We start from the raw sequence: 121,896 nt of genomic DNA on the forward strand, positions 1-121,896 counted from the left end.
AAGCGGTAATCAGTGGGAGAGAGTGAGCGAGAGGACAGAAGGAAACGGCAGGGTAGAAACTCTGTTTGAAGAACAGAAATGCATAATGACGATTGGAGGGAAGCGTAGAAGAAGAGGGGGTTATCTGCAGCGAGAGAGAAATGAACAGTGAGATGGGAGCAGGAAGAGGCAGGTCCACAGTTCATCATATGATAATGAGCATTTTAACAAGAGGAAAAAAGCAATATGATTCCAAAAATCTGGAACAAGGTTCGTCATTGTGCTAAAGTGCACCAGCTTGTACTGCTGCTAATTATAAGCATCGCTGTGCGATAATTACATTCACGCCAGCCTCTTTTGAAGAGGAGCGTCTCTCCCTATGGATTTCTTGCATCGCATTGCTCAAAACTCCAGTATCAACATGACCACAAACATGCATGTCTTTCATTTATGGGTTTGAGGAGGAAGCAAATATTTGAAGAAAGTTTCATGAAACAGGAATTAAAAGACAGAAAAGGCGGTAATTGCTCAGGCATGTGAGACCTTCCAACCTTGTATCTTTGCATGTTTGTGTGAATATTCATAGGTGACACTGTAAACACCATATCTGATACACAACTCATGAAACACATGAACTGAATTCAGAATAATACTGCACAGAGTGTGTTGTGCAACTGTTCTGCCATAAAGTCGACTTTTATGATGCCTGTAATGTTCAGTTTATTGACACTGTCGTAGACGTGTTTATGAAATATGTTTTAGGGCTGACGTTGTAGTTTGTGGTGATGTTGCACTGGACTGTGTTGTATGGAGATGTGTTTCTAATATTTTGCCTTCTTCACAGTCCATTACAACACCTCATTTAACAATAACCTCAATGATAAACATGATTTAATTTACATTCCGACAATGTCAGCAAATACTACAATGATTACTTTTGTAAAAGTAAAATTTATGGCTGAGCTGTTGCATTGAATTGCAATAAATTGTACAGGTGGACCTACAAAAGTTGCATAAGCGACACATATTTGACTCACAAAATATTGCAGCTTGCAGCACAGTCCCATCTGACAAAATGTTGCGTAGAATGATAAACAGATGACATTAGCTTAAGTTTGGCAAGGAGTGTAGCTTAGTATAAAACAGAAGCTCAGCAATTTCAATTCTCAGCCAACAGAAGTCAATGCATCTCCCAGAAGACCTGAGAAAGTACGAAAAAGCAGTTTTGTCGGCCACAAAGGCAGACTGCAAGGTTTCAAGACATCGCTTACAAAATGCATGATCCCAAGGTGAAGACAGGTCACTCCTTTCAAAAAGAAACGTTAGTGGATGTGAGAAGGACCAGCCAAGACTTGCGACAGCAGCTACGCAAACCTCCAAAAAGCCGAACTCATGTGCCACCCTTTGGACTATTAGCGGGCAAGCTTGTTTGTCAAATACTACATGAACAGAGGCACCAGTGAGGTGAGCGGCAAGGGCACAGAGATTTGCTTCTTCGCAGAGTTAGATGAGAAGATCCATGTCTGTTTCTGCTGTATGACGAAGGCAATTAGCCTAGCTTAGCATAAAGACTACAGGCAGGGGGACACGGGAGATGGATCATCTAACTGCCTGCAAGGTTAAACCTATTTAACAAAACATGAAACTATTCATTTAAGTTGGGTTTATTCTGTAGGAAGCAGGGTTTGACGTGAGTGTACCAAAGCGGCTCGAGGTGTCGGTGGAAGCTAACTTTTGAGCTCTGCGCCATTTGTGCACATGTGCCCAAACACCTTTAAATACTGCCTGGAAGAGTCTGGAGTTCACTCTGTCAACACCTCAGGAATGTGTTTGCTGATGAGGAAGCTCCTGCCCTCAGCTCCCTCTCCATATCAATGAGCTTGCACTGGGTTGTGCGTCATCAAAACAGATCACAGTGTTTACAGTCAACTTCTCTGTCTGCCGGTGAACACTCACCGCAGAGGAAGAACTGCAGTCACACAGTCTGAAGGAGCCGTCAGTCACAGATGTCCCTCATATCAAACTACTGTTACAGCAACCTGTACCTGATTTTCACAACAGCTGTTGTGGAAATCGAGTCAACAGTAGAGACTAGGGGCGTGTTGAGGATGCAGAGTTGAAGTGCAACAATGAGTAAAATATATGTATTACCTTACTGTATGTATTTAATTCTATGTGGCATCAAAGATCTTGCCAAATCTAATAAGCAGCATCTGACATGCTGTGTTTGATCAACGATCGACGATTAAAAAGACATTGCTATTCCCCTTGGAGCTGCTAGTAATTCCAAAGTGTAGGATGCATTATTAACTTTATGGCTCATATGTTGGAGCAATGCCACGGTGCAGCTTTTAAGACTTACTTACTGTGATTACAGCGGCCCTCGTGGGCAATCGTGCTTTTAGAGCATAAGCATAAACATTTACGGAAATATGCTCTCAGTAATGGAGAACATAAAATATGTAAATACAGCACATACAAAAGCACAAATATTAAACAAAAAGGAGTTTTTCACATCAAGAAATGGCCCAAATATCAAAACACATCCAGAAAATAAAAGCTGATGCAAGACAAGCAACAACAACATTGGAAAAACAGACTGCTGCAAAACAAATGGATGTGCCAAGAGGAGTAATAATATGCAAAAGCATGACTTGTTTTGAGCATTTAAAGTAAATACAGTGCAAAAACACGTCAAAATAGGCCAAAATAAGGTCAAATACACAGGCTGAAGTCTTGTTTTCTGTTTTCCTCACTCCTGCCAGTTGAACATGTTGAACCAGTCGAACTCCCAAGTCTTGCGGAAATAAGTGGCTTCCAACAGGGAAAGTCAGGTTTCAAGACTTCAGAAAAAAAGGATCACAAGCTGACTTGGAGTTTTTGGATTTCTAATTCACTTCATTTGCTTGTTTTTTTTTTCCCCACATATCCCCATTTAAACTGTTATTTAAAATGATTTACCAGTGACGTGATTTAAAATTACACTCTTTAAACATTCTGTGTAAAATATTTGAAATGACGTGTCGGCCTAATTTTGAGATAAGCCCAGTTGCATTCAATCGTTTTTTTCTTTCTGAATGGTTAGCATCATGTGCCACAGCCACGCAGGTGTTTTGGATGTTGATGTTCTCATCATTTTGCAGGTAAATCAATCAAAGAGAAGTCTGGTGTTTTCCTTTAAGGCTGCGTGAACATGCTCACGGTGAACGCAGCCCGACTGTCTCCATTGAGACTGTTGTTTTCATTCAGATGAGAAAAGTTCCTCTGTGCTCAGGAGAGCTAAGGAGGGCTGTGAGGGGGCTCGTAGTGACTTATGACTTCCTCACTCACTCTCTTTCTTCCCACACTCTATCTCTGTCTTTACATTTTCACACGGACACCAATCCCTGCATTTGGAAACAGGCTTTTACAAAGCACTCACAGGCCAGGGGCAGCTGCTATTTCTGCACTTGAACCAAAGCATTTCAGTAGTGAAACAGTGGCTGAAGTCATTGACTGTCATGTTTTGGACTCCTGGCGAATGAGCAGATGAATGAATCCGACTAGTGCTCGAGTGCATTAGAATCCCATGAATTTAACATGGGCAATGCATTCGAAGGTGAAGCCAGTTGGGTCTGCGGTTAAACACTGCAAAAACATAACATGGTCCGGTGTATTATAGGAGAAACTGAACGCCATTTCTCTACATCAGAGCAGATGAATGATGAGTGATGAAGGATGAGGGAGAGAAGCAAAGAGAGCAAAGGCAGAGGAGGGAGAAGCAAAAGAGAAATAAAGAGAACAAGTGTGGAGAACGACTGTTTATTTGACGAGGGGTGATTACGATCAGACAAGGTGAAGCGAGCGGTTTTGTGAAGGGTGTGATCCCCAAAGAGAGGGAAAATTGGAAGGACGGGCAGAAGGAGGGGGCAGAATATGTGAAAGGAGAGAGAGACACAAACGGGGGAAAAGATAGAAAGAGAGCAAACGCAGAGAGAGCGGCTGCTTTAAAAAACATCTGGGAGCCATCAGGGAGCGGAGAGAAAAACGCTGGACTCAGCTGAAACTCCCGGCTCCCCTCGCTACACTGCTTGCGCACTCGCCTGCTTCATATCCAACTAACACCTTCCCCCAAAAGACACAAAGTAGAGGAGGGTGAATACATTCTATCTATCAAAGAGCAGAGAGAGTCCTTGAGCTCTGCGAGCTGCTACTCCCCTCAGACGGCGAGCAGTTCTGTAAAAGCGGACCATGTATTGTTAACGAATTCATCTGAGGTCAAAACATTGCAAAATGTTGGCTGTAAATGACGTTCAGACACGCAACGTGCCGTGTCTGAGATTCATTTGAAGCCGTAAAATCTGACATATAAAAGTTTCGCCATGTGGTATTGGGTGCAGCCACGCAATGTCCAAGCGTGTACTGTACTTGCCTGCGTTTCCTCCCTGTTGTCACCTGCATTCATTGATTGCTTGATGAATTCGACATATGACGTTCATGGAGGCAGCGTACTTCCATAGATGGCTGTGAGACTTTACCTCTGCAGGCCTTCACTTGAAAACACAGTGAGACATGGAGTTTCCTGTGTGGTCACAGTGGTGTGAGCGCAGGGTGGCATCTGTCCATGTCTTCATTCAAATGGCACGGCTCATGTGATGGCATTAGCAGAAATGTCAGTCACCCCGTCCCAGCGGTTGTGTAAAGGGCAGACTTTCTTTCTCCATGGCACGGCCGCAGCCATCCACTAAACCAGCAGATTCCCATCGCATGTCTCCATTTCATTTTCAGAGGATGGACGAGACAGACAGCTATAGACGATACATGCAAGTATACTGCAGCCTTTGAACAAGTCTTTTGAGGAGTTTCCGCTAAGGTCAGATATCCTTGGAACCATTCAAAAAGTATCTATTTGAAACAGAAGTATAAAGAAAAATCAGCTAAAATTCTAAAGTTTGTAAGAGGATAGGTCACTCCTCAAAGCCTTAAAACAGGGTTCATCATGGGAGAATAAATGTGCAACGATGACAGTGTCCTTCTTAGGTTACAAGGCTTCACATTTTCACCATCTGATTCTTACTACAACACAATGTTTTGTCCAGAAGCCACCAGGTTCAGGAAACATGTACAGGATTCATCCATAGGGGACCATAACTATCCTCAGCAAATTTCATGGAAATTTGACAATTAGCTAGCCCTAGACGAAGGGTGATTCTGACCTGATGGAAATTCAGCCAACTTCAGTCACATTATAGAATTCATAAAGGATAGAACTAATGAAACCAGAGGATACTTCATCACTCCTCACTTGGTCAGAGGTCAGCGTCCCATAGAGGGCAGCATCCCTGGACCTTAAACAGACTGAATGTTTCCAGGCCTGAACTCCATCTGAAGGACATGCCAACCCATAACCTGTGGTTAATAATAACAACAACACTGACTGCTTTCATAATCCTCTACATTTTACAGCATTGAATGGCTGTTGGTACATGCAAGGATGATACATTTTTACCACCTGACATGATATCTTGTGATGGCCCATCTGGCGCCAAACGAATCATGACCTTGAAATTGGAATTCTACGTGTCCAAAAAGCTCACGTTCAAAGATGTACATATATATATATATATGTGCAATCATACATAGGCCAGAATTCAATTCCAATTCAACTCCAATGTTGCCCTCATTACCTACAGCAGGGAATTATCATTCACGTCACAAAGCCAGATCAATCCTTTACAGTTTTTGTCCTGACACTACCTTGTAGCAACTTCGTACATAGCCCAGTTATCTCTGGACACCACAATGACGACTGAGCATCAGCATTCATGTCAAGGAGGGAGAAAATGCATTCCTTTATGAGTCATTTGTAGAACGCTTCTTTCCATCAAATCCGTAACAAGTCCAATTTCTGGTGGTAATCCCTCTCTGAAGGAACACATTGATATGTAAATTGTTGTCTCAGAGTGGCAGAATGGTTATTAAAAAGGGGACACAGATTGAAAATGATTCAGGGACGACCCCGCTAATGTATTCGTACCACAGCAGCACACAGCTGTCCGGACATCTCCTGCCCACAGTGCTTCTGGTTAGGAATGAAGAAATAATAACTAATTTTGCGTGGTCAGTTTAGAGGCTGCTCCTGCTTTTACCAAAGCTACAGCACTAATTTCCAGCTGCCCAAACACATCATTGCAGACTTTCTCACTCTAACGACTTATTTATCCTCCAGCCGAATCCCCTCGAAGTCTGATCTGCATGTCATCATTTCTTTTAAGTGATTTTCTCCACTCTCTCGCCGCTTCGCTCTTCCCCTCCCCCACTCCTATCCTCTGCCCTCCTTTTATCTAACTTCCATTCTTACGCTCTTCGTCTCCCCCACACACCGACCCCTCCTCTCGCCTCTTTCTCCTCTCCTTGCCTCTCCTTTCCTGGCACGTCCCTCTGTCTTTGTGTTGCCATCCAGAAGAGGTAGCAGTGACGATAGTGGTGATGCACGGCCCGGGCAGAGCGCAGGACAGTGTCGCGGAAGAAACACGGGCATCATCGTCACCATCATTGTCATCATCAGCCAGATGAGGAGAGCCAAACTTGAGCTCTGTCCATCCCCATCAGGCTGGCTGACAGTCACAAACTCATCTCTTATTCACTCCACTCATCAATTATACACAGGCCAAAGGAGCCCTGAGAGGCAGGAGGCTGCAAAGGCCTCTCTCCACGTGTCATCCCCAACTGCAGCACAAATACACATCGCAGCGCTCCGTGTTCAGCCCTTATCATCAATGTCCTCCTTCAGTCTCTCTGAGAGCAGGAGGCAGCTTGTCATCATGCCTTTAGCCGCTGCTGCTATGTGCGGATGTCATGTATTTCATCGAGAGGTTAAGGTTGGATCGCCTGGCCGACAATGACGTGACGATGGGAGGGTACAGACGTGAGAACAAATAAAGTTTTCCATTAAACATCCGCCGGGTCCTACAGGGGAATCCGTTAAAAGAGTAAACATGATGTCAATATCTATATTTTAAACTGGAGTCGTCTGATTAGTTGCTCCCTTCGGATGAAAACGCACTGACCAAAACAAAACTGACAGATAGCCAACATTAATCCTGCTCAGGTATTTATACAAGCCTCCATTTTCCTGTCCGCATGCTCGACCATTGTTTCGCTAACTGTGATTTACCACACAAGTGGGACCAATAACAACTAACAAACATGACATATAGTCCTGGAAAACAGATTTAGAAAGGAAAAGCAACATTTAACAGTCGAGACGGTCCAGTGAAAGCTCCATGTTGGGCTCGGATCAGCAATGTGTCAGGTGCAAAACAGTGCTCAGAATTTACGGCTTTGTCATCAGAGATTAGACATCTTCTGATGTTGCGTTCAAGTATATGCGTTCAATACAAGAAGAGGTGAGCCTTGTGATGTTATCTGGAGGATACAGCTGTCAAGTGTTCGTTTCTGGCAAGACAGATCAGAGGCCAATGGTTGCGTTCGCTATTACCTGTGTGCAAACACTGCTAACTCTGACAAATACAGAGCCCTCCCAGCCGTTCTTTGAAAGACAGACTCCTTGGCGCCAGAGCAACTTCTAAGTTGTTTAGGGCTTCAGGATCCTACCTCTGAAAGCGCTGCACAGACAAGACTTTATTTTTTGTGCATGAGGCTAGTTTGATGGTTTAAAAAGACACAAGCGTCCTCTCACACACACCAACAGTTTTACAGTCACTTGTTATTTCCATATCAGGCAATGCAGCTGGCGTTGGGGAGCCCATTCAGCGAGGTGGGCTGGCCCTTAGATGAAAGAGGTAGCATCCATGCCAGAGTTAGCGTGACATGCCCATTACTTCTGTGTGTGTGTGTGTGTGTGTGTGTGTGTGTGTGTGAGTGAGGGGGAGAGACTGGTCACTACTGCAGTAAGTAATCTGACCTGAGCAGGCAGCTAAACACTAGTCCAGCAAGTCAGCCGGATCTAACAAGCTCAGGTCAACAGTTTCACTGCACGAGATGCGACTGTGACAAGCAGAGTGCGATTAACAGAGCTCGTATTTCTTTTAGTGATTTTAACATGGTTACACCTCCCAATACACAACATGTCTGTGTGTGTTATCTATTATAATCTATGATAACTGCTGTCTTTTTTGATAATTTATGCATTTTATATTGAATCTGATGTAGTAGATTAAATGTTTTTCATACAATATTTCTTTCATCTTTTTGCTTTTATAGAGGCACATTTTTCATCCTCACGGTGAATCAGACTGTCTTGTCTAGTGCTGCTCTGATTGGTCTCGTCTGGGAGAAGACTGATTATTAATTATGCATTTTGTAACCACCTGACTAATCAGTGTGTTTGTGTATATGTAGCCTGAGCTGCTCGGCAATGTTTACTTGACAAGAGGAAGACCTCGCTGAGATTGCTGCTGCGGAACAGTACCTTCTGCAAATCTTTTAATTTTTGCCAGGAAATAAGACTTGTGATGTCTTGTGCACTAATCAATGTAGACAAAAGCTGCACCGGTTGTCTCTAGGACTGCACTGCCACCATAAATGTACAATTATATGCCTTTAAGTGTTCACAGTAGATATTTAGCTTGAAATTAACTGTTCTCATTAGAGCTGGATAATTTATGCAAAATCTAAGATCCATAACATTACAAAACATAAAAGATCTCCTCTTTCACATTATTTTGTTGCAAAGTTTCAACATTCACTGCGTTGCATACATGGCATGCTGCTGTGTAACCAAAGAAACATGCTGGCGCACAATGAGGGAGGAATTCACACACTCAGCAAGTCTCAAACGTCATATCCTATTTCCTGTTTGCAGGCCTGCCAAGTCCATATGGGATTGATGGGCTTTAATCTAACTTTAAGATATTTTATAATGTGAGGAGGAACTAGAGAATAAGAGTTGTAGCTGTCAAAGCACAATGCTCGATATCGTAAGAAGATAAGGAAGGGAGGAGGCGATGGAAAGAGGGCAAGAGATAAAGATAGACAGAAGGACCACACAGACAGCTGGGCAGCAAATCTGAGAAATCACTGAAGCCTGGAAAATGGGAGGCTACAAGAGGAGAAGCAGGAGGCCAATCACATTTTAAGAACAAATGGATTTAAGCGTCGGAGGAAAAAAGGGGGTCCAGCTCGGATAGAGGAGGAAACTCAACACAAGCAGCAAGTGCTTGTTACCACGATACCTACCGAACTGCATCGTGACGATGGGGGGCGACGCCAAAGATGTGGAGATAATGCTGATGAGTGTAAGCCATACTGCACTGGCAGTCATTAATGTATAACCTGAAGTCCTGTGGGTAATTTCTTCTTACATCATCTTGCACAATAGCCCAGTGTTGCTCCATCTCGCTCACGTGTCGCCTTCGTCGCAGAGAAAGTGGTTTTCACTCTGAGGATGATCTCAAGCGATCTGACATGATGGAATTGGTTAAAAGGCAGATGAGAAACGTGACATTATTCCCATATGGCGACCTCAGTCACACACAACCTCCAACCTCCAGAGACATATGGGGAAATATGTTATGGCACGATACATAAAAAGACTGAGCTAGACCTATTCTATTACACATGAGGTAGAAGGGAGCTGATGCTTGGCATGGCTAATGTGCATTCAATAATTGGTTCTCCCCAGGGCCTGAGTTCAGAACACAGAAAACAACCCTAACCATTTATTTCTGCATCTGTCATCAGTGCACAGCATGCTGCAATCACCATCATCCCATCCGCCTCCCTTGACCCTCATGAATCAGCACGTTGACCCGCCACGATTAAGATTTGGTGTCAAAACTGAGACAAGTGCTGTCTGGAGCCAAACGTGCTGATGCTGGCCAGGAATGAGGAATGTAGCCACAGAGACTCCTAAAATCAGTTCACACACACACAATCTCGCATCCTCTTCTCCAAATTGAAATATATCTTGATTAAATTAATTCTCGTGTTGAGTGTAGCACAAAGCTGTAAAAGCCTAAATAAACATGAATAAATAGATATCAGAAACATAAATCCTGAGCAGAGGTCAGAAACATTAATTAACACTAGTCTAGAAGCGGCGTGTAATCGGTGGTTTATGTTGGTGATTGTTTGTCGTACGATGAGCACCAGCTGGAGGTCATACGGTTTTATCTCTCTGCAGAATCAGATCCCACCAGAGCAAGAAAAAAAAAGACACTGGATGATGCATGAACACATTTTTATAACAACTCTAAACACAGGACATTACTCCGAGCTGAAACCGGACACATAATGTCCCAATCACACAGTATACATTTTGTTTCTTCAACTCCCCATTGTTGCTTTTTTTTCCTCCAGAGCTGATGACACACTGTGGATCTAATGAAATACTATCATCTATAAATAAAAGCCGGTACCATCGTTCAGCGGCACAGCCTGATGGGAGAGTGGGGAGGGAGCGTGATGCTGGGTAAATGGCCAAAGGGCCATTCGACACTGTGGCAGAGCTCGAATGTTGAAACAGCAGTGAATGAGTCTTGTGCAAGCACAAAGACGGAGCTGGACATTAACTCATTAATGCAGGCCTTTTCATTGCGTTGTAGGTCAGCTGTAATGACAACTTACATAACATCCACACAATGACTTTCCCCCTTCAAAGAGTCGTGCTGTGATATTTGCATGAAGTCAACTGAGTCAATTGGACTCCACTGAGGGAGCAACCATGTGCTTTGAGACTGGTCTGTGTAAGGATACTGACAGGCATGAAACACTGAAGGAAGAGTTGGATAAAAAGTTCAACATCATTCCAATGTCAGTGTATTAAGTATGAAACTTGAGCCGGGAGGCGATTAGCCTAGCTTAGCATAAAGACTGGAACCAGAAGGAAACAGGTAGCCTGCCCCTTTACAAACCTCAAAAATGGCTACCAAGACCTCTAAAGCTCACTAAGGTCTGGTTCAGACTACATGATTTCTTGTCTTAAACTGTGTCAGAGTTAATGATCACAATGCCAGAAACCTGTGCCGTGTCTTGGTCGGGTGAGAAAATCGTCTCTAAATCAGGCGAGAATCGTGCAGTCTGAACCAGGCCCAAGTCACACAGTGCATCTTGTTTGTTTCATCTATGTATTAACAGTAATGTAAAAATGAAACAAGTGACTGCATCCAGCTGTCGTATGCCAAGAAATACTTACAACATGCAACTTCTCTGTTTGTGTACAGAGACACATTGTTCTTTAGAGGTGCTGGAGGGGATTTTCAACCAGAGCCAGGCTCGCTGTTCCCCCCCGCGAAGATAACTGCCTCCTGACTCCAGCTCCATACTTAATGCACAGACATGAGAGAGGTATCAGTGCTGCAAGAACGCATATAATCAGCACTGTGTAAAACTTGATTTGAATATTCTGACTACCAGGTACTAATAAATAATAGTATATTTGTTAATCCTGTATTTTTAGTTTTTTTTTCTTCTGTTTTTTTGTACTTTTGACTGAGTCAGCAGAAGCAGAGCTTGCAGCAGGTTTAAATATACTCGATCATATGGATCATATTGTTTGTCCTGCTCTAATTTACACACATGAATTCAACTACAGAAAATTAAATACTAGATCTGTTGGTTGTTTATCCCAAATGTGTTGCACACATGCACGAAACCTGGATGATGATGCATGACCCCTTACCAATAAGCAATGGAACGTGACTGTCGTCTGAAAATACAGTATGTTGAGATTTGGCATCAGACTGTTCAAATAACTTGTGAGCAAGCACTGCAGCAACAGTCCCTCCCACCTTTTTCTGGTCAAACTGCTCCACGCTGAGGACACAAACATTCCTGAGCACCACAAAATGTGAGATAAACAGAAGGAAGGGATACCGCGCACGGTAACCTGGTGGAGAGCACGCTACAGACCACCACTGAGAGCCCGACTTCCCCAGCTGGAAGATGTTTAGACGGGATCAGGTCCTTGTGTTGACAGGAGGGGTCAACAGTCAGGGCCACTTAAGGATAGATTATTGACCGGTTCTCCGTGCAGTCTGCACTAATGGATGGGTCCAAAGCTGTCAAAATATATTTGTGCACAATGCTTAAACAAATGAATAACCCATCAGAATGAATAATACGACGAGAGGAAGCTATGGATGGACAGTTATGTCACAATAAAGACTTGGAACATCTCAACTCGACTTAAAAGAAAAACACTGAGATGGATAGGCCACTCAATAAAAAGACCATTAGGGCTTCTTGCTGTAGCAAATGAATGGGAAACATGATGGAAACCCAATTAAAATGACATCTATAAAAGAAGACTTAGGCAGATACAAATTCTCCTGCAGCTCCTCTTTCTTCACGCACACGCACACACCTGTGTATACCTGCTCCAGCTGCCTGCATGAATCCCTTATATGGGCTCTGGTCACATTTACGCGTGTGAAACTGTCATGTTTGTGCAATATGATTTCCCTGATTCTGTCATTTTTACAATCAAGAACGTTGTTTATGAAAAGGAACACGTTTGGCCAGAGGCTTGTATGACAAGACATGATCTGACATAAATAAAACTTTTTTTTTTTTATCCCAAATCATATATGTATGAAGTGAAATTTGACAGTATAACTGACAAACAAAAGCTTTTGGTCGGATACTAAAGACTACAGACACAATAACTAACCAGCCTCTAAAATAATACTCCTAACTGAACTCTTCAGGTTTACCAGTGAACAAGTCCTTCTCCTTCCCTCACATTTCTACCTCTGAAATATGTGAAACAGTGAGGAAAAACCATTCCAGTCCAGAATTTAGAGCAGCAGCTCATCGCTTTTGTTCTTGATGTAATGCCTTCATTCTTTACTGAGACAGCAGTACGTGTAGCCAAAGCAAAGGGAAGATTTTGTGCACAATGAGAAAATCAGATGCATGATTCAGGACAAAGTGTAAGCAGAGCTGCAGACAAAGGAAGAGGTCCAGCTTTGAGCAGTTGGGACTGCAGAGCCAAATGACGACAGAAAGGTATACTGTGCAGGAGTTTTCTTAAAAACAAAGCCTCATACCAAAGCATTCACTCTCAATAATCACTAATGACCCACTGTAAGCGTGTGGTGGTATATCTGTCTGCTGGGCTGCAACCGCTGGGCAGTGGGTGTGTACCCCCCAGCCGATAACAGAGTGCAGGTGAGGCTGGGACATTATAAAAGGTGGCGACTGGGTGCCAGACCATAAGCAGCACACATGCAAGAGGAAGCTAGGAAAATGGCGGAGACGGAGGCAAAGAAATGTAAATATAGCGAGGCAAAAAGCAAAGCAGACAAAGCTCATTCCAAAAGGAGAGGAAAGGGATGAAGAGCGACGCAGAGTTGACCTGTTTTCTGTTGGACAGGCAGGTGTCTACAGTTAGCTTAGCTACTGTGCCTTGATAAAGGTATTGGCTTTTCCATTACAACAAGTGTAACATTCCCACAATAGTTGCTCACAGTGAACCTACTAAAAGCCGCATTGAGGTGGGAGGAGAAGCCATGTTTGAATGCTGTGTTCTGCACATTACACCTTTAAAGATACAGTCACACATGACTAATTAATCAGCTTAATGAGGTTTACATGTCAGAGTACAGAAAGCATCATCAATAAATTCACATCTGCAAACATGCTGCAATCAATCCAAACCAAAAGCTGTTAATGTCAAACCTTTCCAGCAGAGATGGAGGAAAAGGGATTGGCATCATACTGGGTGTTTGGAGGAAGAGGAGATGAAGGAGGAAAACTCATCTCATGGGTTGAGTGAACAGACATCACTTCAGGGTAGCATCGCAGCGTTTCCTTCACAGACAGGCTGAGGCAGGATTAGGTTCTGCAGGCAGAACTGCTGTCCGCTCTCTAAATCTGCCTGCCAGTCGTTCTGTCTGTCATTCTGTTCGCTCCAAATGATGTCACTCACTTCTGAAGTCATGGTCCGGGCAAACCTCGGTAACGATGCGGTATCGTTTTATCCAAAGCATCCTGCAAAGAACCACTTAAGGGAAATGCTGGAAATGTGCGGCAAAGAAACAGGGATACTCAATCCAAAGGCAGGGATTATAAGACCTTGAAATGATTGTAAAAGTGGATATTATATAAGAATGTGAACGTTAGAAAGTGATTTATAATAATATTTCTCAAAGTCAAGGTTTCCAGGCCATGGTTATGGTATAAAAAATAATAAAACCATGAAGTAATTAAATCAACACATGCAGACTGGATAAAATGACACGGTCAAAAACACTCATGCTGTTCATGCAGTTCACTAAGGTAAAGGTAAAATATAATGAGAGATCTCGAGGAGAGAGCACATCAGGCAGGCGACACTGCTAACATGTACAAAAAGGACCATCTTCCTCCTGAGCAATATTGATCTTAATTGGAGAAAGCAGTGCAGATATGGCCCACTTCCTGTTTGTAAGCATCGTCTCCAACTTTGTCACAGCCAAATAGTCTGCGATTCATTAGCGGAGTGTTGTCCACAGAACTGTGGGAATGTTACTTACTCACTGCTACAAGCAACTGATAGGTCTATTCAGCTGTCTTGCACTATGACTCATGAGCAACTGAACAGCTTTAAATAATGTGTGCGCTCCAACCTCACGGTACACGCTTATCGGGGAGAACTTCCTGCTCAGCCATGGCTTTAAATCTGCGATCCTGTGATAAGTCCTACACCCTACTTATCAAACCAGAAGCCAAAGTAAGCAGGAGTTCAATGGAACTTTGTGCTGGTAAAAATGGGATAAACAGGACTTAGTATAACCTTTAACTTTCAATATTTTATGAACAATTATTGATTGAATTTGCAGTCTGTTTTAATGTGTTTGCATCTTCAAACCAATGCAGTGAAGTATAAAAATCCTCTGCAGAAATCCTCTACAGAGGATGGAAATATGCTTTTGACTATAGGCTGAATGATTTTTATGGACGTGCAATGACCCAAGCAACTTGGAATAATGAGGTGAAAAATTTTATACGTACTAAGGGTTTAATTTAAGTTACACTGGCCTAACGCTTCTGCTGCACAGCCTGTTGGACTTGCACAGACACTGGACAACATCTTTTTTTAATCATTATTATTATGGCTCAAGTATTGGTTAAGCAATTTCACTGACGCATCATTTCTCATACAGTCTGGAGTATTAAAGTTCTGACAATAAGTGATGACAGCATCTAAAAGACACGTACAAAATATGAAGCCTGGCTCAACTTTGTCAAACCAGAAGTTTAAAAAACAGGAAAATGAAAATAGCTGAAATTGACGAGAACATTTTTTAGAGCTTCTCTTGATCCCAGAGCTCATGAAATAGGCCATTTGTTGACATGAAAAGGTTCACATTTTACTGTCATGTAAATGGGACTGATTGTTGGGTTATTGTAATGACCCCAAACTGTGTTGCATGCAGATCTTGGACTCATCTCTTATCACTTTACCACGAAACAGTTCTATGAGCTGCCACAGATACGAGAAACACATAAAACAAAGCATAAAAAACTACAGGCTGCCAAAAAAAAAAAAAACTCTGAGGCTTTCCCCCGCAACAGAACGAAGCAGCACCTGAGGGCCTCATTATATCACATGCCGGAGTCCTAAATCCCCATGAATTTCGTATGTGTGAGCGTGGATTGAAGAGCAGGACAGCCATATTGTAGAGGACCTCTCCCTGAACTCAGTTTTCTCTGCAGGCATGTTCACTAACAGCTGAGGCCGGCGGGGGTTCTGCCCTGCTGGCCCAGTCATTAGCTCCTCCACAGCATGCTCCCAAAGCTGTTCCGCTAATGGACGCCAGAGAACTCAGCCAATCCCTCCAACGCACACATAAGGAACTCATATTCATACCACAATGGATGCATTGCTGCTTTCTGCCGTTCCAACACCTCGCATCCTCATCTGTACAAACAGCTAGTGTTTGTCAACATCTGTCGTTTCCTCCATTTTATTATAAACACAGTATTCCACTTCCCACAGCGACAACATACAGTAGAAAACACACCTTTTTTTAAAACAATAAAAAAAGTAATAATGTAAATTTATCATACCAACTATGATAAACACAGTTCATATTACTTCCCGGAGGGGGTTAAGTTGGTGTGATTTACAGTTTTGAAGTGTGTGCTGATATGTCAGTCATTTCGGTGTTGTTCTGTCTGCAGACTGGTTGAGATTAAGAGCTACACGGTCGTGTCCTTAACTATCAAGTTATTGCTCCTGTGACAGTTTGCATTACATTGAATACAGGTTTGACATGACAGGTACAACCTCACACTTCATTGTCATACACACGGGTACGTAAGTACTGCATTCAGTGAGTATAAATAGGAGAATCTGTTAAGACTTCTTTCATGTACAACGTAATTACAACTCAATTTTCCCAATATTCCTACAAGTGACAGTTAACATTATCACAGTAAATACGGTTCTATTCAAAACCTTCACAAAAATCCACATTACACCAGCATTTCATGGTAGAAAAATAAGTTAAAAATCTGCATAAATATTTTACACAAAAACAGTTATAAAATATGCTGTTTTTCTGACAAAGTTACACAAGAGAGGTTTTTTTTTGTTTTTGTTTCGTTTTGTTCTTTTACACCGTTGGGTATTAAGCATGTTTTCAGTTTGGTGCTTGTTAAAAAAAAAAAAAAAAAACAACAAAAAACATTCATTTAAGTTTTTGATGAACACAAACTTTCCATAAATTGTTAGTCCCGTTTTACACCACACTTGGCTACAACAGTCATTTCAGATATACAAAATTGAAGAGAGAAAACAGGAGACCTGCAGCATAGCCAAGTTTCACTTCCTTTTATCGCCACTTCACTCCCCCCGTTCAGCAGAGACAGATGAAGAGCGTCCCATCCCATAAAGATAAACCTCCTATGAACAAGTATTTCCCCTTAAGTATCGAGTCCACAGATGACTCCTTACAGGCTGAGCACAAAGACAAGAGAGAAAGACAGAGAGACGGAGAGAATGAGTTGTTCTCAGTGTGTCAGAGGAGAGATTAGAGCATGAGAAACGGGCTTCATCCTGGATGTTCAGACTTCCTTTGCAGACATATTACACTTTGTATTTTAGAGCTTTTCCTACTCTGAACTACTGAGGTCAATTAATGGAATAATGAGCAGCGTCCAAATATGACCTCATGTTCGAATGGGACTCGGGAATGCCAAGGGTCGTGGCTCCAAAATGGCTCGTTTACCAATTACTTGACGGTACACGGGAACTGTGAAACTGTGGGCAATAAGTAATCATGTATGATGATGCTTCACCACAGGAGAGTCAGAGCCACAGGTAATACTGCAGATGCACGAAACATTACCATACCATCGAGGCATCGGCATCGTTTGATCTCCATTACAGCAAAAAGAATATGGAAATTTTAAAAGTGTGTGAACATATGCGGCAGCAGCTCTGTGTTGTCTGCAGATGCAGACCAACTTCACTGTGAACTTCAAAAGCTGTGCACGGATGCTGATAACACGTACTTTCATGCGTCAGCCGACCCTTTCTGTACATCTGTGACTACACAGTTGTGCGACAAACTATGGCTACGCTTATTAGAAATACATCTAACAATGTGATTCAAGGCTGAGAAACAATTCAAAAGAAAAATAAGCAAAAGGCAAAATTCAGTCATTTGTGTGCATAGAAAAATGCACAAGTTGCTGGTATTAGACTTACATACTTGTATCATGTATATGTGGTTGCAATACAGTAGAGTATGATTTGTCTACACAATAAGTATGTGAGCTTCTATTCATTCATTGGCAAATGTCAAATAACTTGGGCTCTTTTTGTAATTGATTACCATTTTTCTAATTGTTGGCTGTGAGCTACTACAGCACTGTGTTTTAGCCAAAAACACACCATGGTACTGTGTGTAGAATCGATGCCTAAATATATCTGAGTGTATATCAATATGTTTGATCTGTATCTAGTACATACACACGTTTTGAACAGTTTCAGCTTACCTGCATTTCAGCCTCTTCTGAGGAAGTGCTCTGAAAAGACAGAGAAGGTTTGTGAAGCCACTGTGCAAGCACAAAACGCAAGAGCCTCAACATGGAAACATTGCTGAAGTAATATAATCCCACACTGCCACTAGTCTCTTTCTGTCCATCCCATTCACATGCACAGGGGTTCAGACACCCTGCTATATTTACTGCCACAGGCACCAACCACCTCATTTGTTTGGGGATTTCATGCACTAGGACAACCTTGACATAAACTGGCTGAGTGCTGACGGTTATATTCAACTATGAAACCAGAGTCCAGCAGCAGCCCCTGCAGTTACGGAGCCTTCAGGTCTAATTAAAATCAGCCAGCCAGTGCGCTGATCAGCACACTTGCGAGCCATATATCTCCGGTAAGATGACCACTGTTGTTTTAGGTGTATTGTTCCTCTTTCAGGATGCATTTTCAGTCTTTTATGGTATACCATAAAGCTAACCTTGTTTTTTCATGTCAGTGACGAGCGTGTTAAATCTGGCAAAGCTGCACGGGATTCAAATGATATCACGGCTAATGTTTAGAGGAATGTGGTGCACTTGAAGCCAGGTGTGGAGTTACTTTTGCGCAGCAGCCAGATATTTTTCCTGGTTTAAAACGTCGATTCGAATGTCTATTTTCAAATGAGCAAAGTGATTTTGACGGCATCACTTCCTCAGATAAATCCTTTCTTTCCATATCAATCAGCTGAGAAGCTTATACACATGAAATGCAGCCTGAATGTATCTCCAGAGAAGGAAACTTCTCTAAGACATAAAATAACAGACCTCTTCATTATCATTGTGTTTTCTGACAAATTAAATCATATCTCACTACTGGGGGTCAAGGACATCCTTGATAAGGTTGTACAGTGTTCAGTGTTGGCCTCATTGTGCACACACACACACACACACACACACACACACACACACACACACACACACACACACACACATTTTGTCTATGTGTGTTTTCTCTGCACTTTTTTGAACCTATTTGTTGAAGTCAGGAGTTGGTGCCACCTGGTGGAGCAAAGTGTTAAGCATGTGTGCCACACACACACACACACACACACACACACACACACACACACACACACACACACACACACACACACAAACACTTTCTTGTGGCATTTAAATGCTTCACACAATGAATCCTACAGAGGATTAGATAATCTTTACACATGGGCAACATGTGTTTGGCTGAGGCAAAATGGATCTGCAGCAGTGGGTGCTTGTGCCATACCACACTCACCTATAGATGTTTGGGTCTAGTAGCATGGCGGTGTCCTGTGGTAACTGGGACAAGTGCACCACTTTAGTCTTCAGCTGAGACCTCTCAGTTTCATTCACCCATACATCAGGCAGTCTGCAAGACAGCACACACATGTAGAGAGAGGACATGTGGTCAGGGTTTCAACTCCAACAAGAAGAGGGAGAGAAAACGGGGGATGGAGTGGGAGTAAGGTTGAATGAAGCGGGGTGAGAGATATGGACAAAGAGCTTCATTGAGTACAGCGCACATGTTAACACCTTCCTCTGAACACTGAGTACATTTCCATAAGTAACATGGCCTTGACCAAAGCAGTGGGACTGTAACACACACACACACACACACAGAGGACAAAGCATACGTCCTCCTGTTATTAATTATCAAGCAATTTCTACACTATACCTTCATGATTAGCCTGATTTTTCCACCTCTTTAAGCTCAAGGGTAGTGAGGAGATGTCTTATGAGTGACAGGTGTGCACACACATGTGCACATGATATACTGTAGTACTCAGCTGCACCTTACTGTATCCACACCAGTCTAATCCCCCTGTGAAAGAAGGGTTAGCAAGCCCTGGCGTGGCAAGTCGAGGTGCAGAGGAAACAAAGAGCTTAGCTAGTCGACTGCGCCTCCCCTCCCTCCTCCACCCACCCCCGTCTCCACCCCCAGCATTCCCCCGTCACTATGTGCGTCATCACAGGAGCCCCCAGAGATGCAGACATACATGCACGCACATACACACACACACACACACACTCACTGCAGGCAGCAGTTAGGCAAGCAGGCAGCCACCCTGCCAAATCACTCATTCACATGCCTCGTCAGCCCATTCAGAGGGATGGTGTGCAGGTAGCGGTTCACATGCAGCACATTCAGCGCAACTGGGTGCAGGTAAAGATGGAACAAAAGAACAAAAATGTGATAGAAAACTAACGAATGAAGAGCAGGAAAAGACAGAGGGGAAAGGGAAAGTGGAGAAGGAGGAAAAAAAAGTTAAATGGCTCATATTAATGTACAACAACTAGCTTAAACAGTGGTTGCAAATCCTTTTATGGCATGTTTAAGTGCCTGGAGGGCGGGGCTAGACACATATGATTTAGTACATACTAAAAAGTTAAGAAAGCCACAGCAGTGAATTTATAATCTACCAATATCCCACCTGTGATGCTGCATTAAACAAAGTCCTTAAATTGTTCCACAATTTGCAACCACTATTCATTCTAAGCTTGAATAGATGCTCATCAGCATCACAGACGGGCATTTCTGACTGTCTGTGCCCTTTGAATGAACACATGCACACACTGACACAGACCAGATGTAATGGTGGGGTTAGCATGTGCACACTTACAAGCATGTGTTACAGAAGAACAAAAGAAAAGTGGCCAGAGGTAATTACAACTCTCCATTCATGACAAGTCAAAAGCCCAACTCACCCTTTAGCTCAAGAAACTGGGGGAGGAACACGACAAATAGAAAGTCATACAAATAAAAACTAAAATTAAGAAAGTTGCCCATGCCCATGGGGAAATCATCATGCATATGTGTCAGGAATACGATGATAATGACATGTGATTATTGTACAGCTGATGGCCTATAAGCAGGGATTTTTAGTATTGATTTATGACACATGGATGAGCACTAATGGGATAGAGGAATAGTATTTTGAAAGTATTTCTAATATGTAATCCTGATACTAAGCAGGGCCCTATGAGTTCCACAATGCAGAAAACAAGGAAGAACTTGCAGGATCTAATAAAAATGGAATCAACTGTAAAATGTGGAAGCAATTTACAAAACACAGGATCACTAAACGTAAATTGTAAAACACAGAATCCATTATGGATTTCATAGGGCTCTTTCTGATTCTGTACTGCATGGCAAACCTGTGTCTATCCCCTTTAATGGTGGGGAGAGAAGAAAGAGGAAGTTGAGAACAGGCAGGGACAAGACAAGAAACAGTCCCCTTCAAAGCTGCTTTAAAGTTTGGGTTAGTCTTGAGTTAGTGTCCTTGCGCAAAGCAAACCTCAAATGACAGAGGAGGACCTGCAGAGTGTTAAATATGTGGTAAACATCCATGCGTGTTTGCGTGTGTGCACGTGTTCCACTCCAGAGTCACCGTAAACATGTCAGAGCGAGCGTGCTGTGGTACTGATGAGTAATTATATTCTGATGGATGTCAGGCACACGGGAGGGCTTGCACTGGGGGGTCAGCATGTCACACACATCACACGTACAAGTGCTCATATCACTCACCCACACATACGTACGAAGAGACTTTCAAAGACACCTCCACCCAACGACTCCGTTCAGTCACACCAAGCCAAACAAAGACAAATGGATTTATTTGATTTTCCAGAGGAGACTGTTACTTGGCCCGCTTCTTTACGAGCCAGAAATGTATATTATGAGTGAGGCCTCTGTAGGGAGAACTACTGGGGGTGCCTGCCAGAGAGAAGCCCAGTCTTCCAAACTAGATTGATGGCTGGTTCCAGGCCTTGAAGCTTCCAGTGGTGACAGGAGCAATAAGTTCATCACAAAGCAGCAAAGTGTATATTAAATCACCAACACATTAAATGGCTTTATATGGAACTCAGCGCAAATGACTGCAGGATTCAACGTCCTTATAAACTGCATCATTCTGCAAAGCAGAGGAGAGCAGGCTGAGAGCTGGTTCAGGGACTGCAAAGGACACCGTAGCCTAAAGACAAACTGGCAGAAAGAGTGGGATGCACAACTTCAGCACAATCACAGCGCAGGCAATTGCTCACTGTTGTGACTACACTTCGAAGCGTGTTGCCGATGGATTCAAAATATTTTTTTAGCACTTAGAAGGATTTATAAAGTGGATTTCCATTCTAATTAATTCATGGAGCCATATTCATAGTTGAGCAAAATGGGCCTTACATCAAAATTTCCTTATTCACAGATAATTGTGCAGTACATCAGACTTATCAATGGATTTAGAATTATCATTGGATTTTCTTGCATATATAATTACTCAGGCAGTTATGTGCATGCATTCACATTTCAAAAAAGAAAAACTGCTATTAGACACGGTGCTTTTTCCCGGCCTGACATCTACTCCTGCCTGCAGCTGTTTTGAGTTCTTTCAACCACAGTTTCACCTCACAGAATTTCATGTCTGCAGGCAAGAAAACGGCAAAAACACTACAAAAGGTGAACAGCCTCCATAAAATAAAAATTAAAGAAGAATAAAAAAGACTTTGGGACATGAATAAAGGACAAGTCCGACATACATCAGCCTCACACTGGTGGTCAAGCCCTGGGTTGTATCAGGTGAATCAATCAATGCTTAATTGCCTGTTTGTGAGTGTTTAACGTAGAGATTTAAGGTCGAAGATTGTTTTATTACAGTTAGATCGAAGCAGCAGTTTCTCTTTTGTTTAGTAACATATATAAACTGTAGTGAAGCGTTTGCTTGCAGCCGTTTCTTCTATTCTCTACCTTATAGATTAGATATATAACCGTTTTTATTGCAGAACAAAATGACAGACGACTGAAACATATTCACTGGTTGCTCATAGAAAATGCCATTCATGCACTGCTGTTCCTCCATGATGAAAGACGGGCACAAAGAAGGGAAAGTATGCTCACAATTCAAATGGATGTCACTTACGGATCGTAAGAGATCCTTGATCTCTGCCCTAATTCTGCACACTGAATTATTTTTACCAATTTGATGTGACGAAGTTCCCAGGATTTTCTTTCTTTCTTTCTGGAAATGTGTGAAAAAACTTCTATTCATGAGAGCCCTACTAGCTCGAGACATTGCTTACGCAACCTGGGGACGACCTAAATACAAACAAAAGACACAAGAACTAGCCTAACAAATATTTAACAGACACTGTAAACACATGTTGTGCATGATAAGCAACATGCTGTTTGTCCAAAACGATGTGCCAGGATGCATCCGGTGTCTCAAGGCGTTCACTGTAACTGACTGTATTGTACGGTTTGTGATTCTAAAGCATTCGACAGCATGCAGGGGAATCCATTCACCCATCCATCAGAGATTAGACAGCAATTATGGTTCTCTCTGTCTCTCTCAGCCCACCCACCCCCCTCGTCCTCCTTAGTGAGCCGCTGGTGGTTCATGCTCAGAATGGTTCATGTTAATCAGTTACTCATTAATCCAAATGGAGTTAATGAGTGTCAGTCAGGACGTGAATGGTTTGCTCCTGCATTAATAAACATGACTTCCCACATTCACACGGCTAATCATTGACTCACCGACTGAGAAACACACACATTCACACACACACACACACACAATACAGCACTTGATGTTGACCTCGGTGTTGAGGGTCACGACACTTAATGGTGGTCTAAATGAACAACCGATTGCTTGTCAGACACAAGGATATTACACTGAGCCAAAGACCAAATATTAACTTGGCTGAATTGACACTAATTACCAAACAGCCCAGTCTTAAAACAATTTACCGTTCACCACATCCCAGATGCTGCACTAAGACCGATACCTAGCATTTTACAAGCTTGTGTGGTGGTTTGGTTTTCTGACCTTTCCAAAATACAAAATACAAAAGTACAATTGTAATCATTGCTGGGCTAACTAGCTAGGGTCCCTGGGATTTTATGCTAATATTAGCAGCTTTTAATCAGCTCTTAAGTGAATTTGAGGAAACCTACAGTCCAGCAAGCCCATCAAAGTTACCTGAGAACATTGTAAAAGCCTTTTCTCTTATAATAATACAAGTTTGAAAAGACGTTAAGCAGCCAAACTGGGTTATGTTTGAACAAATCTTAACATTTCTCCCTTATCATGCTTATAATACTAGGACTAACTGAGTCTTCACAGCAATACAAGAACACTGCTGTCGCTTTATTTCCATGACTTACACATCTTGACTGGGACATGTAGCTTTAGACCCATGTCTTTTAGCGTGATATCAGGTTTTAGCTGTGAAGTGCTTATAGGGCAAGTTCCCTTTTTTCTTGGAAATGTTAAGATGAGGCAAAGTTTCCAACAAACTCATGGAGTTTATGTTAGCTTAATTAGCTAGCTACAGCCGATAAATTCTGCCAGTGACAACTCCTTTCAGCCAACAAAATCCCTGGTTGTTGGCTAGACATGAGGTGTTTCTTTTCTCTGCCTGTGCCTGAAATTAAGGATCCATTGCTTCAAAAATCATTACACTTGACACGCGTAGCAACAGAAAATGCAGGGGCGGGGCTTACCAAACAGTCAACTGTACGCATTACAGAAAAGAATACATTCATACATGCTGTACATACTTAAATCTCACCTTTAATCTGTTGGGCGATAACACAGCTACCCTCACAGTTTAAGACATCATTGTGCATGTCCTGAACCTCCCTGCTGTGCATCGGTTATGCGCATTAATGACCAGAGCACTTGGCTGCTGCAGGGCAAATATATGAGTCAGTAGCATCACTGATTACTCCTGCATCTCACTCTTGTTGTCTGTCTTTCGGTTTAATTCTCTCCCGATCATTCACCCTCTCCGGTTTCATTCTGCCTCCCTACATTTTTCTCTCCCACAACCATTTTGTTCCCACTCTCATTTCTCACCTTCCTCCATTCTGTCTGCCCCATCCGTTGCCTCATCCATTCTGCCTCTATCTGTCTTTGAGTCTCAGTATCAATCTCCATCTGTGTCTCTCTGTTTGGAATTAATCTGAGGAGAGTTTCCTGATCACCAAACTTCATCTTTCTCTCCCTCCCCCTCTACCTCGTTATTTCTCTATGCACAAGATTAAACTCCCACACGCTGGGCGAGGAGGAGATAGCAGAGGTGGATCAGAGAGGGGAAAAGGAAAGAAGAAGAGGAAGGGTGGGAAAATGAAGCAGCAGAGGGCTGAGAGAACAAGGATTTAGCTACAGTATGTTCATCGGAAGCTGTCAGCAGCAATCTACTTCATGATGCATCACGCAGGTTTCTTTGCCCAGTGTCATCTTTGCTCTTCTTTCTGCCAAACCCTTTTTATGTTTTTCAACCTCGTCTTTGTCTCTCTTGACCTTGTTCTTGTTTCCTGTTTACCCCGTCATCTTCCTCCTCTCCCTTTATTCGCCTTTCTCCCCTTTCTGCCTACTTCTTCTCATCTCCCTCCTCCTTCACCCTCCTTCCTCCTCCTCTCTTTCATTCTTCCTCTCTCTGATCATCCTCAGAAGCTGCGCAGTCAAACCCTTTAATGGGAGTGTGGGAGTGTTGGAAGTGTGGTGGGAGCTTCCCCTAAGCAAGTGTCTTGCTGAATATCACAGCGTTCTGTGAAGCTCTTTCTCTCTACGAGACAGACCCGGTTCATAAGCACAGTGCCGGACATGCGTGCCCTTCTGCCCAATTGCTTAAATGAGCTGAGGCTTAAGTGGTGCCAAGGTTCACCTCAAGTGGGCTGAGCCTGGTGAGGCTAAGCTAGGAATAAGTATGCAGCTAGTGAGGACTGGGCAGAGTGGCTCTTGCCCCAGTGGGCTGAGCATGATTTTTTAGTGCAAGTTCATGTAGGGGTAACACCAAAATACTGAGATGGAATTAAACTGGGAATTGATGAAAATTTTATTGGAGAGCCACAACAAAGAAGAAAAATCAGCCTCCGAGTAATTTTGGATGTCAGTCGACTGTTTAAAAGACACTTCAGAGGACCATTTCAACAATTTTCTGATTAAGATCAAGCCAAGCAGATGGTATAGAACCAGGGTCAGACCCAGAGAGGAACAGAGAGAGACTTTCTAATGGCCAAGTCCAGTCTGCTGCAGGCATGGACACGGGTATCATAACACTGGGTGAGGAGCCTGGTTGATAATCATGGCTGATGCCCGCAGCTCCCTTTGAGGAGAGCCCGTGGGCTACGAGCAGAGGTGCTGGAGTGATACAGACTATGAGGGGACCTGAACTCCTCACACTGAGAGCTCTCCACAACAAATACTGGATCAGCCAAGAGGAGAAGGTTGGGAGGATTTATAGCAGGCCATAACGCGTAGGAAGGCCACCATGTTCAGTACACAACTGGATGGAAAGGAGAATCATAAACCTATCAGAGAGAGAAACATATACAGTACGTTGTTGATGTTCACGTGTACATGCATGAAACCCTGCTGCTCAAAAAAGGAAATGTTTGTGTGACAGGCTCATGCTTTACATGGTAAGCATGTGCAGCTGATTTGTTAACGTGATGTCGAGTTGCCTGTTTGTAGATCAGACACATTTTAAAAGGTTATCTACAAATCTTAAAGTGTTTACGGACATATATCTGTCATGCATACAACCCTTTACTTAAAAATACTGCATATAACGAACAGTATTTCAAATGTACCTTAACCAGTTCCCTAACAGGAATAAAGCGACAGTGAATAACTTAGGCAGAAGGTTCACTGACAGTAATTTTTAATCCACACTCTGCATGGGTTTCTATTATTTTGGTCACTAAAATAAATTACACTCTAAGATAGACTAATTAAAACAGTTAGAATTTGATCTTGAAAACTGACTTAATTAAATAAAAAATCTAGTTTGAATCCTATAACTAGTACATAAATTTTGAAAATGTGTACAATACATCACTATTACAGCTTGTCATTTGTCATTTTGATTAGCCAGGCTTCAAGAAGGTGGGTCTTATCGAATGCAAGCCTGTCGGCGGGGAAATACCAGGAGGAGAGCAGAGGATAAGATGGACTGATGTGAGAGTGGCGTGCTGTGGTTGGCACAAACTTTTTGAGACCATGATGGACAATAAATGATAACTATCATCCCATTTATTTATCAATTTATTAACCTAAACGAACTGAAAACGACACCAAGTTCAGTGTATGACAGGTTGGGGGCACGAGCAGAAGAAGGCGGGCTCAACTCCAATTGGCCTGCAGAGTTAGTGAAACGTAAGGGGGGATGAGTGGAGCTGCAGCAGAGAGTTAACGCAAGTCAAGCTTGCCTGTAGTAGCAGCTTATACCAGCCAAGGTTAAGGTTTACGCAGATGTACAGAATAGTGATGGGGAAGTTTTACTCACATGTCCTCAGGTGTCCAGTGTAGGAGGACCTTCACCTTGCCAGACCCCTCTTTCCTTCTAGCTAGCACCTGCATAGACACAGTCAGGGAAAAACAAAAAGTGAGCCATAAAAGTGTGAAGCGTCTGAGAAAAGTGTTCTTCGCGTTCACTCAGTCAGTTTCTCTCTGCTGTACTCTTAGCATTTGGCACATGCATAGCTAAGCAACCTCTGACCATCTTAAGCGATGAGAAGCAACCACCAAAAACTGACATGGGCATATAATTTAACCTACATATTACAGTTAATTTAAAATATCAAGAGGGTTTGTGATTTGACAAGCATCAGATTAGCATAAACGCATTGGGCTTGGCTCCTATTGCAGCAATCTCTCCCGTCTGCTGAGAACAGGCTTCAAAGACAAGCCCCCATCCTGGCCTCATCTCTCTAATGAATAACGAGGCTACATGCTTCAAACATCTCACCAAGTGATACAGCGGCTGATCATTACACTAATAAGCAATGTGAGCACTCTTAATAATGTATGCAAGAGCTCAGTGAGATTTCTAGTTTCAATGGGATCTATCCCACTTTCCCCTGCAACACACTGTAACCAAGGGATTCAAATCCAGACAAAAGTTAGATATCTCCTCCTATCTGTGGACTTAGCGGAGAACTGCTTATCGCAGCTGACAGTCTTGAGAGCCAAGAAGATAGACGTGGGGTACACACTGAGCAGTTATCACCATAAACAAGTCGCTGCTCTTGCTGTGGATTATGTCAGCACCAGACGCTTCACGGCTTTAGACGGGATCTGTCTGATGGAGACTTGCTGCAGTGATATTGCAAGTTGTGTTCATTTTGGCTTTTATTGTTTCATTACCTGGTTTAACAACTCAAGGCTTTACATGCCAACGCAGCCTCAAACTTGAAGGCCTTTCTCCCTGTGAAAATACAGTTGAGACAATACCAGATTTCCTGCATAGTTCGCCCTTTTTATGTGTAACATTTCATCTCTCATGCTGTGTTGGTGTATAGTAAAACTGGTCTGGAATTCACACAAATATTGTCAGTAGGGAAAAGAAAAGCTAGAAAAATAACCAGGAGTGTCAAAAATAGCCACAGATATAACCTCTTGCGTCAATTGGCTCTTTTTTGTCGGGAATGTCTATTTTTAGGACAGGGAATGAGCTCACATGAGAAGAACTTCTTACGCACATGAATATCTGAAATTATTTTTGTCACTCCAGAGACAGGCTGCGGCATTGATGGAAACTGGTTTGAGGACAGGAGGGAGGAGGCTCCACTGAGAGAAGACACACAGACAGAGACCTAGAATTACTCTCCTCCTCGTCTTACTGCTTTTCTTGACCTCCCACTTTTGAGCCAAAACATGTTTTAATTGGTTGTTTTTAGGAACCTTGGACTGTTTCATTCATTTCACTGGTCTGATTTTGCATATTATTTGGCTCAGATCCTTGTTTTTGTCTTCAGTCTAGCACAAACTTGCATGAATTCAGGAAGGGTAAATCTGTATTTCTGTTTTGATAAGCTTCCAGGTATAGAGCTGTGTGGCAGAAGTTTTGAGAGCAAACTCACGCACATTCAGTTTCAGTTTGATTAAGTTTTTGGAAGAAATATTTGTGCTCGGTTAGCAGATATTAGTTTTGTTGTTGCTGGCTGTGTGCCTTAATAATTGTCTGGGAGAAGCTTTACAAATAGCTGCCCAGTTTGGCAAATCAACCATGTTGTTGCCTCTCGCCTGTAATACAGTGTTCATAAACCTCCTTGGAGTGGAAAAGAGAACAAGTGGGCTGAGCAAAGCAGCAGGAGCGGCATGAGTGATGAAACTGAGAGAAATGATTCGAGCATCTTGCACTTCAACAGAAATACTGTTGGTGTGATGTCTAAACTCTTCTTATGACCAATAAAAATCAAACATGTGTACTACAGTGTGACTTTGTAAGGAAAGTGGAGATTTCTGTGTTCATTTCCCTGTCGGTGAATCGCAGAAATGTCAGAATAGAGTAAAACAAGGAGTACACGCTGTACACGCAGAGGCGTCCTGCAGCTCTCTGGCACAGGTATGAGGTTGACTGTGAAGATACTAACCAGATATTTTACTTCAGTCAAACTAGCAATACCACAGTGTAGAAATACTTTGTCACAAGCATTCAAACTAAAATAGTGTGTGTTATAATATTGGATAATCATTATTGATGCATTAGTGTGCGTCACTTCAATGCAGCTGGTGAAGGTGCAGCTAATTTTAACTATACAGTGCTTATGTTAACCTGCGATAATGCATTTACATGCAATAAAGTAATCCTTTCACTAGTCATCCAATCTCTTAAACGTCATGTAGATGAGAAACCTGGAATCATCGATAGATAGATTATTAAACATCCATCACCAAACGCAAAACATTTTCTTGTCTTTGTTTATCGAGAACAACTTAAGTTGCAATTAGAGAGCCCTCTTTGATGTTTCCAGCTCAATGTTTGGAAGATGTAAAAACTCCTTCCCAGCTTTTCAGAGCACCTCATAAACTGGCACTGCTATTGAATCTCGCTCTTGTTTATCTGCCTCTGCCTTTATCTGCCAGCTTTCCAGGGCTTGGCTGGATACTGCTGCACCACGGTAAACCCACACGAGGGAGAAGAGACAACTTCTCAGAGACAACAAGGGGGTCTGGCTGCAGCGTTAGCCTGAATCCTATGCTGGCTGCATAGGGCCCTACAATAAGTGTCCTAAGCCTTGCGGCTAAGACTCGGTACACCAGCAGCTGCTTTACTGCCCTTTTAATCAAAAAGGCACAGCTGTTAACCTGTACCCTCTGGCTCCTCACAGCACCAGGTTAATAATCACAAGCCCAGGCTACACTTGAAGGGGCCATGACCATGTATGTAAAGGCTGAAGATGAAGAAGTGGGCTTGTGTTTAAGCAGCATGAAGTGATTTGTGAGCTGAGTGGTTTGATGATGGAAATTGGTGCTTTAAGGGACAGATCTTAATCCTCTATAGACCCAAGAGAGGGAGGGAGGGAAGGAGGGAGGAAAAAGGGAGTGAACAGTGGATATTAGTGTGGCTCCAAAACAAGGCAGTGAAAAGTGCAGGACCAAAGCCGGGGGAGGGCAGTCCTGCTAAAACTGGGTGCCTGTCTAGTGTCAGGGGGTCAAGCTGTGGATGACGCAGATTGCCGAAATAACAAAAATATCCCATCATAAACATGACTGAGTTGCTCTGGCGTGTCAGCAGGCCCACTGGCCAAACTCCACCGAACCCCTACAGTTCTGTTCCACCTCCCCAGGCCTGGGAGGTTCCGCTGGGGCCTGGGGTCTGACGCAGCGCCGCAGTCCCTCTCCACCACAATCCTCCAGGGGCTGCAGAGAGGGAGAATGTATGCCCAACTGGCCAGATCTCCTTCCAACTCCATGACCCTGACCTTCACTTAACCCCTTTTCCTTGTCCTTTCGCTCCACGGCTCCGTTTCTCTCCATTTGTTACTCTCCCTCCCCTGGCTGGCTCTTCCTCCTTCTCAGTCTATGTCCAAATATGTGGTTACCTCTCTTAACCTCTTCCCAAGCTTTATCTTCACTATTTTTTCCTGAGCTTTTCTTTTAAAATTCTTGGCTGCTGGTGAGCACTTGAGGTTTGTAGGAGCAGAGCAGAGCAGGAAAGGAACAATACTGTAGTGAGGATAGCACTGATGTCAAAACTACAGTTACACATTAACACGAACAGAAGCATGAATGGCCAGTTTGTCTAAAACTGCACTTAACACTGCATTTTCAGACATGTTGAAATAACTGCCAGTGGAAATTGATTTAATGGGAAAGAGATGCATGACAAGACTTAAAGGCTATCTGTTTGCACAATAAAAACGCCCATGCATGCTTTAGAGAAACCTGGATAACCTGCAGGTGTATCACACACTTACATCAGCGGTGCCCCACCGTGGGACTCACTGATTGGATTCTCTGATCTCTATTCTCTGTCTGTGTGTAAAGCTGAAACTACCCAGGCTTCAATATTACTATAGTTTACTGACTTTGAGTTGTATCAATATAATCGTCAAATTAATGGTTCTGCAAGCAAGCTGTAATTAAAATATGACAAAGTAAGTTCTGATTTTTCTTTCACACAGATGAGGACTTTGATGTCATGTAATGCAGAGCGGTGGAACCTCATTCTTTGCAGTATTTTTATGTTTTGCACACATCTGCCATATAGAGAGAAATCATAAATTATCTTTATTAATAGCAGAATTTCAACGATAATGCCAATGCCTTTAAATTAGGGCTGCAGCCATTAGCTCATTAAACAACAGAAAGAAAATTAATTGCCAACTATTTTGCAAACTGATCGATTGTTTCAGTCGTTCTTCAAGCAGAAATGTCAACCATTTGCTGGTTCCAGCTTCTGAAATGTCAGGATTTGAAGCTTTTCTTTGTCATTTATGGTTGCTGCCCTACTTACAACTATCCTCCTACCTGTGTGTGTGTGTCTGACTATTTATCCAAGTGGTTTGAATGACGTGAGGATTCCCCAGGAGATGTTTCATTTTCTTCCTCTTAGGGGAGAAACTGTAGTTTCTTCTCCTGAGTGCACTGATTGTTTCTGCTAGGTTAGCCAGTGGTGGCATGCTACAGTAGCACAGCACATTAAATGTATAATTTATACATGAGCTAACTCACTGGGGGGAAAAAATACCGAATGACAAATTCTCTCCTGGAGTCGAGCCGAACTTCTGCAGTAAGGTATCCCACTGTAAACAGAATGACTGACATGAGAGTAAGTTTCTCTGTGATTATAAGGAAAAGGCTGTGGTGAAACAAGAGAGGCGGGTTGTGTGTGTTTTTAGATGTACAGTATGTGAAAAGAAGGAGTATTCAAGCAGCAGATGACGACCCTTTCTTTGATCCAGCGGCATGCACAGGAGACAGAGTGCTCCCTAGTGGAACTGCACAAGAAAAGCAGTCATTCAAAAAAAAATCTGCCATTCAAACCCCTTCACATTCAAAACACCATTTCACTGAACCTCCCCTAATGTTCAATTCCTCCACTCTGAAACTGCTGTCAACGAGACCCAGACAGTCTTTTTTCTTTTTTTTCCTTCCCTGTGATCGCTCACATGTGCCCTCAACAGTGAGGTGCGAAGGCATTTTAGAGCTCATTAATAACGTATCACACACACTGGGTTCCAGAGTGGACCGAGCACTATATACAAAAACAATCCAATTGTCTTGCCTGTGAAGCCCGATTCAGGGAAAAACAACTCAAAGCCTTGAGGCGATTCACAAGGTTCACTTGAAGTGCACCAAGAAAAAATCTGCAGTAAACTGAGGCTGATTGTCAAGCGACTCTTTAATGCCCCCTGCTGTCTAAACAGAAAATAACACAAAAATAAAGGCACTTAAAATACCAGATGGTGAATGTTAAGATACGAGGCAGGCTGTCTTGTCTGCACGTTAGACAGATTATGATTGAAACATATTGTAAGGCAGAATATGTACAAACAACTACCTTTATACATGTTATGTCAGCGTTTATGGAACACAGCAATACTGCCACTGTTAATACATTATTCCTATAATCAATACACCTTTCAAAATATAGATGCAGAGATCATAATTAGTTTATGAGGTAAGTAATTTCGATGGAGAGGATTCATCCATCGACCCTTCTCTCTGAATCCCCTCAGTTCAGTGAAATGGAAACAGGTAGCCAGACGCAAACATTACAAGACATGCAAAAAGTAGTGAAGTAGTGAAGCTGCACACAGACTCACCGAGCTGTGGAAGACCACACTGTGGCCATTGCCCACACTTTCGATGTGGGTGGCGAGGTTGAGACAGATGGCCCTGTGGCGAATAGCATCCATGGTTTGGGCATCGAAGAAGTCGTGGGGCCTCGCTGGAGGGGGGCAAGGACAGGCTCAGATGAGAGCAGAGTCAAACAAACATAACACCAGGGTTCCCACTGTGGCCCCTATATAAAAAAATCCACGGCTCTCCTAGTCTTTCTGTAAGTAACCATAACTATGTTAGAAGTATCTCATGACTGAAAAATGATTTTCTTTTGTGGTTTTCAGATGTTGCTTTGCAGCAACAAAAAAATCCAAATGTGTAGCAAAGAGGTACAACTCTCCATTGAAATCTGTGGTAATGAGATTCTTCTGGTGTAGCTGCTCTGAATAAGTGCCTCACTGCACATATTCAGTGGTGAGGATACTGAGACCTTGTGACATTTAAAGCCTTTAGAAAATACATTTACTCAGGATTTTGGGCTGAAGTCTTTGCAAAGCACTTTGTGGAAAAGTACCCATAAAATAAACAAAGAAAACGTGCAAGTTACAAAACTGACCCAGGTCTCTGTGCTGGATCTCACTGTCTCTTGATCAGAATATGTAATTACATCAAAAACATGCAAACTTGTCATTCATTCCATAATCTATATCTATTCATTTCTATTTTCTCTTTAAGATACAAGAAGAGCATTTGCATAGAACTTCCTGTGTCATTTTAAACAACTGGCTCCATAAAAAAAAGTGCTTGCAACTGTTGCAACTTGCAGAAAAGACAAATCAACAGAACAAGGTTAATGGAAAATACTAAACTCAAGACAGCTTCTGGTTCACAGTCAGTTTGGGAGAGTGCAATTCCCTCATACATTTCTATGGGGTTTTTGTTAAATTTTTGTTGAACTTATATTATCCTCTTATTGTAATGAAGTGGGAAACTGATACCATCATGAGGTTTACAGTAACGGGAGATGGGTGTTTAACAGCAGCAAACTGCTGCTTGTTAAAACAACAAAAAATTATGATTTTACTTCTGCACTTCACACATATTCATTCATCAGTAAACACCATTTATCTGAATCTAAGACAAGAGGAGGTATACAAATAGAAAAAAAGCAGTTTGCATGATGCAGGCACAAGACATCTGAGGTAAAACCTGCCATCAGGAAGCAAACAAGCATCAAGCTATGCATTAGATGCATCAGCTGAGAGACCCTATGTGAGAAAGATCGAGTTGCTTTTTGACATGCAGAATATTACCATGAGTAGGATCTGTCTAACTGGTACAAGCTCGTGTGTGTGTGCCTGTTTGTGTGTGTGTGTGGTCCAGCTTTAGCCTCTCCAACAAAGACATATTGGAGGTTAGGTGCTGAAAAAGTCTGTTTCAGCACAACAAACATGGCAGTATCTCAAAAATGTGTCCAGCTTGTAATCCTTGCCAAGAGAGAAAAAGGGACATCACAATGAGAAACATTTTGAAAAGGGGTTAGTTTGTGTGCCTGTTAGGTACGTACGTAGGGAGCACCTGCGTTTGTTCTTGAGTTTCTTCCTCTTGTTGAGTCCAGCCTTGGAGGGGGATTCCTCCTTGAGTTTGGCCTGGCTGGACATTTTGGAGGAGCTTTGCTGGCTGAAGTGGCTGGGGACATGACGAGCTAACCCTCCTTGGGAAGCAAAGCTGGCATTGCAGCCACCAACAACACACTGCAGCAGAGCACAAAAAAAGAAGAAAAATTGGAATATTTTCCACTTAACAGGACAAGATGACAACTTTTTTTAATAAGCTACTCATACATTTACATTGCTTAATTCCGGGGCAGCATGTATTCACTGAAACATGCAAAAACACTGAAACATACACAGAGAAATGGAACTTTCCAGTACAGCCAGACTTCTGTATGAGTGAAATAACAATGATGATGGCTCAGTCTAGACTAGAAATATTACTCAGAAACAGAATATTATCACGTAGCAAAGTTCACTGGTCAACATACTTTGGAAAAACAGCTGCAGGCGCACTTTGTATCAAAGTTATTGTTTTTACCTTGAAGGGCTTATCTCCACTGTGGGTCAACATGTGTCTCTGGAGCCAACTTTGACTGGTGGATGGTGTGTTATACACCTTACAGCCCTTCCACAGACACACAAACACCTGAGGGACAGAGACAGACAGAGGAAGAGGAGTTAACTGTAAGATATAAGACATCTGTAAAAATACTGTTCCATTGCACCTCTGGTTAGATGCTAACTGCATTTCATTGGTTTTGTACCTGTACTCTGCACAATGACAGTACAGTTGAATCTAATCTAAGGACACACACAGACAATACAAAGAGAGAAAAGAATAAAAGTGGGACATTGCAAAACAATAGTGATAAAGAGAAGTTTGTTGCAAAGACAGCTTGGAGAGGGATTTTCAGACAGACAGACAGAGAGAGATCTCTCAAATTATATATGTGAAGTTGTCTAAACCTAAACTCCATTCTGTGGAGTCTGGAGACATTCTTGACTGCAGCCTAGAGGTGGAAGAGTGTGTGTTTTCTGGTATCCTCTTTGTCTCAACACAGAGAAAATGTTAACACATGACCAGCACAGCAGAATCACTTTGTCAAACCTTTTCTTGACCATGCAGGCAGAACATAAAAATACTGTAACTGGCACATTCCAACTTTTTTACTATAAAAGTGACATAGATACTGAGCCAAAGTTGTTCTCTGCTGCATTCAAAGGTTGGTTCAAAAGCAGGTTAATATTCATGTTTATCATAATTTGTACATAAGGTATATTCCGAGGACACAGTAATTTAATGATGCAGTCAAACGGGTGGGATAGTGTTAGACTTGGTTGATATGACGGTATATATTGTGCAAAAGTAGAAACATATCCACTGGTAGAGATTTTGCAATACCATTTTCACCACAGGAGCTATCCCTCACTGTCTCTGTATATTTGGGGCAGCCAATTAGGGCTGGATTCTCATGTGACCTCCTGAATCCAGCTGCCTCGCAAGGTAATGAGGTTTAGGCAGTGGGACTGATTACCACATTCTCAAGAGACTTCAGAGCAACGGTTGGTGGCAGTAATGCACCTCTGAGCTGGCTTTCCAACCGCCACAGAAGAAGAGCGTGACAAGAACACATGGAGGAGAGTGAAACCGTAAATACAGAGCAGGGGGCATCCCAACCAACCCAAGATGAGGGGGAAGGACTTGTTACTAAAAGGGGTGTGACTTCTGTCATGTGGACATGGTTTGGATTTCGAAAATACAACATGGTATGGTTATTTTAAACCATTTCTTCATTGAATTTACAGAACAATTACTACATCATGATTAATACTGTCATATACCATGTGTAAAGATTTTGGTCATATTACCCAGACCTTTACAGAATCACTGTAGCTCTAGTGCTACCAAGCTATTCAGAAATGTTTAGCTTTATGATTTATAGGTTTCCAGATTTCTACCTCACTCCTATAAAATGAAGGTAAGTACAATTTCATTTGTAGTGCTCCCAATGTTGCTAAATTATAGTTGAAAAAAGGAAAATCTCTTTCCAAAAAGTGCCCGCTACTTCAGATAATCCACAGAATGCACTGTGAACAGTTTTTAAAGGGACTATTTCTTCAGCAGAGTGCACTTCCAATGAAACCTGCCTACAGCTTTTGAACCAAAACTTTATACTCAGATCATGATTGCATGCAGTCCAGCGGCAGCAAACCATTCAACTCTGTCTTTGGCATGTGGACTTTCAATGCTAAGCTACAGCAAAAAAGGACATCTTGCCTGGCTGCCTGTCAGGCAGAATAAAGGAGACCAACATGAGGCTTGTCCAAAAGTTAACAGTCTACTGACCCCTCCTCTCTGTCCATCCACATGAATGCCCCTGATATGCTCTGCCAGATCAGGACTGGAGTTGAAGCACTGTGGACAGAGGTCCCAGCAGCAGGGATAAGCTACTGTCTTAGCAGTGGAGGAGCTGGCACTGCTCTGTCCGTTCATCATAATCGGGGTGGAGCGCCCACTGGACACCGTGCTCTCCATCTCCATCAGGGTACTGCTGATACTGAGAGAGGAAGGGGGTGGGTGGGTAGAGAGAGGGGAAAGATTAAGTTCCAGTGTTATAAAACAAGGGTGCTAAGGCCATCAAGTATCTTCATAGCTGAGATCAGGCTTAGCACAGCCGTGAAGAACAGGTGCAGACACTAGCAGCCATATTAAATAGTCACTATGCGTGAAAGCCTTCAGTCTGGAACTGATTTTCCATGCATACCACTTCCATCACTCACACCGAATCAATTGTATTGTTGTATTCAATGCTCCCAGCACTATATTACCAATTTGCTGTGCTGTCAACATCACCAAAGGGCTCATAGGCAATAGTTTACTCATCACTCATTCAACAAGCAACACTTACTTCTTACCATTTCTAGTTCAATGCCTTAGCCCCAGTTTTATTAATGAGAGTAGATAGAGTAAATGTAATTTTCCCACCATGTTTAAAGTCCCTGTTTGGCCTTTACTGTGCAGAATGATGTCTGTGCAGAGGCTGACACCTGAAAGCATTTTTCCCTTTCATCTGTCGAAGGCGGAACATGTGCTTTGCTACATATCTGAGTTGAAGGCCTAGTTTGATGAGAGATCTAAACCTCCACAGTACAAATTTCTGAAAGTTGACCTTTGAGGGAAGTAGAGACATCTTACATCCAGCAGTGAAACTTTTAAAACAACGAAAGTATTAACAAATGCACAAAAATTCAGGAGTTTTCAATCAGGGAGAATGAGCAGATGTAGATGCATTTAAACAGGCAGTGTTAGGTAATTATATTTATCCAGCCGCACGATTTTTAGATGTCTTAGTACCTGCCTGATCTTAAATATAATTAGCTAGCTAATGTGAAAGTAAGCCAGATTCGGCAGGTTAACTTGTAGATAGCTTGACTTGCTAACTACTCAAACTCTAATTAATTGTTATCCTCTACTGCGACGGATGTACTACTACTGTGACCCGTCCACAAGCAAACGCCGGTCCAGAACAATCATTTCCCCCACCAACCTGTCCTCCGAGTCCACACGGCTCAACGGTTCACCATCCGAGGATGATATCTCCACACTCGGCCGCCTCTTGTCGCCCAGCTCCCCGCCCCCTCCGCTGGGTTTCTCACCATCTTCACAAACTGTTTTGCTCTTTTCGCAGTCCATCCCCGAACACCGGCTGTCCTCCCCCGGTTCTTCCTTCGCTTCTTTTAACGCGTTATCGCCCGCAGAGTCGTTGATACCATCTCCCGGGCTCGGCTGTGACTCTGGCTTTTGCTCCGGTTCTTCAGGAGCGGCTGTCGCCTCCTGGTTAGCCGTTACAGCGCTGTCGTCTGTCACCGCCACGCTCGCGGCCTTGTCTGCCGCCGCGGCGGGCTTCTCTTCGCCGGCCTCCGCGTCCACCTCTTCCATTTTCGGTTCTACACTACTGCCTGGTTCCTCCGTTTCCGGTTCGTTGAGACCCTTTTCTTTCTCCTCACCGTCGCCCTCGTTTGTCTCCACGGGCTGTACATCGCTCTCAGCACTCAGTGCGGTCGTTTCTTCTGTAGCCGCAGCGGCCATTTCAGCGGCTCACGTACCGTGGTACACGTTCGGTATTAAAATTTCACCGTGGCACAGTCAAACGCTTCACTGCAGAAGAAGGGCTGGGCTAAATCACGCGGTCTGCTCTCTGATTGGTCGGAGGCGGCACGAGGAGGAGAAACTCTGACGTTGGTCTTTAAACTTTACATGTGTTTCAGAATTACACAGCGTCGTTTAAATGGGGGAGACTGTGTTTACTAAAGCATCGATTCCCTAATTAAAGCAGGGGACCTTCATTCAGGAGGACCTTCATTTAATAAGTAGTTAATCGGGACTTTTGGGTTGCCAGGTTGTGAGAAATCAATTTAGATGGTGGTCTTCCTCCTCGATTAATATTGATAGGCCTGTTGTTCATCAGGTAAACACTGTAATGGACCACTTAACATATCGAAAAGCCTGTCAAGTATCTGTACCTAAATGAGGTTATTAATATTAATGACTCTAGACGTGATGGCTTTTGAGAAAGTGTTAAATCGATGCACATTAAATCGATTGTAAATTTGTATAACAGCATTATGCCGAACAGGAATCAGCCACGAGCATTTTCACAAGTTGTTCATTTAGATGGCTTGTAAGTGATTTATAAAACATTAGCAAATAGTTTATTAACCATTAATAAAATCATCTGTTACAACTTATATATCATTTATGAAGGGTCTGACCCACTGTTAGGAAATATAGGTTTACCTATGTGACTAACTCAACTAGTGCTGGATTAGCAATTAGGCACAGTAGGACGCTGATCTGGTCCAACAGCAAATGTTTACCCAGGCTAACTGCCATTTAGAAGACTGGCATGAGGTTGGACATGACTATTTTTAAATTTGGGTAATTTACCCCTCTGCTTTTCTTATTTAGCATATTAAAACATTTCAGGAAGTTGACAAAGGATATAGCTTCAGTTTTTAATGAAAAATATAGACTGGAGTTATGTAACTTGGGCTCTGTGCAGTTGATGTCTCTGCTATCATAACTTGTGTACGATTTTATTTCAAGCTGTCACCAGTGTTACAGCAGCAAATGACCACAAGAGGGAGCCAGAGCTCTACATTTAAACTTCCTGTCGCTCAAACGGTGGACTTCAAGCCAGACTGACTAAATCCTCCGTCATTCACCTCTGTCTGCACTCTACAAATGACCCATTTAAACATTTGTGTATTTCTGATGGCTGTAATTAAAATGATTAGTCCAGTAAGTGGGTTTACATGGCTGTGCTCTCAGCTTGTCCTCTAGTAAAAGGGTGGTAAAGAACACAATGCAACCATTTGTTAAGAACGGCAACATTTATTTAACATGATATAAAACAGATGGAATATGAACATTTGCAAATCAAATCTAGTATGTAACCATATGTTGGATACATGCTCCCATCCTGCTGTACCATGTACATTATATACACAGTAAACCTCTGATAATTACACTTTGTACACAGAAAATAATCCTAGATCCACAAATGTTTCATTTTTATTGCTTTTTACATGTGCTAACTTTTTTTGTTTTACTTTCAAGACTTCAAACCAACATGTCATAAAATAGAACCAAACTCTGATTTTCGTCCTTCCCTCAGTTTAAATATATCTCTCTGCATTAAAAAAAAGACAGTATAGAGTGACTAAAGCCTGAACATTCACATATGTGTCGGCAACAATGCGACGGGGACTGCAGAAGATCCCATTTTTAAATAATTACAACCCAGAAACAGGAGAAATTAGAAATAACCCTAGTCTGCAGCAATAAAGTATCCCCTCCTTTCACTATAATGGAGGGATCTACATCTCTTATATACCCATGTTTCGCATCAACAAATGTTCTTTACAATAAATTGATAAATATGAATGGTTAGCTAATGACCAATGTGTGAAAAACAGATCAAGTGACTTATAAAACACTGAACTAAAATCATGTGAAAACATGTTCTTGAAACTGTTCTGGAAAGGTGGTGAAACATGAATGGAAAATGTGGCACGGCCCACGTTGGCCCGTAATCAAACAAGAACCTAATAAAACCATATAAATAATAAAAAATAATCTTACAAGCCTTGCAACAACTGAAAATGGAAGTGAAATGATGACAGTATCAAAGCTGTATTGTCTCACCAGTTTGAAGAGAGTGTGGTGCCCCGAACAGGGGCAGTAACAGAGAAATGTCAGACAGAAAAAATGTTGTTGGTGGCATAGGATCTTAAGACGTCACAGTGAGATTACAGAAGTCAAAGTTTCAGACCCCAGAGTGCGGAGTGGGCAGTTTGTCTCTCTGTAAGCTGTGCCCTTGTGCTGATGTCCTTGGGGAAGTCTTCTGAGGCATCTTTATACCTCCACTGCTGATTCCTTCAGGTGTAGGTTTTCACTGAGGCCAGAGCCTGTGCTGCAGAAAGAGAAGGCGAGGTTTAATAATAAATGGGGGCAAAGGTCAAATTATGCTTTATATTAAATTGCATTTAACTGTACTGGTGTACCTAATAAAGTGGCCACCGAGTGCATATTCCAGTTATTTGAGTTGCATCATTTCGCAACAATGAATATTGTAAAATGTTAAAAAAATATATAATGGCACTACAGGAACAATGAGAAGCTGAGTCATGTAGCTACAGAGACTAAGAAATACCACAAGATGAGGAAAAAATGGCGTCTACACCAACACAGAATGCATGAAGACACACAACTGTTCATCAATTGCTTCATTGTGACATACTTTTCTTCCCAGAGACAACAATTACAACACTGAGAACACTTTAGCATTGTGAGTATGGACAAAACGGGTTGATGAAGGCCCTTACTGGTGCTACTACACACACATGAAGTGAGACCCATCAGTGAGTTGAGGGGGCGTGTTAGGAGACTGTGGAAGGGGCGGGGAAGAGGGCGACAGGCTTTTCACTGCAATGAAACAGAGCAACATGTTGAACACACACCAGGCACGCACAAAATAACAAAAACGCACGGCATCAGCAGCTAATGACTAAACAACGGAAACAACAGAGAAAATAATGAGTGCAGTCGATGAAATTAATGAGAAAAGTACTGAAACTACAATGACAAATGACTGAACACATACACAATGGAAGCAGCCGCAGGTCGATAAACAACAATAAAAAGTAACCGTGTTCAAGAACAGGCTCACGCCGGCTTTTGTTTTATAACATACATTCTTTTGATCAACCCCGCCTCCTCCCTCTGCTCTCTAGAGATGTACCTGCTACCAGCTTGCTGCGTTTGGAGGCCTCTGCTGCCAGCTCGTAGGAGATATTAATCATCTTCTCCTTCTCCTGCACGGTAACCTCCTCTTCAGTCTCCTCCTCTGGGCTTAGAGCCATACTAGGCAGCACATTCTGCATGCTGGGAGCACACACACGCACATACAAAATGCAATATACAGTATGCAGCTTTAATTGTAAACGCAGTTTCAGAGTAAACACAATTACCCCGGGAAAGACAAGCCATCTCTTTTAAAATCAATTCAAGAGAGCTGACATTTAGAATAAAATGCCACAGTGGCTACAAGATAAGAGCAGGGATGTTTCTGCAGATCTGAGGCACTGATCTGCATGGGAAGAGCAGACAGGCAGCGTGGGCCCCTCTGAGGCAAATAAGGTGATGTCCTGCTATGAGCCCAGACTTGCCCCTTGCTTCTACAAAGAATTTCATGCATGACATCTGCAGGGAAATATCAGCGCTCACCTGCACAGATCGCCCTTTCACCAAAGGATCCTTACCTAACACCAAGGGTCTGAGCAGCCCTGTCCTCGCTAATAAAACGTACAGACAGATCGTGATGTGTGTTTACCTGTTTTTGGCTATGAGGGCTTTGATGCGATCAACTTTCCTTTGTTTATCAGCCTCCTGCTCAGGGCTTAGAGCCTCCTCAGGGTCTGACTCCACATAACGCTCAGGTATCAGCACTTTGTCAGGCACAGACAGCTGAGGAAACACAGCACAAAGAAACACTTAACACAGCACACTTCACAAGAATGAGCGGAATACTATCTGCTTAACAAATAAAAGAAAAATAGACATGAAATAAAGGTGCAGGCAAAAAGAATATGCAAATACAAATCAGAAAATGGCATTTCTAAATAAATAACAAATGCTCGTTGTCATCATCTACAGTACAGGCAGGCTGTTCCACATTTTGGGTGTGTTAGAACTAAATGGAGCATCACCGGAGGCTTTGTCCTAGAGCGACAAACGCTTAATGTGAGACACTCTGCGGCATGCAGAGATCAGCTGGGAACATAAAACTGGAAGGAGTTCATTGATGTAATCCAGAGAAAGGCTGTGAACTCTTCCAAAGACAATGAGAAGAGCCTTTAAAGTGCCAGCTTTACAGGCAACCTATGAAAAGATTTTACTGTGAGGGGTCACAGTGTCACGCTCAGTTTGGAGTTGGAAAAAACAATTCTGGGTGCAGGTTTTGCAACTTTTAGTACATTTATTAAAAATCTGAGTGAACAAATCATTTTTAGAATTGTGTTGTAGGTGAAATATGGTGTCAAACGCGCTTTGGTCCACGGTCATGGTTCATCACCTAGCTATAAGGATAATTTCCTTTTTGAAATTTACCCGTCAAATAAGACTCATATTGCCATTATCTCCCTGATAATTTTGCTTGAGGTAACAAAGGGTGTTATACCAAGTGATCAAGATTACACAACATTTAGTTACAGGACGAGCTCAACATCAAGTTTCATATTTATTTCATAATATTTCTTGGCTTTTAATTGCAGTTTGTTTAATTATTCCACTTTATTTAAAAAAAAAAAAGATTTTCTGCTGTGGGATTAAGAATTAAATGGACAATACTTGATGTGCTGTTAGTGAACACTTGCAAAATAATTTGGCCGTGATTAACATCAGCCCCCTCAGCCTGACGACTGCGACAGCCAGCTGATGAGACTTACCTCTCGGTCCACATTTAAGTGGTCAGCCTGCGAGGCTTCTTTGAGACGGGCAATCTCCTCAGCGGGCGTCTCCTGCTCCCTCACCACCTCCTGCTGCCTGAGTGAGGCCTCCAGCTCCTGAATGTCGCTGCTGATCACCTCATCTCTGCGCCTCATTTGGGACTAGAAAAGGCACAGAAAAAACAAGCTTAAAAATGCTTCCAGCATTTGATTTCAGCCTAAGTGCTGCCTTAGTGTCTGCAGCAGTCACAATACCTGCACGCTGCGAAAATGGTTTTCTTTAGTAAATGAGTGACTGCGAGAGGGCGTGTTCTCTTGGCTGCCTCCCCGGATGCTGAGGCCTTTCTTTTTCTCCCTGAGGGCACCCTGCTGGTGGCGGCGGATCCTCTCCAGCTGCTCCTCCACGCTCATCCTGGGCCGGCTGCTCTCCACAGCACACAGCTGCTGCTCCACCGCGCTGCGTGGACGGTCCTGTTAGGCAGACACGACAACCACAGACGTGCATGAACACCACAGAGGGACACAGAAGCACAGACAATAAATAGAATTTAATAATAATGTAAAAGCACGCTCAGATTTTCTATGCTAGAAAACAAATGTCAACACACCAACAACGTCACCAGATGACATGATGCAGTGTTTGCAGCCAATACTGGGTATTGTTGAAAACAGTCTAAACATGACCAAGTGGAACAATCACATCTTCTCTGGAAATACTACATGCACTGGAGAAACCTCTTTAAACCATGAAGTCACAATAACCACAACAATGACAGTGAAATGGCTCCTTAATGCACAAGTCCAAACACAGGAGGAAACAACCTGACGGGCTGCTGTGCACACGCACGCTCCTGCTGGCACACATGGGTGCACTCAGAGAGGCTGAGGGCCTGTTAATGCTTGAGCAGGAGAGGCTGATGATGTGAAGTGAACTGAGAAGAAGCTTTTCACTTTCAGGTTCAGGCCATGCTGGAGGGGCTGGCTGATCTGGATTCAGTCCAGAGCCCGAGGACGCAGCCTCCACTGTCCAGATTGTTCAAGAGGCTGGTATCCAACGGTCTAAGCTGAACTCTACAGGCCTGCGACACACTCTTTTACAACCACGGGCTATAGAGCCAACAGGGAACTCTACAGTATGTGTGTACGTACAGCTGACATTTCAAGTTCAAATAGGTTCATTTATACTACATGTCCATCTTTTTTTCAGGCCCATACAGACACACTAAAAGCAGGACACACCCTTCAGTGTGGTGCACTAATGACATGGTTAGTATATTTAAGTTGATACTGTTTGAGGCTGGAAACTGTATAAACCAAGCTTGGCATCTATTTTATGACCGCCTGGTTTTAACAGTGTGAGTCACACCCTGGCCTCTTGTGCCACATGTTAGCTTTCACACAACAGCTTAATAACCAAAACAACCAATTAAGACGGGAGTAAAAGCAATTCGAGAGAATTAAGTGGTGACCAGTTTGCTGCTGCCCACAGGAGGCTTGCAATGACGAGATAACAAGAGAAGAACACAAGAGCAAAAAGCTTTTGTTAATCATTATTATTATCATTGTTTCTCTATTGCTTAGAGACAATGGTGTCTGGTTTGCAACAAAGAAAAATAAGTGCTAGACAGTTTAGCCGTTACATTTTAAAGTAAGTTTCCAACAACTGACGGTGATATGTGGCAGCAGCTGACGGTCCGAAAGGTTAAAACATGCTTATACTTAGGTGTCACATCATCCTCAGTGCAGTAAGGAGTAAAGTCCAGGGACTCACCGTCCTGGGGTCAGGCTTCTTGCTCTTCCTTAAGGTGACGTATGAAGCTATGGAGGAAGACTCAGGCACTGGAGATTTGGTCCTGGGTGGGACAATGCCAACTGGGTAGGACGTCCCTGACAGGTAAAGAAGACAAAAAGCTCAGTAAGCCACCTGCTTCAACAACAGAGCACTTAGTTTTATGCAATACATTAACAGCTATTCACTGAGGAGCGTGCTATGTTTTAGGAGATGAATCCTATATGAACTGAAAACAGGTGAGTAGCAGGTTGCTACTGTTGATTGTGTGGCAGTGTGGAACAAGAACAAGTGTAGAGCTACAGTCAAACACCTGGGCTATGCTGCGCAAGCTGTTTCACCAAATGTAGGCCAATGCACTCTTTAAGAGGTTCTAAACCACCTTTTCACAGAGAATGTACAGTGGCATGAGATCTAAATATAGCTGAGTGAATAGGAATAACAAGGTTATTTCAGCACTGGTACACAAGTCAACCTAGTATGAAAACCTGAGCAGTGTTATTTTACTTTATGATGCTGGGCTAACGTTTGGAGAAAGGCCTGACCTTGTATTTATTCTCTGTGTCAGAGTATAACTTCTTCAGGTGACTGGATTTTTAGCATTGTCAAGAAGTTACCAGGATGTGGCATCATATTACTTTGTGTGACTACCTTTGTTTCCAGAATGTTCAGATGGGTGTTCAGATCTGTCCTCTCCATTGCTCTCATCCACTTCGGTCACTGTGGTGAGCTCTGGTTCACTCTTATACAGCCTGTAGTCTGGACCCTGTCAACGAGAACAACAAGTTCAACACACTGACAGAACAGCGGCGATTTACGGTTACGGAGAGTTTGGTTCCAAACTGAGACATAAACCATATGAAAAAGGAGACATTTTCTCCTACATGATGACTTCAGAGACCATGACAAACAAAGAATCCTTTTCCACCAAATGATGCCTTTACAGACAGGCCAATCTAAATGTATACAGCTTGAAGAAAAACTCTCCGTGTTGTTTGAGTTCAACACAGTTTTCCAGTCAAATGAAAAAGTAGGCAGCAGGCAGAAACTCAGACACAGTTTAGTTTATAACCAAGGACAGAACACAACAAAACTGAACAATAGAACACTTTTCAGCACGCAGAGAGAGACAGAAAAGGAAGACGTGGCAATTCAATTGAAAAGAGGACACAAAAAAAATATGCGAATGAGGCCTCATCCAACTAACTGAAAAATAACGATGACGGAAGAATGACATCAAGTAAATAAAAGGACATGATCCAACCAAAAACAATCCAAAAGACGGGGGATGTCTGTCAAAATGAAAGTGAAAACCATCACAGCAAGCAATGACGTGTGACGACACAGCTGAGGGCGGGGTCAACCACGAGGTCAACGGTTTAACAAGCTTACGCTGTGCGTGCCATTCCTGTGATGGGCCTTCCTGTCCTCCGGCCTGTGGAGGGATGAAGGGCGCGCACCGGCATTAGAGGGCAGAGGGGGCACGGTGGGGGGGTTGGGCACGTAGGACTGGGGTAGGGGTGGCCGCGGGGGTACCGAGTCCTCCTCCTGGGGATTATACAGGGCATGACAGGACAGGAAGCAAGGTGACACATGGCGCCACCACGCACGCTCAGGGCAACCACCATCTGGTGCGGAGTAGCACTGGCCCACAGGACGACCAAACCAGCTGATAGCCAGAGAGAAGGCTCCGCATGCTGTTACAGGGTGACTGACACATCCAGTCAGATACCACCACTCATACTGTCCATGAGCAGGGCTGGCAGTTTGAGCCCACAGCTTAAGCTCGTCATCATCTACACAACTACAGGAGATGTGAAGGGCTGCAACCGCAGATCATTTTCATGGCTGATTATTTCTTCCAGTTAATGGGTTAATTCTTTAGTCTATGTAATGTCAGAAAATAGTGAAAAATCCCCTTGAAGGTATCCAACAAAAAGTCCAAAACCCAAAGATTCAAACTGCAATTACATAAAAAAAAAAGAGAAAAGGAACAAATACTCACATTTGAGAAGCTGGAGTGAGCAAATTTTGGCATTTTCGCACAGTTAAATGATTACCAAAATTATTGTTTCATTTTCTAATTAATTGATAAGTTCAATTAATTGCTTCAGCGCTGCAGAACAGAATGACCATGTGTACTGTTCAGTGGGTGCCTCACCTCATTTCTGTGCTTGTTGAAGCCCATGGGCCCAAAGGAGTTGACGCCATCAGCAGCGTTTCTCTGCGCTTTATGTTTAGCGAGGGCCTCCATCACATCCTGAATCCTCCAAAGTTCTTTCTGGATGCGGACGTGCTGCTGGCTGGGAGGCTCCGTCTGGATGTGCAGCACAGAGAGCGCACACGTGTTCACAAATCACATAACATTATCTGCAAATTAACACTTAACTTGGCTCTTTGGACAGAGGGAAGAGCAGGAGAGCAAGAGAAACAGAGGTGTAATTATCTCCTCCGCACTTAAGAAGAGGATGTCCAGGCTCCCTGTGGGCCCTCTGACTCCTCTACTCTGAATTAGCTTTGCCTCTGACTCAGGCTCAAGCAGGAATGACTGTTCTCACCGTCTCTACACCTCTCCCGCGATGAAGGACAAGATAAAAGGCAGACTTAATTAAGACTTGCTCTATCATCGCCACAGTCATCAATCACTCACTATGTTGCTTTGATCTCTCAGTTACTTCGCTCCACGCTGCAGCTAAGGGCACTGGAGCAAAGAAATCTTCTTTACTTTTTCCCCCAAAGTCAAAAAAAAAAAGAAAAATAAAAAGTGTCTACAAAAAGGATGAGTAGATGTTGAAGGTAATCTGTCACATTTTCAGCATTCTTTGAAGCTCTGCAGCACAGATACTCCAACCAAAGTTTGACTATTATACCATGGCAGTGTTAGACAGCAGAAGCGGTGAAAGAGTAAAGCAGTGCAGCTTGATTCTCAAGAACTATCCCACCTGAGGGCTTCCCAGCGCTTCGAGCTGCTCCAGCAGGTTGTTCTTAGCCAGAGTCACATCCCCTTCCATCTTGTCGTACTCCCTCCACGAGCGCTCCAGCTCCTGGTTTGAGAGAGGTGCACTTTGTCAATGACAATGTTAAAAAAAAAAGAAAGCAGGCAAACACTCTCATATTAATCTTGAGGAAAGAGAGCATCAGTGTCCACAGCATGAGTGTGTGTGTGAATGTGCTGCATGACTCACAGTGGTGACTCTGGAAAGCTCTCTGCAGGTGCTGAGCAGGCCGCTCTGCAGTAAGTCTCTCTGCTGCATGACACTCTGCATGGCAGCAGGGTTATCAGAGCCCATCTCTATCTCCTGGCTGGCTGACAGCAGTGCTGTCTCCAGGGTGTGCTGAAGGAACACACGACAAATCCAATACACATAAAGCACGGGTATGTAATTTGTCACCGTAACCTTTCAGATCAGTTCACTGGAGCAAAGTCGTGATGGATTACTCAAGCCTCTCCAACTCTTCTGGCACATGACCCTGTTTTAAGCTGCCACACTTCTTGCAAAGGTATTAAATAATAAAATCTGGCTGCATGTAACTTTCGTTCTTTACTGGTAAAACTGCTTAAAATAATGGCACATGGCCATGAGCCCTTCTTGGAGCTCAAAGTATAAATTTTAAATTGCTTATTTTGTCTTATCAGTGCAAAGACATGCATTAATCAATAATCAAAATGTTGAGTGATAAATCAACTAATCAGCCAATCATCTTAGAACTTAATTTGAATTTTATATTTATTTTGTTTGTTTGTTTGTTTGTTTGTTTGTTACGGGCATGGAGGGAACTCCAAATTATGCTACATTTCACAATTCACTTACTCATTTTATCAAACAAATAAAAACAAATTTAAGAAATGTTTCCATGACTTTGTTTGCATAAGTGAGTATAATCATAGCAATAATAATAACTGAGTTTGATCTGCTGGTCAAACACAGCATATTACTGTTCTCGCAGTGTACTTTTACCTTGAACACTGACTCTGCATGCCTTGTCTACACTGCACAGCAACAAATACAACGTTCCAGTCTGCTGACAGTTGACAAGTCACATCTGTTAAATATGACATGCACGCTTTTCAAGCCTCATGACTAAGTTGATGACAGTTGCTGGACTGTAGTTAAGCACTAGAAGAGACATACACGACTTTTCAGTTTATGCTTTCTCTCTCTCTCAGTTTTGTGCACATATGCTTAACTGAAGCTACTCCAGAAATTAAACATACAATATAAACTGTGTACTCTTTTTAGTTTATTTATTCCACCCCTTTGGTTGTAAACACTTTAAACTTTGTTTTGTGTAAGAAAGTAATGATGACAGATGTGCACTGTTCAGTCACCTTCTCTCTGTACAGCTGCTGAAGTTTGTCCTCCTGTGTCCCCACCACTTTATCCTGCTCACACAACCTGCTAAGTTTGGTCTGAAGAGAAAACAATAAAGAGTTGAGACCCATCATGTTGAGTTGAATGGAGCTTCATGTCATGCGGGACAGCAGCAGTGAGCTTACATCAATGTCCACCTCTTCTGGCATACATGAATAGGCGCGTTCCCTGTAGTCTTCTGGACTCAGCTGTGAAGAAAGACAGAGCATTAGACGGAGACACCGAATATGCACATACACATTAGAATCTGGAGATCTAATGCAGTGTCATGTCAAGGCTCTCTCACTGAGCCAGGATTTGTCCTTGCGTGGAAACTCATATTTCACTGAATCAGTCAACCTACTGTAAGTTAGCAAACCAACAGTGGGAGAGCAGCCAGTCTAAACACAGATTCTGGTGCCTCGCGTTTCATCACCCACCGTCGTTTGTCTCCATCAGCACAGCGCAGTGGTTTTATTGGAAATGCAAGGGGAAGGCATGTAAAACAATCTTGCTTACTAAACTCTAGAGTCAGCGCATAAGCTGTGTCCCACCAACTGTGTTTTCTGCAGCACAAGCTCAGCAGCTAATCGGTCCGAGGACTCTGCCTGTCTGGTGACTGTGGTCAACTGAGTGTGTGTTAAGTCTAAGTGCAATATTACTTACAGATATTCCCAGAATAACAGCATAACCACAGATCTTTTTAGGACTTAATGTACAATACTCCGAACAATTATAAACAGATGTGTAGTTACTTCAATACACAAGAGCAGTTCAACAACAGACTGTACTGCAGTTACTTCTACACTAGTTTATACTATTACAACATCTGTGTTTATCATCAGAACACCTGCATTTATGTACTACAAAACCAAGAAAAGAAAATCCTTCTTCATCCTTCTTTCCATTTGTATTACTACCGCTCATCTACTTATCTTAAAGAGAAAAAACACAGTGCTCAAACTGGGGAAATTATTTCAACTGCATTGGATCCCATGTTCCCAGAAAATCCATTCATCAGATATATGCTTCATCATTCACCCACACCTCTCACTCTAATAAATAAATAAATAAAATACATGCAGTCCATAAATACTAGGACAGTGACATAATTCTGTGTTGTTTTGTGTTTATACTCACATTGGATTTAAAATGACACGATGGCAATAAGGTCAAAGTGGCAACTTTCAGCTTTAATTTACATCCTTAACCCTGGTTAACTGAAAAATTAGCATATACCTGAATTCAGTACTCACGCTTAACATATTGTTTCAAGTCCTCTGCAGTCACTGACTGGCTGGTCAACCTACAGACATCAGCAGACACTTGGTACCTTCCCTTATGACGCCCTGCCAGGCCTGACCTGCATCCATCTTTCCTTCTTGTTCGTTATGAGTCTTTTTGCTTTAAGTTTGGTCTTCAGCAGGTGAAACACACGATCATATCACATATCTGTTTGGCCCTAAAAACCACTGGTCGCTTGGCCGTACAATTCAGGTTCATGACCCTGTACCCTGCAAGTCTTAAAGCTAAGAGTCGATACTTTAACTTTATGGACATAATTTAATTTCGAGTCCAGTGTGCTGGCCCAGAGCCAAAACAACAAAAAACGACTCACTGTCCAAATACTTTTAGACTCCACTGTACACCTTCCACACTCACACCTGCACTCTTTCACACACACTTTTCTTCACACCTTTTTCCTCAGTGGAACCACACAGTACAGTTAAAGCAGGTGGGACCTGAGAACCACATGGCATTCCACACAGAACATGCAGACTCCCCCACAGCTCAGGGAGCTTCACTGTGGTGTCGTGTAGTGTGGATTACGAGTGACATGGGAAGGAGGAGGGAGACAGACTTCTGGCAGCTGAACAGGTGGGAATGCAGCTGTTGCCGGGCTGGTACGCCAATGAGAGGGCAGAGGGGGTGAGGGTGGGTGGGGGCAGTCTGTGGCGGCACTTTTACACCTCAAGAGGAAGTCACAAAAGTGGCAAAGTAATGTCATAGCCATCGTCACACACAAGGCGGCCCTCTTTATCCTTTCCACCAGCAGAATGACAAGAAGGGGTGAAGGAGAAGCTATGCAGACAGGTAAAAAAAAAAAAAAAAAAAGAGAGAGAGAGAGAGAGACTTTACCTTGAAGACCTCAGTCTTCATCTTCATCATCAAAGTGACTCCCTGGCCATATTAGGTATAGGGTCTACTGCATAGCTGATGCTCAAGAGTACACAGACTTAAACCACTAAATCCTAACATCACCTAACAATTAATAAAGTAGCACTGGGTGAATTAACTGTGAACAGTTAGAGTTAATTTGCCAAGCTGTTACTTTGGCGTTATATTTTATGGCAGTGGAATATTCATGTATCCTGCTAGAAGTGAAAATATATACACATTTGCTTTAAAACAATGCACTACAACTCCTCTTTTCACAGAAAAATGCAGTACTTGGTAAAACACCGCAGTGAGAAGTGACATGTCTGGCAACACAGAACTAAGTCACACTAATTAGCGTTCCCCTGCCAGGTCCAGGTGGCTTGGCTAACGAGAGGGAACACATTCCGCCAAGGGTGATGAAAATCACACCCTAACATTCACTGTTTAGGGTGCTAGAAGACAAAACAAGATGAGTAAAGACTAGAGGCTGTGCTACCTGAATGATCTGGGTGCAACCACTGCTTTAGCTTTTGATTTAGGACAGTCCCACAGCTAGAGTGTTGTCTAAACACCTGGCCACACAAACCTGAGGACGAGGAAGGGGTTTAACTGAACAGTGAAGCAAACACATCAAACTACTCTTTCACAAGTCATGACCGTATTGGCATGACTTCTCATAATAAGAGGAGAACAGTCAAAAGCAATGGATGAGGAGGTGCTGGCGATACAAACGATACAGGGAGACCAGTCTCAAGATGCCATGAGGACTTGGACACCGGAGGAGGAGCATTGCACAACAGACCAAAATAACAACAGCGACTGGTGAGGATGAGGCGGAGCAAAGCCTTTGGCTGGCCTTACTTGCTGGTAAAGTTGAGGCCTTGGGGCAGAGTTCTCAATCAAAGTGTGAGTCATGACGATTAAAGGGTCATTTTCCTTCATCTAGTCCAGTGTGGAGAGGAGCGATATAGCAAGTGTCAGTTTACAGCAATGCTTCACTTCAGAGACAACACCGACAATATTGTTAACACCTCGCTTGCTCTTTCTCATAAAGCAGACTCAAACACAAACATCCAGAGTAGACGGGGATGGATACAGCAACGGGAGGCAATAAGAGACACTCAAAAGCAGGATCAGGACGACTTGTAGTGCAAAGCTCTAAGATGCTTACTTATTAGCGGTGGAAAGCTTCCGTTAAACTTTTGATGTATTATGATTATGCAAATATAGAAAGCAGTATTGTTACTCTGTATGTAGTGTAAGTGCAGAGGATGGTGAGTGTTAAGCCTCATCACCTTAGATTCAGTGTGAAGAGCAAAATTACACATTTGTCAGCGGTTACACAAATCTCGAGGCTCATTTCAGTATGAAAGTATCTTCCCTGCATTATTAGTAGAAATGTGTTATTTATCTCTGCGTGTGCTGTATGTTGTACTTTTGTAATTACTCAAAGTCTAAAGGCACAGCAATAATACACAAGATGAAAGTCATGATACACGCCTCTCTATATGCACTGCGTATATAAGACATAAAGTTTTCCTGCATCTCCCAACTATACAGAATAGAGTGATATCCAGATATTCAGTTAGCATAGCTGACAGTGAGTTTTGAGTACATATTCAGACTAATGAACGAATGAATAGGCCCATCTAGAGATGAGTGTTGAACTAAACTAGCTCAGGCTATAAATGCTATGGTATGTTGCACTGGTCCATGCTATGCAGTTGTGCCAATAAAAATCAACATTAAATGAATTAATGATGAGTTAGCTCGGCATCAAAGAGGAAATCAAATGATTTTTCAGCGAACAGTACTGGTTAAGCATTAAATAAGTTCAGGTCATGACAGGAGGAGACAGGGCCATGCATTCATGCATTACCCCACCTGATTGTCCAAATACATGAGGTTCCTTTGGAGGTGATGGGAGAGAATGTCGTTCTAACATCAGCAGCAAAAAGGAGAGGACAGAAAAGGCAACAGGAGAGTGAGACAAAAGAAAAGGAGGGCACATTCTTTCTCTGAAGCCCTCTCTCTCTCTCACAAACAAGCATATGAAATATACCTAAAGATAACCCACAACACAGCGTGCTTTTTGGAATTGGGGTCATAGGACCAGTCAACATGAAGAGAAAAGATCAGGTAGCAGAAGTCCTACTGTACATAAGGTAACAGAATGAGTGTACTATGGGACATGAAGGAGCTCCATAATGACCAGAGATCATGCAGGCAAAACACAAAGAAAGCAGTGAGCTGAGATTTGAAAAAAATACTTCAAGTGCATCATTTAAACTGGGTGTGAGTATCTTGATATTAAGTCATTAATCTACATAAGGTAAAGCAACAATCTTTGGTTATACTGATGTGGGGATACTTAAATAAATTGTAGAGTAGTGGCTAAAAAAACAGGGCAAGTGTGATTATAAGCTTCAATCCCTCATACCCAACCATTCACCACCTCAGGCCTGGTTGGCCTACATCAGCAACAGTCAAATCTGTAGCCTGACGTCTTAGAGGAGACTTAAATTGCAAAAATCCTGAATTAACGTTTACGTATGCCAGTGGCCTTAACCTCCTTAACTGGTCACTCATTAAGCTCACCAATGGCTTAAAGTTTCATTTCTGACCAACATCTGTCTGGACTCTTAAGTGAAGTAAAATGACTCAAACAACTGCTTGCCCGACTGAAATGGATCACATGCAATGATCTGATGAACGACATTAAGTCAGATGCTGGTTGTAAAATAAGATTATTGTTGTTTCCACACATTTTGGGAATAGCTGAAAGCAAGTTAGCTGATCTCTGAACATGATGAACTTCAGACCAAAGCATAGTCCTCTATGGAGAAAATGCCTACTGTTGCGCCTTTTCTCTTTAAAACAGCCGGGTGTGAGGACCCCCCCCCCCCAAAAAAAAGAAAATTCCTCTGGATCCAGATGGATAATGGAAGTTGGTAAAGATGGCATACACAGCAAATGCTAACACACACGCCTGCAGGGGCATCTCTGGGGGCCTGACCTTTGGGTTGTCGCCATCCATGTTTAGTTGCATAAGCTGTGCTACAGTGTGCTCCCGGATACTGTTTAGCTCTGCCTGCTGCCGCCGCAGCTTTATCAGCAGCAGAGTCAGTTCCTCAGGCTGCAAGGGAGGGAGGAAGGGAGGGAAATACAGCCACAATGAAACAGGGACACACCGTAGGGGGAGTGGGAGAGGAAGGAGAGAACACACCAGGACAGGAGATTTAGAGGTATCAGGCTCCAATAGGTGAACAGTTGATTTATCTAGGTATTGAGTTTTCATGCAGCTCAGGACCATGAGATTATCCAAAGTGCTATCGCTGTCAGCAGCATGCAAAGTTCACACGTCCACTCAAGACAGAAGAACAGTTTAGCATTCATTACAGAATCCAGTTCACACTTTACCAGCTCCATGAGGACATAGCACTGTGTGCGGCTTTGACATAAATTCCTGATCTGGCTTAGAGAGTTGTGAGTGACAGGGTTTTTAAGTCTCCACTGATGTGAAGCGAGTCAAAGGAGCTCCTGAAGTGAACATACCCTAAATCCTACCACTTGGAACATACATCTGAGTTCTGCCTAAATCTGTCTCTAAAAATTCTGTCACAATGTCTTCCTGGAAGGGAATGAAGGACAGAAAGAGGGAGAGGGAGAAAAGGAGGGTAGGTGGTGTTGTGAAAATAGCCTTGTCGCTCAAAGAATTCCAATTAAACCCAAATGAGTAAGTGTGCGGAGCCCAAGCTTGAAATTACTGGGTGGTGTATTACAGAAATTCAGTTAGGAGATAGTGATGGACCCAAAGGGGATGGATGAGGACTTACTGTTTTGCCTTGCAGAGACTGGGCAGTGATAGTCTGGACCGGGATTCCTGCAGGCATGGACCTCCTGTCAGGTGGGTAGGCGTACTGCAGGACACAGTGAATAAAAAATAAAAACACTTCACACAATGCAGTAAGCAATCATTCACAGCTGAAAGCTTCACTCAAATAAAGAAACATTTTAGCCTAAGTGGTATTTAGCCATTCAGATATCTTTTGTTTTTCTCTGTCAAGGTTTTGAAATGTCCGTCTCAGATTTCTGTCTCCACAAACACAATAAAAATGAACAGAATTTTGTTGGTGCTGCTCAAAACATTGAAAGCTCTAATAACTTTCTAGTGTTCTCTGTTATTCCAGACAATCCAGAGCACGAGCTGTCAACAGACCTTTTCTTAAGTAAAAAGTGGCCCAGCGGGAAACTGTGGACAGACAGTCCTGACACTGATTGTGGAAAGAGATGTTGATGTTTCTTTTAAATAGCTGGGTTTCCATCCAAATTCATTGGAAATTTTTAACTGATTTTGGCAAAAGAAAATGAGAATGAATGCCTATTTCCATCCACTACTGGTATGCGATTATTAGCAATCGGTTCATTGAAATAAGCAGCAGGTGGCACCAACTCTCCAACAGGAAACCATTACACCTTTGCAGAAGAAGAGGCAGCAACAAGACAACGTAATTAAAAGAGGGTAACTGACCTTGTTGAGTTGTGGCCTGTGCCGTCTGTCGAGGCTCAGATCTCTTCTGTAGATGGGAGAGGACGTCTCTGGACGAGCACTGTTCATGTTGTAGGATCTCATCGGGGAGTAGCCACCATACATGGACAGGGAGCCGTGGGAAGGCGAGGGGGGGATGGAGTGGCTTGGTGCAGCATGCTCCGACAGGTTGATCATGGTTTTGGGACTGGCCATGTTGCTGTAGAGCCCCGGCTGCCGGGTGTAGGCCTGCCTTTGCTGCCACTCAAATAACTGCCACATGGTGTCATCGCGCATAGAGCGGCGCTTGTCTGCTGCTGAGGGACCCAGGGCCTGGTCGTACAAGGATGGCGACATGCTGCAGATGCTGTCTCGCTGCGCCATGCTATTCCTGGGCATGCTGCAGTAGCCATCGCCATAATGAGGCATGTACGGTACCCGATGGCTTGGCATGTTTCTGGGCAGCGTCTGGTATGACGTGATGCTGGGGCCAAAGAAAAACCAAAGCTGATATGAATTTCTTGGAATTTGTTTGAGCAAAGCTTTAATATCTGTATGTTTTCATTAGGATTTCACCATCGGCCCTCAAAACTATTTTATTATCTAGTTTAATTATTTATTTTCTTCCCAAAAACATGCTTTTGTTTCATGAATGACTGGCTCTACCAGGCAGATTCAGAGTAGAGATAAAGGGGTTATTGTCAATTAGACTTTCAATTTCTCTGCCTTTTATACTTTGAACAAAACCGAACAAAACACCCATTTACAACTCGCTAGCTAACTCACTCATCAAAGCAACATCATGCTCTGAAATAGAAAATCAGAGAAAATTTTCGATTTGCCTTTTTAAAACTTTATAGCTGCTAAACATCTCTAACCTAGTCTATATCGGTTCAATCCGGACCCATCACTCTGAACACCCTTCCCAAGACGAATTAGATCTTTCTTTGCTTTGAGCTTTGAAAAGCTCCCACTGTGGGCTGAAAGTCAGAGCAGCTCGCATTGAGGGAGCTTCCTATTGAGAATCCCTGACAGATCGTGGCTAGAACCCTCACTGGTCTGTAAAAAAGCCAGTGGCATAAAAAAAAAAAAGACTTGTGACTACATGGAAACTAAACATCATTCTGGAGGAGATGCACGTAATGACAAACAGAGACTGTTGACAGAGATGAATGCAGAGAGAACAGAGAGGGCGTACACGTTTATCACAGCAGACCACTACAGAAATAAGAACCAAGGCCTTGCTGTGGTTCAACACTGATCATCTTTTCCATGCACTGCTCAAAACAGATGTTTACGTCCACTTTTAAAATAAACCTATTCAAGGAGTGAGTGGAGGCAATGAGGCAAGGCTGTGTCAAACATGAGCACAAGCCAGGTGACGAGAAAATGACAGACAGATAAACATATGGAGAGACAGACGGACGGGCAGGCAGACAGACCGACCGACCGACCGACACAGTGAGGGAGCAAGTTTAATCCCAACCAATTAAAAATGAGACTCTCACAGCAGGGTCAGTGGCAGGCAGTAACTTGGGCTAAAAGCTCTGCTCAGCTATTGTTTATCCCCAGCTCTACTGACTGGTTCACTCCACAGTGTAATATCACAGTGTTTAAATCATGGTGAGGAGCGTGCAAGTTTTCTGGCTTTAAACAGCACAGCTTTAGAGAGAAACGTGAAGAAAAAGCTTTGGAAAAGTCTGCATATGTACTTTGTGTGGGTACTGAGATGCTCCAAGAGAATTCCTCCTGTCTCGAGATGCAGGTGAGTCAGCATTTCTAGATTATACTAAGTTTAGCCAAGTTCTTCTTCTTGCTGAAGCAGAAGATTGGAGTCTTGTGCATCGTACAACAACGTGTCCTGACATATTTTCTCCTCTTGCAGCACATATTTTGAAATCACACAATGAAATCATTGCAACATTCAGGTCATTTCAAGCCTGCAATAGGTCATATAAACAAACCAACCTCCTGGTGTCATCGTCCTGGTTGCGTCCTCTTTGAGTGCGAACCCACTGCTCCAGTTGCTGCATAGAGCTGGTCCTGCTCAAGGTGCGGTCTGGCTCATGGGTGGGACTTCGCTGAGGAGGGGCTCCAGTGCCTTCAGCTGGACCCTGCTGACCAGATCCATTGACCTGGGGACTGCGGTGTGAGCCGTCCATTTCTGTTGGAGTCTGCGGCGAGGTGATGTTAGCCTTGACAGCCGCTGCCTGGGCTGGCTGCAGTTTAATACTGTTGATCTTGGTGAGTGGACGCTCACGCTCCGCCCCATCCTTCTGGAAGCCGTAGCGCTCAGCATCTCGCTGCTTTCTCTCTTCTTCTGTTGTGGTGGACGGGGCTGGTGCAGTGCGCTCACGGTCCACCTCACGGTTGCGTTCATTGTTCTGAATTTCGGGCTGTGTGAGTGGCGGCTTGTGGTTGGCCACATGATTGATCTCTTGTGGTCCACACTGCTCCACTTTTAGCTTGTCCAACCTGCTAAAGACAAAGAAGAGGCCTTAGAATAATAACAGAAAGACGATCACTACATTAGATTAAATTGGCAGCTGGGACACTCATCTGCGCCATAGCTCACCGCTAAAATGTGTTTCAGACATTGTAGTCAGAACGTATGGAGAAAATATACCGTAGACCTAATGCACTACCTTTATGAACTCTGCTAATGGGGGCAGCTCTGAAACAAAAAGAAAGTGCAAAGAAAATGTGTGGAGGTGCACAATGTTTATTCCAGCTGCCAGAGGAGGCAAGGCGTGTGAAAGGAAATCAGATATCTCCAATAAAACGCTGCCTCTGCTGGGGCATATCACAAAGGTGCTGCTCAGACTCTACTAATCCATTTGCGCTTCCCTTTTGCCCCCCTCTCTTCAGGACGTATCTACAACTCTCTGGTCCTCAGGGAGGTCTCCTGAGGTAATAGACACCACTACTCCTTGGCCTTAGACAGAGTCAAGGTCACAGCTTCAAAGTTTGGCAAATTCCCCTTAGCAGCATGGTTCACTGGTTTAGCAGTAAGAGGGCAGTAGGAGAGGCATTCCTTCAGAGTTTCCACTTGTATCCTTTTAAATAGCAGCACTAGTCACGTAATGTCTTCTCCAGCCTTCTGTGGCTCCACCAGCCCAGCAGAGCACACATTCAGCCTTATGAGAAGTCTGTGAGCATTTACTCAGACTGCTTTGAAGAGGAGACTACTGAATCTTGCTCTTTTTTTAATAACCACTGGTTTAAAATATGAAAAGATGTTATAAAATGTAATACTGTCCACAGACACTAGATACTCTGAAAGTCGGATTGTGTTTCTTTAAGATAGATATTACAACGCCATTAGCGTATATAGCCTTTTCACAGCATCACACTGTCCGATTTAACAGTGCTATCCAGTTGATTTCAGGCACTACTGCTCTGTGTAATTACAAAGCACTTTACCATTACGCCTCTGCTCGCCCATGTAAAAGGAGGGCATTAGGCAGGCAGGCTGCCAAATGACAGACATTTAACACAGTTTTTAAAAAAAAGGAAAAAAAACCCTATCCTGATGAGTCAGTGATCCTGATCAGCCAGCACAGCTGTGCACAACATCCCCTGAACAACCTGCACTATGCACTCAAAGTGTGTACATACCCACATGCACATGGCATTCTAGTGTATGTTACTCTGTAATAAACTTTGACAGTAAAAATAGTTACATAACCTTAAAAGACAGTCGCAGCTTCTTCAAGAAACCCACAGACCATAAATGTCAAAAGCGGGTGTTGAACTGTTGCTTAAGAACTTAACAGGCTTAACAGAGGGATTTCAGAGCACTTGCTTATAGTACATGTTAAAAAGGAAAAATCAGGATGGAGAAATTAACCAAGGGATGCAAGGTCAATCGTACTTGTTTAGAGAAGTGTCCTCAAATGCCTTTTTTAAATGTCTTTTTCTCCACTGCAATCTCCCAACTTCAAATAAAATACAGGCTCTCTCCAAAAATGACTACTTCAGTGATGCTCTTACAAACCTTTTGACTGGCTCTGCATGCACAAGTGCAGCGTCTGTCATTACTTTCATCCATGACTCCATCTCTTTGGCTGTGTCAGTGCAAAAATAGTATGTCCTCATGTTGGGATGTGTGGCCTGTTTTGACAATGGACAGGATCAGGGGCAGGAACAGTGACACACAGAGAAAGTTACCTGAAAGAGAGAAGAGAAAGGCATCAAGTCAGCTGGGATCTTCAACACTTTAACTCTGATGACCAGTGAATAGAAGTTGGTTGCTTTTATGTCGGTTCATCACTGAATTAGAAGAATGTAGAGTTGTTGAGATTCATGTCATATTTCTTAGCAACTAATGGTGCAAAATGCTATGTGATGACCTGTGAAATGCCACAATATTGTTGGACTCACCAAGCAACGCATTGTATGGCAGACACATTGTTCTGTAGTTGCACAGTTTGCTTGCAGCGAACAAACCAATTTATTGTAACAGCCAGACATAGAAGGAGAAAAACAGAATGTTTAGTGAACAACCTCAGTATCCTGTTTACCAATGTCTGAAAACAGAAAAAGCCCTGTCATTACTCCACTTGCTTCAGAATAATCTTAGGAAATAAGGACCTTTTAATGGCATGGTCATTTTGGCCAAAACATCAAGGGACAGGAAAGGTTGAAAGTGAAAATATGCAGTGAAAAAAGTTATCCCATTCCTGAGTGAATCACTGTAAACTGAAGAGGTCGGCCCCGCTCTCGTGTTTCTTTCTTTACTTCCACTCTGTCTCTTACAGCCTGAGTCTTAAGTTGGAAAAGGAGTGGGCCGTGTGGTTGGAGAGACCTTGAGCAGACTCCCGGGCGTCTGTGTTTGGCTGTACTTGGCAGGTCAACTTTGTTGTCTCTTTGGGTTTATGAAGGACCCACAGTCAAATACTGTACACACCACTGAGGTCCCATAAAATATGCCTTTTGCCATGATACTTGGGGTTTCCAAGACAAGTAAGAGTACTGCAATGCTGCAGTACTCCAGCACAGACTGTTGGCAAGAGCTTTCTTTGCTTTCTTAGCATTAGCAGTGTGTAGTTCAAGTTAAAAAAAATGACTTGCATTACTTCACTGTCAAACAACTGAAAATTATTCCTACAGTAAAGACAAAACATGTTCAAAGTAAAGTAAATCTAGAAGTTGATTTATATGCTAAAGAAAACACTTGGAATATAAAACCACCACGGCAAAAAACAATTTTCTAACTTTCAATTATACCAGTGATCATGGCTCTGGACATTCAGCTCCGATAATTTCATTAGAGCTTCAAATAATACTGGTGATTTACTTTGCTATGCTCCAAATGTACTCAACCATAGAATGTGCAATCTAACAAAGTTTGACAGGAATGAAAACATGCACTGACCTTGAAGGCATATTTTCTGTTAATGTGATCATCCACAGACAGCATGGATATATGAAAGCTTGGTAGGAGGATGCTGCCAAGTATCCCCTCCTCTTTTTCATCTGCGGGGAAAAACCAAGTCAACTCAATGCACTACGAGGTATTTTTGTCAGTCAACTTGTTGTCCAGGATACTACACAAAACTCTTATGCAGAACACTAATTTGTAAACATAAAAAAGGCTCGGGACAAACAAAGTGGCTTGCGAGATAAAAACTAAAGGAGGAGTGTGTTGGCCAGATGAGCAGAGTCCAATCAGCGGAATAGATAAGCATTGATTCAGTGTCCTATGCAGCTAGGCTGCTCTAATCCTCATTAAGTTTGCAGACAGGGCTCCACATTGACAACGGAGCACTCTCCACAGGGGGGATTAGATTGAGTCTTGAGTTTTGAGCAGAGAATTGCTTAACCTACTAATTTGATATAAGCAATCTGCACTGTTTACCCAAAACAGCGCACAGTCATTTTCAGATCATCCAGAGGTTCAGGTTCGGACCCTGGCTGGGCCACTCTTGGTGGTATGTTTTTATTTTTGCACAGTGTCCCAATTCTTTTTATCTTTTTATTTTTTTTGAGCCAGTGTTGCAAGATAAGATAGTATTTCTTCCCAAATGCAGTTAGGAAAGATGTTTTTGTAATACCAAAAATCCTAAATGTCACCCTAAACTGAGATAAGATAGGATTTCAGACCTAAGAAGTTTCTATAATGAGGCCCCTGGCTGCAATATTGAAGTCTGAAGGATTGATCTATTCACCAGCAAGTCTCCGTGTCTCTGCCAAGCACAGAAGATTCAGCAGAACAATCTCCAAACATAAGCTAACACTGTGGGAGACCCTGAGCGCACAATAATAGTCTGATAACTACAGCAGATAGCAGTTGTGTGTAGTTGAGGGGCAGCAAAGTTCATGACCTCTCTTCCCACTCTCTGCTGATGGATGGATTCTCAACATGTCCGTCTGGATAAAGCCTTTGGGTCTGCTGCTGTCTATAGCTTTTGTCAGTCAGTGGGCGGAAAGCAGGCGACAGGACTGGCAGACACCAGAAATAACACAGACTAGATGTCACCCTGATCAGCAGAAATGATGACTGCATCCGCATCGAGTGATCAGCGGGCATTGGGCTGTATGGACTCGTGCCAGGAAAGACTTCCCATTTTCTCTGTTGCTGCCGCCTGACAGTAGACATTTACCTCACGGCCTCATTGATTCACAGTATTCATTTCATTTTTGTTAAATGGGAAACCTCTCGAACGCTCTCCGGACACAGCTGTGTCAATATTTGATATGAACATTAGTGCCGTGTGAGAGAGGCTGAAATGCCCAGTCAATAGCATCTTATTAAAAAGATCACATCAAACACTCGCAAATATTTTCCTGCTGTGCAATAGTAGCAACGAGAAAGGTTTATAGAGAAACGGATTTTAATGAATGGAAAACACGGGTAAGATTGGTTGAGGTGCTACGGTCCATTTAAATAAAACATAGACTGAAAATTCAGTCAAAACAGACATAAGCATGATCAAAGTGACCCCTCCGACGTGGACGAGGATCTTTTACTATCAGCGAGATAAATTTGTTTACTGAATCCAAGATTAGCACTAGTCTGAGGCCACCGTACATAAACGGCATCATCTCTGGAAACTTGTTTATAACTTAACATTAGTGTGAAATCCAATTTGCTGCCATGCTTTCTCTTCCAGCATTATGGCTGCGTGCAAGCCTTGGTTAAAGCCCTGGCTTTGCTTGGGGAAAAAATGATGTCTCAAACAGCAAAATCAGACGACAGGAGAGCCATTTCAATTAATATGTCTGCTCAGTTGGTCCTGACAGGCTGCTTACCACAAGGACTTGGATCCAGATATAGTGACAATTGCCAAGAGCACAGCTTGTGGCTCTGAAGGTCACATCAGCATTTTTGAACTACTAATCGAAAACATTAATGAAAGATGTTGGTAGCAGAGAGGACTCACCTCTGTAGTAGAAGAGACACAGGTCAGATAGAACGAACCACCTCTTTTTCCACAGCTTCATCCCCGTACTGTCCTGAAAAGACACCAGAGGAAGACGACACAGTCACCACACAAACTAGTGTGAACGGTTTGAAATAAAAGGGAAAGCACTTGCTGCTGTCCAATCACTTTCGATGTGATTAAATGTTTGCTATATGTAGCTTAATAGACTGGGTTAGCACCATTGATTGTATATGAAGATGGACAACATGACAACTCCCCAAAAAAGCCAAAACATCTCAATTGCCCCCTGGTGGCTGATTGTTGTACAACTCATAAACCCCACCCGCTCAATGTCAGCAGATGGGCATGCAAATGTTCAAATGCTCATTTTTCTGATATTAATTAGCTATTTGATGCTGTAAATGAGAATTGACAGCTCGTGTACGCTCACGATTGGGTCGGGCGGGTGTGGGGGCGGGACCTAGGGGAGACAGTCTGTCTTTGTATACGTTCCATGGTGAGTTCCTTCAAAGAACAGCATCATATCTATTCCCATTTATTTCCTTGTCTGTCTCTTTTTGTGTTCGTAAATCTGTAAAATGTGGTCAAAATTCCTCCTTGGATTCATTTAAAATTTTCAAGTAAACATATGCTTTAATGGAGACAGTGTGGAACTCATCCACTTCGTACTAAATCATTTCTAACACTCAAATTGTACATGGCCTGAGAGTGTAAGGCTAAATTATTTGGTTGTAGGGAAACACTTGATTTCTGGAATGGGATAAACATAATAACAAAGAGAGTGCTCCACTGTGTTTATAATTTCAACCAAATAAACAGCTTTGGCTTTTAAGAGGAAGTATGTTGTTCAGCGGGCAAAAAAATAAACCTGCTTTGCTTAAGTTTTTCTTTGGTATTGAAATGCTGTGATCAAAGGGGGCTTCAGGCTGCTGCTTGAAAAGGATGAAGGGTGAGGAAAAGGGTATTAACTCCTCTGTTCGCATTATTGGAAAACTTGAGCAGAGTTCTTAATCGTGGATTCAACCCGGAGACAAAAGTAGGGGGAGGGACTTCAACAACTCTGTCATTATGGTCAAACAGCATGTGGGCAGCAGTTTACTTTAAATGGAAATTCACTTCCATGAACCAGCATGTTTAACACATTAGTATCAAAAAGTCACAATACCAGATGCTGCTCAGTACGCTCATAATGGAGGCACATCAAGAATGTAACAGAAAGATTCAAACTCCTTCTGTCCATTAATCCATCACCTTCCCTCCATTCAGTGAGGGTCTTAACCACTCATTTTACAATGTGTTCATGAATAAACTTTACCAAAAGTTCTGTCAGATCTCACTCTGCTCAGGCGGGAGGAGAAAAACGAGGCTTTCACCATCACATCAATCACTGTGGCATTTTACTCTCCCAATGGATCAAGCGAGGGGCTGCAGCTTTTCCTCGGCCAAGGACCTCAATAGCTTCCAGGTTTCAATGAGGCAGGAAAATAAAAGTGCAAATCCAGCTTTTATTCCGTGTAGCAGATTTGTGAGTCTTTTGCTTGATCTACGTCACCCTGATTGAGGTCCCCAAAGAAATAGCAGCTGGCAGCTGTACTAAAGGAAGCCATCATGTGTTCACAAAGCTGCGCCGGGCTGTAATCAAAACTAAATGAGTCTCCCACTTAAGAAGCATGAGAGAGTCCTGTCTGGCCAAGAGCTGCCTCAAGCACCCCCTTTTCACCCTCCTGTAAGTAACCGGGGAGCTGTGATGAGGGATTGGTATTTAAACACCGGCCACAGTGGATGACTGGCTGAGCAGAAACACTGGACAAAGATGTGCTCAAAGGCATCCAAAAGCATCCTTTGAGCTTTCTTAAGACTGTTCCTGCAAATCTTACAGTTCTCTGCATAAAAAGGAGGAAATTCAGCTCAGCTTAGAACAGGTCATCTAAATTCATACAGCAAATATCCTTGTTTCTATCGATATCAATTACATTATGAATACACTCATAAACAACTGACCAAACAAATACACCCAAACATGCAATAAACTAATATGAATACGTGTATAACACATATCAACTTGCAGATAATAAACAGAAGAACAGACACAGCCCTGAGCCCGGCTGCATAAACTAAGTCTGACACTTAAGTTCGTCCCTTATGCAAAATATTTGTCTAGGCTAAGCAGTTCATTTAGGAGCAGTGCATAAAGCCTCTTAAGTTGTCTACTAGCCTAACTGTTTAGACTACAGCTTTCACGGTAGTTACTGTCATAATACAGCACATGTGCACTACTATGGCTACGCTTCACTCACATCATCATCGTTTAGCGTTACTTGACAGCAACAATATTGTTACTACTATTGTCAGTGTTAGCGAGCTCCTCCAAAATGGACCATAAAGAGAATACAAGAAGAAAACAAAAGCCAAACCAGACAGAAGTGGAAAATGTTGCTCTCCTTGAAGGACATGGAAGGTGTAAGCTCATAATCCAAAGCAAATTTAACGCTGCCATAACAAATACACACAAGCCAAAGGCAAGAAAGAAGATAAAACAGACAAAAGCCGGTGAGTTTCAATAAAAAGATATACTTAATGTTAATATATCAGAGTTATGTTTACGTTTGGCTTGCTAACATTAGCTACATCAAATCTAAGCTTCTCTCTTGACAAGTTAGACATCGCTCCTAATGTTCAGAGGGTTTTCCCTGTCCTGGAAATATGCATCTTGGTTTCTTCTCCTCCTCCTCCTCTTCCTCTTCCTCTTCCATAACCATAAATTCAGCCATTATCTTTTGTTCCACAAACTATCACTTCTAAGAAGCCGGTATAGGTCCATTAAATGTTCCTGAGGAAAATGGTTATTAAGGACCATGTAGCAACGCATGAGGGAAAAGAGATCAAAGGATTCTCTCTGACAGCATCCTGAAGAAATCCTTATGGTGATTTTATGCCACTCACTTTTTCCCAAGGCATCCTAAGATGAAAATTTAAGGGCAAATTTAGCTTAAGCGGTTTTGCGCAATTGGGCGCAGTCTTTTATTTTGGGTCATAATTATTGATATCTTCTTGCTGTGCTATGAATAGGTTGCTGTGTTATTGTTAGTGCACTATGTATGAACTAACTTTATTAACAATTTAAGCCTACAGGAATGCTCACAGCAAATGCATGCAGCTTTATGAGACTGTACTTAGGCACAGCAGCCGTTACAGCTAAATGCAAATATCGGCATACTTGCTAGTTCACAATGACAATGCTGACATTAATTAGCATTGAACAGAAACTACAGCTGATGTGAATTTCTTTGGTTGTGCAGATATTTGGTGATAAACGACCAAAGTAAATGTGACCTGATGGCGGCACTAGATGAAAAACTGAGTAAGATTCATCTTTATGTTCATGAATGTCTTCACCAGATTTCAAGACAATCCATTCAATAGCTGATGAGACATTTCAGTCCCTAGCATGGCTAAAAAATTATGTTAAGTTGCCTATTCTGCACAATGTGTCATGATTTATTGGATTTACTGAAGCCATACATGTTGCTCACCTGTTTATACAGCCAGTTTCTCTTGATTACTGGGGCAGCAGGATTCCTCCTGATGGAGTTTGACCTCTTCCCAAAGTTATGAATTTTTTTGGAGGGCCTTGAGGGCTAGAAAGACAGCATAAATGAGTAAACAGCAAAAGGAACTCAGTGTTAGCTAACTAGATGAACTCAATACGCACTCACACAGAAAAAAAAAAAAAAAACTTTCTCAAGGCATTAAAATAGGACATGCTGATAACCCAGACTTCATGTGTGTCACTCACTCTTCCTGCTGGGCTACTGGGGTTTGCGGCGTAGTCCGAGCCGCCTGTGTAGTTGGAGGCCTCACTCATGGTGCTTAACGGCCGTTCCTTCTTCTCATTCGCCGGCACTTTGGAGGCAGATCTAAAGAAAAGACACAAAGCATGCCAAGGGCATACCGGCAAATCCTCAGTCAGAAGTATAGACAGCTGATTTACTGTATGTCTAATGACCTTGATGAAAGACGGAGAATAGGAGGAAGCAGACTTTATTGTCTGTCCCCGATCATTCCTCTGAAGTTCAAACTCTATATAATGAGATGTCAACATAGGCCTATGAATCAAGACGATTACTCCCACCATGTCACTGCAGATACATCCCCAGTCCTCTAACAGCTTTAAATGGTCTGCAAAGTCTGCCTGATGTACTAAAATGCACAAGTGAATCAGGTCAGAATGCCTCGAGAAGACATTCTTTAACGCACGAGTTGCGAACATTGTAAGTTCAATACATTTGCCACAGGATAGAACACCCTGTGAAGAGAAGTTGTCTCTGGCCCGTGGAGATGTCCCACATTCTTTAGGAAGGGAGCAACGTTGTGGTCTAGAGGGAAAAAGACAGGAAAACCGGAGTAGAGCAGAAATACTGCAGCAGTGAAACAAGTGTAATCTCTCTGATGTCCTGGTTTCAGGTCACTGAATAAAGACAGAAACTGCCAACGCTGCACTGCAACGCCCTGATCTAACTGCTCATTTGATCAATGATCAAACATTCACAGATTCACTTCAGATTATATGGTACCATTCAGCATAAAAGAGGCCCTATTGATCCTCAATGATCAAATCTTTCATTTTATATCCTTTCTATGTATACCGCCTAGATCAGTCTTTTCCTCTACCCATCTGTGAGACAGCAAGACAGGACTATCAACACTCCAAAGAAGGAAAGTCATTTTAAAAACGGTTTAACCATTCAGACTCCATGCTGTTATGCTCAAGGTGCACAAACACGAAAAGGGATCACAAGGGATAACATCAGCTCGGCTCACGACAGCAGGCAACACACACAGGACTTTCATTCCCGTGCAGCATAGCGACAGATCTGATACCACCTGCAGCCCCTTTAAAACAATGAGACAAAACACTCACAATCACACACTGACTTTGTCTTACCTGTGTTTATAAAAAGGTTCAGATTTTATGATTGCTAGTTCAATAAGACATGAAAGAGAGTTTTTCATAGAGTTCACTGGCTGGTTTATGTGACTGTACATATATATAAGGGGCTTCTGTATGAGGGTGAGACATCCCTGGAGACACGATGAAGCAAGTCATTGGGTGGACAAGGGGGTGACTAACACTCTCTAGAGTTGAAAAGCACATCATTTCCAAGTCACTGCTAGCCGCTGAGCTTTGCCTTCTTCTCCATCCAATGAGCTCACTCCAGAAAATGAAGCTCTGAGGAGTTTCAGCACTTCCAGTGACAGGCCAAATCCTAGGTGAACCATAATCAATGGTGTGTCGACTTGCCATCATGACACAAAGGCTTGGAGGTGTGGAGAAAGAGGACTGACTTTGGTGTTAGAGAGATATTGCTCTATTTCGCCAACAGACCATTTCCAGGCTCTAGACTGCAGTGTGTTTGTGTGCATTGGGGCTTTGCTGCTAATTATTTTGGGCCGAAAAATCAACCTTCATGCAGTGAAATTGAAAAATAGTGAGTACTAATAATACAAAGCATTTGTAAATACCGAATAAATGAAAAAAATAACTAAAGCCTTGATAATGTGAATTCACAGGACGGCTCTTTATCCCAAAGCATTCCCTGTTTGAGCCTCTCCAGTATTTATTTCCCCAACACTTGCGGTAAACAGAATGCACACATCCAATGGAAACCAACAAAAGCTTCACGTCTATATTTTGGAAATGAAACTTTGCTCCAACTCGCTTCCTCTGAAATGTTAGCATGAAATTCCACAGGGATTATGTCACTGTTCATATCCACAACATGCAGTTTTGTCTGTCTGTTTCAAATTACTATTTTCTTGTTTAGGATGATGCCAGCCCACAGTGGATATGACTGAGATGTATGAACACAACAACAGTTGCAGCCAAATACCAGAGCTAAACAACAACCATCTTTGTATTTAGCAAAGCTCCATGTCAACAGCAAAGTCAACGAATCTCAAATCGAAGCCTGAGAGGGCCGTGACTGGTGGTCAGTCTCCCCAAAAACATTACTGCCTACCTGCAAAGGGGAGTGCTTAGTTTATAGCTTAGTTTATATGCAAGCAACACAGCGCAGGTTTACCACGCATGCATCTTTTTTAAATGCAGTTCCATTAACCAGGCATCTTTCTGCAGAGAGCACACAGGCACACAGGCACACTTACTTTGACACCCAGGGGTAATTTAGTGTGTTGATTCAACATAACCTACATGCCTTTGGCCTGCTGGAGAAGGCTGGTGCACCAGGAGATACACACAGAGATACACACACAGAACACGCCAACTCCACACATCGGGGCCTACAGATCAAACTCGGGCCTGTGTCACGGTGAAAGTGCTGCATCAGGAAAGAAGACTGCAACCAATCTTATTGTCAGGGGCTTTAAGCTGTTAATCGGTGGATTTTCAAGAAGTGTGTAATGTAAAACATTAAATTAACATTAGATTTATACCTAATTTCCCCAGTTTTATAATAAAAGCTGTATATTTGATTTCTAATGTTACAGTACGATTAATTTATCATGTCCTCACAATATGATTCCAGCCTAAAAAAGGCTAACGATAATACTAATTTACTTCCCAGATCAACATATGCTGCACTTAGTTTAATACCGCTATAACAACTGTGGTAGAGCTGTATCAAATGATTTGTGGTATAAATAAAACCAATAAGTTTAAAAAATTCTACTTGAGGTAACTGTAAACATCCAGTGCTGTGCTCATATCGTCTTGTGGGCTAAACCCTTTTATCAATTCCACTTATTAAGACTAACCCATATGTATTGCAGTGTCACATCACTGCCTGGTGCTGCATGGATTTTTGTGTGCCTGTGTGTGCACAACGGGCGAGGAGGGATTACTCTGCCACTGAAGCTTGGCGCTCTAAGCACACTGAGGGGAAACACTGAACGGAGTGGCTGAGGGTGCATTTTAAAATGACCACACAGCATTTCTAAAGAAATAAGGGTGCTTTAGAACACTTTTGTTTGGTGGTGAACCTGACCTTTTTCTTTTTATGGAACAAAAGACCATAAGACAAGGCAAGCATACACAGATCAAGATTTTAGTGTATACATTTGTCGCAAGTTCACAGATGCCACATAGCGCAGAGCTGGGTGACAGACCAACCGTTTACAGATTACAAAGCTAATCTGACTCATGCCAGTTAAAGTGTGAATCTTTCTCACTTTTGCACTAATTGTTTCAAATGAGGCTGCGTTCATTGTGGACACATTACATATAAAAAAATCAAGTAGCTGCAATATTGTGTTGACATTGCATAACACATCTACGTCTATTCACAAAGGTAATCACATGTGCATTATAAATGTACATAAATTTACATTCACAGTGACACGGGATGAATACAAAAATAAACGGTGTGAATAATACAGAAAAAGTATGTACTAAAGACGAGCACATTGGTGTGCTCTGCCCGAACCAAAGCGAATTTGATTCACTGAATTTTCCAACCTCCATTTAAGCCTCCAATGATCTTAATTATAACATAGCTCACTCTTTACCTCCTCCTTCCCATCCATCTTTTTGACCCCCACCCACGCCTCCCCAGCAACCTGAGAAAATTATAATTGGATCTTGCACAGGTATTATTTCCCCTGTCTTCTTGTATTACAGGAGCTGATGCAGAAGACGCTGAAATGAGCAAATCGTGGGTTACTATATACCCCGATTTTTAGATGATGCTGGAATTCACGAGTTAACCTAAACGGACAAGTCAGCTACTGTAGGCCGAATTGGTGGATCACATGCAGAGTAATACATTAGCTTTGTAGCTTATAGCTTGTGTCAACTGTAGCAGCAGTAGCTTTATATGGAAAACCAAATAAATAATAAATAAAACGCACATACATATTCACACTGGCCTATATACACATACACATGTACATATACATCCAGTCACATCCACTGGAGCAAGAGTCATTTCGTCTCAGCCTTTATGTCCTGTATTCTTCCTACTGATAATTCTAAATAAAGAGGCTTAGAAAACAATGACAGCTGATGGTGTATATTTAGATCATGTGGATATTTCTCATTACTACCATTTCCTTTGCTGTTATTCCACAGAAAAGAATGATTTTGTGATGGCTTCATAAAGAAAGAGCCAAATCATGATTAAAAAATGTCATTTTGTCAACTAATGCTAAATATTTGCTGGTCTAGCATATTTACAATATAACTGATCAGTACATTCTTATGCATATGCACAGCTGTCCTGTAGGTTAAAATAATATTTTATTTATATTTGCAATCAGTTTTAAATATATTGTCAGTTTATTGGTATTAAGTAAATATGGAAACTTCTCATGAGATTGACTGTTTTGGTCTTATCGCCCAGCTCTAGCATAGCAAAGGAACAGAGTCAGGACATGTACATGCAGCCTGTACATCCATAAGGGACAGAGCATGAAAGGGTGCTCACAAAGCCAAGGTTGTCGACAGTTCGTCTAAACAGAATGAACACTTAACTGAGCTGTGCATCACAAAGTGCACCCTGCAACCAAACAGGAGTGCAAGATTAATGCTTCAAGAGAAATGAGTAACCTGCCAACAAAGTGGAGTGAATGGCAGGCATAGAAAAGATCTGCCCAAAACCCCAGCTTTCATCAAGGATGTAGAGCTTGACCTACAGCTCAGGAAAAGTGAGTAATGATCTCCCTGCGGTTAGTTGTTCATGAAGATTTAGATGAACACAACAAATGGTTCAGACAGCGAAGTGCACCTTACAGGACTTTGGAATGCAAATGCATACCAGGTCATCAGGCAAAACACCATTCAAAACACCCACAGTCCGTCGACAGTGTGCAACACCAGGGATTATTAACAGGCAGGCACGTTCAGGTGTTTTACATGGAAAACAAACGAGAACACGCAGTTATCCATTTGCACCTCATAGTGGTATTACCTGCTAAACGCTGGGTGACACAATTTCCCACAATTCACACTACAAAACAGAGGAAAGACACGTTTGTTCAGAACGAAAGATCAAATGTTTTGACAATGAGGGGCTTTGACGACGAGCTGCAAAAAGGCAGTATGCTGTGTTATGTACTGAGTCTATAGATTGGCCATTCTGAAAGAGGTTACATCAGTTGCATGCGCATTAGTAATGTTTTTCTTTTGTTTTTTCAGGGGTTCACCTACACATTTGCTTCTCAGACACCTGGAAAAGCCGGTATCTCAAGTTTTGATAAGCTTGAATGCAGCGAAAAAGATTTATACCCTGACTCTCTGATTTTAGTGTGGTGGTGTGGAGTGGTATGCAGATTTCTTTCACATTAAAAATTTAGCTGAATACTTCTTGTTGATGACACTGTTTCACTCAAAGCAAGGACTCCAAAAATAACTCTCATAATGAATTCTAATGAAAAAGACAAAAACGAGGCATTAAGAGACAGCCTAACTGACCCATTCAAGCAAAAACCTCAAGTTAAAAGGGAAAATGGTTGATATATACAACAACGCTAGCTCTCCTTTCCAACATGTGTCTCTTTCTCCTGCTGAGGTTGTCCTTCATGGTGTCAGATCGGACAAATTCATTTCATTGTGTGAATTATGCTTGTAGTGGTCTGCACTGATTACGGGCGGGAATCACTGAGTAACTCATGATACAATAATATCACCACACACACAAGCACACACATACAATCTGTTAAGAGCATCTACATGTTTTAATGAAAATATCAATATCTTTATATCTGTATAGTTTATAGATTTGCAAATATGTAAAATATATCACAAGAAGAAGTAAAATGACATATTTCTGCATCGATATTTTGTCCCATTGCTAGTTTCTGTATCATCTTGCTGTCTTCACAACTACCATCTTGGTGGACTAAGGAGTGGCTGATGTGGATTAAAATCTGATATTATAGTGTATGTATTTTGATACTGCATTATCAACATTTATCACGAGAACGATCAGTATTCTTAAATTAATCAAGTGTATACAAAAACCAATCTAGCAAATGCCTTACAGGTGAAGACACTTTGTCACATTAATTTAAAATTGCCTATAATGGATTAATACATCCAGAGATGTCAAAGGGCTACCATCATATAATCTGCATGATAAACCCATCTTCTATGTTGACAAACTGCCCAACCTGAATTGCAATGAACACCACTATAATGAAATAAGTTATTATTACTGCAGACGTGGTCAGTTCATGTCTTGGTAAACATGTTTTGGTGAATACGTTTTACATGTGAGTTACACAAATGCCCCCTGTCAGCCTGCACAAGATCATGTGGACGGCTAGAAATAGGCACAGACATGTACAGTAATGACAGCAGACTGCTGAGGCTGACATTCAATGAGGTGGGTGAAGCCAAGGCGGGACTCAGCCACGACTGGCGCAGTGACTTACATCACAGCATAGCTGAGAGTGACAGACGCGTATGTATTTGTATATGTCTTTTAATAAGCCATAAGCAACGCTGCAGCAGGTTAGGAGAGGCTAAAGTGTCCAAGTAACAATGCCCCCAAACTGTGGGTTGTGTTCCAGCTCCACTTTCACAAACCTAAACAGACAGAATGAACCTTGAAGTGACGCCTACAATAACTGTGGCAAGGGCAACGGCGGCCAGGCATCGCTGATTCACCCGTTCCAGTTGTGTTTAAGGTCAAAGGAGTTTTGCTGATCAGCCTCAAAACTTTCGGAACATGTGACAGAATCATGTGTGTGTTTGTTTGTGTGTGTGTGTGTGTGTCCTGATCAATGGTGACCATCATCAACACAGCTGCAGTATGCAGCTGCCTCTCTTTTAGCCTGTCACATGTTGCCTCTTCACTGGAGGCTGCCCCACCCTCTCGTGATTACACAATTCATCACAGATGTGTAAATAAGTTTGACACATCCTGGCAGATTCCCATTTTGTTCCTTGACTGGGAGACAACTGATGTCTCAGAGCAGAAAAGACTGTCTTTTTGAATCTGTTAACTCAAAATTAATCTTGGTTTCCTTCATCTGAATTACTCATATTTTCTTTTTAGTTGTGCTGTTTGTGTGTTTTATATGACGTATTCTACATATGTGTAAGGGTGGAGTGAGTTTATGCTTTTAATATGTTATTAAAGACTGGTAATACAAGTTATCATGCCAAATTTAAACTAAATTACATATTTTGGATTTACTTAAAGCGCAAAGCAGATTAGGCAGTGATTTTCAGCCTGGCCTCTTTATCCCTGTGGCAGCTTAAATCCGTCTTTGCCTTTTATTACTCGTCCAGGGTGAAGATTTTCCCCCTTATTACTTTCGCTAAAACAGAGCCAACTGTTGGAGTAACAAGCTCAAAAATAACAATGAGTCAAGTAGTTCACTTTGATGTTGCTTTTCCAAAGTTGACCTCTAGTACATCTGATATAAATTCATTTTGCAGATTATCTGACAACGATAAAACAATAATTGCAAAATTAGATATCATCTTTCAGGGTCATGTTGTGCCTCTCAGTGCGAAAAACAGCAGAGACGTGAGAGTAACACAGTGAGGGGAGGAATGTGTCAAAGAGAGAGCAGCATGACGGCTCTGGCACAACGAGCTTCCTCACAACCATTTTCCAATTATTCCATCTCTGTCGAAAAAAACGCAACTCATAAGACTTTGGTGAGAAGTAGAATTAAAACCAGGATTTTAATTTCTAAGTCATATAATGAAAAAAAGCTGAAGCTGGTGTACTCCCATAGTTATTTGTACGCTGACCATAATTCATGTCTTGAAGCGGCGCATATTTCACTTAGTATTCATTGCTCAATAAAATAATTGCCACCAGTTGCGATGACATGACTTCAGTGCGACGATGTAACATTATGGAGGATCTGCTATGACAAGGGTTTCTGCAGGAAGTGGGAAACTGAGTGGAGCTGATACGTGTCACGCAGCATTACGCTAAGATGGCGAGGGTGGAAGATGAAAGTTGAGCCCCGTGTCATGGTGTGGGTTGTGAGGCAAACAGTCTAGTTCATGTATATTTAGGACACTTAAAGTTTGGGACACAGAAGTCAATTTAAGTGGGAATCTACAAAAGGGGGCCAAAGTTAGAGTCGTATTTTTCTCTGCCTGACTTGGTCCAGAGCTCACTATAAGTTGCCCACGGGCAGGGTTAACAAGTAAAAGGCCGGTAAAACTGAAAATGGTAGAACTGACAATTCCTGAGGTGGAAAGAAACTAAGTTTAGCCTGACGGAGTCATCGAGTCATTCTCCTTGAAGTGAAAGTTCAAGATGACTGGCCTCTGACCAAGTCATGTGAACAGACATGTGATGACTGTTGTGCTGAAAGCAGTGTGGATGATCACATGGACGTAACATGGTTGGGGGACATATCCTGGTACTTGACAACTGAAAAGGCCATGAACTCTTGTCCAGGTCAAAACAAGGGCCGAACTGTGAATCACTGCATTCCCATGAGCTGATGTACACGATACAACAGCCTTTGTATTGGCATCCCTGAGCACTTGTAGAAAACAGCAGCCCAAATATGCAGGAAAAAAATGTCTTTAACAATATGAGTATCCAAGTATCTTGAAAAGTGGCACTTCCATATGGATGTTTAGTCTTTATTTCTAAAGAATTTGTGTCTGAGGATAGATGACTGAGGAAGCATTGAATAGAAGAGGCTCTGAACTGAAAGGGCAGTGCTGCAAATAGACGGTGGCAAGGCGCAGACTTGTGCAATATTGCCTACACATCAGGAGCTGCAGCAGCATACTGTCGAGCTCAAAAATGCTGCTCAGTGGCATTCTAACAGCAAAAACAAGAGACTTACTGTTCGTTGACGACAAAGATGCAGTTGTCTTGCGAGGGTAAGCTTGAGACAGGATGCTTGCAGGTCACCTTTCGCTCATTGTGACTGTTGAGAACAAGGAGGGGGAAAAGGAGAGAAAAGAGTGATGAATGTTAGCAAGCACTGCAAATACATGTCTGTAAAAAAACCCCATCAATGATACTTGATTTATCTTTAGAAATAGGTAATGAATATAGTCCTGAAACCACATGTTTCCAAAGACCTCATCTGTAAAGGGTTGAGAGAACTCTATATTTGCAAAACATGAGAGCAGCTGATTGAGATGCACATGATGGAAATAATATTAGCAAGCTGTGCCAAGTGAGAAATTCATCATGAAAAACTGGTCTAACCAGACATACACTGGGGCGGTGTGACACCATATAACAAGCACTCATGACAAACCAAAATCCAGACAAACATGAATAGATGGAGCTTCTGGGAAAAACAACGGCTTAAGTAGCCCACAAAAAGACCAAGCATGGCAGTGAGGAATAAGCAGAAAGATGCTACAAACAGGATAGCAAAATGTCCACAGCATTCCTTTTTAGATAAGAGCAGCACAGCTTTAGCTTTCACAATGAAAGGAGAAAAGAGCAATTTAGATGCAGATTAGTATGTGCCAGACGTAAAAATCATTAAAAACCCATTTCACCTTTAACAAGTCACAAAATGACCAGGATTTAAGGGCTCCAGCAGGTTGTTGTGCCATCCTACACTCGGCATGTAATGACAGCGACGCAGATGATGCCACCCACCCATCCGGTTGTCCATTTAAAGCGGCCCACAGTCACTTCCACCCTAACATGATTAGAACACCAGGACACAGACCACACAGTCTTTGGAGAGGAGGAGTCCAATGACTGGGGCCTTTGCAACAACAGCAGCTTTCCAGTTAAGTAGAGCCTGGTCAGTGTTGTGTGAGATCTGGCTGGCCTGGGGGCAGAACATTTAGAAAACTGAGCTGAAGCTTGTAATTCTTCCTCACTGGTAAATCCTAAATCAAGTTTGTGTTTCAACACTGTATCGGAATAGCGACAAGACAGCTAAATTAATTTTAGATCCAGATCTGGTTCGTCAGCTTCCTATTTCATAACCTATAATTTGGAGATGGAAGAATCAATGGTGATATGATTAGACTGTCGGTGAGTTACAGCAATGGGAAGTCCAGTAACTGTAGAGAGTATGCTGTCAATATATTAATCAAATATACTGACAGCAGCAGAGATTTAACAAGACATACGATAATATGAGTGAAGAGAAGAGCTGGAGGGTCAACAACAGTCTTAAAATCTACTACTGGCTTTACAAGCTTGACAGTTATTCTATATTTCAACTCAGGCTGCACTGTAAACAGAGGAGAGTCAAGCTACAACCCAAAAATAACAGTTTTTAAACATGGGGTACTCATGGACTGAAAAGAGCAAATACCAAGCATGAAATAGGGGGTTTAGTTTCAGTTTAGCCTGGAGAGCAACAGTCTCCACAGCTCTGGTCTATAATTACTGGAGGCACTGTTGGCAGCAGAGCACTTTGTGCGGTCTTGGGGCAGACCAACGGCACCATTTTTCTTTGGTATCCCTTCACACATGCCTATACTATTCTTCACATAGGTTGGCTACACATTCAAGAGGAAGGAAGAAAGTCTGGATAGGTATTTATGTAAAAAGAAGTGGGACGAAAGAACGATGTTATGTGGAACCGTGGATGGGATTTAACAATCGGCTCCAAACGATGCAACACTTGAGACTCTTTAAGCTTTCATTCTCTTGATTCCTTTGCAAGCAGTGACTTCATGCAGGCACCTTTTATGTGGTACTTTAGCCATGGCTCAAAGAAAAGGACATATAAACATATGGGTGCATTTTTCTAACCTATTAATTGGGTTTCATCACGGGAAAGCAAAGATTTCAATACCCTCTAGGATACTTTAAAAAATAATGACCTAACTAAAGAAAAACCCTCACTGGTATATATGGGTATATGATCTCCTATATTACATCCACCATAACCCCATATGCATATACTGCCTTTAGTGCAATAAACTGGAGTAATATATTGGTATGTTCCCTGGTGAGGAAGGACAGGCAACCCAGTAACTATGCAAAAGGGCATCTGCACATTGCACACACCACGATACCCGTTTAATATTGCCACAAAATATTGTTAGATATTCAATTAAGAATTTTTATTTTGGATTAACACTGAAGCAGATAATTTTGTGCAATATGGAAGCCTGCCTCTCTATGCAGTTTTCAGCTGGCTTCAGCTCATTGTATTGGTTTGGCAGTCCATGTGGTTAAGTCCCAGTGGCTCTAAATGATGGTACAGTAAGTATGTGCTCTCAGCACACAAGCTCACAAAGGCCAGTTGTACAGTACTTGCCCAATGAAAACTGGCAAAGCAAAAACAGCCAAAGAAAACAAGTGAAGCATTTACTGTAGCTAGACAAAAGAGACCAAGACATTTTTCCCAGAAGCCTCCAGACCAAGCCAAGGCTTGGCAGCAACTAAACAGTTGATTTGCATTCAGCAGCGATGACCCTACTCAATCTAAACTAAAATATATCATAATCATGTTGCTCCCTTTCTGTTTATGTTAGTAATGTTGGGCAGGTCATTAGCCATAGGAATCTCATATTGGAACTTGGCCTTGGCCCAAAACCTCCCTGAATTTAAGACAACCCCCATTAGTAAAACCTGTTCATCAAGACGTCTACTTCTTTGGGATCACAAAACTTTTGAAATTTACATTCTGGATCACTGTATAACATGACTAATTGATATTTGCTTGATGACTCTGCCTCATTAATCACGGCTATAAATCCTGACGGGCTCTCCATGCCCACACTACTGTAGGGATAAATTCCCCTGTACAAACGAATAAAATGTCACAGATTCATTAAAAAAAAAAAAAATCAATGTTTGACTTTTCCAGACATTTATCTGTTAGCAAGCTACACGCAGATGAACCTGAAATAAAAAGGATGTAAATCATATAGGCTGGATAAAAGCAGTCTATGGGTTACATCTATAAAATCAAAATGCCCTCCCGACTTTCAGAAAGTTTTTGCAGATGTGTGGACTGACACGTGTGCAAGGTCAGTGTTTTTAAGAGGGGGGTGTGGGACATCAAAGAATCCCTCTACCTTTATAGACGGAAGCTATTTGAGAAGGTCCTAAACATTCTCAACATGATCCATGTGGTATGGTGGTGGACAGTGAGTCCTTAAACCTCAGTGGAAAACATGGGGGCTAAGAAGGAACATGATGGCTGTGGCTGTGTGTAGGCAAAAATAGGCAGGATGAGTAACAGCGATACACATTTTCCTGTTGAGTAGAAAAATCCTTTTGGACAACCTACAAAAGAAGCCCATGGCAATCAGCGGTTGTCTGCTTTGAACTACTCTTTAAGCTATTTTGTTATGCTATTCAAATGATAGAGCAGTGAAATTTAGCATACGACTGTGAAAGGCCCGACAACAGAAAGAAAAGGAAGAAGGCATCCCACACTGCAGATATGTTTATTATTCAAAATCAGTTCTATTGCCTCCACATGGCACTAACAGCTGATTGCAAATATGACAGGATCATTCTGCAAAACAGTTATTGACAGGATAAGTGGGGCAGTTGCTTTGTCTCACACAACATAAGGGCCCTCTGAAAACAGTGGATGATAATGTAATCAAAGTTGATGACAGCAGCCATTGTTGGACCAGCTCAAACTCAAATCTCTTTTTGAGTAAATATGTTTTTCGAAATACCTCTGCCAACTAATCTTAGCTTACAGAACCACTTAAAATGGTCACACATGCTCTGGAGGATGTGGTCTGTGGTCATTACAGTCAAGATAAAGTTAGCATAAAATCATGGGGCTGTACGGCAAGGGGAGCATATGGTAGCATTTTTGCTTCAGTAGAGGGCAAAAACATTGTGTGCTCTTCATTTGCATTTAGGGTTTTGTCTTGTTTACAAGAGGGAGATGTTGGTTTATTGGGTGGGTGTGGGTGAGGGGTACCAGGGGCTTCCTTGCCTCTTGACCTCAGATGTACAGAAATGGGGAACTAGGAGCGGTTATAAGAACTGCCACCCTATAGTGAAGATGGTTGGGTAGTTTTCTGGGATCTGGACTGTCCTGTCCACAACAATTAGCAGTGAGCTGCAGTAATGAAGAGCTTAAGGTCTGGGGGGTCAACACTCCACAGGCTTAGCTTTTATTGTTCTGGGTGGGTCTTTGATCCCTTACTCCCCTTCTACTACAGTTTAACCACAAACAACTATGAAGCTCTAACAAGGACCTTTATATTAGAGAGAGGGGAAAGGTCTTCATGAGTTTTGACAACATATCATTGGATTTTAACACTAGAGTTGGAGGGCCCAGAGGTGAGACGGGGGCAAACATTTGCATTAGCGTTCCACCTTCTTCATGCAATGTGTGAAGCCAAAAACAGCTATTTGATTTTGGGGCATTTTCACGAAGAAATTGTCTTTGACATCCATCCAACAGTCTCAAGTTCACTAAAAACAAAACTATTTGGCTGTTGTTAAATATCTGTCAAAAAATCTGAACCCAAAACCATCTCTCCCTCAACCTGTCTCTTAATTTGAAAGTAGAGTGGAGTAAAAACAGTTATGGGAAAATACTGTAAAACAGAGACATGTCAACCCCTAAAGAGTGATAGACTAACATCCTTACTGCCTTACCGTCTACACGCCAAATGGAAGGAGAAATACAAACACTACTTGTGGTCATATTTTCTGTCAATTTTTTCAGTGTTGCATCACTGTAAAAACTGAAGGGGATTTCCTCGTACTGTGTTGTGTTAAAAAACATTTTTCTCTATAACTTGTGATGAAGACCCGTCACGAAAGCTTAGCAACTTCAGCACTCTAACAGTAACGCAGATGGAAAAGAACCTATAGCATATTGCATGAGAAATGAGAGTGGAAGCAAGATTTTGACTCACGTGTGACACCACCGTGTACTAGCTGTGCTCTAAAAATGGACCAGGCATCAGCTTATATGGCTTATATTGAAACATATGGTGCGCAGCATAGAGGAAATGGACTCAGTGTACCCTTTCTATTAAGGGGCTGTTTTCCTTATTGCTGCTGTAATAGAAAAAAAAACAATTCATACACAAATGCAGCATGTCTTACATTACAGCATCCTGTGCCATCTGTTTGCCTCACAACAGTCACGCCGCCACAAGATTCAAGCTCTGTGCTTTTTAATGTTGGGAAACCACAAGCTAAGAAAGCCACGCCTTTCTGTCTGTCCTCTCAGCTTCTATAAATACATACTACCTTACCACAGCAAATTTATCCTAATCATTTTCAAGTCAAAGCCTTTCAAGTTGCTTCAAGTCCTCTACTGACTGGGCATCCTAATGTACAGAGGAGAAGAGTGCAGGTCAGAGCAATCAAGCAGTGCAGCTTCCTTTCCCAAGAAAACCATCTAATGACATATACTCCATGCAGTAGTGTGGATGCTTTTATCACAGGTCTCACAGTAGCTTAAGTGTGAACATTTTAGCACACATCACTCAGTAGGATCACACCCTTATTCTAGCAATGCTGTGCTAGTGAATTCATACCATCCTACTGAAACTAGACTGTGTGGTACACATTTCAGCTCTAGCTCAATTAGCCAGTTTTACACAACTGAACAAGTAATGTTTAACTCTACATTTTCACATGTGACTATTCAGTGACTTTTTGCTCGTAATGTCTTACACGTGATATCACACAGCAAAGCCAAATTTACAGGAGTTCAGCAGGAAAACTTAGTGGTCCCTTAAACAAATCCAACTGCAAATCAACAAACAGAGCCTTTCAGTGATAATTAATCCTCCTGTTAATGCTCAGAACTCTAATCCTATTACACAGTAAGGAACTTGGACACAACTTTGGACAAGGCTAGTGAGTGCTGATTAACGCTTTCACATTAGGTGAGTACTCTTAACTAGCATAAAAAAAAGGAGTTTGGCTGCAGTAGAAGTCCTCAATACCGCACGGACATTGACTGGAGGTATGAATAGCCCTCCTCACAAAAGCTGAGCTGAATAAGCAGAATAGGCAGTTTGTGAGTGGGCATGTGGAGGGCAGCAGGAGAAAAGACAAAAACGACAAAACAGGGGCTTTGCAGTCCCAAAGAGGCCACATGTATAGCAGCGCAGCAACATCAAGCCACAAAATGGCAATACCTGCACTAATGTATTATCATTAATTTATGTGGGTATATACACCTTTCAAGGAAAAATGGTGGAAACCCTGCACCACACCACAATCATTACAGAGAACACAGCCAGTAGCTGCAGCTGTGGGAGCTTTGACTTTCACCTTAGACCTTTTTACTTAACCACTGAAAACAGCTGCTCATTCGGGCAACAAATCTAATTTCTTTCACAAACAATTCAATTAGCAGCCCTCTCAAAGCAGCTGCGACTGTGTGTGCAAAGTGTGTCAAGGTGACACAGCTGAACGGGTGATTCAAGACGATTTCAGAGCCATGGAAACAAGCTGCCTTCTCGAGTAACTATAAAGCACTGATTGAAAGATGTGAAAATTTGTATTTGTGAAGAGAATTTAGGAAGTTAGTGCAGAAAAACTGCAGTGCAAAGTAGTCGTGGAAAACCAAGCTTCACTGTGACCCTCTGACCGGAGGGCCAGCACGTTACAACTGTTCCTCATCAGACAAAAGGGTTGGTTCCTTAAAGGTCTATTTATGAAACATAAATTCCAAACATTACATTAACCACACATCTAAAGTTTCTCAATCCACTTTGAGTGTCTGTAAAACTCCCCTTGTTAACCATTCAATGTTCAATTTCAGGCTTCATTAAAGACAACAGCAGGCTAGCTTTCAATGTGGCTTTCATGGCAGATAAAGTACATGGAAGAAATCCAAAGGCAGTCTGTCCAAAGTATCAAAAAACACAATAATGATATTTGTGTTTATGTTTCCTGTAAGTGGGGCAGAAATCACTTCCATACTGTGCAAATATGTAGGTCCACTGCAGGACAAAGAGCAGATGTGTAGCACCCAAAATAGTACTCAGACTCTTCTAATCAAGGTCATCTCCTTAAAGGAATAGATGGATGAAAAGCTGGGAAGCTGCAGGCAATTAGAAATATGACAAATGACATGATTAGACTACTGATTAATACTGTTAAAGATGTGCAAAAAGGACTTACATATTACCTTCAGCTTTGTTTCATACCATTACAGACTAAACTAGCTGTAAGAAGTGGGAAGTAACATTTGCTTTCAGGTGTTCATTCCTCTTTTTACCATTATAATGTAGTAAGGAGGCAAATTAACTGAGGAGCATTTGAAATCATGCAAAAGTCAGATTGTTTCTTTACAAAATGCTACACACACGAGCTAGTGTCATCACCACACTGAAACTGAAAATGTATGAACAGGCACGCTGCTGGCAGAATAATCATGAGAAACCAAGTTCAGAAAGCAGATATTGGAAGACAGCAACTTATACTCAGTTTCTCTGTAGCTCAGTAAAAGCACAAATACATGACAACAAATAAATTGGCTGAATATGTGAGTGGACACCTCTCTGCAGTTTTTACCATTTTACTGGTTTATCTCCAAGCATGAAATCAAATGCAGCTCCGCCCTCCTCTCTCCTTGATGCCTTCTTCTCAGAGAGCGCTGCGGCTGGTCCAGCAGCCAATAACAGGCCATCTGTACGTATCCATTACTGCTGACCTGCTCTTTAATGATAGCACTGTCTCCATATGCAATCTATTTGAATGGCCCATCTGAATAGATTTGTTTTCATTGAATATTACTTACACTTAACAGTCAAATTGAACTGTCTACCAGGTCTGCGAGAGCGGTGTAATAATGTGATGTAGAACCATATAGACTGGTAAAATGTCTTCCATGAGCAGAAGCTAGCTTGTGAGTGCAATGGTGTCTTGCAGTTAACTCAAGTGGTGGATGACAGAGCACTCCACCCCCAGGCTGAACACCACAACTAAATTCTGTCTGTAGGAAACATTGCAGAAACATCGATGATTCAAAGTCTGTAAGAAACACTCAACACCGAGGACGATGGTCACTGACTGAGCTCATAGGGAAAGTGAATAAGCACTTAGTGCAGCATAGCCGTCCATCCTCTCCCTGGGATAGTTTTAGTTAGACATTACAAACCAATGTGCTGCATGCAAACATCCACTTAGTAGTCAACCAATCAGACCATGACAGAAATACTTCAGTCGAAACATGAAAGATCCAGATGGTCTTCAGATTTCCCTTATTCTTATATAAAGACACAAAACAGCAGCCGGCTTTATAGATGATGTTTGTGCATGGTTTAAAACTACAAACGAGAGGTCACCAAAATAAGACAACTGCCGAGAAACGCGTCCCAAAATATAATGAAGAACAGGTTCAACTGCTGCTTGAGTGTTTCCAGGCATTCTGGGACAAACCACGAGATCAAAACGCAAATACAACAAAATACATGTTGCTTAGCAGATCTAGTGCTTGTGATCTGGTCTACACTTGTTATTAAAGAGGACACAGCCTACAGTAGGTCGCTGCAGGAGAGACAGTGGGCAATGCTATAATTATGGCTTAACTGACTGTGATTAACAGATAAAAGCTTTTAAAGATCATCCAGAACCACTGCTCAGTTCAGTACTGTCAGGAATAGAAAATACCATCTGATGCTAATGGAACGCAGTCATGGGGGACAAACAGGGGCTCTTCAGGGCTGATTACAGTGTGAAGTGATGGCCATCACTTCAGAAAAAATGGAAATGAAAATGCTATGTTGATAACTGCTAACAGAGCATCAAAATTGGCAGGACAGACATTCTGTTCTGATCGGCAATACATCTGCCTCAAAATCAGACAGCGCTGAAATTCAAGAGAATAACAAGACAAAATAGAAACTGGGAGAAAGTCAGAAGTATTTTCCCTCCAGGGGTTTGTTTTCTCTGCTCTGTCACTTGAAACTCCTCGGTCTGAGCTTTACAAGACCAGCAGAATATGAGTTTTGGGAACTATGAAAGATAAAAATCTAATATTTGAGATTTCATATTCCCAATTTCCTTTTGGCTTTGCGAGTCCAAAGTAGAGGAGGAAAGAGGTGCTTTTTAAATCAAACATACACAATTCTTTCGTCACCTCTAATGGAAAAGACCAAATATTATTGTTACTAAATGAGCAGACACCACACCACACACACCACAACATTAATAATACAGCATTTATACGGCGTTATGTGAACTCCAAGTATACAGAACCCTCTAACTTAATAACACAAAGGTGCCTTGACAAAACGATGACAAAGTCCAGCGCTAAAGACGCTGTTTGCACAAAGCACATGAAGCCATGTGAGAAACAAAACGCATCAGCTGCTTCTATCTGCAATACAGCACGCAATCACAGCGGCTGCATCTAAACAGCTTTCTCATAGCATTAACCATGAAACAACCGAAATTATCGCGTTAAGTGCAAACCTCACTCAACGTCCAGTCGCACATATCAAGCAGCACTGCAGGTTTTTTTTTTTTTTTACTCACAATGAAGAGCTTCCATAAAAACGTCCAGGCTGTGAAACAACCGCGCTGAGATCAAACGTGCAGAAAAACAAGTGACCGCTTTATCCAAACGTGAGCGTCAGATGTAACGACGTGAGAGTTTCTGGGTACTTTGAGGAAGCGTGCGTGTTGAAGTTCGCTCCGTCCGCTGCTTCGCTGCTGCACACCGGGAGCCCTCGCGCTGACTGCCGCGCCGCGTGCGACCGTAGTAGAGACACAGTGAAACCCGAGATGCGATGATGTCACGGTCCGGATGTAAAGCGAGCAAGGTGGCCCGTGGCGCTTTTATTATTCCCTCCCAGCACAATCACAAACCGAGCGAGCGGAGGACGCGCACACACATGCACAGGCCGAGAGCTGCCACAGCGGTGAAATTCATAAACGACCAGCGTACTTTCCTCTACAGAAGCCGCGCAGGATTTATTCGCTACATGCGATTTACTAATTTCCTCCACACGTCGAAGAAATGTGAAACGGCATGGAAAAATACGAGACTCTCCATAGCAGTCGAGGCATTATTGCAAAACCGCATGGAAGAACTGAAGTGACAGCATATCCCAGATTTAAAGTTGCTCCCTTGTTTATTTGGGGCCGTATCCAGGCAGGTCAATAATATGCACATAAATGATTTTGAGCTTCGGTTCCTCAGTGAGCTATGTTGTTTCTGGCATGTGCCTCCCTACATGTGAATGTGGGTAGCTGCACCTCCCTCAGCTCATTCTTCAGCAAGTCCTGACAAAGGGGTTTCTGGAAAAATGAACGATAGCTGCACGGGGCTTTAAAAGGCTCACCATGAAAGTGTTTTTGAATCATCCTGATAAAGCTTTGGTAAATCCGTTGCAAAACACTGTGGCCACCGTTCAGGGAATTGTAATACTGTATCTTAAGTTTGGTTTGCATTCCTGTCCATCCCAGTTACTGGAGCTATCTCGCTGAAGCCTGTTAGTTTCAATGGGATGAAGTGAGAGAAAGAACTGAATATCAAGTAGGTTCAGCAGGGAGCCTGCAGCTATTGGAGACATGAAAGCCCGGACAATGACCTCGACCCAAACCTAGAAGCCAAACAGCTCCTCCACTCATTAACCTGCTGAGTGTAGTCAGTGGAGCAGGAAGACACCAAGAGACAGTCCATACGCTCTTAGTGGCTTCTTTTCTGTCCCTGTTTCCTCCCTTTAGAGACATTTCAACATTTCTTAAGAGCATGCCGCTGCTCTCTCTCAAAGTCAGAGTTTTAACAAAAACCAAATACAAATTAAAAAAGGTTGAAAACACAGTATATAGGCATTATAGATATTAACACCACTGGTAACATGTGAACTACCTTGACCAGCCCCACGACATAAATAATGCATCATGCTTTCAGTATAAAGCCAGGGAGGGGGTTGGGGTGCATTAAAACATTCAGTCCTTCAGCTATCCTTGGTCCTCCAGGGAGGGTCTCCAATGCTGGAGCAAGGAGCCGAGGGATCTGGCTACCACCTGGGGCACAGAATGGACACCAAACCCCGAGAGAAAGCACAGAGAGAGAGAAAGATATGTTATTTAGTGACCTGATCTGAGATGAATCCATGACCAATGAGGAGCTTGTGCACCAACACCCACAAAAAAGGTGTCAGAGGGGAAAGTCAAAGCAAGCTGTTCAGCCATCTGTGTGTATGCGCGTGTGTGTGTGTGTGTGTGTGTGTGTTGCCACAGGAGAGATTTTTTTTTTTTTTGTGGGGGATAAGTGAATCAATGTTTGCTGTCAGCGCCTAAATCAAACAACAGTCTACTGTTCTAAAGAAAAATGATTTCCACCATCAAGCCCTTCACATTGTTAGAAAAAACAGGACTGGGTGGTTACACACAATACTGCATTAGTTCACTGGTTGTGTTTAACAACTGCGTTTTATCAAAGTAGTCTCCTAGACAGTGTGCTCCTAACTGCTCACTCATTGTAAGTCAGTCTGAGGACATCTGTGAGACGATTAAAAGGTAAATGTCACCATCGCAGCCACCGACCTCCCTGGATTACCCCAAGCATACATCTTCAGGCTGGTTTCAAAATCACAGATGCTGCAAGGTGTTTCACATTTTGGTGGCTCGTGGCTAAAAACGTCTTGTCTTGCGCATGTGAAATCAGACACGATCATCCCAGTAGCTGAGCATTTGTTCTGAGTGCAACTGCTTATATAAATCAGGAAACATGGCAAGCTCAGGTTTAATACTGGAAAAACCCCAAATCCTTACGCCAGTCCATCAGGCATTCAGTGGGAGTGGGAGACCCAACTACTGTTCCAAGACTCTGTTTAAGGGGGTTGCGGCTCTACAGTAACCATACCAAGGTCAAACAAACTGTCTCGTCTCAACCCAAAACTTAACTACACTCTATTTTATGGCCTCACACCATTAGGCTTTATGACGGGGTAAGGAAAACATGGTAAGACGGCTCATATCTGCTGATGTTATCGCAGCAGTTTGGCTCCACCGCTCCCGTCTAGCCGTCAAAGCTGAAGGTCTCGTAAAGTAACGATGCACTGTGTTTGAAGGTAGATACAGAGACTGAACAAAAGCCACACCTGCACAAAATAATGCACCACCCGCCTCAGTCACTGTTGCTCTGCCTCTCAAGCATAACACATATGGAGCTGACAGTAACAACCGTGCCGATTTACCATTAAAATCTGCGGTCATTTTTGAAACACCACGTCTCTGATTCCTCACGGAAGTAAACAAAAGCAGGCTTCTCATTGCTGGCCGTGGATTTTGTTGCCTAAAGTGATGACTCCCACAAGCAGATTTTTAAAGTGTAGTTGGCTAATCTAAGATAATGCTAATGCTTAAACTCTGTGAGTCAGTTGAGAAGTCCAACTGACGTTTCAATGTGACACATCTTTAAATAGGTAAAAGGGTTTTAAATATGTACTTGATGGCTGCGTACATGATATAATGCTGAAAGACTGAGGCTAAAGCTATGTCACTGGAGAAGCAACACAGAGATTAGATTTAGGCTATGTTTTATTAGTCCTATTTTCAAATAGTGTGTTTCACTTTTACAAGAGAGACGGAGTTGAGGATGTGAGGAATAAGTCATGAGTCTAGCGAGTGGTATCTACCACAAGTCTGGGAACTTCCCTAAAACATACAAAGAGCAGGAGTGAACTGCTATGATGCTCTATACTCTGATATAGTTGTGTCTTATCCTATAGTTGTATAACCCGACAAAATAAAGAGGAAAGCTAATAACGTGCCTTTGGGCAGAAGGCTTGGTTACTACTCTGTGGAGTAAGCTAGTTCGCCAGACATGCTTATATTTGCAGCTTATGTTAAAGGCAATAAAGACAAAGTTTAATCCATTCCTCACAAATTTGCTGTTGTGTTTAGGGTCTGTGAAAGACCGCATCCTCCAAACGCTTGAGATACTGAGTGCTGCTCTTCTAGAGCCTCATGCACATCACATCAACATGTAGAGAAATGCAAAGCCTGACAGGCCGGCTGGTGCCTAGTTACAGCTGCTAAGCTGTGATTGGACAGTTGTTCTTCAGAGGAGAGGTTGAGCGAAGGTTCAGTAGCCCTGCAATATATAATACTACCTTTGAAAAGGTTAAAATGTTGAGTCGCTGCTTAGACAGTATCAGGCAGGTGATGAGTCATCTCTGTGGTATGTGTTTCAGGCCACGGTTAGTTTAGATTTTATCATAAAGAGCATTATTTTGTGTCCCTTATATTTTGTCTACATAAAAATAAAGTATTTCATGCACAAAGTTTGACAAATCCAAAGTGAGAATAGCAGAGGTGTAATAACATGCTGCGCTAATTGATTTCCTGTTGTGCAATTGTTTCCACCTTTTATTCCATAAGCATTCATGTTGTGAATCTAACAAACAGCCATGTTGTGCTGTACAGTACAGGGCAACTCAGCCTATATGGCAGTCTATGGATGACGCAGAGACTAAAAAAGACACCTTTACATTGTACCAATTATCAATGAGCAATAGAGCGTTTCTTCTTAGCTACAGCTTGCTCTGGAGGCTTCATCCGGTTCTCAGCTGACAGATGCCGGGGAGAAGCTTTCAGACTCATTAACTGCCCACACAGAGTCAGAGAGAGACAGGAAGGGAGAGGGAATCGCTAAGTGTTCACATGTTCATCCACTCTCAGAGGATCCTCTTCTACCTGCCCACTCGCTCTCGTCTCTGGCTCTCTCCTCTTCCACCTACACTCCCACGCTCTCTCCTTTGTCACTGATTTGCAGGTTATTGCCTGCTGGTGCTCTGAACAGCTGCAGGTACGTACAGTGGCTGAAAGCAACAGTAGCCTAAGGTTGATGGTGAAGAAGACAGCCTGAATCAGAGCGTTTGCCAGCACTCTGCAGGGGCCTCTGTTCCGACTGAGCGACAGTGAAAGAATACCGCATGCATAAACAGTTCTGTTATACCAGCGTGTCTTCAGGGAGCCAGTGAGAAGATGAGCTGAAATGGCCACCCTTCTCTGTGCATTGGTGTGTGAGTATAAGGGGAAAGGGGGTGTCTCCTACTCCAGTAATTAGCTTTGTGTGTCAAATGGAGCTGAAAAACAACAATGGACACCAGGGTGCCTGAGCGGTCACATGCAGAGACACGAGACCAAGATAGTCACTCTAGTAACATCGGTGATTTGGAAATTACTTTGCAGAGGTCAAAATTACAATGAATATTAACTTCTGCCGATTAAGCCAAGAGATGACATGCATGCTAATACGTCATGTTTACTTGTGAAGTTAATTCCGGACTGACAGACGAGATAACTTGAAATACATTCAAATGACTTCTAGCTAATTTATGAAACACCACTGCATGCTCCAGGGGAGATACCAACGTGATTTCTAGAGAACAGAGCGGCAGAGAGAAGCCTCTCGAGCCGTTTCCATTTCTGTGATAGAGACACAGTTGTTGGGAATTGAGAAATCTCAGAACAAGGCAGGTTTTATCATCTGCCTTAACTACAGAGATGAAAGCACTTGTATCTGATGCTGAACTGAAAGTATTTCTCTCAAAACACCTGAACTTACTGTGAGCTCTGTATAAATTAAAAGGTCAGCCTACACAACTCTTACATTGTTTTTTAATGTTTTATTGATCTGTCAATAACTGTGAACATTCCTTCGCAGTGCACAGAATATAAAGATGCTAAGAACTGATAGGCAAGGGCACTCAACAGTTTCATCCATGACTCATTTCCAAATACCTATTTGGGAGGATATAATGAATGGAAAATGTGTTTACACTGGCACACTGAAGAAGAAACTAATTGGAAAAAGATCAAAAAGAACATGGCTAATTTTGCAGAGGCTAGCAAAATGGACCAATCAATGAGGAAGTCAAACTCACAGTCCCCCCAGGCTGCCAGGAAGTTGAGGAGAGCTGAATCCTCTCATGAATTACAGCACCCCACTGACCATAATTACATGAGCAGGCTCGGAAATCAGTGTGCTACTGATACTCTGAAAATGTAAAATCGAAAGGCTGTTTCTAGGATCTGTCTCACACAAGCACAAGAGCAGATATGATCATTGGAGGCACAGGCAGTGTGCAGTCCTGGGATCATAACAGTGATCAAGCAAAATAGTGGGAGGGAAATTAGGCCTGCAGATCAGTAAGCGCAGAGGAGTGTTTTTCAAGCATGATGTCCCTGGTGACTGACATCACAGAAGGTCAGCATTGAACAGTGGGGTCGAACAGACTCGCTTGACTGCACAGGCTGCTTTGTGAGCCTTGGCAGCACTGACAGTCACAAATTCCAAAGTTTGCAAGTCAAAACACCAAGAGCAATGCACTCTAGCATGAGCCCTCAACCAGCCCAGCCCCCTTCAACACAACTCAGCCAAATCATGACTGCTTGCTGACCAGGCTTGACTTTCTTTTTCCAGTATCAGCAAAGGATACAGAGGCTCCCAACTCCACTTATACAGAATGTATTTATAGAGCCTTTACATCTCGGATCCTACAGCTGGAAGCATCAGCCTGACAACTTTGTGTTTACAACACTGGGGCAACCAAACACAGAGGTAATTATTTGGTTATGAATAATTTATAGCTAAACTGTTCACGATAAACACAAAAACCTTTGGGTAGGCACGGCATCAATCTGTGGGGCTTCAGTTTTGCAGAATGATGAGGAAAGTATGTTACAATGAGTCCTGTGAAAAACCAGAGGGTCGTCACTTTTTATTCAACATTCCAACATTTACTTAAACATGGGGAAGAAAATGACAGTGATCCAGTAGAGGGCACAATTAGCTTGGCCTAGTGCATGCCCGATACACCAATCAGTAAACTAAGCTAGCAATGTTATGTTGTTTGCTAAGACAATAGAGCGCACTAGTGAACAAAGCAACTAAGAAACTGTGTTTGGAAGTATTTTGGGTTCTACACTGTTGATGGAAGGGTAACTCGCGAAGATAAGGCTGTTGGTCGACTACAAAGCAGCTGTCCTACTCTGCAAGACAGCAAACCCGAAGACTCACCTGCTAGCTTTCGACCGAAGTGAGGCATTGGCGCTACTGTGCTACTGACACACTGAAAACGTGAGCGGAGCAGCGTCAAGTGTACAACCTCGTCTGACTGCATACTATTTACAACACTCCTTGCAGAAGCTTGTAAAAATGGCATCACCAATAAGCATGATTTATATGCATAATATTATATTATATACAAGCCATTCAGTAAAGTTAATAAAATAACAATAGTGACAGCTCTAGCAAACAACACTAGCTAGTTAGTGCTCTATACCATTGCCCCTTATATCACACTTAGCCACAGTGTCCACAAATTATCTTCCCCCATTTTTCCTGCAGACATTATCTAATTCCCCTTTTTACATAAACACAGACATGCAAATTAAACCTGAGTCAGCGATTCATATGAACATTTTAACATGCACCACCTGACCTGATAACACTGCTGTTTCTGTCAGAGATGGGAATTTATGATTGACATTTAACCAACATTTAAGACAACACAAGCATGCAGACAAAGAACTGAAACTGAGGTCGTATTTGGTAGTGTGCATGTTACTCTGTGTACTTCTGTGGGTTTGCAGTCATGTACAAAGTCAAGACTGAACAGTAATGAAAAGAGATTAACCTGTGAAACAGTATTATGTAACGGGAAAAACCAAACATTCAGTGGACCAATTCAATAGATATGTTATATGAAATGGGCGTATGAGAACACAATGGTGGCTGACTTCCTACAGTCACAGTAAACATAATGCTGGGAGATGCAGAGCATAATGAGAAAATCACAGACTTTGGACTTAAGTCGTCTAATGAGAGGATTGCAAACCTCACCACACGGTTAGCTAAAGACACTACTGTGGCACAACAATGTACAGTCTATGTAAACAACACAAGCCAAAACTAGCATAACTCTGATTGCATGACAAACCATGACATCTTATTCAAACTGGTACAACCCTAATTATAAAAACAATATAGAAAACACAGAGACCCTTTAATACCCATTCACACTTCTTCAAGGTAAATGCAAGCTGAGCTATAACTTTAGCCTCACTCATTTTCAGCCGCCACACTGGGCACATAAAAGGATGCACACAGTTCATTGTGAGCTTAATGATTGTATCAACTCTTGTCTTTGGGTGTAATGAATCTGTTGGAAGTGGATAATGTAGGCCATGGTGCTGATTTGATGGAGCCAATAACAGCAACCCCATCCACATACACTGGGAGCCTCCATCCATAACCATCTGCAAAACTGATGATTATACAGCAGTGGGGAAGCACAACGCAGCATGTATCATCGCCCATTCTATCAGCTCATTTCCCTCCTGAGATTAAGTTGTCGTTTTAGATTGATTACGGAGAAGCCTTCGGATGCAGAATCAGTTTCTGCCGTACAAATGTCGACTATATACAGTACAGCAATAAAGCTAAGACAAACTTTATGGTATGAATGTAATCAACTCTGCTCCACCACACTTGAGGCAATGTGGGTCTGCATGTAGTAACAGATTTGTTACGTATCCATTCACAAAATTACGCTAATCTCCCTTCTAAAGAACCATAACTGTATTTTCTCAGTGAATGACTCAAGATCTACATCAGATTTCCATTCATCACAGCCAGCAGAACAATTTACTGGCTGCAAAGGCCCCTTTTTCCTTTCAGGACTACTTCCTTCATTGCTGAGGAATTGAGTGAAAACTGTCTATTCAGCTCAACTGTTCAAGTGGATTTTATGACACTCGCTTATTTGAAGACCAAGCTAATTGCCTAAATGCATATGAATGGGGACAAAGAAGAGAGACGCTGAAGAATTTCTTTAGAATCATTTAGTCACAGCCCCAGAAGTGCTTCAACAGGTGCAACACGTCTGAGAAAGAGGGACAGGGTGACAGTATCAGAGGCAGTGTGAGGTACTGCAGCAATGGCCATCAGCTGTATGCAACTACATGTAATTAGCAAGTGCACTGTGACGACCCTGTTCCTCTGCCTGCTGTCCAAGTTTTTTCTTTGCACTTGAGCCACTTTCAGAAATTTAGTTGAGTTGGGAGTCACCTGGCCTGCTATTACCCACCTGGGTTGGTCAGGGTATTTAAGCTGGCTCCTCATTCTGTCTCTTTCTCTCTCGCACATCATCACCTCTTGCTTGTTTTACTTCTTCATTGATTTTCCAACACAATACTGCATATCCACTCAACAAGAGTGGCATTGCAATGTAATGCCAAACACTGCAGGATTTACTGCTTTCCTTTGTCTTATGAGAAAGCGAATTGATTATCTTTGGATTTTGAATTGTTGGCACAACAAGATAAGCAATTTGTCAGCTGTATGAAATTGTGATGATGTGTTTTTTCACTATTTTCCTTTTTCATAGATCAAAAGATTAGCTGATTAAACTGCGACATAATTAGCAGAAAATCCATAATGAACACAACAACAATAGTGAAACATAGCTGAAGCCCTAAAATAAAATATTGGCTACATCCTTTCCATCCGGTGTGGGTCCCCCTATGTGTTTAACTCATTGAGCCTGTGCTGTGACAGACCCACAGAGAGAGAGAGAAATGTGATGGTAGTCGTAGAACAGCGTTTTGATCCACTACCTAGCCTTCAGCAGTGCTGAGCATGCTCAGTAGGCCAGCCAGAGGGCCAGGCTCCTGCTTTGGCCTACTTCTGATAAAACCAATAATGTCATGGAAAGTTTCTCTGCAGTGATTGTGTGTGTGTGTGTATGTATATGTGTGTCAATCTCACAGACAGTGTGTGACGGAGAGGAGTGTGTGTGCCCTCAATATAGGAGCAAAATCCAATATCATCAACCGCAGCCACAAACAAATAACACCACCCCCTCTGGTGATGGCGCTTATTGATCCATCTATCATCCAGAAGTTTAACAGGCAGAGATACGGACATACTGTACTTGGAGGAAAAGCCACAAGCAAAATTGCAGCCAAAGGAAAAATACTTGTGAGCTTGAGAGAATGGCAGTCTTTAACTGACACTGTAATGAAATGCAGTAAAGGATCTGCTAAGCTCTAGTTCCTCCAGTCCCCGGGCAAAGATAGCTGCTAGCGTGAGCAGAGAGACGGGGCAGCACTGCCTCACTCGACATCGGTCCAACTGATTATAGAAAAGATGACCAACAGAAGTGGGTCAGCCATGAGAGCGACAGAACAAGATACTCCGAGAGACAGAAAGAGAGGGAAAGTGAGAGCCAGGGGGACAGCTCGTGTAAATGTGAGTGTGCGACTTCAAGAAACTGTGTTTGGAAATTAGAACGAGGGAGATTTGTGCAGTAATCAGTTGTTTACCCCTAAAAGAAGCAGCACCTGTAATCATGCAGGGTGATGTTTACTGCGACATGAGTGTTACCTTACAAACACATGTACATTTGTTGATGACAATCATAATTTTTTCAGGCCAGTTTTGTTTCTTGCCAGATGAGCTCCCTGACAGCAAGCTTAAAAACAGTCATCATGTGCGGTGGATTGTCAAATATTATCGTCTTCAGGCTGCGGGAAAGTAAACAGCAGATGACTAAACAAACACTGTGGAGAGCACATATTGCAGTTCTTCGTTACAGTTTCAGTCATGTGATGTAGGAATGCCATACAGCATCTAAAGTTACCTCATCAGATGTACAGCCCACTTTTGTGCTACCTATCTCACTGTTACCTTTGCTCTGCTCGGTGCATAATATGTATCAAGTAAACCAAGCAAAACTGCACAGCAAAGATGAGCAATTGATAAAACCTTACAGAAGAAGTTCTGAACACAAAACTTGCCACAAACTTCTGGCAGACACAACAACAGACAAATCAGACGTCACGCTGAAAGCTGAATCCGAGAATAAATGGATTGGCTACGGCTTCAAAACTCCAACCTGACTGCTGTCTCATCAGAAAGCCTTATCCAAGTCAACAGATGTGCACAGAGAAGCAGCGGTGAACTGGGAAAACACAAAGGCTGCAGACATGACTGAGTCACACTCACAGGGACTCGTGCATTTCATTTTGCTGTCACCAAATCTGAACATGTTACTTATAGGTGGATTAGCATGTTCATGTAATTGCAATAATGACATCTGAGACATTTGGTAATTACTGTCAGCTGGTTTCAAAATAGTGCAGTGCTAATTCACTACTACCTCATTAGCACTTGAGTGGCACTGTGTGCCTACAGGCTATTTTAGCGAAAGGTACAAATATACTCAGCATGTTGTATGTCAAAAAGAAAGCATGGAGGTCATAGAATTTACTTGGGTTTTCGCATTTTTATTTTTATATCTGTCCAACTCCATCTGAAGTGGATTAGCTAGGGGACAATCTCCCCTCGCTCTACTCCTCCTGTCTACTGACAATCACACAAGCTCTGCAGAGAAAAACACACACATATAGGGAAAAGAAACTCTTCTGTCTTGGAAATGCACTGATTGTGGTGTGACCTCTCCTGTTTAGGCCTACTAATGCCGTTGCTGTTAAGGCTTGTAAGTGCACCTGGTTGGTGCCGATGTCACTGGGTGCCGCATTGGTTTCGATCATTTTGACAGACTACGTCAATAACAACGAGCTTCATCCACACAAGGCTCTCGTTCTGCTGGTGAAAAAAATCCAAAACCTGAGCTCTGTTTTCTGGGCAAGAAGAAAATAAAATAAAAATAGGGTAATGTGTTGTTTCACATATTTTCAATTGACAAATTTAACCCACCCCCCACCCGACCCCACCCTGGTCCAGTGTTGGAAACACTGTGTTTGTTGTGCTGTTTCACATTTTACGTACGTACATTTTACCAGGTTATTCAGGTATTCTTTGAATTAACTTTAAATCGTGGAAAGTATTTCAATGTGATTAAATGGCTTTCTTACAGCATTAAGCAAATCTGCTGGATCAACGTAATTTATTTGGTTTGGATCAACTTCATTTACTAATGTAATTTTAATTCTGTAAAATTGGTTGTAGCAACCCTATCAGATTACATCGGACCCAACCCTGTAAATAAGTTGAATCAACGTTAATAAATCAAGCTGACCCATCCCGAGCATATTAAGTTGGACCAACAGAATTGCTTAAAGCTGAAAGAAAGCCCTTTAATCATGTGGAAATACCTCCCATGATTGAATTAAGTTCATTCAAAGAGCTATTTTTTATACAGAGAGAGAATAAAGTGCATCCCAGACTACAACCCCGCTGAACTTTCCCACATCCTGATTTGACATTCTATTATAACACCCCGTTAATCCATATTTGAAATGGGGCCAATCAATGCCACTCTAAAACAACGACTGGGCGTGTACAGGGGAAGGCACAGCTGACAAATTGAGGACAGCTTTCAGTGCTGGGCAGTCAACTGAGTTAGTGACTCAATCCGATGGGAGTTTGGCACGTTCGTTTTTCTTTCCTCTTGTCATCTTCCCTCATATTCCTCATTCAGATCAACAAAGTCTATTTCTGACTTTATAGCATGAAGTAAATTTGTAATGCTTTGAATCTGGAGGATTGACTCATCAGAGGGAGAGGCCAAATTCTTTATCCCACTTACAGGGAGTGTCTCTTCTAAGTTCACCCGCTGCTGTTTTTGTAGGTGCAGCTGCATTACTGAAATCCTCAGAGCAAAAGAACAACAAGCTACTTCTGTCTGGGGTTCAAATCCTGGTTCTTTACAGCTTAACACGCCTACAACCGAGCTCCCAGGTCCAGCTTAATCATGATAATTGCGAGGGGATGATATTGTTTCAGATAAACAGGCTCCATGAAAATCTGTTGCAAATTTTTCAGCTGCAGCTCCCTCCTGGTTAAACCGCTCTGACCAACAGCTGCATGTGTCAGGTGCAGAGTTATAAGGGGTCACAAAGGCACTATATCAACATCATGACAGGCACATAGATTATAAGAGGGGAGGGAATTACTTGGAAAGACAGGAGAGAGAGAGAGAGAGAGACAGAGTCAGTTAGGTGAATGGTTTAACCACGCTGTGTGAACTGCAAAAACAGCAACATAGCTGCAAGCGGAAATTCACGGGTTTAAGGCCTTTTGCACTCAACAGAGGGAAGCAGCTAAATCAGTTAAAATTCAATCCACGAGCGGCAATGAGCATGTTTTAGGCTGCACAAAGTTGAGCAAAGACACTTCAACTAGTTCAGTTCTGTTTAAACAAGTCATGAGACTAATCACACACTTGTTTCATCATCACAAAGCCAGCAGCATTTCAATAATTGCACACTCAAAGGTCGGTCATTTGTCCCTCCTTCGTCAGATTTCATCCATCATGGCAGACTATTATGGTACAAGAGGCTTTTTTTTTGTAAAGCGCACTGAGCTGGACTTATGTCCAATTTCAAGTCAATCAGACTTACGGTGTGGGGGGCGTGCCCTTTACAGAACTGCATTTTTGGGCCTTAATTACAGTGCCACCATGTGGCCAATGGGGCCTTGCTTTCTTGGGAAACACTTGCACATCATTTCCAGTAATTTGGCCGAGGTTCATGTTTCCAGCTAATTTCAGCTCTCGGCAATTTGGACCGCTGGAGCAGACATCAAATAATAGTAATAATAATAATAATGCACTAGCATTAACATGATGAGGCTCTGACCCTTCAGGGCTTGAACCCTAATACATTACAAATGCTGCCCGCTTTTCCTGAAGGGAAGGTGGAACAAAGAAGAACTGCAAAACAGATTCAACAAAAACTGTTTGTGCAGTAGCATGGGACACATGCACAGGGCTATTTCCATAAAAATAGAGTTAGCACCTGTGTCAGAAGCAGCGAACAGTAAGACAGTAGGATGAAATGTTCCCTGTTGGGCACCACACTCTGACTGTAAACACCTCAAGGTGAAATACACCCAGTCATCCTCCTACTCTTGGCAGAGGCAAGGCCTTTTATTTTCTAAGTGAAACATGCATTTAAGTGCCACTTACCTGGATAGATGATGCAAGAAGCATGCAAAGTGGGGGCGAGGAGGCAGAGAAAAAGGAAAAAAGAAAATGTGTTGTTAATAAGAGTTAAAACACTGTCTGTGTAAAGCCCTCCTCTCACATTCATTTGCACAGACTCTGCAAAAGACTTATGTTTTCCAATGGAGTAAAATTTCTAATTCTACTCACAGAGATGCTATATGTCATGGCCAAAATCCAACACTGCCCTCCAATGGCTAAAATCATTAGCTACACAAAATATCTGCAGAGCAGTGCAAAATATGGCAAACATATAACAATATAATCACATGAATCCTATAAGAATGGGTACCAGAACTACTGGAAATTACCTCAATGCAACAAGAAACTGTTTCTTTTAACCAAGAGTGTGCAACCGCAAAAAAAAATGATATGAACGCTGTTTACAGTTTACTGGGACCAGCTTCTAAGACACAATCCTGACGCTATCTGTGAGATAAAATACCACTTTGAAATGAAGTGGACCCTCCACTGAATCCCTTCAAGTTTCCACCATCAAGTAGAATTTTGTAAATAGGTGCAACATAATAGCCACGTTGTGCTACATTGAGGCCCTCTGCTGGGTAAAAGCAGTAATTACACTTGGTTAGCAAAATCACTAATCACATGCAGGCTGACATCTGGTCTTAATCTCAATTATTTCTCACTTTCAGAAGCACAGTCAGCTACCCTATAGCTGGAAAAGGATGCAAAGAAAAGCGCTTGATGAGATGAGCAAAGGAACGCATGCAGGCATAAACAATGAGCCCCGCATGACAGGAGGCATTGGACGATCTGAGTAAATCTATGCATATTCATCAAAGAAATCACAAAGAGAGAGATTTGTGAGCACAGCTGCTTTACTGTTAAGACTCGTCTATGTTTAGGAGAGAAGCCCTCCAAACAGACAGACACAAATCCAAAGCAGAAATGAGTCATTTTTTTCTCTCAACTACCTTTTCCCTCACATGCAAATATCCACAGCAGTGTCTTGCCTACTTTCATCCATGTGAGTGCACACTCATCCTGACATTAAATGCAAAAATCTTCCCATTTTTCATTATTGTCAAAAGTACAAATTCCAGTTCAGCAGCACTTGACATATGCAGACATTGCTTACCTCTATGAATTATGATATTAAGCAACATGCAAACATGCTGGTTTATTGAGGGACTTTTTTTGCCTGGACAAATGCAAACCAAATCATAAAAGCAAAAGCAATTTGGGATGCTGTTGTTGCATCAGACAGGACTATAAATTACAGGCCACATTAACATTCTGAGCTGAACCTGTGGAAAATTTTTAAGTTTTGTCTTTACACGATCATATTTTCATGCATTTTCAGCTCCCACAGAGATTATTCAGATCAAAGAATAGATATATGTTTAAAACTCAATCAGACAATGACAGAAACTAAACCCTGATCAAAGACTAGTCTACACTTAATTTTTGAAAATATCTTCAATCAAATGAGGAAACCTCAAAACAATTCAGTTCAAAGTGCCTTTCATCTCTCTGCTGCACATGAAGATGAGCAGCCCATTCTGCTAATGGCTTCACTGGAGGAAAATAAAACAACAGAGTGTCTCACAGAGACAATCAGACACACACACATACGCAAGTAGGCATTGTCAAAAAAAAAAAAAAGTGCTCTCATGAGGACCTCCAAATAACATCTATTCATTCTTCCATCATGTCTCCACTCCAGGTGCAAGCAGAGTATCATCACATCATTTCACCAGCAGGCTCCCTCCAGCTACTTTTCTGGGATCCCCAGGTGCCCCCAAACCAATCTGAACATGTGGCCTCTCCACTGAGTCACAGGGTCCGCACATAAGTCTCTTTTCAGTCATCCGTTCCAAAAAGAGGTTACCCGGGCTTGGGTGACCCAGCAGACCTGAGTGATTAATCATGCCTGAGTCACCTGAAATTGCTCAATACAGAGTGAATCGACTGCTCAACTCCAAGGTCCAGCAGGGTCACAATACTCCTCACCCTGTCATGAAATGTGATACAAGCTATGATGATGTTATTTCTGACCAGAGACGGAGGTATCAAGAGGTATCAAGATGTGCTCTCTCTCTCTCTCTCTCTCTCTCTCTTTATCCCACAGTCACACAAAACAATCACATCACAGCATCCTCTGAACAAAACCAGCAGTCAAGCCCACAATCCCTCTTACAATCACAAGCCCATAGACACCTCCAACTGGGACATCTGTTTGCTTTGTAAAATAATGGGATACACCACCTTTTCAGAGGCAGAAAAATGGTCTTATATGTAAAGATGTTGGATCTTATTCTGACTCCATCCCACTCAGCAAGAAAACAATATAATTTCAGTGGGAGGTAACAGGCAAATGAAGCCAAAAAATGAAAACAATAGAGAGACTCTTACTCTGCAGGTCTCAGCTGTTCCTTCATATATTCATCATCAATATCACAAATAAAGAGAGGTGCTGCCACGTTGGCAGTGTGGAAAGACCAAATGGCTTGCAGCCCCCGGTGTTTCCCTGCCTGTCTTAATCTTACATTTTCAGCATATCACCATGCTGTAAATGTCAGCTTAACTAAGTATGTGTATAGTGAAGCAACCACAGCTAGTCCTGACTGATCAGTGATGGCTACTAGCAGCAGCTTAGCAAAGGTTAGCTAGGTTTTAATTAGAGCTGTGGACACTTCCAACCTATTCAGTTATTGTTAATGGATTAATTTTACATTAAGAAACTGGATAGGTGAAAAGATGGCAGTCTTGGCACACATTAAAGCTCAAATAAGCACAAAGGCATGTACTGCCTTTTCCTGTGCAACTGCTAAGAGAAGGGCCACACTTCAGACAGGAGATAACAGCTAAGCTAATAGCCATCTTTTCCCTCAGGTCAAACATGTCTTGCATGAAAAACAGTAGAATAAACTTGAACATGAGTCTTTTTTGCAGTAAAGCACAATGTCAGAAAAAAGGACACATAAAAATCAGACTGAAACCCCTCTTAACTCCATTCCGTCTCCATTCATTACAGCACAGTTGATTAGAGTACTGCAGTAGACCAAGGGAAGCCCTCGTCTCACACACCCACAGCATCTCCTGCCAGATACCTTGGGGAACTGTGACATGGGCCTTTTCCAAATACAAAACACATGTAAACAGCCTTAGCAGAGTTCGATGACTCATGGATAATCAGAATCATCTTCAGTGTAGTTTTATATAGGGTAAAAGCAGCTAAGAGTAAGGAAAAATAAGTGTGTGAGAAGTGTCCATTAATCACAGCATTAGGAGTGAAGAGAGTGAGACGGAAAGGGGACAAATCCTGCAGACAGAACATGAACTTGTTCCCAATAGACCCTGATTGATTTCCCCGACAGTATCAACTAGCCCAAGTGTAAAATGAGGTATTTAAAAGGGCAGAGGAATTCAGTTCAGTTTCTAGAAAATCTCTGAGGCATAAGGAAACCATTGTATAAGCAAGTACCAGCTTGAAACACTTCAAATGCTGTCTTAAAAGAAAACAAACAAATAAAAAAAACTCAGTTCCAGTGAAAAAGAAATGTCATACCTTGTTAGGTCACAGAAGAACAGAAGAGAAGCTCTGCAGCGGTGAAGAGAAATTTAGCTTCCTTTAATGTTTCTGTAGCGTCCTTTACAACACTCACTACCGCACCTTATCACATACTAGGAAACAAGCATACGAGCCACAGACACACAGGTCTGTCAACAAAAACACAGGGAGGCTAGTTGCATTGCTGAAATGTTCTTTGAATTGGTACACTCACCTTGAGCAATGGTGTGATTATTGTTTATTATAGTGATTTCGTACCTCTGTGCATGTTGCTCCTTCAGTATGGGTGGTGACTGTTTAAGATTACATGAAAACCACATACATGCAAAAGCAGCAACAGGGCCACTCTGAGTTTGCGACAGGAGAGAGATAATATTAGTTACTGATTTCCTGTCCTCTGAACATGTGCAGCATGAAGACTGACCAAGCCTGTTGTTGATTTATCATAATGCCTCATGTCTGTTCTCATGTTGTTCCGCATGCTTTTTCCCTGACAGTGACCAGACAACAATGGTACTCCTTTAGTCAACAAAATAAAGCTCCCGTCTCAGTAGACACACTAATCTCCCCAAGTGTTAGTTATTACTGGTGATGTCACATCAGGTCACACCATCAGTCAGTGCATTCATCCAGGAGGGACATGAAGGCTTGTTTAAACTGCGGCACACCTTTTTACTTCTAATCTTTTGTATGGAGGGAAGTCATAAGTCTGTGATTGAGGTTCATAATGTACATCCATGACATTTCACATTAACACCAATGATTAATGCGCAATTAGCAAGAAACGCCGCGGCTTAGCAACACATGCTAACGCCCAAAACCACACTGCACTGAGTTGAGGTGTACTTAGCCCGTTTTTAAAACTGTGTGCAGTGTTGCATTGAGACGTGGGAGTATACGAATGACAAGCTGGTCACACATACCTCTCTCATCTCCCCCTGAGGAAAGCTCTCAATCTATGAGTCTATTCGTACCTCATTACTAGGACAGCTCTGTTAACATTGCTGGAACACAACCAACACCCTCCTGGCTCGACATGACCACTGGGCTTTAACTAAAGACCAGTTCATGCTTCAAGAGCAACAGTAAGAGCCAGACTGAATGAGTTACAAGGCTGTAATTGTTGTGCTTTGGAGTCATGCACTACCTGAAATCTGACGCGGCGTACTAAAGCACCTCTGTCCAGGTTTGACTTTCCAGGTTTCAGGTGTGTGAAGGCAACAAGAAACATGAACACCAAGGTACGCTTATATCAGAGTCTGTGTCTCTCACACATCTCACAATCAGTAACCGTACTGGCTGAATTCATCCAAAATCGGCTGACATTCAGAAAAGAAACCAATTTAAACATCCAACAACTGCAAGCAACACAAGCAACAGCATTTCAGCTTTGATGTATCTTATTAAAATGCTGCTTTGGAGTCACAGTTGACTACTATCTTTAGGTTTTTATGTACACCAGCTTTGGCTTTCGATCTAACAATCAGATATTTTCTAACACAGTTGCTCATCTTTGGTACTGATGATTCAGTTGGGAGAGTTTCATGCTCAACCAAGCCCCAGAAGAGCTCCGACTGCCAGTCACCTGAAAAATGAACTAAACTTTTACTGAATGCTCATGATAACTGTTCCCACTTCACAACTATATTGCTGGCGTGTGGACATAATTTCAGTCCTTTCAGCTTCCTGTTTTCCTTTTCCTCTTTTTGGATTATTTGAGGGAAAGTATCAAGCCACACTTAATATCGCCATTATACCCCGGCCCTTTTGCCAATAAAGAAATAGTAAAAAATCAATTCTGCATTATTCAAACACACTGCTGAAGACTTAAAGCTGGAAGACAAATCTACCCAAAAATATAACAATTCCTATCAAGCACTGTCCTGACTTGGTTTCTAAATAAAATTAATAAACATGTTTTTTTAAGAATACTGCCATTTTGACTGTAGGTAGGGTGAAGCCAATTTCAAGCCTGGCAGTGAGCCAGCCTCAACTGTGCTTTAGTTCTTGGCAAAGAGCAAACTTCTTGTGTACACATTTACTCTGTCACACTGAATGACTAATAAGCCTTCCTCCTCCATAAATAAACAATGAAAACAAATAGGCAGAGAGGCAAATCCAACAGCTCAGAAGATCTTGCAGTCCACTTATGGCTTGTTCCAAAACACTATGCAGAAACTTCCTATTGATTTGGGGAAGATTTCAGATTCTTCAGACAAACAGATGCCAGTCTGTCGCATCAAGGACCAGAGCCCGCATTCATCAAGCATTTCAAAATCACTCCTAGAAATCATGCACTTCAAGTCTGACTAGGACTAAAAATACTCAGAGATATTCATGAGGCTTCCTACAGACTCACTAAGGAGCAGAAGTTTTCCTTTGAGAGCGAATGACATCACTGTTATACAAAACTGAGCTAAATTAAATTAAAGATGGCGTCCTGTGTTTTACTGTGATGCTGTAGATTCAAGACATTCAAAAGACCAACTGGCTGTTGGATGATCTGATGCAGAAAAAAAATAAATAAATAAATAACGGAGAAAATAGCATTACTTGTGATGCACGATGCATTTATGTATCTTGTGGGTGTACAAACAAAACAGTAAAACATGCATTTTTAATTTTGTGCTAGAACTGTCATGAATTGGACCAAAAGCACTAATCAACCAAAAGAGCCACAGACAGAAGCGTTCAAACACAGAGACACATACACGGCGTATCATAATCATAGACAGTATGCTAAGTGCACGAAGCCTCTGGATCTGAAGCCAATGCAGAAGTTCTTTAAACCTGCATTCTTTCTTATGGGCAAGAGCGGGCGACTCCACTGGTTACAAAAGAAGCAGGATTGTATGTAAGCTTATGAGAAAATGACCCTACTTCTCACCTGATTTATTAGCTCATTAAACAGTTTCCTAGTGAGATGATGGTCTGAATCGCTGGTTTCAGGTCTTTTTCAATACAGTATGATGTTCATTTTGTAAATTATGGTCCCATTTACAGTAAAATAGATAAAGCAGGGTATGCTTTATGGCATGGCTATCCTGTGATTGACACATTCACAAGTTCTTAAATCCAATCAGAACAGAGGCAAAGCAGCCAGCAGGCTTCAAAACAGCAACCTTCAAAACAATGGGTGACATCACGGTGACTCCGTTCATCCGCTCGTCATCATATTCTATCCATCTATCATTTTCACAACTGATTAATCTGTTGATTATTGCTTCTAAAAATAAATTAACTGTTTCGTGTGTAAAACATTGGAAAACAGTGAAAAATCACAATACGATGGAGCCCAGAGTGACTTCATCAAACATCTTTTTTTGTCAGTCCAAAACCTAAAAATATTCAGTTTACCATAATCTAAGACTGAGAGGCAGATCACTGTCACATTTGAGTGCCTGAACCTCCAATTTTTTGGCATTTTTGCTTGAAAAAGAACTGAAACGATTAACTGGTTGTCAAAATACTCAGTCAATCAATTAATGGACTCACCGTTGCAGTTCTAATCGCAACATATAATTTTTGTCCTCATTTCAAAAGAATGTGATTTAAGCACAGTATGTTGACTGGTTTTTAGTATCCTAGAAAAAAAACATCGATTACATCTGCACTCTTAACACGCAGTGAGTTGTGCTGATCCTGCCAGTGCACTTCATCTGATCTGAAGTCCATCTTACGCTGGTGCAAACAAATCAAATTCATATCATGGCTTGTCTCTCTACCATTGTGACATTTATATCAGTTTCTTTTTCCCACCCCTACATTCAAACACCACACCACCCACTGACTCAATAAGGGCCATCATCAGTGCAGTGACAGGCAGTAATAAAGCTGTCACACAGCAAAGACGTCTTGAAATGGTCTCTCTGCTAAATCCCACTACCTTAGACAAGAAGCACAGGGGAAGAGACGTCGCAATCGTAGCATCACGGCTGAGAGTGCATTTATCTGGATCACCAGCAGAGGTCTTACCGTGAAAAACAGTGGGCTGCCTCTCATCCAGTGAGGAGGAGGAATGCCTGCACACAAGTTTGTGAATAGCAGCACAGAGGTGGGAAGGCTGCATTTATCCTTGAGCAAGTAGGGCTGATATTTAAAACAGACTCTTGACTTCCAGAGACATTCATCCCTACTGCTGCAGAAACATATTGCAGAGGGCTGACAGCTGATTAGACTGATGGATCACTAGGTGGTGCAGCCATTACTACAGTTATGAAGCCCCTGTCAGCTTACTCCACTGTAGCCTCATCTCTCACACTCTCACACACCCTCTAACTGAAACTGAAGGCAGGCTGCACAGAGCTGATATGCACTGTGAAAGGAGGGATGGATTGATTTCATTTCATCGACTCCTTAAAGGTAACCTATGGAGTTTTTACCCACTTGTGTCAAGGCAGAGTCATGTTTTGATGAGTAAGTCACCGTATTGTTTGTATTCTGAGGTGTGCCAGGATGCGCGTGCAAGTGCACAAGCACAAGAACGGGGTGAGGTGATACAGATTTCAGCGGGTGTAGTAACAGTCGATGTTAGTAATGTGCTGTAAAAGGTCAAACTCCATTGTAAAAGGAGAAGGGCAAAGAAAACAATGTAGTCAATTCAGGATTCAAACTATGAAGAGCAAAGACTCTGCCAGTGTTGAAAGGTGGGAAAGCTGGGAAATTAACATAAAGATAAAAACACTGCATGTAAGAAATATATTAAAAGTGTTGTTTACAAAGTGGATTCTGACAATGTGGGCAAACTGCTTCCTAAAATGTTGGCTCTTCACTAAAACAAAAACAACACAGGCTAACTCGGATTGTGACAAACATCCGAAGTGAAAGTTTGGGGTAAGGCTATGTACAGTACCCAGCCATGCTATTCTCTTCAGCTATCTATGAATCACCTGACCTCGAACAGACGGCTCGGACTCTGGGAAGCAGGAAGCACGCAGTGCCTCCAAGGCACCAATTTAGATCAAGGGATGTGCATTTAGCAGTTTGTTTTTTCCAGGGTTTTGTGTTTACTGGACAAACAGCTAGTGTTCATTTGCAGTGAGGGACAACCTCAGCTTTCTCCGACTCTCACCACATTACGGCACATTCTTCTTACGGTAACTCCAGTGATGGCATTAAGCTTGTGAGAAACACAATTGTACAATATCAATCACAGCAGGTATACATTACTCAATGAGAGACTTGGCACGGAGTTCAAATATTTGTTCAAGCAGGGACGGCCAGATACTGGGACAGAGCGTGGGAGAGGACTCTGACAGCAGAGGAGTCACTACCCAACAGTTGAGCAATAAATGCAGTGTATTTACCGATCACTGCCACCCTCCCTGCCCCTGAAAGAGGCCCTAATCTCCAGCAAAGAATTTACTATACATACTATACAAATACAGTATTATGTCAGGATGTAGGTCAATTTTCAAACAAGTTTGAAATATCTTGAGTCTCTCTCCAATCTGATGGGTGTGATGGCACGAATACACCTCAGAGAACGTGGTGCTATTTGAAGCAGTCGTGATGACCTGGGTGCTATTTTTATCTGTCAAGTGGCCCATCTAGCAGCAGAATTTACAGTGCACTCAAGTCATGATGGGCCTCGCACTAAAACTGCATGCACACAGACATACAGAACAAGAGGCCTGAAGTGGTTGTAAAAAGCAGTTTCACTTTGGGTTGATGTTTGTTGGGAATAACTATGGAAGTGCTTCACACAGTTATGCTATTACATAAGGACTTTTTAGATGAATGGCGTCGACAAGTGCCAGCGCTGGAGATGGACTAGAGACAAAATAAGCCTACCAGAACATCCAATCTCTCCTAGACGCGAACAGACCATTAGAGATAATGTAAGAGTTATCAAATCTACATACGGGCAGGCAGAATATTATTTCCAATAATTTAATAACACTCGCTATGCTTCTCATGAGCACGAAAACATCCAAAGATCACACCCAAGGAGCCAAAAGCATTTGTGCTGCCACTGAGCTCAAGAGACACAGACGAGAATTGTGAGAGGATTAAAAACTTAAAGAAGAGTCATAGAAAGAAACAATGTCCTGCTGATAGCATTACGTCTGGCCTCAACAACATGTGCCAGAGAGAGACAATTGTGGGACATGCGAGGTCTGCAGGGGGAACGGTGCCGCTGACACTGTTGCCGGGAGAGAGTAAGGAGGGAATAAGCCAAAGCCACAGGACCAGTAGGGTACGATATTAATCCCTCCACTACTGCTGCTGCTAAATTGAAAACTTGGCAGCAACCTGTACATCAATATAGCACTACACCCATTATTCAGTCCTCTGGAAGAGTGTGAGAGGACGATAGGCTTCAATTATTTAGTGGACTTTTTCTACAAAGGTGTGATCACTGTGAAAACAGAGGCTCGGATTCTCTTTCCGTGGAGCAGTCGAGAACAAAAACAAAAAAAAGGAGAGTACTGAGTGCCTGTTTGGATGTGGATAAAGACAAATTCAGAGGCTGAATTTGTAACAGTTTGTTTCAGGAAACAGTGTGGTGCTCCAAAGCCCTCTGTGGACATTTTAACATGGTGCTCCAAGAGCTCACAGCTGTAGAACATTTGAGCAGAGTGACGGCTTCCAAAAGCTCCCTAATCATCGCAGACCATCTGGAAAACAACTGGGCCGTGCACTGTCCACTGAACTGAGGTAGACAGACAAGAGAAACAGAGGGAGGAGGGAAAAAGATCGAGAGAGTAGCTCTGTGCTTTGACATGTCATGATATGGGAGCTGTAGCATTTTAAGAGCTGAAGCGATGCCCATCGCCTGGATCACAAAACAGGTATCACTGAGTAAAAGTGAAGGGATTTCATTAGCATATATACACTGCTTTCCACCTGCACAAGTCCACCGCCAATCTCACCATGAGCCTGTAATGATTTTAACTTCAAGTGATATTGAGTTCCTCAACTAAACAGGCTCTTTAGCAGCAGTCAGTCAGGCAGGCAGAGGAGAGAAGCACTGAAGTCTCACACATGGCTTAAGATCAGACCCCGCAAACACTCACTTTTGCTTCTCCAACTTGATATCCATCTGCACTTTGTAGCTATATGGATAAACAACGAGGGCAGGCAGGCTGGTATCCATGGCAAAGCAAAGCAGTGCCTTAAGAAATACAAACTGTAAGAAGTCTATCAGATTGGTCAGAAATCAGATTTGGAAAACTGTAATGAGGTTGAGCTATCGAAATAAAAGGTGACCACCAGCATGACCCCCATGACGACAGCTGTCTCCAGACTCAACATGGCACAACATCAGCAAAGGGTGGCTCATTGCAGATTACTACAGGGATTACTGAAGTTCAACAGCTCTATCAGCATTAAATCAAAGACACTACACAACTAAGAGGCTTTAGGACTTAGAATTACTGTAGGCTGCATGCTCCACGCTGAAGAGGTAGGCCTACATTCGATCAACATATTCTATACCACTGGGGATTACATACATATTCTTTAATACTTCACTGCATTAAGCACTATTTGAGAATTGAGGAAAAAGTACACTTTGTTAGAAATCATTGCAAAATGATGACAGGATTTGATAAACAGCAGCAGCTTGTGCATTCTTTGACAGCCTAAAAATGACACACAAAAAAAAAAAAAAAAAAAAACAGATTACACTAGAGAGCTGTCACCTTCTTACTGACGGCAACTAAGATCACTGCCGACAAAGAGTCTCTTGATCCTGCTAAAAGCTGCCATTCCTTTGGTTTCCAATCTTGAGAAAAGAATCTTTCCCATAGGATGTGCACAATTTGTAAACAACAAACGCATCACAGAACTTGGGGATATGTAGCCAAGAAGACTATTAACAGCAGAGCAGAGGATAACTTGGCCTGATGTGGATTTTCACTGAGAAACAGTCTTAATCAGCACCTGGGGCGGACACCGACATCACAGGATCTCTTACACATACATTCACACGAGCAGCATCCAAACACCAAAACACATACACACTTTTCTTGCAGTGCAAGCCAGATGGCAGCGACCCCACAGAGACTAAAACGCGTGAGAGCAGTCTGAACTGCTCAAAGCCTGTCTCGTTGACTGTCTGTCTCAGTCAGCACCCAGCCTCAGAACACAAAGTTGTGGGGCTTGAGACGGGGATGATATACAGCAGATCCAGGTCCGCTGGTTTCCCTCTTAAATCACATTACACACACAAGTGAAATGCATGAGTGCCGAGCACTGACAGAGTTAGTGAGTCAGCAGCCACAGCCATCAGAGCTTCCTCCTGCCAAGGGGGTGAGTAAACACTCTCTCAGAGCTTTACAGTCTGAATAAAGCATTGTCCCTGATGTGCCATTTGTTAATACTAGCCATATGTACAGGAGCGAACATCTTACTTCTTCACATGCATACCGTTAGACATTGCATATGCGTTTCATGATGATCATCGGGATTATTTCTTTCAATGCATATTATCTATCACTCTTTTTCCATTTAATCAGTGTATAATACTAATGGATAAGGTACAGGCAAAGATCAGCATGACACAAAGCAGAGAGATATTTCCTCCAGAGTTCATTATTCTCAATCAGATAATACAATGTTTTTCTTACGCAGCAGCAATTTCAAAACTTTAACCTGTCATTCATCTTTTAAAGTTTGTTTACAGTCATGTTGTCTTTATATCTGCATGGTAAGGTGAAAACTAATTTGCCCATTGGTGTGAATTAGGTCAACTGTCCAATGTGCATCCCGTCCCTCACCCCATGTGTGCTCTGATTGGCTGCAGCTCCAGCAAAACAAGTGAAAGAAACAGGGTCTACTTGTTGCCTTTATAATAAATCTCTCGAAGTACTTCAAGGTGCCACACACGCTGAGGAAAGCAGAGCCAGAGGCATCTGTGTGGGAAAGTGGACTGTTGCTACTGATTTAATTGAAAGAAAATGCAAAAATAGGAACATTTGTGAGTGTTGCCTCAGCGACCCGGCACTGAATGTGGCTAATTAGGTTTGATTAGGTTTGGGGATAGTTTAAGCAGTGAGACTTAACCAGTAATGTAGTAAGACGAGTAGAGGTTTTTAGACGATATCAAACATACAGTAGAGTCAGTTTTGGCTTGTGATGTTCATCCTGACTGAAAACTCCACGTTTATGGCTGGACCAATCCTTAAAATGAAAATATTGTGGTTGTGGACTTGCGCACAACTTTGCATTCAGTGTCCCACATAGAGCTGTAAATACATTTTTTGTGCATTTTTACATGACGCAACACTTAATGTGGAGACCTGGCACAGTTTAAGACCATGCACACCGACTTCAGGGCTGTACCAAATGTCACATTTTTACATTCAGAGCTTCTATTGAGGTTTTGAATGAATCTTCAAATGTCTGTCATGCTTAATGGCAGCATTACTGCAAAAAAGAAATGAACAAAATCCACAGTTTGAGTAAAGTGATTCATCTTTGTCAGTTCACTGTTTTTCAGTTTTGTCAATATCAATACATGCAGCCATTGGTACAGCCTAATTAATTTACAACAGTGGCTTAACATTTAATTGGAGCTATCCTTGAGGTGTCCTGATATAAAACTTAACGCCTTCCAGCTAATCAACTTTCTCTGCCAATTTCTTAAAAAGAATTGATCCCTGCATTAAAAACGGGGGTTACATCACACTGAAGGTTAACTGTGTGGTGGCAATGCACTGGCCTGCAGCTGCAATCATGTTTTGGAAGCAGAGAGCACTTAATCACAGCATGATTGAATCAAACACTTACGACTGGTCAAAGCTTTCTTTTCACTAGGGAGCACTTGATTTGAGACACTAAGTATAGAGTCAATATTTCACTTTATTGAGTTTAATCAGTCTAAATATGGAGGTCAAAATTGTGAGCACTTATTAAGGCCCTATCTTGCATTCAATTTAATTCCAAGTCCAAACACTTGGTCACCTCTCTCACGCTCTCACTACTGTGACTGGTTTTTCAGGGTTACATAATCTGGTCTGATATAAGGCTTTGCTCACAGATAGAAGCTTGGATTATTCCTTGGAGAGAAGAGATGGCCTTTAAAGTCAGCCATAACTGTGTTTTTGACAGTTATGGAGGGTTCACAGGGACGTCTGTAGTGTTTGCCTTCAAAGATTAAGACCTCAACCCTCAAGTTTTACTACATTCCAGGTTAAGCAACAGAAAATGCCTCTGCAAACCCACAGAGAAAGAAGTGAGAATCAGAGTGATCTCACTCCTCAGATTGTCCCCCAGCAGTGGGGATTTTCACTCACTTTAGCTGATGTCACTCATGAAAATGAAAACAAATCCCCTATGCTTGAAGTCTGTGACATGCTAATCCATTCTTCAGATCTTTGATAAGATGCCTCATTTTACTGATGCCCTTAAGTGTCAGTGTCTGAAGTGTCTGGAACTGCAGAGACGAAACTTAGAGAGAGAAGAGGCAAGACAAGAAGAGAAGTACTGGTATGGGCAAATGGCATGAAAAGTGACACTTTTTGGAGTTTAACTATTTGAATCCAAGCAGAGCCTACCACTAAGTGTACTGAAAATGTGCGGTATTTTGTCGCTAAATTAGAAAAAATAGAACAATGTAATAGTTCCCAGTGAATTTTTTGCTTGAAATGCCCATGTCTACCTTGAATTATGCTAGCGTTGGTACTAAATGTTGATGAAATTTCTAACCATTTGCTCATCTGACTGTATGAAATATGGCAAACAAATGTATACACAGCAGGCAGCGAGAAAGCTCTAAAAACTTAATATACGTCACCTGTCCAGCACCATAAGACACACAGACAAAGCTAACAAATAGCCGGTTAACACAGTGGAGCATTTAGCAGCTAACAGAAACAGATATTTCTCATTTATTTGGCAGAAACCAAAAACAGAGCTAAAAGAGAGTGAATATTGGACTTTATCCTGTGGCCAGAAACACACCTTGCTCTGTATCTGCTGGAAGTTTAAACAGGCAACTACTTGCAAATAAGTTCACCCCATGAAGGGAAATATGCCCATGTTGTGTTCACAGCTTTCTGCTGTTACTGCAGGGTCATCGTGACAAGCAGAGACTTTAATAGGTTATCAGTGAGAAACCACAGTCATCAAAAAAGAGGATTTGATTATTTATCTCTGAGTGACTTTCACCACAACTGAATATCGATCCGCATCACTGCAGTCCAATACTCCTACATTTAAATGTACAGTCAGCCAGTGTGTGGGCCTTCAAAGCCTAAAAGCAGCCAACAGCTAAACAGAGATCCACTAGAGAGATTTTTGTCATAATTGGCCAAATTTCAATTGACATGCTTTCCTCTGTTCTGAGTGATGAATTATGCAGCAGTAGAAGTGTCTAACGAAAGCGGTGGTTGCAGAGCAGACTAGTACAATATTTATACTTTATGTTGCGCTTTATACTGATGAGGACTCGGAAGCGGCAAATTGACCTCAAAGGAGGGAGACAAAATGTCACCAAATGAAACATTAATAACTGGGCAGCAATCAAGCAAGACTCGTGGTTTACAGCACAGTGAGGGTCAGCTGTTTGAGCCTCACTCATTAGCCTCAAAACAAGTTGTCAGCTATCTCATTGTGCAACCTACTGCAATTAGCCTTGGCTTCAGCAGTTACGCTTTTTTCCCCTCCTTTTCCAGACAGGATAAATGAGACAAGAATAGTGCACAAGACGGGGAACTGGCAGGAGATCTGCACCTGTCTATTCATAAACATAATTGCTGTAAATACTTCCTGTATCCATGAGGCATCAAACTCATAATTAGGGTCATCACTCTCCTACTAACACACTAAGCCATTTGAACCAGTCAAACTGACTTCACCCCATTTATCCTTTTGACATTTTGACAAAATGCTGGTTCAATTGCCCAAATCATGTCCCCCCCCCCGTCTTGTTCAAAATGAGGCTTAAGTTAAAATGTGGGATTATGTGCTACAGAGATAAAATGGAGAATACAAATCTGCCAGATGGCACGGTCTCATCAAAATGCGGTTTACGTCACAAACAAAAACAAACTGAAGAGATACTGCACTCTGGGTGGCTGTAGAATTTACTAGTACACCCAAGAGAGGGATACAGAGAAAATGTCATGAAAATAAAATGTCCAATGGCTTGACTCTCCATATAGCATACCACACAGAGCCAGTGCAGACGAAAGCATTTTGCATGGGGGCATGTTATCTGCAGCATCAGAGAGCCCAGCTACAGATCATGGCACTGAAGTGTAGTTCACTGACGGATAAGTCTTCCAGCTCACGACACAGGGTACAAAGTAACAGACAGGTAATCTAAAGGAGAAAGTGCCTGTTACTCGGATGTGTGGATTATTGTTTCAGCTCTTGGAGGACCAGTAATAATTGGAACGGCTGGATGGAGTTCAATGTTCTCTGATTTATCGCCAAGTTCAGCTGTTGAGAGCAGGGCCAAAAGCCACTGGCTTAAAAACTTGAATGTATTAGGACAAATGGGTGTGCGCTATTGACCCGTTACTCTCTCCTCAATGAGCCGCAGCAGATGGGAAGATACAATTACACTGTGCGTGTGTGTGTGTGTGTGTGTGTGTGTGTGTGTGTGTGTGTGTGTGTGTGTGATGGGTATGAGCTCTTCAGACAAAAACAAACAAGCACATTTTAAAAGAAAAATAATTAAGCTGATCAGAGGCTGCATTGAAACAGCCACAGCGCACTGACTTTACTGGTGGAATGAAATTCACAGGCAAATAGTTTGCAGATTCACACCTCGCCATGATCTCACTGTCTGCCAGAGGGGGATCAAGCGCTGGCCAGGTGACGCACAGCTCCACAAACTAAAGTGTTGGCATCCAGCCACCTGCAAACAATCCAGAAACTCCAAAGAGGCTGCTCAGTCTGAGGAGAGCAGTAAGCCGTGACTGATTCAATTAACATCTGCGCTGACCTTCACTCATTCAAAACTCACAGTACCATAAAATAATCAAATCTTGTGATGGGCCATGCCTCTTGTCCACACTATCACACCAACAATCTGCACCTTCTATCCTCCAGAACACATCCCATCAGAAGACGGTCTACATCAGCACAATTTGCTCCTTGATTCTCACACTGTGTAACTAGATGGTAACAGCCAAGCCACACAGCCAGCATGTGCACGGGCCAGATCCTTTCACAGGCTAAAGAAAGACTCAAGTCATAGAAATGAATCAATGAGTCTGGAAACCAGAGGAGGGTGTTGGTGTTTGGTTCAATTACTTGCCCCTTGTTTATGCATATTAAACATGCAAAAATACAACCCTAAACCTGCAATACTTAGCAATGCTAAATTGATGACAAATGCTAACCTACTGTAAAACATAAGGCATATCCAGCTGTCATCAGGCTAATGGTTTTGGACAGTTTTCAGGGGCTTTTATTGGCAGCTTCACATTAAGCCTCAAAATGCCCCAAGTACTGTCCAAGACAGTTATCACATAAACCTCTCAACAAGTCCCTGTCAAAACAATGAATCACAATGAAATTAACCGGCATGGTTTTACACAGCCAAATTACTCAAGATTAAGTACATCTAAGATGCATCTTCATCATTTAAGACTGAGAAATTGACCTGCCTTGAATACGTGTTTATCAGTGCATGCAGCCAGGCTAATGACCCAAATATATACAGTGTTCAACACAAAACTACCACTCTAAAAGCTTTAAGTAAAACAATCCAGAGCAACTGTGTGCCAGTCCCTGTAAACAGTCTGGGAAAATGTGTGGAACAGTCCAAACAAGCCAGAATGTTTTACTGGTTACATATAGGATAATTATCTGCATTTCACCCACAAAACCTGCATCAGCATTCATTCAAATTAAATGGTGTAGTCCACCCAGTAAACTGGCAGTGCAGCATGCCGCGTGCCCTCTGGTGTTTTCTGTCGTCCCACTACAAAAAGAACGACGCCTAACGTTTTTTTTACTGACAATATGAAAATAATTTACATCTCAAACGTGAAGCTCACGCTTTAGCTTTCAGTCAGTTCCCTTCATGCCATGTTCAAAAATAAATGACAGACATTAAAGCCACGCGACAGGCACCTCTAATGAATGTCAGAGGGGAAGGAGAGGTGAGAAAGGACTGAGGGGAGGCTAATCTGTTCACTCCATTGCACTCAAGCAGTATTTTTGGGGTATTTTTCTATTTTTGTGGACACTTGCTAAACTAACACTGTCCGACACAAATGAATGTTGGGGAATGATCGGTCACATCGTTGTCAGATTTTCATTGAGGTCAAAACAAGGAGATATGCTGGGGCTGTTTCTCCATGGCCCAATTAAACCAGCTGAACACATGCTTTTGTTTTGCAGTTTGTTTATTGCATCTGTTGCTCGTAATTACAAGTGATTCACATGTGGCTCACCTGCTTCTTTGCAGACAAATAAAACCGTGAGTCCTCTTTGCTGAGCAGTGGTGGATCAGATGGTTGGTGCAATTTGTTTATATATGGATGATATATTTATATTTAGTTTGTCAGGTAATCAATATGCTTCCTTTTGCTATTAAGATGACTGAGGCAGGTTTTAAATGCTTGTCATCACGCAACACTACATTAGCTTCAAATTTAAGTGTCAGCAGAGGAGCCAGTACATAATAAATAGGTATTAGAGAAGGCCTTGTGTGCAGCAGGTTTAGCTTATACAACCCCAATTCCTAAGAAGTTGGGACCCTGTAAAAAGTAAATAAAAACAGAATGGAGTCGATCCAATGTAGTGTTAACCAACAACACTTTACAAAGAATTCCCAAGCTCATGTAGTAATATCCTTTATCCAATCATGTGCTCACAAAGTGGTGAACCTCACTCCATCCTCACTTGTGAATGACTGAGTCTTTCCAGGATGCCCCTTTCATACCTAATCATGATACTATCACCTGTTACCAATGAACCTGTTTACCTGTGGAATGTACCAAACGTGTTTTTGGAGCATTCCACATCTTTCCCAGTCTTTAGCTGCTCCTGTCCCAACTTTGAAACGTGTTGCTGCCATCAAATTCAGAATTCAATGAGGCTGATGAGGTGAACCATTAAATATAGTGTCTTTGTTCATTTTCAATTGAGTATATGTCAAGAAGCACTAGCAGAGTTTTTTTTACACAGCATCCAAACTTTTTTGGAATCAGGGTTGTATTTCAGATACCTTTATGGATAGCTATTGAAAGCTTTATAGAAGATACTGCAACTGAGTTTGCACTAAAACCAAGCCTCAAATTCATCTGCAGCTTCTAAGGACACAACATGTATATTCAAATGACTCCTTCAATATAAATTATAAACTCATCTTAAACCTAAGAATGTGTCTAAAATGTAGCTAATGCATGAAACCGATGGTTTATCACTTGCAAAATGCAGTCTGCACACTCCGTAGGGGACAGCATGATTAGTTTGCGACTTGTTTTACAAAGAACATTACCATGTCATTGAACTGTGCCAGAATCACAGTGATCAACTAATGAATGTGGTCCCCAAGTCTGTTTTGCACTGAGAAGCAGTGATAAAATACTGGAATATAAAATTACTGCCTTTCAGTCAGACTGCCTGGCAACCTGCCACATGAAGCGCCTCAAATTCATGAGGAAGTCAAAGACGGAGGGGGGATTCAGTGAGGATAATAAGGCATAATATCCTAAATTCGTAGCCTGTGTATTGCAGTGTCTTCAATCAGACAGAAGCATTCTTGTATTTTGGCAGAGAAATTCATCTGCAAAATCCATCTTTGTGAGAGGAGTGTTTCATTAGGAGATGCAAAATAACAAAATATTTCAACTCATATCCTTGGATTTAAAACATTCTGAGGACAGATGATGATTCAGTGCTGACTGAATGACAGCGCTTATGATCTCTTTTCACCAGTTGCATACATCAGGCAACCATGCGGGAGAGAGAGGAAAATGCGAAATATACTGTAGTTCAGCGACTACGTAACATCGCCAGCTACTAATGTAATTCACGTAGATCCTCGTCTTCAAACACAGAGGGGCACAAACTGAACAAACCACAGTGCTTTCACGGACATGGATGATATATCACATTTTCTCCTGCCCACACACCACAAACAAATGAGCATACAGGGAATATGATGTTCAAACAAAATCAATGGAAGGAGACTTTCAATAAGAAGTCTTTAATACCGTAGGCTGGCATGTACCTCAGAAATATTTTCCAGCATCTACTTAAGACAAGTGTCATTTTAAACTGTAAGCAGACCATATAAACCCAAACAGGGATGATAACAGTTTTTTCTGACAGTTTAATAACTGTCAGAAAAAGAGAACACATTACACTTTGGCTCAACTCTCCAAGTAGACTCAGCTCTGCACAGGGTAAATCTGAATAAACAAAAACAGCTCTCAAGAAGACAGCAACCACACTTTGCCCGTGTCTGTCTAGTATTTGCACAATGTTCCTGTGTAATCATTAACTTTTGCAATAGGCTTCTGCAGTAGTGAAACAGGGAGTAAAGGTTCCAAATTTATGACCGTGCAATATTTACTTCTAATACACAGCGTGTTTTCAAGAATAAGGCAGCATTTGAATGAGCTTTTAATTTATTTGAGGTGATAAAATTGGTAATAAATGAATTCATGTTCAGAATTAAGGCACGCTACAGCGATGGTGATATGAAAAGGGGAAGCACTTTGAATTCATATGGCATGTTTAGCTACTGTATGCAGGTTCTGGTGTTATGATGGGTGGGTGTCTTGTGGAGGGAGGGTGTTGAACTCACTTGATAAAGCACCGTGCACCCTCAAAAGTATATCCTTCTTCCCATCCAGTGGGTAGGTCTGTGAAAGAGGGAGAGGTGCACAAAAAACATGTGAACACAAACCGGTGGAACAAACAGATGCTGTGTGTATTAAATTAACTGGGGCTATTCATTCCCAGCTGTCAATTCACACACCGCGATACAGGCCTGCAACGATTAGTCAAGCTATTAGACGACAAAAAAAACATTAATCAGCAGCTATTTTGAAAAATGATTCATCATTTCAGTTATTTGTCAAGCAAGATGTACAAAGATTTACAGTTTCCAGCGTTTCCAATTTAAGGATTTGCCGCTTTCTTATGTAATAGTCAATGAGTGAACAAATCATTTCAGTCATTTTTTTTTTTCTTGATCAATCTGTTAAGCATATGAAAATGATAAAAAAAAAAAAAAAAAAAAACTACCCATCACACTTTCAGTGTAACTGATGTAATCTCCACATTGCTTGTTTTGCCAGACAATTCATCCAAAACACGAAGATGTTCAATTCTCTATTACATAAGACAAATGAAAGTAATTGAGAAGAAAAATGACTTGAATGAACAATCGGTTATCAAAATGCATTTAATTAATCAACAAATCCACTAATAAACTAATTGTTTCAGCAGCAATGGGTTTGGGCTATGGGAAATTCAGATCATTTTGACTTATAACTCAGTCCATTCAGCCTAAGACGGAGTAAAAACAGAAGTAATTGTTAGCCGAAGACCTACTGAGATGCAGCAGCCACTCAACGACATTAGTGGGAATGCTTTGAAGAGACTTTAATAAGGAGGCTGCTACATAGTTAGCCGCATGGTATCGTCGCCAGTATAACACACGTCAAAGAGCTGATTTTACCACGTAACACACTGCGTTTAAGACTAGTTAAGGGATTTTAGAAGTGGCATCGTGGCGGAAGCTAATTTGGTAGATTTACAGCTAACCTCGACTAGCACTTGAGTCCACAGCAGCTGTTGCTGTATACCTGTCAAATAGGATATCGCTGTTCGGTGGGATCTGTCTGTTAACCGATCGATTTGCCATCAAGTCTGCGTATCACACGGGCTATACGGTCAAGAGAAGCCGTCAGTTTATTAAAAACAAAATAAAATGCCTCTAAAAGCCAACGTGGTTGTTGGTAAAAAAAAAGCCGTCGTCTTACAAGTTAAGAAGACGCTAACGTCCAGTCGTCAACTTCACTGACTGACCAGCCTGAAAAAGAGGCTGAGGCTCACGAGGAAGTGGCACGAGCAGGGCAGAGAGGTGGGCATGAGAGGGCTCACTTTTCACAGCACGAGCGACAAAAGCCCACTCGTGCATTTAGAAACAGAGCATGGATGTCATAGCCTCTCTCCCAGTGTGGGAAGTCTCGGTTCGGGGATATGCGCAAACAGCAGCACATGACGGCGAACACTGAAACTTGACAGCCGTGAAGGGACACCTTACCTGGAGTTTTCCTGTGCCCGGTTATTACCGCTTCGCCACTTACTGGGTGCAGCCAGGTTGTACTCTTGGCTTCTTCGCTGTTGAGAGAGGGAAAATCATTCAATATTACACGGCGACTTTGTTCGATTCAGAAACGGGCAGAAATGACTTGAGCCGTTTTCGTTGAAGGGATAATTACTTAATGAAGAAGACGCGTCCATCCCGAGTAACCCCATAACTCCAGGAAGAAGGCAGACAAGAAATCCACTCGGGTTGTAGATCCGCCGCCATGTCTGGCAATACTGTATGACAATCGCGCGGCTCCGCTCGCGCAGGCAGCGCGTACACGGAAACCTTGGCAACGGCGGATGGCAGAGAGGAGGGCAGGAGCCCAGGGGGTAGGGCAGACAGGTACAGTCAATTCATTTGTCTGGGGATGAATTGACTCAGAGACATGTTAAATACGTTAATTGATACACATGAAATTTGTTATTTGTCTTTGTGAGGTGTCGCCACAGAACGCCTTTAAAACTTGTTTTTCTCTGCTGTTCGGTTGTGGCCGTGTTACTGTTGTCTTTTGTCGTGGTCGCGGATGCACATTGTGTCGGACCGGCTGTGTTTTTGTTGCCTTCTGCACATTGTTCCAAACAAAGACACCTCTCTGT

The 121,896-nt window shown here is 42.3% G+C and overlaps 2 protein-coding genes across 22 annotated transcripts; both read right to left on the reverse strand.

The window, feature by feature from the left end:
• Window positions 1–15,847: 15,847 nt before the first annotated feature.
• Window positions 15,848–38,686, reverse strand: LOC143322560 (zinc finger protein AEBP2-like). 2 transcript variants are annotated; one of them, XM_076733834.1, is made up of 9 exons: window positions 38,041–38,679; window positions 36,840–37,050; window positions 35,031–35,138; window positions 34,504–34,690; window positions 32,978–33,102; window positions 27,211–27,278; window positions 19,184–19,297; window positions 17,911–17,940; window positions 15,848–16,867 (listed from the first exon to the last, which is right to left on the reverse strand). In XM_076733834.1, exons 1-9 carry the CDS (start codon window positions 38,580–38,582, stop codon window positions 16,861–16,863), a joined length of 1,392 nt encoding a protein of 463 aa, XP_076589949.1. In that variant the 5' UTR covers window positions 38,583–38,679; the 3' UTR covers window positions 15,848–16,860. The 2 variants fall into 2 exon arrangements, 1 of the variants encoding a protein (XP_076589949.1); XR_013077308.1 differs by having other exon boundaries at window positions 15,856–16,867; window positions 34,515–34,690; window positions 38,041–38,686.
• Window positions 38,687–39,867: 1,181 nt separating this feature from the next.
• plekha5 (pleckstrin homology domain containing, family A member 5) lies at window positions 39,868–121,543 on the reverse strand. 20 transcript variants are annotated; one of them, XM_076732444.1, is made up of 29 exons: window positions 121,431–121,543; window positions 121,253–121,329; window positions 119,786–119,843; window positions 76,505–76,588; window positions 67,515–67,635; window positions 67,252–67,356; window positions 63,716–63,788; window positions 61,708–61,808; window positions 60,328–60,443; window positions 58,299–58,805; window positions 56,334–56,814; window positions 55,639–55,722; window positions 54,819–54,938; window positions 53,687–53,740; window positions 52,664–52,744; window positions 49,789–49,851; window positions 49,621–49,701; window positions 48,476–48,625; window positions 48,233–48,334; window positions 47,452–47,607; window positions 46,683–46,838; window positions 45,942–46,056; window positions 45,273–45,388; window positions 43,757–43,972; window positions 43,502–43,663; window positions 42,388–42,521; window positions 41,797–41,939; window positions 41,381–41,480; window positions 39,868–40,968 (listed from the first exon to the last, which is right to left on the reverse strand). In XM_076732444.1, exons 1-28 carry the CDS (start codon window positions 121,520–121,522, stop codon window positions 41,389–41,391), a joined length of 3,840 nt encoding a protein of 1,279 aa, XP_076588559.1. In that variant the 5' UTR covers window positions 121,523–121,543; the 3' UTR covers window positions 39,868–40,968; window positions 41,381–41,388. The 20 variants fall into 20 exon arrangements, with proteins under 20 accessions (XP_076588559.1, XP_076588558.1, XP_076588566.1 ...); XM_076732443.1 differs by having other exon boundaries at window positions 58,299–58,808; XM_076732451.1 differs by lacking the exon at window positions 46,683–46,838.
• Window positions 121,544–121,896: the final 353 nt, after the last annotated feature.

The sequence above is a fragment of the Chaetodon auriga genome, chromosome 6, assembly GCF_051107435.1.
Source record: "Chaetodon auriga isolate fChaAug3 chromosome 6, fChaAug3.hap1, whole genome shotgun sequence".
Classification (NCBI taxonomy): domain Eukaryota; kingdom Metazoa; phylum Chordata; class Actinopteri; order Chaetodontiformes; family Chaetodontidae; genus Chaetodon; species Chaetodon auriga.

Excerpts from the sequence above, each read along its gene's own strand:
- LOC143322560 (XM_076733834.1), bottom strand. The coding sequence starts at position 38,582 with ATGGCCGCTGCGGCTACAGAAGAAACGACCGCACTGAGTGCTGAGAGC. Across the intron at positions 33,103-34,503 it reads CAAACGCAGGTGCTCCCTAC|CGAGGCCCCACGACTTCTTC; the intron begins GTACGTACCTAA and ends GCCCCCCTCCAG. Across the intron at positions 19,298-27,210 it reads CACTGGACACCTGAGGACAT|ACTGCCTGATGTATGGGTGA; the intron begins GTGAGTAAAACT and ends GCTGTCTTGCAG.
- plekha5 (XM_076732443.1), bottom strand. The coding sequence starts at position 121,522 with ATGGCGGCGGATCTACAACCCGAGTGGATTTCTTGTCTGCCTTCTTCC. Across the intron at positions 119,844-121,252 it reads CGGGCACAGGAAAACTCCAG|ACCTACCCACTGGATGGGAA; the intron begins GTAAGGTGTCCC and ends CCTCTTTCACAG. Across the intron at positions 46,839-47,451 it reads TCAACAAGCACAGAAATGAG|GAGGAGGACTCGGTACCCCC; the intron begins GTGAGGCACCCA and ends TATAATCCCCAG.